Source organism: Phyllobates terribilis, unplaced genomic scaffold (genome assembly GCF_046119375.1).
Source record: "Phyllobates terribilis strain yellow unplaced genomic scaffold, ASM4611937v1 Scaffold_7__3_contigs__length_470593459, whole genome shotgun sequence".
In the NCBI taxonomy this organism is placed as follows: Eukaryota; Metazoa; Chordata; class Amphibia; order Anura; family Dendrobatidae; genus Phyllobates; species Phyllobates terribilis.
Window position 1 is genome coordinate 245,177,763 of NW_027362767.1, and position 144,179 is coordinate 245,321,941.

At 46.2% G+C, this 144,179-nt stretch overlaps 3 protein-coding genes across 7 annotated transcripts; 1 reads left to right on the forward strand and 2 right to left on the reverse strand.

Moving 5' to 3' along the window:
- Positions 1-12,172: 12,172 nt before the first annotated feature.
- Positions 12,173-76,709, reverse strand: LOC141154347 (uncharacterized). Of its 3 annotated transcripts, none has more exons than XM_073640097.1 (11): positions 76,509-76,709; positions 74,360-75,715; positions 73,580-73,640; positions 71,352-71,474; positions 67,992-68,623; positions 67,340-67,468; positions 66,835-66,991; positions 64,816-64,984; positions 63,136-63,236; positions 62,751-62,926; positions 12,173-14,821 (listed from the first exon to the last, which is right to left on the reverse strand). In XM_073640097.1, the coding sequence occupies exons 2-11, from the start codon at positions 75,639-75,641 to the stop codon at positions 14,628-14,630; spliced, it is 3,024 nt and encodes a 1,007-aa protein (XP_073496198.1). In that variant the 5' UTR covers positions 75,642-75,715; positions 76,509-76,709; the 3' UTR covers positions 12,173-14,627. The 3 variants fall into 3 exon arrangements, with proteins under 3 accessions (XP_073496198.1, XP_073496199.1, XP_073496200.1); XM_073640098.1 differs by having other exon boundaries at positions 68,001-68,623; positions 76,509-76,708; XM_073640099.1 differs by lacking the exon at positions 12,173-14,821 and adding an exon at positions 59,284-59,388 and having other exon boundaries at positions 76,509-76,708.
- A 1,148-nt stretch (positions 76,710-77,857) lies between these two features.
- On the forward strand, positions 77,858-87,675 carry NTMT1 (N-terminal Xaa-Pro-Lys N-methyltransferase 1). Of its 3 annotated transcripts, XM_073640102.1 has the most exons (5): positions 77,880-77,977; positions 78,988-79,042; positions 82,372-82,544; positions 86,600-86,852; positions 87,210-87,675. In XM_073640102.1, the coding sequence occupies exons 3-5, from the start codon at positions 82,383-82,385 to the stop codon at positions 87,464-87,466; spliced, it is 672 nt and encodes a 223-aa protein (XP_073496203.1). In that variant the 5' UTR covers positions 77,880-77,977; positions 78,988-79,042; positions 82,372-82,382; the 3' UTR covers positions 87,467-87,675. The 3 variants fall into 3 exon arrangements, with proteins under 3 accessions (XP_073496202.1, XP_073496203.1, XP_073496204.1); XM_073640101.1 differs by lacking the exon at positions 78,988-79,042 and having other exon boundaries at positions 77,858-77,977; XM_073640103.1 differs by lacking the exons at positions 77,880-77,977; positions 78,988-79,042 and adding an exon at positions 79,442-79,670.
- Positions 87,676-92,335: 4,660 nt separating this feature from the next.
- ASB6 (ankyrin repeat and SOCS box containing 6) lies at positions 92,336-100,630 on the reverse strand. Its single transcript, XM_073640100.1, has 7 exons — positions 100,506-100,630; positions 99,503-99,646; positions 98,998-99,173; positions 94,560-94,666; positions 94,318-94,426; positions 94,050-94,136; positions 92,336-93,237 (listed from the first exon to the last, which is right to left on the reverse strand). The coding sequence occupies exons 2-7, from the start codon at positions 99,622-99,624 to the stop codon at positions 92,564-92,566; spliced, it is 1,275 nt and encodes a 424-aa protein (XP_073496201.1). The 5' UTR covers positions 99,625-99,646; positions 100,506-100,630; the 3' UTR covers positions 92,336-92,563.
- Positions 100,631-144,179: the final 43,549 nt, after the last annotated feature.

Here is a 144,179-nt window from a genome sequence, read left to right on the forward strand (position 1 = left end):
TCCTGCTGAAAGAGACACCTCCGATAGGGAATACTGCTGCCATGAAGGTGGGATACTGGGTCGGTACAGTGTTAGGTAGGTGGTACATGTTACATTCACTTGAATGGCAGAACCCAAGGTTTCCCAGCAGAACATTGCCCCATCACACTGCCTACGCCGACTTGTCTTCTTCTCATTGTGCCTACAGGTGTCATCTCTTCACGACACACAAGCAGCCGGCCACCTACATAATGTGATTCATCAGACCAGGCTGCCTTCTTCCATTGCTCCAAGGTCCAGTTCTGATGCTCATGTGCCCATTGTAGGAGTTTTCATGTGTGAACAGTCATCATTATGGACAAGTTTGTGGTCAAACAGCCCCATATACAACAAGTTGTGATGCTCTGCGTGTCCCACAACCTTTCTATCACAACCAGCAGTACATTTTTTAGCAATTTGTGCTACAGTAGCTTCTTTGTGAGATGGAAGCACATGGGCTAGTCCTCACTCCTCATCAATGAATTATGGACGCTCATGACCCTGTCACCAGTTTTCCTTCCCTGGGCCACTTTTGGTAGGTACTAACCACTGACCCCAAAAGACCTGTCATTTTGGAGAAGGTTTGACCCTGTCGTCTCACCATCACAATTTGGTCTTTGTTAGTATCTCAGATCCTCATGCTTGCCCATCTTCCTGCTTTTAACAAATTATCTTTAAGAACTAACTGTTCTATTGTTGTCTTATATATCCCGCCCTTGGTAGGCACCATTGTCATCAGACAATCAATGTATTCACCTATCAGTGGTATTAATGTTATGGCATTTCGCTTTACAGCTATGTATATGTACCGCGGCGTGGGGCGGCAGCCACGGGCAAGGTACTCGTTGCATGAAAGAGTGGGTCCTGGCTGGGTGTTTGTTATGATCTGCAACAAGAACTAAGGAAAGATAGGGGAAAGCTGTCCCTACAGTAAGACTAAGCTGAATCCCTACGATGTAGCGGGCTGCCTGTTCCTAGTGAACAGACCCGCCTTCGTCCTCGGCTAGTCTGAACGAAGACCTATAGAATTAAGGGAGGGATCCCTAAAAGAACGAAGGACTGGGACAAAAATGGGACACCTCCTAAACAGAAGTTGTTGTAGAACACAAAAGACAAACTGACAAAAAGTACTAGAGGTCCTAGAGGACCAAGCGAACTGACAGAGAAAGGTACCGAAGCACCTGGCTAGAGAGACAGTCAAACAACACTGAAGGCCAGCACAGCCAAAAGGGCAGAGCTGGAATATATAGGCAGATGGTCACGTGACCGCAAAACACAAGAGAGAAAAAACTAACAGGAGGGTTCTAACAGTGTTGGTGCTGTGAGGGTCTTACACCCGTACCGGCTGCCTGTAGCCAGTGGTGTGGGCTGACCAGGACCATAACTTCCACAGTTAAATAAAAGAGACCGTAGTTCAAACATAGAGTTTTTACTGAACGATAACTTGGCTAACAATATATACAAGTGATAGCGGGTACAAAGTCTTATGGACGTTTCCTCTATGGTATAAAGCATTTTCCCCTCACACAGTATCCTTCCTCTGTATCTACTCCAGGCCTCTGCAGCTTGTCTGTTTCATCCTACGTCGCCACAACCCAGCCTGAACGCCACAGTCCTGATCAGCGGGTCATTCTACTCGTCCTATTTCTTCCACCACTGGCGCCCTGGATCTACCGTTCTGGACCCCCACTAATCCCACGAACCTCAGGCCTGTTTAGGCCCATTACCTTCGGCGTTGTAAGCTCGGGGATTCGTGACTCGGTGTTCTATCCTTGGATGCCTCTTCTGGAAGGCCACTGTGACTAGTCAATCACCCCTCTTTCTGGATCTCGCTATCCCTGCTACTAGGTCTCCTCTTGACTGTGGATCACCCCAATGGCAGCACTGCCAGCTTCACTCTCCAAACCCTATCTCACTATGTACAGGAAGCAGTCACTTGCCCTAACACTAAGCCCCTCTCACTATGGGCTAGTCCCAAACATTAACTCTAACTTACCCTATCATCATTACCTAACTACAGTCACTATCTTATGCTACCTACCTTATGTCTTAAGCCCTAAACTATGTCTTATTCTATGCTGTACACTATGTCCTACACTATACATTACCAACATTGCTTATACACATTACATAGGCAAACATATCACATGACACAATATATACAAAAGACGCATGACACTATTCACATTATATAATATATATGACGCGATTGGTGTCCTCAGGGGCAGGAACGTGACAGCCCAGTCCACACCCCTTACAGATAGACTGCTATTACACCATTAACATGTACTGTACATGGTGTTTAATTAGTGCAATAGTCAGGGACATAGCTATGGGGTAGCATTTCCCAACAAGGGTAGTGTTCATACCACCCAAGGCTGCTGTAAATGGCAGTTGAGCAGGAGAAAAAAAATGGCCGCTGGGTGGGCACAGTGCTGGGAGCTAAGGAGCGCCGCGCCATGTGTATTCAACTGCCTCCATGGATTTAAATGTGGATTCAAATGAAAAAAGCAGCGGTGCTGATCCACACCCTCATGTCTTCCCTAAGATGACTCTGGCAGTGCAATGGTGTAACTGCGCCATCAGCGCCATTCTGCAGGAGATTGTGTAGAACATAGGGCCATGCGGGGGCATCCAACGTGAGGTGAGGTGTTTTTTTTTTTTTCCAGAGGGTGCAGTATATACTTCATATTAAGGGAGCACAGAATATACTTCATATTAAGGGGGCACAGAATATACTTTATATTCAGGTGGCACAGTATATTTATTTTATACTCAGGGGGCACAGTATATACTTTATATTCAGGGGGCACAGAATATACATTTTATATGCAGGGGGCACAGTATATATGTTATATTAAGGGGACACAGAATATACATTTTATATGCAGGGAGCACAGAATATACTTTATATTCAGGGGGTACAGTATATACATTTTATATGCAGGGGTTCACATATATACTTTATATTTATGGGGTACAGTATATACTTTATATTTATGGAGCACAGTATATACTTTATATTCAGGGAGCACAGTATATACTTTATATTTAGGGGCACAGTATATACTTTATATTTATGGGGTATAGTATATACTTTATATTTATGGAGCACAGTATATACTTTATATTCAGGGAGCACAGTATATACTTTATATTTAGGGGCACAGTATATACTTTATATTTATGGGGTATAGTATATACTTTATATTTATGGAGCACAGTATATACTTTATATTCAGGGAGCACAGTATATACTTTATATTTAGGGGCACAGTATATACTTTATATTTATGGGGTATAGTATATACTTTATATTTATGGAGCGCAGTATATACTTTATATTCAGGGAGCACAGTATATACTTTATATTTAGGGGCACAGTATATACTTTATATGCAGGGGGCACAGTATATACTTTATTTTCTGGGAGCACATTATATTCATTTTATATTATCAGGGGGCACAGTATATTCATGTTATATGCAGGGGGCACAGTATATACTTTATATTTAGGGGGCACAGAATATACATTTTATATGCAGGGGGCACAGTATATACTTTATATTTAGGGGGCACAGAATATACATTTTATATGCAGGGGGCAGAGTATATACTTTATATGCAGGGAGCACTGAATATACTTTATATTTCGGGGGCACAGTATATTCTTTTTATATTCAGGGGACACATTTAATAAAAATATGATTTGGTAGGGGTGTCCTTACTTAATCTTTCTCTTCAACGGGGGTGCTCCAGGGCCAGAAAGGTTGTGAATCACTGCTGTAGGGGGTAGAAAGGTAATAATGGCAGCTGATTGGCCCACAGTTCTTTTTGTCTCTGAGCAAGACGCCAGTATTATAAATGGTAATGGTAGGTAGGGTGCTACTGCATGTACAAGATGGGTGGTGGGGTAAACATTTTGGAGCCATTTTTTGGCAACTGACTCCCAGCTGTTGCAGGTTCCCAGGCAGGATAACCAGTAAGACAATGTTCTGGTGGGATGTGATCAATGCATTATGTCTATTACATATCATTGGGTGGGAAACTATAAATTAAATGTGAAGCTCTTGTCTGCTAATAATAATGCTGAAGATAACACCTCACATGCAGATCGATGGCTTATCCAGTTCTTCCTGGCTAATTAAAGCCACCCTAGACCTAACGTCCTTATGAGTTTTAATTAGACGGCTGCAGTGCTTAAAAAGGTTATATCCAGAACTAAAAATAAGAACACATGTATGGTGCTATGTGCCAGAATTATGTTGGTGTCTACCCTTGGACACATCATTTTTAGTGGCCAGTGTCAGGCTGCTGCTGCAAAGACAAATAAAATAATGGGATGCATTAAAAGAGGCATAGATGCTCATGAGGAGAACATAATTTTACCTCTATACAAGTCACTAGTGTGACCACACTTAGAATACTGTGTACAGTTCTGGTCTCCGGTGTATAAGAAAGACATAGCTGAACTAGAGCGGGTGCAGAGAAGAGCGACCAAGGTTATTAGAGGACTGGGGGGTCTGCAATACCAAGACAGGTTATTACACTTGGGGTTATTTACTGTGGAAAAACGAAGGCTTAGGGGTGATCTTATTACTATGTACAAGTATATGAGGCGACAGTACAAAGACCTTTCTACTGATCTTTTTACTCTGAGGCCTGAGACGGGGACAAGGGGGCATCTTCTTCGTCTGGAGGAAAGAAGGTTTAATCATAATCACAGACGGGGATTCTTTACTGTAAGAGCAGTGAGACTATGGAGCTCTCTGCCGCATGATGTTGTAATGAGTGATTCACTACTAAAATTTAAGAAGGGCATGGATGCCTTTCTTGAAAAGTATAATATTACAGGTTATAAATACTAGATCCCTTGATAGGGCGTTGATCCAGGGAACTAGTCTGATTGTCGTATGGAGTCGGGAAGGAATTTTTTTCCCCAATGTGGAGCTTAGTGTTTGCCACATGGGGTTTTTTGCCTTCCTCTGGATCAACATGTTAGGCTATGGGTTGAACTAGATGGACTTAGTCTTCCTTCAACCTTAAAAACTATATTACTATTAAAGTCTGCACGTTCTTCACTTGTTCACATAGTTTTCACCTAAATACTTCGGCCTTTCGTATAATTTAGAAACACACATAAAGTGAATTTCCACTGAAGAATTACCTGCAGCCACCAGTAGGGGGAACTTACTGCAGACTGGTAAACATTGGGCTCAATCAGTATGCAGTGAGCTCTCCAGCTCCATCTAGTGGTGGCTACAGGCAGCCCGAGCTGCTTCATTGACATCATTAAGTATTTTGGGATGTAACTACGGTCCTGCACTGATATCCAAAACTATCGAGTATACAAAGAAGCTGATGTGTGTATTATGATGTCCTGCAGCAGCTGAGCTGTGTATGATGAGGTTCTGCAGCAGCTGAGCTATGTATCATGAGGTTCTGCAGCAGCTGAGCTGTGTATGACGAGGTTCTGCAACAGAGCTGTGTATTACGAGGTTGTGCCGCAGCTGAGCTGTGTATGATGAAGTTCTGCAGCAGAGCTGTCTATTATGAGGTTCTGCAGCAGCTGAGCATTGTATTATGAGGTTCTGCAGCAGCTGGGCTATGTATTATGAGGTTCTGCAGCAGCTGAATTAGGTATTGTGATATTTTGCATACAGTCAAATAGTCATTGACCCAGATGAAAGAATCTGTGCCAGACAGGAAGAGATCAGCAGTGCCGGCCTATCCGTGTCGCTCGTCTCTGTATAATCATCATGTTCTGGCATCAGAATATGTTGATACAAATATGATTTACAGACATGTCACTGGTAACATTTCCATCTATAATGAAGGGGAAACTATATGGGCTGTGATTATACAGCAAATACATATCGGTTTTGGTAAAAGGGGCTGATTTGTAGCTTTAAATTGGATTTTTTTTCCTCCTATGAATAAAGCTCTGTTGACATAAGCTGAAGAGAATCAGGTGACAGACGTTGCTGTGCAAGCTGCCCAGCTTCCCCTGTGGCTGTCTTTTCTTTGTAAGCAGGACCGGCTCTGTCATCGTCAGCCTGCAGCACTTACAATCGCATTTCAGCTGCCTGCAGCTTAGGAAACAATGGAAGCGGAGAAAAGGCTTTTGCTTCTGACCTAGAAAACCCAAGCTGGCTCTCAATGTGACTGAGGGAGTGGGCTCAAGCCGGCAGCTTTCTGGAGCTTTTCTGCATAATGTGCAAATGCAAATAAATCCCCCCTTCTTGTGAACAATGTCCAGATAGCGACATTTCACTCCTCAGTGCCTCATAATTCTAGAGACGGCATCGTAATTAAAGCGCTGGAATATTTTACAGTTGGCTTTTTGGCACGGTGACCGGGCCACCGCTGTAGACCTTTCTGAAGATCGAAGCTGTAAAAATATCAAAATCTTACAAAACTCTCCTGCTAATGGACACTGAAAATCAGTTTAAAGGGCTAGTATACGTAACACCAGTTTCATTTTTGCACTTTTGTTTTTCCCCTCTTTCTTCCAAGAACCGTAACTTTTTTATTTTTTTATTATCAACATAGCTGTATGGGCGCTTTACCTTTGCAGAACAAGTTGTAGTTTTGAATGGCACCATTTATACATGATGCAGTTTCAGCCTGTCTTCCCTGCCTCCTGATTGTGATAGGTTTCTCCCTGTCAGCTGTCACAAGCAGGAGGCTGAGATAGTCAAATGCTACATATACCATGTACTGAAAAACAGTGATAAAAATACACGTGTAAAAAAACACCACAATTCCACCATTTTCTTGTGGGTTTTGTTTTTACGACATTTATTATACTGTAAAGATGAACTGGTAACATGATTCTCCAGGTCAGTTAAATACTGGTGATTCCAAAGATAAGGTGTACCGCTCAATAGTTAAACTGACCTGGAGAATCATGTTACCAGGTCATGTCACACTGGGGGACTATAACCAAAGACATCCTCCAACAAAGACATATTCTTTGTTGCTGCCTTCTATTTTGAGGTTACTAAAAGGGGGACCCCCTTATTCTCCAAATGCCCAAAAAGAGTATTTGAAAATTAGTTTTCTAAGCCAGAAACTTTCCAACATCCATTAAGAAAGTTCAGATTTGCTGATTTCTGTAGCAGAATATTGATCTACCTACAATAAGCTGCAGCCTCAATCCAGAATCCGCTACTTGAGCCACAGATAAGGCCACGGTTTCCCTTCAGAGGGTGTTAAACTGTTCTCCCAAATGGAGACGTTAAGTATATACCATATATAGCGTTTACTGCTAGCAACCCATATTTTAGATGGATAGACTCTTTAAGTGTCAGCTCCACCGTGCATCCAGCTCTGCAGCAGCTTTGTGTCCTCTTCCATTGATTAGAAGCCTCTTACAGGATGATTTAGCTTCCTATTCCTGTCCTGATCTTCCATGTGCGAGAGAGAGAACGCAGGCTCTGTACACGGGCAGCAGGCTCCATTCTCTGCAGCTCAGGTTGTTCCATGTAAATGTTCAATTTGACAACAATTAGACTGTTCTCTACGACTGCTGCTCATAGACAATGGCAATTTTGCCGCAGATCCGACCAATGATTAGCTGTGTATGACATTCCTAATAATGGCTATTAGTTCTCCTATATACTGTATATCTCCGAGGATCCACAGGCACATAACGCCGCTTGCCTTGGAGGGATGATCATACATTTCGACACATCCTTGAAAGATTTTATTCACCCTTGGTTAAAAGGAAAGAAGTTCATGTTTATTAATTACTGTATCATTGTTTTCCATATTACCTCTGAAAGTGCTGCCACGGTCTCCTATGGCTCAACCCTTCTCCCTCTCCCAGCTCTTACTGGCAGCCAATAGTAGTGAGACAGGGCTCCGCCTCCTCTCCCTCTCCCAGCTCTTCCTGGCAGCCAATAGAAGTGCAAAAAAGACTCCGCCTCCTCTCCCTCTCCCAGCTCTTCCTGGCAGCCAATAGAAATGAGACAAGACTCCGCCTCCTCTCCCTCTCTCAGCTCTTCCTGGCAGCCAATAGTAGTGAAAAAAAGACTCCGCCTCCTCTCCCAGTTCTTCCTGGCAGTCAATAGAAGTGAAAAAAAGACTCCGTCTCCTCTTCCTCTCTCAGCTCTTCCTGGCAGCCAGTAGTAGTGAAAAAAGACTCCGCCTCCTCTCACAGCTCTTCCTGGCAGCCAATAGAAGTGAAAAAAAAGATACGCCTCCTCTCCCACTCCCAGCTCTTCCTTGCAGCCAATCGTAGTGAATAAAGACTCCGCCTCCTCTCCCTCTCCCAGCTCTTCCTGGCAGCCAACAGAAGTGAAAAAAAGATCCGCCTCCTCATCCTCTCTCAGCTCTTCCTGGCAGCCAATAGTAGTGAAAAAAAGACTCCGCCTCCTCTCCCAGCTCTTTCTGGCAGCCAATAGAAGCGAAAAAAAGATCCGCCTCCTCTTCCACTCCCTGCTCTTCGTGGCAGCCAATAGTAGTGAAAAAATACTCTGCCTCCTCTCCCTCTCCCAGCTCTTCCTGGCTGCCAATAGAAGTGAAAAAAGACTCGGCCTCCTCTCCCAGTTCTTCCTGGCAGCAGTGAAAAAAAGACTCTGCCTCCTCTCCCTCTCCCAGTTCTTCCTGGCAGCCAATGGAAGTAAAAAAAAAGACTTTGCCTCCTCTCCTAGCTCTTCCTGGCAGCCAATAGAAGTGAAAAAAGGATCCGCCTCCTCTCCCACTCCCAGCTCCTCGTGGCAGCCAATAGTAGTGAAAAAAAGACTCTGCCTCCTCTCCCTCTCCCAGCTCTTTCTGGCTGCCAATAGAAGTGAAAAAAGACTCCGCCTCCTCTCCCAGCTTTTTCTGGCAGCCAATGGTAGTGAGACAAGACTCCGCCTCCTCTCCCTCTCTCAGCTCTTCCTGGCTGCCAATAGAAGTAAAAAAAGACTCCGCCTCCTCTCCCAGTTCTTCCTGACAGCAAATAGAAGTGAAAAAAAGACTCCGCCTCCTCTCCCTCTCCCAGTTCTTCCTGGCAGCCAATAGAAGTGAAAAAAAAGACTCCGCCTCCTCTCGTTCCCTAGCTCTTCCTGGCAGCCAGTAGAAATGAACAAAAGAATTCACCTCATCTCCCTCTCCCAGCTCTTCCTGGCAGGCAATAATAGTGAAAAAAAGACTCCCTCTACTCACTCTTCCTGGCAGCCAATAGAAGTGAAAAAAAGACTCTGCCTCCTCTCCCTCTCCCAGCTCTTCCTGGCAGCCAATAGTAGTGAAAAAAAACCCCTGCCTCATCTCACTCTCCCAGCTCTTCCTGGCAGCCAATAGTAGTGAGACAAGACTCCACCTCCTCTCCCAACTCTCCCTGGCAGCAAATAGTAGTGAGACAAGACTCCACCTCCTCTCCCTCTCCCAGCTCTCCCTGGCAGCCAATAGTAGTGAGACAAGACTCCACCTTCTCTCCCAGCTCTTTCTGGCAGCCAATAGTAGTGAGACAAGACTCCGCCTTCTCTCCCAGCTCTTTCTGGCAGCCAATAGTAGTGAGACAAGACTCCACCTCCTCTCCTAGCTCTTCCTGGTAGCCAATAGTAGTAAGATAAGACTCCGCCTCCTCTCCCAGCTCTTTCTGGCAGCCAATGGTAGTGAGACAAGACTTCGCCTCTTCTCCCTCTCCCAGCTCTTCCTGGCAGTCAATAGTAGTAAGACAAGACTCCGCCTCCTTTCCCAGCTCTTTCTGGCAGCCAATCCCAGTGGGAGAACCGTGCTAACGATCTGGTATCAGGAAACAAATGCTGATTTGATTTTTTCTCTAGCTTGTCACATATCGCTATCAGCCATGTAAATCAGCCTATAACTTTTACCTTCTGTCTACCCCTAAAGTCTGTTATTGGGGGACAATTCTGACTTTTCTCAAAGAGTCTCATTAAGAAAATTGCTCCCCACAAACACAGGCTTGTTGAGAATACTAATGTACCCTACAGGGAATGGACACCTCCACCCCGGCTATTTGCTGTATTATCAGAATGTTATTGCTTTAATTGTCATAAGACTTTATAAGGGAATTGCTGTTTATGCAGGCTTCTTCAGAGTCAGTAAAATATCCCTGCGCTGATCAAGAGCAGCCGTGCCAGGAAGGAAATGTGAAATGTTCCCAGAGCAGCATGTACAGCGAGCGGCGGCGGCATGTGATTCCCTGTAAGTCATAGCAGGAAGTGGGTGAGACATCATTCTGTGGAACACGATGACATGGGAGCCAGCATCACATGAGCAGCCGTGGTTAACTCCGTAATGGCTGGCGGCTAATAGACCAGCTGCCAGAGACTTAATTACACTCGTAGCCAAAAGTTTTGAGACTGACAAAAACTTTTTGTTTTCACAAAGTTTGCTGCTTCATTGTTTTTAGTTCTTTTAGTCGGATGTTTCTACTGAAGTACAATTATCACTTTTACAATTACACTTTTATTGACCAACAGGGGCGTAATGATAGCAGTCGACCACGACTGGACGCATGCGGGAGGGGGGCCTGCCGATGCCAGTGCCTATGTCAGATGGATGTGCATCTGAGGACACATATTCAGCTGGAGTGTATTGCGGAACAGGGACTCACCGCCTCCCTGCACTGCAATACACGCCGCTGAGCAATCAGAGTCCGGCAGCAGACGTTGGCGAGGCGCATGGCAGTGATGCCATGTACCACCCATGGCTGACACGCCGAAGCCAGTTGCATGCTATAGAAGAGAATGCCACACGTTGTGGGAGCGGAGGAACGTAAGAAGAATCGTTTTTGTTTTTTTCATGTGTTGCAAAAGAGCATCAAAATGGACATTTTGTCAGGAAGGGGTAGAGGATAGGGTACATTTACAAAGAAGGGGCATAAGAATGGGGGGGCATTATACCAGGATGGGGGAGAGTACACCAGGAAGGGGCTCAGGATGGTGGTCATTAAAACAATAAGGGGCCCAGGATGGAGGGATGGGGATCATTATACCAGAAAGGGTCCCATAATGGGGGTCATTATACCTGGAAGGGGCCAATGATGGGGGACATTATACCGGGATGGGGAACGTTGCTACAGAAAGGGGTCATGCTGGGGAACATTATTATAGTAAGGGGCTCAGGACAGAGGACATTATACTAGGAAGGGGCACAATATGGAGGACATTATTATTCGAAGGGACCCATGATGGGGGACATTACACCAGGAAGGGGCCCTGGATGTGGGTCATTATTATAGGAAGGGGCCCAGGATGGAGGACATTATTACTGGAAGGGACCCATGATGGGGTACATTAGACCAGAAAGGGGCCCAGGATGGGGGTCATTATAACATGAAGGGGTTCAGGATGGAGTACATTATTACTGGAAGGGTCCCACCTTCATTCTTTCAAGTCTGAGTATATGGTGCATTCAGATGGGCTGAACCTAGGCTGGTAATGGTCAACTATAAAAAAATCCATCGATGCCCAGTTAGCTTACAGGATAATCGGGAACGGGTGCTCTTAGGAATTCCATTGTTAAAGGATTCTCAGTGGTACAGGGCAGAGAACATCTTTTCAAATGCATATGCCAACACCATAGATCCTAAAGGGATGGGTTGCCCAGTCGAGAAGCAAATAAAAATGTGCAGCTGCCTCCCATCAATATCTATGGGAAATATGGTAAAAGCTGATTAAGCATGCATGGCTATTTCCCTAGTTGTCATAGGCTGTAATGCAGAGGGTACATGGTTGTTGACTCAATCGGTTGATCGTTGCGCTTCTGAATCCTTCCATAAAATGTCTTCATTCGTACGTGGACTTAATTAATATTCAAGACACACATTTCTCCATACTAGCTTGGAAACGCTATGCCCCTGATCATTACCACGTGTGAATTCCTATGACAGATCTGTGTATTTGAAGGCAGTCAAGTCACTTCCGAGAGCTTTTACTCAGGTGGTTAATTTGTGGTGATATCCATGAATCTTTCATTGATTCATTTATTTTTTGAAATGTGTGATTTTTTTTTTTATTCCATAATGACAGTCGGAGCCAAAGTGATTAATTCAACTTTTTTTTTTAAAGAAAAAGGTTATTGTGAATTAATAATAATATAATATTATTATTAATAATAATTAATAACAACATAAAGATAAACAATTTGCAACAATAAGAATATGTAAAAAAACACACAAAAAAGTACAACTAAGAAACACTTGATTTTTGCCATAAAAAAGTTTATTATGCAAGTTAGTCCAATAATTTACATATATCATATTGTATATCAGTGGAATAGCCTGTTCATTTTTTCTGTATTTTTTCATATTCCTGTAATGTAAATAGCACGCAGATATAGAGATCTAAATATGATACGTAATAAAGTGCAAGTTACTGGTAAAAAAAAAATAAAAACAAACTTTACTATAACTGAAATGATGAAAGTTAAAAAATTATGAGCAGAGTTAAAGCCCAAAATTCATCGTTTTTTTTTTGTAATTGTGAAGTTTACAAGTTTGAAAAAAATAAATTGTTTTAACTTGGAACAGGAGGGTAGCCTGGTCCTGGTCCTTTTTTTCTTGATCATAGACTATTATTACAAGACGAGTGACCGTCTTCCAGTACTATGACGTAGAAAGAGTATGCATGAAGTATGCGTGTGTGTAATGGAGTCAACATAGCCATACTCAGGGATCTGAAGGTGTGATGGGACACTATGGCAGTGATAAGGCATTGTGGTATTAAGTAGATGTTAGGGAGGAACTGTAACTATAATGGGGGTTCTGTGGGGTACAGGGGAAATAAGAGCTTATTGGGGAACTGTCACTGTTATGAGGGAGCCGTGGTAGTGATGAGGGCATTTTTATTGTATTGTATAGTGCTGAGACTCTATGGATGTTACAGAGGCACTGTGATTGTGATGGAGGAACTGTAACTATAATGGGGTACTGTGGAGGGCAGGGGCTATATGGACTCATGGAGTACTGTGATTGTTATGGGGGAACTGTAGCTGTGAGGGAAACTGTGTTTATGATGAGGCACTGTGGTTGTGATCGGGTTTTGTGGTTGTGAAGACACACTGAATGGCTGTCATTACAGTACAGAAGAGTGATGGAGCCCTATGGCTATGATAAGGCACTGTGGTAGGACGCTATAGTGTAATGGGGTGCTGTGGCTGTGATGGGACACCGTTGTATAATCAGGCACTGTGGCTGAGGCACGCTGCTGTGATGGAGCATTGTGGCTGTGTTGGGTCACAATCTCTATGATGGGGTACTATGGCTGTGGTAGGGTGCTGTGGCTGTCATTGAGGCATGCTGCTATGATGGGCACTGTGGTTGTGTTGTGATGAGGCACTATGGCTGTGGTAGGGTGTTGTGGTGTAATGGGACACTGTGGTGTAATCAGGGATTGTGGCTGTCAGTGAGGCATGTTGCTGCGATGGAGCATTGTGGCTATGATTGGGCACAGTAGCTGTGATGGGGCGCTATGGCTGTGGTAGGGTGCAGTGGTGTAATGGGGTGCTCTGGCTGTCATGGAGGCATGCTGCTATGATGGAGCACTGTGGCTGTAATTGGGCACAGTAGCTGTGATGGGGCACTGTAATGTAATTGGGCATTGTGGCAGTCAGTGAGGCATGCTGCTGTGATGGAGCACTGTGGCTGTGATGGGTCATAGTGGCTATAATGGAGTACTGTGGTGTAATGGGGTGCTGTGGCTGTGATGGATCACAATCTAAGTAATGGGGCGCTATGACTGTGGTAGGGTGCTGTGGTGTAATGGGGCACTGTTGTGTAATCAGGCATTGTGACTGTCAGTGAGGCACGCTGCTGTAATGGAGCTTTGTGGCTGTGATGGGTCACTATCTCTCTGATGGGGCGCTGTGGCTGTGGTGTAATGGTGTGTTGTGGCTGTCATTGAGTCATGCTGCTGTGATAGGACACTGTTGTATAATCAGGCACTGTGGCTGAGGCACGCTGCTGTGATGGAGCATTGTGGCTGTGTTGGGTCACAATCTCTATGATGGGGAGCTGTGGCTGTGGTGTAATGGTGTGTTGTGGCTGTCATTGAGTCATGCTGCTGTGATGGGCACTGTGGTTGTGGTAGGGTGCTGTGGTCTAATGGGGCACTATTATGTATATGTGTGGCTGTCAGTGAAACACTGTTGTAATAGAGCACTGTGGCTATGATTGGGCACGGTTGGGCACAGTACCTGTGATGGGGCACTGTAGTGTAATCAGGTATTGTGGCTGTCATTGAGGCTCGCTGCTGTGATGGAGCATGGTGGCTGCGATGGAGCATTGTGGCTGCGATGGAGCATGGTGGCTGCGATGGAGCATGGTGGCTGCGATGGAGCATGGTGGCTGCGATGGAGCATGGTGGCTGTGATGGAGCATGGTGGCTGCGATGGAGCATGGTGGCTGCGATGGAGCATTGTGGCTGCGATGGAGCATGGTGGCTGTGATGGAGCATGGTGGCTGCGATGGAGCATGGTGGCTGTGATGGGGGACTGTGGTTATGATCGGAGTACGACTTTATCATTAACAGAATACCTTTATTGCTGGCGTGTACTGCTGCCCTTACAGTATATTTCTATGTTATATCACATATATGGTTGATATTTACGGTATTTTAGGATGCGGAGTCACATTACATTATCTAAACAACTGGACCCTATGAAGATGAGGAAATGTTCCGGGACACTCGGAGGAGGACACAGCTGCTTTCTTCAAGGAGAGTATAGATTTCATCCAAACGTAGATCCTTTGCTTGTAGCCTATTTATCTCCAAGATTTCATCTCCCACTTCTAAGATTCCCAGTGGAAATGATGAGGTGAAGGCTCCGCTCAGCTGAACCACGTACAACCCTGACAGGAGGTAGAAGAAAGGGTTAGCATCAGGAATGGACAATCAGATGTCACCGACAAGGTCAGTAGGTTAGACAGTAATGGGCTGAGGGAGAAGAAGTGGATTGGGCAGGAGAGATGTGGAGATCTACGCGAGGGAGACATCCTCGGACACTCCAATCTACTCACTGATATGGAAAATCATAGGACATCTAATGGTTGGATATTGCTAAAAGCCAATAATCCACGCAGTGACTTTTTTATCACAATTGCCATCAATAATTAGTGCATTGATCAAAATGACAATATTTAGGCAGTGCCCCTCTGCTGTTCATGTCGAGCAGTGGGTATGTTCTAGTTCTGCTCTATGAAGAACAAGATGGGATTTTCTGTAAAGACGCTGGGATACTCTGACATCTATCTAATCAGCCTTAAAGGGGTTGTCCACCTTTGGGCCCAATTTATGTATTTCAGGCTTAAAACCATTTTTACAATTGGGTTTAATTAAAAAGGTTTCGCCGTTTCAGGCACTTTCTCTGCATATTCAACTTTAATGTGAACTGCAATCATAAGTCAGCTCAAAATACCTAAAAAACAGATAAGAGAGTTAAAATCTCTCCTGTCCGACTGTCAAAATGAGCTCACTGACAGATTCTCATTCTCAGTTTACTCTTTCTGCAGCTAGCAATAGAGTCCAACACAGAGGCTATAGAAGGCAAAGGGTGCAATATTTTTAATGAAACGCAATTACAAAAATGATTTTTAGCCCCAAATATATGCATTTAAGGAAAAAAAAAAGAAGTTTTTCAGAATATGACCTACAACATATTATATAATATATATAAATATATATGTTTTAAATGTTCCATGTCGCTATCAATATTTTAGAAAATCCTGAAATCCTGCAGCTTTCATTCTGACCACTGAGCCCCATAATAATAATAATAATAATAATAATAATAATAGAACAGACACTTCCTGTTCTGTAGGGCTGTAGAGAACCCCTATTTGAAGTCACTCTATTATCACAGTAAGGATTACATTGAAAGATCATACCTATATATAGATAGCACAGGATTAGCTATTCACAATAAATAATGGTAACAGCTCACCTCCTCCCCCTCCCTGCACAATAATGTCTGCACAGATCACAGAATCTGCCCACAACACCCTCAAATGAAAGTTAATGAAAATCTACAATCTTGATTACTATGGTCTATTTAGATGCTGTAAAGCAAATCTCTAAATGCTGTTAACAACAGTTCAGACATAATATTGTAGAAAAAAAAGAAAAGATCTACAGTTTGAAAAAAATAATAAAAAAGAACATGTATCACTTTCTGGTTCTAATTAGTGGAATAAAGTATAGATGATACATTCCCTTTAAGGAGGTGTGTATTGCCACCAAGAACCAAAAGGTTTGTTTCACTTTCAAGTACCTTTCTGTTCTGCAAGCAAAGCGGTTACTTTGGAAAGGTAAGTCCTTCACAAATTCTCACCACCCAAACAAATCCCAAGTAAAGAGGATCAAACCAACCAGAGCTGGATCCTCTCTTTTCATAGCAGCCTAATGGGCTGCCTTTATGGTGAGTATGCCCTTACAAAGCATCCTTACAATGAATAAGCGTGAAGAATAAGCGCAAAACATTAGAAAAAGCCCAAGTAGGACATGCCTTGGAGGTAGGTGGGTGGCAAACTGATATGGCAGAAAGTCATCTCCATCCATGAATGTGACCATTTAAAGGGGAATTCCAGTTATCTTCCCAGTCTTGATATAATTTCAAATCCAACACACCCTTTGGTCTACCATGCTTCCATACTTCATTTAATTGGCACTGTGTCTGCCCTTTATGGAAATTGGAGTAATTTGGTGAAGATTCCAGCTCCAGGCCTCCACCGACGAGTTTCCATCTAATCAAATATCTTGCACTTCCATAAAGAGCTTTTAATGAAGCCTCAATGTTTTTCATGCCCTTGATCATTCCATATGTAAATCATCCTTCGCATTATTCCTCTTCCCTCTCCTCACATTATTTTTGCATCCATGAAGGTAAAACAACATCTACTCACATTCTAAGATACATATGGAGAAGATTCCAGCTCAAGGCCTCCACCAATGAGTTTTTACCTAATAAAATATCTTGCACTTCCATAAAGGGCTTTGTATGAAGACTTGATGTTCTCATTGCCCGTGATTACCCCACATGTAAATCATCCTTTGTGTTACTCCTTTTCCCTCCTGTTCTTTCCAGATATTATCTTTTCATCCATGGATGTAGGAGGATATCTACTCTCACATTCTAAGACAAAAATCGAGAAGATCCAAGCTCAAAGCCTCTACCAATGAGTTTCCATCTAATCAAACATCATGCGCTTCCATAAAGATCTTTTAATGAAGCCTCGATGTTCTTCATGCCCTTGATCATTCTATATGTGAATGATCCTTCACGTTACTCCTCCTCCCTCTTCCTGCATTATCCTTGCACCCATGAAGGTAAGAGGACATCTAGTCACATTCTAAGACTCAAATAGAGAAGAATCCAGCTCAAGGCCTCCACCAATGAGTTTTCACCTAATCAAATATCTTGTGCTTCTATAAAGGGCTTTGTATGAACACTGGATGTTCTCATTGCCCTTGATTATCCGATATGTAAATCATCCTTCGTGTTAATCCTTTTCCCTTGAGTTCTTTCCCTGCATTCTTTTCATCCATGGATGTCGGAGGATATCTACTCTCAGAGTCTAAGACACAAATGGAGATCCAAGCTCAAGGCCTCCACCAATGAGTTTCCATCTTATCAAATATCTTGCGCTTCCATAAAGGGCTTTGTATGAAGGATGTTCTTCATGCCCTTGATTAGTCCATATGTAAATCATCCTTCATGTTACGCCACTTCCTCTGAGTTCTCTCCAGGCATTATCTTTTCATCCATGGATGTAGGAGGATATCTAATTTCACATTCTAAAACACAAATGGAGAAGATCCAAGCTCAAGGCCTCCACCAATGAGTTTCCATTTTAGAATATTTTGCACTTTGGTAAACGGCTTCGTATGAAGCCTCGATGTTCTTCATGCCCTTGATTATTCTATATGTAAATCATCCTTCACGTTACTCCTCCTCTCTTTCGTTGTCTCCAGGCATTATCCTTGCATCCATGGATGTAGGAGGATATCTACTCTCACATTCTACGACATAAATGACGCCTAATGAAAACCCCCTATTCCTCTGTTACCGCATGGCATGCTTATTTTGTTTATGGCCCTCTCTAAAAAGCTTCCTAGTCTTTTCATGTTTGTCACATCAAATCTGACGGAGTAGACAGAGAGCGGTTCTATACCTGACATCAAAACTGAAACCTGGCTGTTGAAAGGAGCTGTGTTGGGCTGGAGAAAAGCTGCAAGTTCCTGCAAATCTCCTTTCATCCTGGAACTCTTTGACGTGCAAAGCTTTCCCAGGGGCCTTGATGAACTGAAGCAATGCCTCAAAAAGCCAAGGATCACTGGCCACCGCACATGAAAGAGCTGTCCTAACTTGTCTAAGCATTACCTGCTTCTTACGCTTTAGCTTATAACCCATTTTATGCTCTAAAGTGCGGATGGAGAAGTCACAGGCACAGCTAAGGTATTGTTCAAGGAAAAAGAAAGACATTTTCTGAAGTTGCCATGACGGGTCAAAGAATGAACCTTTGTTAACACGATGGAAACACTGATGCCAGGATACTGCATACTCGGGAGGACTACATTTCCCATGATGCTTCATTTTTGAGGGATAGAAGTTTATATAATCTATTTTTAAGTCTAAGAGCCTATACTGTATTTCTCTTTAAGTTAATAAACCCTTACTGTGCCTATGGGACTGTAGAGGGAGAGATTAGAAAAGGACCACCTGAGCATGACTACGGACAGCCCTCTACAGAAAAATGTGTTATTGAATAAACACCAGTAACTAGTCATTGTAGGTTATTGCTATGTTATATTTTATGTTTCTCTAGTTGTAGAAAAGTAATATTGGGCACTGACACTTTAAGAAAAGTAATTGGGGCACTGGCCCTTTAAGAAAAACTATTGTGGGCGCTAACCCTTTAAGAAAAACTATTGTGGGCGCTGGCCCTTTAAGAAACTTGAGTGATATGACTAACTACGGCCATTATAAATATAGTGAGCCAGGCATGGTGTCTTGTGTCATGTATGTGATGTTAGGTTGAAAGATCTACATTCACATGATCTGAACCTGCAGGTCCTCAAACTGGAGAGCTCGCTGAAGGTATCGCCTCTAGATAGAAGTGGCCCTTGCCACAGCAAGCAATTACTGACCACTTCCTGATGGCCATCTTGTAGGCGACTACAGTGCAAGGGCTCGCTCACATGGTCATCGCTTGTCTCATCGAGAGAACTGGGCTGATTATGTTAATGTTGTGTGATCCGATTCTCTCGGATGATAGAATCGTAGCACAGATGCGGAGAAGATGGAGAACTTAATTACTCCATCGTCTCCATTCTCTGTGTCTGCAGTAATCGGACTGCACTCAGATGACATCCGAGTGCAGTCCGATGTTTCACACGCAACCATAGATACAGTACAGACCAAAAGTTTGGACACACCTTCTCATTTAAAGATTTTTCTGTATTTTCATGACTTTGAAAATTGTACATTCACACTGAAGGCATCAAAACTATGAATTAACACATGTGGAATTATATACTTAACAAAAAAGTGTGAAACAACTGAAAATATGTCTTATATTCTAGGTTCTTCAAAGTAGCCACCTTTTGGTTTGATGACTGCTTTGCACACTCTTGGCATTCTCTTGATGAGCTTCAAGAGGTAGTCACCGGAAATGGTTTTCACTTCACAGGTGTGCCCTGTCAGGTTTAATAAGTGGGATCTCTTGCCTTATAAATGGGGTTGGGACCATCAGTTGTGTTGTGCAGAAGTCAGGTGGATACACAGCTGATAGTCCTACTGAATAGACTGTTAGAATTTGTATTATGGCAAGAAAAAAAGCAGCTAAGTAAAGAAAAACGAGTGGCCATCATTACTTTAAGAAATGAAGGTCAGTCAGTCCGAAAAATTGGGAAAACTTTGAAAGTGTCCCCAAGTGAAGTTGCAAAAACCATCAAGCGCTACAAAGAAACTGGCTCACATGAGGACCGCCCCAGGAAAGGAAGACCAAGAGTCACCTCTGCTTCTGAGGATAAGTTTATCCGAGTCACCAGCCTCAGAAATCGCAGGTTAACAGCAGCTCAGATTAGAGACCAGGTCAATGCCACACAGAGTTCTAGCAGCAGACACATCTCTTCAACAACTGTTAAGAGGAGACTTTGTGCAGCAGGCCTTCATGGTAAAATAGCTGCTAGGAAACCACTGCTAAGGACAGGCAACAAGCAGAAGAGACTTGTTTGGGCTAAAGAACACAAGGAATGGACATTAGACCAGTGGAAATCTGTGCTTTGGTCTGATGAGTCCAAATTTGAGATCTTTGGTTCCAACCACCGTGTCTTTGTGCGACGCAGAAAAGGTGAACGGATGGACTCTACATGCCTGGTTCCCACCGTGAAGCATGGAGGAGGAGGTGTGATGGTGTGGGGGTGCTTTGCTGGTGACACTGTTGGGGATTTATTCAAAATTGAAGGCATACTGAACCAGCATGGCTACCACAGCATCTTGCAGCGGCATGCTATTCCATCCGGTTTGCGTTTAGTTGGACCATCATTTATTTTTCAACAGGACAATGACCCCAAACACACCTCCAGGCTGTGTAAGGGCTATCTGACCAAGAAGGAAAGTGATGGGGTGCTACGCCAGATGACCTGGCCTCCACAGTCACCAGACCTGAACCCAATCGAGATGGTTTGGGGTGAGCTGGACCGCAGAGTGAAGGCGAAAGGGCCAACAAGTGCTAAGCATCTCTGGGAACTCCTTCAAGATTGTTGGAAGACCATTTCCGGTGACTACCTCTTGAAGCTCATCAAGAGAATGCCAAGAGTGTGCAAAGCAGTCATCAAAGCAAAAGGTGGCTACTTTGAAGAAACTAGAATATAAGACATATTTTCAGTTGTTTCACACTTTTTTGTTAAGTATATAATTCCACATGTGTTAATTCATAGTTTTGATGCCTTCAGTGTGAATGTACAATTTTCATAGTCATGAAAATACAGAAAAATCTTTAAATGAGAAGGTGTGTCCAAACTTTTGGTCTGTACTGTATGTATGCGTGCACGTGATCCAGTTCTCGGATTCAAACGCACCATGCCGCGATTGTTTTCTCATGTTAAATCGGCATAAGAAAAAAATCACAGAAATTGTTCAGCTAATAAAGAGATATATGCCCTAGCGTGACCTGCAATGACTGGCCGTGCCAGCTTGCAATGGCCTGTGTTGGGAACGGCATGACGTGACAAAATTAAAGGGGATGCGACCTATGACACAGAGTGGAACTGTGGCCTGAGACAGTGATAGGTGCTATGGCCTCTGACAAAGAGCTCCGCCAGGACTGGAGACAGTAGTTGGTGTTAAAGGGAAACTATGGACTTCTCTGAATGTGAAATACTGTAAGGTGTGCCAGATTTACTGCCCTGAATCCAAATCTATAGGACAGTTTCAATTGTCAGGAAGACAACTGCTGACTGTATTTGCTCAAGAAACTGTTCCTGTTGTGTACTGTAACCACCAAGCTCAATCTCACTTCATTGTTTTGTAACCACCAAGCTCAATCTCACTTCATTGTTTTGTAACCACCAACTCAGTACCACTCTATTGTGTAACCGTCAAGTTCTATATCACAATATTGTGTAACCGCCAAGCTCAGCGCCACTGTATTTTTGTGTAACCACCAAACTCTATACCACCGTATTGTGTAACCTCCAAGTTCTATATCACTGTATTGTGTAACAGCTACACTCTGTACCTACATATTGTGTTACCACCAAGCTCAGTACCTCTATATTGTGTAACCTCCAAGTTCTATTCTATACCACCATATTGTGTAGCTGCCAAGTTCAGTACCACTCTATTGTTTTATCGCCAAGTTATATATCACTGTATTGTGTAACTGCCAAGCTCAGCGCCACTATACGGTTGTGTAACCACCAAGCAATGTATCTCTGTATTGTTTAACAGCTAAGCACTCTGCCTACATGCAAGCTCAATGGTACTGTATTCTTGTGTAACCACCAAGCTCAGTGCAACAGAATTGTGTAACTTCCAAGCTCTATATCACCGTATTATGTAACCTCCAAGCTCAGTACCACCGTATTGTGTAACTTCCATTCTCAATACAACCGTATTGTGTAATCTCCAAGCTCTGTACCTCTGTATTGTGTAATCTCCAAGCTCTGTACCTCTGTATTGTGTAACCTCCAAGTTCTGTACCTCTGTATTGTGTAACCTCCAAGCTCAGTACCATCGTATTGTGTAACTTCCATTCTCAATACAACCGTATTGTGTAATCTCCAAGCTCTGTACCTCTGTATTGTGTAACCTCCAAGCTCTGTACCTCTGTATCGTGTAACCTCCAAGCTCTGTACCTCAGTATTGTGTAACCTCCAAGCTCTGTACCTCTATTGTGTAACCTTCAAGTTCTGTACCTCTGTATTGTGTAACCTCCAAGCTCTGTACCTCTGTATTGTGTAACCTCCAAGCTCTGTACCTCTGTATTGTGTAACCTCCAAGCTCTGTACCTCAGTATTGTGTAACCTCCAAGCTCTGTACCTCTATACCTTTGTATTGTGTAACCTCCAAGCTCTGTACCTCTGTATTGTGTAACCTCCAAGCTCTGTACCTCTATTGTGTAACCTCCAAGCTCTGTACCTCTGTATTGTGTAACCTCCAAGCTCTGTACCTCTGTATTGTGTTACCTCCAAGCTCTGTACCTCTGTATTGTGTAACCCCCAAGCTCTGTACCTCTGCATTGTGTAACCCCCAAGCTCTGTACCTCTGTATTGTGTAACCCTCAAGCTCTGTACCTCTGTATTGTGTAACCCTCAAGCTCTGTACCTCTGTATTGTGTAACCCTCGAGCTCTGTACCTCTGTATTGTGTAACCCCCAAGCTCTGTACCTCTGTATTGTGTAACCCTCAAGCTCAGCGCCACTGTATTGTGAGACTGTGACCACTTGCAAGACTATGAGCCATGCTTTCCTGCCTCAAGTTGATTAATGACCAGTTTCTATGACTGTGCCATCCTTGTTTTGGGAGCCGTCAATGGGGTCAAAGCACAGTGCTTAAACACGGCCCATACTGTATCTGGTGGTAAGTGTGTGGTCCTATGCTTTATATATTTGTAAATCTATGTGACCATACTGTATAAACGTCAGCTCTCCTGATATGTCTCTGTTAGTAAAAATTCACTTGCCTTAAAAATATCAGTTCTAGAGCATGTTTTCGCAGAACTCTGCGTTTTTTAATGTTCCTCTGCGACACCTCCTGGAAATTTTCATCACCCTTCCCCCTGGTCGGAGTTTGTCACACACTATCAGCACTCATGGTCTTTTTCTACAATAGTGGTGCACTTCTTAACCATTACTGGCCCCGTTTGCCCCGCGCTGTGTTTGTTTATAGCGTCCCGGAGATTATTTTCGCCATCTTTTTTCATAAAATTGATTCTGTTAAACTGTAAAAAACACTGATGAACATAATTAATTACATCCAAATACTAATTATATATGAAAAGGTCATTGTGAAATAATCTCTCCATTATTAACTAACCTTTACTGATGCATTACACTCCGCCGTTATCTGTACGCAGCTATTGATGGAAACTAATTAATATGAATTGTCCGTTACAATGTTATCATAGATTTTTAGTATTCTGCGTTCTGTTTCACTTAGTTATTTATTACAGTTGTCATTTGTAGATATTATTGGTACAGGAAAATGGCACTTGAAATACCGGCAGCTACAAGGACAACGACTTTTGGAGCGGACTGGGGTTATTCTTTCTGTTCAGTAATCCAGAATATCTGATAATCTGGCGGTTATCAAATCGCTTGGGTGCAACATTAAGGGTTGGCCCACCATAATAACTATCTGCAAAATCAATTATATCCAGAAAATGGGTGCTAAGTGTCTGATTGCTGCAAGTCTGACCATGGGGTCCTGAGAACGGGTCTCTGGAGAGCGGTGGTCACGTGTGTGTACCACAGCTTCATTGTCTATGGGCCTAACGGAAATAGTACAGCTCTAAAGATGGCCTAATCGTTGAATCTGCCCAACTTCAGTGCCCATGCGCCCAGTTCACTGCCCAGCATCAGCAAGCGCACAGTTCAGACCTGCAGCGAGACCATGACGCTGGTCCAAACTGTTGGTCTTCAGGAGCACAGTGCTCCCCAACCAGCAGGAAGCTGGAAGGCAGGGGGAGCAGTGCGCTTCTGAAGAAAGACCAGACAACCCCTTATATGATGTTACAATAATATAGAACTATCAGGTATCATTTTATACCTTTTTTCGGTTATTTTGTGTCCAGAAGTGCAAAATCCAGCAAAGCAAAATTCTAAAAAATAATGTAAAGGGGTCTTCCGACTATTGACATTTATGATAGGGTTCAATAAAGTGAACCTCCACCGATCATAGGGAGGTTCCTCTTCCCAGATCCCTGATGAAAAAATGTTCGCACTTCACACACCACTGAAATGTATTGGAGCTGCAGAAACAAGAGGGCATTCTCACTCCTGCTATATACAAACACAAGGAAATGGACAGATTTATTTTTGAGATCAGTGAGGACATTTTTGGTGCAATTTATAAATAATAGGGTATATATTTTTAGTTTCCAAAATCTTAAAAATTAAATAGATGTGATGTGACGCGTTTCATGGTGCAAGTCCTGGATGATGTGTTCGGAAGTGAAGGTATGTCAGCCAAGCTGTGGTTTAGGTCTCCTGATAGAGGTGAGGCTTAATTTCCAAAGACTGTGCTCATCTGCATTCCAATTCTAGACCGGCGCAGCAGACTAGAGCAGTGATCATAGTGCATGGAGGAGATGTACAGGATCCATTCCCCATGAAGCCCTCTGAAAGCTTGTTGGCAGCTGTCCAGCCATTAGATATGGAAATGCACAGTTCCCGGAAAGTGGCTACGCATTTGGTCTGGCTCCATTATAACTGGCTCTGAATATAAAACCGTGGCACAAAGTTACAGAGGGGAGCTGGCTACATTACACTGAGAACAGAGGGGTAATTTGAAGCCCCCTGGGCCTCAATACAAATTCTGTAATAAGAATTCTTACCTACCATGTGCCATTTACAATACTAGTGTTTTCTATTCTGGCAGAGGGGCCTTTAGGACACTCTGGTATCAGAACCTAGGAATAACGGTGAGAGAGTGACCTTATGGCTCCTCAGATATCAGGAACAAGGAATGCTGGTGACAGAATCTGAACCTGGGAATACTGGTGACAAAGGAATTTTAGGCCCATCAGAAATCTGAACCTGGGAATGCTGGTGACAGAGGGACCTTTAGGCCCATCAGGAATCTGAACCTGGGAATGCTGGCGATAGAAGGACCTTTAGGCCCATCAGGAATCTGAACATGGGAATGCTGGTGACAGAGGAACCTTTAGGCCCATCAGGAATCTGAACCTGGGAATGCTGGCGATAGAAGGACCTTTAGGCCCATCAGGAATCTGAACCTGGGAATGCTGGTGACAGAGGGAATTTTAGGCCCATCAGAAATCTGAACCTGGGAATGCTGATGACAGAGGGACCTTTAGGCCCATCAGGAATCTGAACCTGGGAATGCTGGCGATAGAAGGACCTTTAGGCCCATCAGGAATCTGAACATGGGAATGCTGGTGACAGAGGGACCTTTAGGCCCATCAGGAATCTGAACCTGGGAATGCTGGCGATAGAAGGACCTTTAGGCCCATCAGGAATCTGAACATGGGAATGCTGGTGACAGAGGGACCTTTAGGCCCATCAGGAATCTGAACCTGGGAATGCTGGCGATAGAAGGACCTTTAGGCCCATCAGGAATCTGAACATGGGAATGCTGGTGACAGAGGAACCTTTAGGCCCATCAGGAATCTGAACCTGGGAATGCTGGCGATAGAAGGACCTTTAGGCCCATCAGGAATCTGAACCTGGGAATGCTGGTGACAGAGGGAATTTTAGGCCCATCAGAAATCTGAACCTGGGAATGCTGATGACAGAGGGACCTTTAGGCCCATCAGGAATCTGAACCTGGGAATACTGGTGACAGAGGGACCTTTAGGCCCCTCACGAATCAGAACCTGGGAATACCGGTGACAGAGAGAATTTTAGGCCCATCAGAAATCTGTACCTGGGAATGCTGGTGACAGAGGGAATTTTAGACCCATCAGAAATCTGAACCTGGGAATGTTGGTGACAGAGTGACCTTTAGGTCCCTTAAGTATTAAGGCTGAGAATATTTGTGACAGAGGGATCTTTAGGCCTCTTAGATATCAGGGCTGGGATTATTTGTGAAATAAGGAGGTCCCATTAGGCATCAGGACCCGATAATGCAAGTGACAGAGAGACCTTTTTAGCCCCTCAGCAATCAGGACCTGTGAATACTGGTGACAGAGGGACCTTTAGGCCCATCAGGAATCAGAACCTGGGAATACTGGTGACAGCAGGATCTTTAGGTCCCTCAAGTATTAGGGCTGGGAAAATTTGTGACAGAGGGACCGATAGGCCCCACGGGTATCATGGCTGGGATTTATTGTGAAATAAGGACCTCTGGGCCCATTAGGCATCAGGACCTGAGAATGCAAGTGACAGAGAAACCTTTAGGGCCCTCAGGAATAAGTACCTGGGAATACTGGTGACAGGGAATTTTAGGACCCACGGCATCAGGACCTGGTGACAAAAGGACCTTTAGGCCCTCAGATATCAGGACTGGGGATATAGTTGACAAAGGAACCTTTAGGCCACCCAGCCATAAGGGCTGGGAATACTGGTGACTGAGGGATTTTTAGGCCCATCCTGATTCAGGGCATGGGTATATGCCCTGCAAAATGAATATAAGGCCTATGCACTGACACATGTACAGCTTTGTCGGCTTTGGAAATCCCTTTTGTTAAAAGGATTACCTTAATAATAAGATGATCACAAGGTGTTCCTCCCTGCTGGTGACTAGCTGTGATCTGTACAAAGATTTCCCAACATGTCTTAATTTTTCCCAGTGACACCACATGAGAAATAAAGCACTGCACGATCCCCATTGAAAGCAATGGGCTGTATGGTAAACATGGATGCGTTGGGTCCTCCAGTTACAGACACTCTCTGTAGCTCCACTCTGGATAATTGGGGAGTACCCTGAACAAGGAAATTTCCTTAATTATCTCATAGTTCTCCAACAGAAATTCCCTCCATATGTGACAGGTTCAGATGGGTAATGCTGATGCCAAGCTTTACGTATTGTCAGCACAGCGCCAATGCAGCTATGTTGTGAACAGTGTGAGGCCGTCTGGTTACTAGGGAGACATTGCCTAGGGCTATGTTCACACCAGCGTCATGGCATTAATTTGTAATGAAAGCTATGCTGCTGTTGCAGATCCATCATTCAACAGATGCAGGAGGTGACCAAGAGACACTATTGTCTTTGGGTTCCATCATTTTTTGGCAAGAATAGCAGAACCAAGTGACAAATAGGTGCAGAACGGTGCAGCCTAGGTCTCATATTATCACAGAAATGGTCACTAAGATGAGCTTCATCGTGACTGATGGAAGTAAATGGAGACTTCTGCACATGCAAGGCAACTTCTACAACCTATTTGCACCTGGATGTAGTAGCTGGTTGAAAAGTGAGACCAAGGTCAGAGGATCTCTGTTCTGGAGATAGGTCCTATAGGATCCTAGAGGATCACAGAAATGGTAACTTAGATGATCCTTTCAGTGATCCCGATAGAAGTGAACGGAGAGCAGTTCACTTGCGTATCCACCTCTTGACCATTTTGCACATGGATGCAGTAGCTGGTTGTGAAGTGAGGCCGAGGTCAGAGGATCTCTGTTCTGGAGATAACTACAGACCCTAGAGGATCACAGAAATGGTCACTAGAGTGGTCCTTTTCGTAGCTTCGATAGAAGTGAATGGAGAGCAGTGCCCACGTGCGACCACCTCTTCAACGATAGAAGTGAATGGAGACAAAAGTGTGCACGCGCGACCACCTCTTCAACGATAGAAGTGAATGGAGAGAACAGTGTGCATGCGCGGCCACCTCTCCAATGATAGAAGTGAATGGAGAGAACAGTGTGCATGCACGGCCACCTCTCCAACTACAGAAGTGAATGGAGACAACAGTGTGCATGCGCGGCTACCTCTCCAACGATAGAAGTGAATGGAGAGAACAGTTTACATGCGCGGCCACCTCTCCAACGATAGAAGTGAGAGGAGACAACAGTGTGCATGCGCGGCCACCTCTCCAACAATATAAGTGAAAGGAGACAACAGTGTGCATGCGCGGCCACCTCTCCAACAATATAAGTGAAAGGAGACAACAGTGTGCTTGCGCGGCCACCTCTCCAATGATAGAAGTGAATGGAGAGAACAGTGCATGCGCGGCCACCTCTCCAACAATAGAAGTGAATGGAGAGAACAGTGTGCATGCGCGGCCACCTCTCCAACTACAGAAGTGAATGGAGAGAACAGTGTGCATGCGCGGCCACCTCTCCAATGATAGAAGTGAATGGAGACAGCAGTGTGCATGCGCGGCCACCTCTCCAACAATAGAAGTGAAAGGAGAGAACAGTGTGCATGCGCGGCCACCTCTCCAACGATAGAAGTGAATGGAGAGAACAGTGTGCATGCGCGGCCACCTCTCCAACTACAGAAGTGAATGGAGACAACAGTGTGCATGCGCGGCTACCTCTCCAACGATAGACGTGAATGGAGAGAACAGTTTACATGCGCGGCCACCTCTCCAACGATAGAAGTGAAAGGAGACAACAGTGTGCAGGCGCGGCCACCTCTCCAACAATATAAGTGAAAGGAGACAACAGTGTGCATGCGCGGCCACCTCTCCAACAATATAAGTGAAAGGAGACAACAGTGTTCATGTGCGGCCACCTCTCCAATGATAGAAGTGAATGGAGAGAACAGTGCGCATGTGCGGCCACCTCTCCAACAATAGAAGTGAATGGAGAGAACAGTGTGCATGCGCGGCCACCTCTCCAACTACAGAAGTGAATGGAGAGAACAGTGTGCATGCGCGGCCACCTCTCCAATGATAGAAGTGAATGGAGAGAACAGTCTGCATGCGCGGCCACCTCTCCAATGATAGAAGTGAATGGAGACAGTGTGCATGCGCGTCCACCTCTCCAACTACAGAAGTGAATGGAGACAACAGTGTGCATGCGCGGCCACCGCTCCAATGATAGAAGTGAATGGAGAGAACAGTGTGCATGCGCGGCCACCTCTCCAACTACAGAAGTGAATGGAGACAACAGTGTGCATGCACTGCCACCTCTCCAATGATAGAAGTGAATGGAGACAACAGTGTGCATGTGCAGCCACCTCTCCAACGATAGAAGTGAATGGAGAGAACAGTGTGCATGCGCAGCCACCTCTCCAATGATAGAAGTGAATGGAGACAACAGTGTGCATGCGCGGCCACCTCTCCAATGATAGAAGTGAATGGGGAGAACAGTCTGCATGCGCAGCCACCTCTCCAACGATAGTAGTGAATGGAGAGAACAATGTGCATGCGCGGCCACCTCTCCAACTACAGAAGTGAATGGAGACAACAGTGTGCATGCGCGGCCACCTCTCCAACTACAGGAGTGAATGGAGACAACAGTGTGCATGCACGGCCACCTCTCCAATGATAGAAGCGAATGGAGACAACAGTGTGCATGCGCAGCCACCTTTTCAACGATAGAAGTGATTGGAGAGAATAGTGTGCATGCACGGCCACCTCTCCAATGATAGAAGTGAATGGAAAGAACAGTGTGCTTGCGCAGCCACCTCTCCAACAATAGAAGTGAATGGAGGTAACAGTGTGCATGCGCGGCCACCTCTCCAACTACAGAAGTGAATGGAGACAACAGTATGCATGCGCGGCCACCTCTCCAATGATAGAAGTGAATGGATAGAACAGTGTGCATGCTCGGCCACCTCTCCAACGATAGAAGTGAATGGAGACAACAGTGTGCATGCGCGGCCACCTCTCCAACTACAGAAGTGAATGGAGACAACAGTGTGCATGCGCGACCACCACTCCAACGATAGAAGTGAATGGAGACAACAGTGTGCATGCGCGGCCACCTCTCCAACGATAGAAGTGAATGGAGACAACAGTGTGCATGCGCGGACACCTCTCCAACGATAGAAGTGAATGGAGACAACAGTGTGCATGTGCGGCCTCCTCTCCAACTACAGAAGTGAATGGAGAGAACAGTGTGCATGCACGGCCACCTCTCCAACGATAGAAGTGAATGGAAAGAACAGTGTGCATGCGCTGCCACCTCTCCAACGATAGAAGTGAATGGAGCGAACAGTCTGCATGTACGGCCACCTCTCCAACTATAGAAGTTAATGGAGAGAACAGTGTGCATGCACGGCCACCTCTCCAACCATTTTGCACATGGATGCAGTAGCTGGTTGTGAAGTGAGACCAAGGTCAGAAGATCTCTATTCTGGAGATAACTGCAGATCCTAGCGCATCACAGAAATGGCCACTAAGATGGTCCTTTCCGTGATTCTGATAGAAGTGAATGCAGAAAGTGGTGCGCATGCGCAGCCACCTCTCCAACCATTTTGTACCTGGATGGAAAAGCTGGTTGTGACATGAGACAAAGGAGATAGGTGCCGATCCTAGAGGATTACAGAAATGGTCGCTAAGGTGGTCCTTTCTATGACTATGATAGAAGTGATTAGAGAGAGGGCTGCGCATGCACAGCCACCTCTCAGTGCATTTTATGCCTGGATGCAGCAGCTGGTTGCAAGGTAGGACAGGGGTCAGGAACCTTGGTTTAAAGTTAGGTGTGCCTTTATTTATCAGATATTGGGTATGTAATGCTGTATATGCCTAACATGGGAAGCCTGGGTGACTGTGTGACTTGATGATTGCTACATAGTTGATAAAAATGGCTACTGTAACCAAGTTACTTCATGAACTCAGCCTCAAAACAATCATGAGTGTAAAGGACAGTTATTCTTGCTTTCTGCGATACTGTTATACAACATCACAGTAAGCCAAAAATGGCTGATCACAGGGAGCAATAGATTCCATCCAAGAAATGAAATTAGATGGCATAAAACTTTAGTGTCCCTTTAAATGCACAGTGGAAGGTATAACAAAATCCCGATGTAACGATGTAACCTTTACTGATTGCAGCATCCTCATATATGTGTCTTTCCAAACCCCAATCTAAACAGGCGTTTAAGGTTCCAGTATGGTGCAATTACCAGTGATAAGTGTTCCCATGAGTCACTTCATGACTCATAGAGAATGGCGCTTAGCTGATGTCACTACTTTTAAAAGTTCATCTCTGTCTATAATGAAGAGAAAAGACATCAGGACATGAGAACTTCTATAAAAGCATTGTGATTTGTAGAGAATCTTAAAGGAATTGTCCATTTTATTTTTATGTTCTTAATTCTTCACCCATTAATCTCAGAATGTATCTTTAAAAGAGTCGGAGCTTAATTTTTCAAATACAAACTTCCAAATTTGGGTTCTTCAGTTGGTAGTAAATGATGAAATTCTGGCTGCCTGGAGCCACCATGGGAGGGAGCTATTGGAGACAGATTTAATATTGAGTTTAAAGGGAGTCAGAAAGCTCCAGCAGAAACATAGGGGCTCAACTATCCTAAAACACCATCTTAAGGTCTCTCTGTACTTGAGAAAGAAGCACTAGAGCTTCAAAACACGTTGTATGTCTTCAAACAACCACAATAAAGATAATTCTTCTTCATCAATCTGTTGTGGACAAAATCTTTTTCATTCTTCAGGATCAGCTGCACTTCAGGATGTCTTCTTGCCTTGGTCAACCCAAACACTAAACAAAAGAGATTGTCCCTGACTAGTGTTGAGGGAACATTCAAATAAAAAAAGAGTGTCTGAACAACCCCTTTAAGAGACTATACTTAGTATGATACCGATCAGGGAAAAAACTCCCCACAGGGAAAAAACTCCCCTACAGGGAAAAAAACTCCCTATGCATAATAAAGGAATTTTGTCTAGAGTTGCCGATTTTTGCAGGACCATCCAATCAACCAGTGTGTTTTAGGTGTTTGATGGCAAAAAAGAGTCAGGCATGTTGACTTTCAACACCTGATCCTTTTGTAAAGGGAGCTAAGCCACCACCAGTGGTGCTTGGTGGTGCCTTAGTGTCTTCCTCCATTGGAAACACATGTACGTTACATTGAACTGAGCATGGGGTAGGTGGGCAAAGTTGTCAGTCAAACAAGAAATTCGACCAAAAGATTTTAAGGTTATATGGGCACCATTCGAACCTCTTTGTACTGGTGGAAGAAAGTAGGTGACAGACCTCTGTCCTTACACTATCCTTGAGATGTCACAAAGCTTGACTTGATTTTCAAATCCACCTTAATATCATAAGTGTCAAAGCTCCCAACTTTGTCTGCTCCTTCATAGACACCACTCTCCAGCAAAAACTTGGCCAGATGTCTTAACATAATCTAGCTCCCTGCCGGTTCAGAGCCGAGGCTTCAGCGCTCGGCATTTGGAATATATTAACATTCCAGGGTATTTTTGGAAGCAGAGGGAGCTTGTAGTCATGTTAGAACCTTCATGTTTGGACCACAGAGTAGACTTACTGGTAATGGGCCCCTAGAGTAACCAGAGTCTAGGAGCAGAATGTGCAAACAAACTGGAGTGCATGAACATCATTCCAGAGAGCCCCTTTAAGGGTCGTAGATTGTAAAAGATAAACGCTTCTTCTGACAAAAAAATTTATTTATATCTATTCGGGTCATGTGATATAGTAAATAGCTAAAAAAAGTGTCTAATACCACCCTGGCCACTTTCTGGCTTTAGGTTTGGTTTGATAAATCATTCCCAGTTTTTCAACTTTTGCCAAGTGAGGTGTAGAAAGTGAAAATTTTATACAATTTTTGCTTCGTAAACCAATCTTTGAACCAACAGTTTTCCGGACTGAGGCTCATCTTTAGCAATTTTTTTTGGCGGCCAACAGTGGCATAGCTACAATCCGATGGGCCCCATTGCAAAATTTGGACCTGGGCTATGGTTTTCACTTCACAGGTGTGCCCTGTCAGGTTTAATAAGTGGGATTTCAGTTGTGTTGTGCAGAAGTCTGGTGGATACACAGCTGATAGTCCTACTGAATAGACTGTTAGAATTTGTATTATGGCAAGAAAAAAGCAGCTAAGTAAAGAAAAACAAGTGGCCATCATTACTTTAAGAAATAAAGGTCAGTCAGTGCGAAAAAATGGGAAAACTTTGAAAGTGTCCACAAGTGCAGTTGCAAAAACCATCAAGTGCTACAAAGAAACTGGCTCACATGAGGACCACCCCAGGAAAGGAAGACCAAGAGTCACCTCTGCTTCTGAGGATAAGTTTATCCGAGTCACCAGCCTCAGAAATCGCAGGTTAACAGCAGCTCAGATTAGAGACCAGGTCAATGCCACACAGAGTTCTAGCAGCAGACACATCTCTTCAACAACTGTTAAGAGGAGACTTTGTGTAGCAGGCCTTCATGGTAAAATAGCTGCTAGGAAACCACTGCTAAGGACAGGCAACAAGCAGAAGAGACTTGTTTGGGCTAAAGAACAAAAGGAATGGACATTAGACCAGTGGAAATCTGTGCTTTGGTCTGATGAGTCCAAATTTGAGATCTTTGGTTCCAACCACCGTGTCTTTGTGCGACGCAGAAAAGGTGAACGGATGGACTCTACATGCTTGGTTCCCACCGTGAAGCATGGAGGAGGAGGTGTGATGGTGTGGGGGTGCTTTGCTGGTGACACTGTTGGGGATTTATTCAAAATTGAAGGCATACTGAACCAGCATGGCTACCACAGCATCTTGCAGCAGCATGCTATTCCATCCGGTTTGCGTTTAGTTGGAGCATCATTTATTTTTTCAACAGGACAATGACCCCAAACACACCTCCAGGCTGTGTAAGGGCTATTTGACCAAGAAGGAGAGTGATGGTGTGCTACGCCAGATGACCTGGCCTCCACAGTCACCAGACCTGAACCCAATCGAGATGGTTTGGGATGAGCTGGACCGCAGAGTGAAGGCAAAAGGGCCAACAAGTGCTAAGCATCTCTGGGAACTCCTTCAAGATTGTTGCAAGACCATTTCCGGTGACTACTTCTTGAAGCTCATCAAGAGAATGCCAAGAGTGTGCAAAGCGGTCATCAAAACTAAAGGTGGCTACTTTGAAGAAGATAGAATATAAGACATATTTTCAGATGTTTCACACTTTTTTGTTAAGTATATAATTCCACATGTGTTAATTCATAGTTTTGATGCCTTCAGTGTGAATGTACAATTTTCATAGTCATGAAAATACAGAAAAATCTTTAAATGAAAAGGTGTGTCCAAACTTTTGGTCTGTACTGTATGTCCTTCACCCTTGGCCCATCCTAGTATATATGTGCCTCATCCTATCCTGGCCACATACTGATATATATATATATATATATATATATATATATATATACACAGTTAGGTCCATATATATTTGGACAGAGACAACATTTTTCAGATGCAGTTGAAGTTCAGACTTTCAGCTTTCATTTGAGGGTATCCACATTAAAAGTGGATGAAGGGTTTAGGAGTTTCAGCTCCTTAACATGTGCCACCCTCTTTTTAAAGGGACCAAAAGTAATTGGACAGATGAAATAATTGTAAATAAAATGTTTATTTCTAGTACTTGGTTGAAAACCCTTTGTTGGCAATGACTGCCTGAAGTCTTGAACTCATGGACATCACCAGACGCTGTGTTTCCTCCTTTTTGATGCTCTGCCAGTCCTTCACTGTGGTGGTTTTCAGTTGCTGTTTGTTTGTGGGCCTTTCTGTCTGAAGTTTAGTCTTTAACAAGTGAAATGCATGCTCAATTGGGTTGAGATCAGGTGACTGACTTGGCCATTCAAGAATATTCCACTACTTTGCTTTAATAAACTCCTGGGTTGCTTTGGCTTTATGTCTTGGGTCATTGTCCATCTGTAGTATGAAACAACGACCAATCAGTTTGGCTGCATTTGGCTGGATCTGAGCACACAGTATGGCTCTGAATACATCAGAATTCATTCGGCTGCTTCTGTCCTGTGTCACATCATCAATAAACACTAGTGACCCAGTGCCACTGGCAGCCATGCATGCCCAAGCCATCACACTGCCTCCACCGTGTTTTACAGATGATGTGGTATGCTTTGGATCATGAGCTGTACCACGCCTTCGCCATACTTTTCTCTTTCCATCATTCTGTTGGAGGTTGATCTTGGTTTCATCTGTCCAAAGAATGTTCTTCCAGAACTGTGCTGGCTTTTTTAGATGTTTTTTAGCAAAGTCCAGTCTAGCTTTTTTCTTCTTGATGCTTATGAGTGGCTTGCACCGTGCAGTGAACCCTCTGTATTTACTTTCATGCAGTCTTCTCTTTATGGTAGATTTGGATATTGATATGCCTACCTCCTGGAGAGTGTTGTTCACTTGGTTGGCTGTTGTGAAGGGGTTTCTCTTCACCATGGAGATTATTCTGCGATCATCCACCACTGTTGTCTTCCGTGGGCGCCCAGGTCTTTTTGCATTGATGAGTTCACCAGTGCTTTCTTTCTTTCTCAGGATGTACCAAACTGTAGATTTTGCCACTCTTAATATTGTAGCAATTTCTCGGATGTTTTTTTTTCTGTTTTTGCAGCTTAAGGATGGCTTGTTTCACCTGCATGGAGAGCTCCTTTGACCGCATGTTTACTTCACAGCAAAACCTTCCAAATGCAAGCACCACACCTCAAATCAACTCCAGGCCTTTTATCTGCTTAATTGAGAATGACATAAAGAAGGGATTGCCCACACCTGTCCATGAAATAGCCTCGGAGTCAATTGTCCAATTACTTTTGGTCCCTTTAAAAAGAGGGTGGCACATGTTAAGGAGCTGAAACTCCTAAACCCTTCATCCAATTTTAATGTGGATACCCTCAAATGAAAGCTGAAAGTCTGAACTTCAACTGCATCTGAATTGTTTTGTTTAAAATTCATTGTGGTAATGTCTAGAACCAAAATTAGAAAAATGTTGTCTCTGTCCAAATAAATATATATGGACCTAACTGTATGTCCTCCATCCTGGTATATATGTCCCCCATCATGGTATATATGTCCTTCATACTGGCCCCATGCTGGTGTATATATATATATATATATATATATATATATATATATATATATATATATATATATATATACAGTACAGACCAAAAGTTTGGACACACCTTCTCATTTAAGGATTTTTCTGTATTTTCATGACTATGAAAATTGTACATTCACACTGAAGGCATCAAAACTATGAATTAACACATGTGGAATTATATACTTAACAAAAAAGTGTGAAACAACTGAAAATATGTCTTATATTCTAGGTTCTTCAAAGTAGCCACCTATTGCTTTGATGACTGCTTTGCACACTTTTGGCATTCTCTTGATGAGCTTCAAGAGGTAGTCACTGGAAATGGTTTTCACTTCACAGGTGTGCCCTGTCAGGTTTAATAAGTGGGATTTCTTGCCTTATAAATGGGATTGGGACCATCAGTTGTGTTGTGCAGAAGTCTGGTGGATACACAGCTGATAGTCCTACTGAATAGACTGTTAGAATTTGTATTATGGAAAGAAAAAAGCAGCTAAGTAAAGAAAAGCAAGTGGCCATCATTACTTTAAGAAATGAAGGTCAGTCAGTACGAAAAATTGGGAAAACTTTGAAAGTGTCCCCAAGTGCAGTTGCAAACACCATCAAGCGCTACAAAGAAACTGGCTCACATGAGGACCGCCCCAGGAAAGGAAGACCAAGAGTCACCTCTGCTTCTGAGGATAAGTTTATCCGAGTCACCAGCCTCAGAAATCGCAGGTTAACAGCAGCTCAGATTAGAGACCAGGTCAATGCCACACTGAGTTCTAGCAGCAGACACATCTCTACAACAACTGTTAAGAGGAGACTTTGTGCAGCATGCCTTCATGGTAAAATAGCTGTTAGGAAAACACTGCTAAGGACAGGCAACAAGCAGAAGAGACTTGTTTGGCTAAAGAACACAAGGAATGGACATTAGACCCGTGGAAATCTGTGCTTTGGTCTGATGAGTCCAAATTTGAGATCTTTGGTTCCAACCACCGTGTCTTTGTGCGACGCAGAAAAGGTGAACGGATGGACTCTACATGCCTGGTTTCCACCGTGAAGCATTGAGGAGGAGGTGTGATGGTGTGGGGGTGCTTTGCTGGTGACACTGTTGGGGATTTCTTCAAAATTGAAGGCATACTGAACCAGCATGGCTACCACAGCATCTTGCAGCGGCATGCTATTCCATCCGATTTGCGTTTAGTTGGACCATCATTTATTTTTCAACAGGACAATGACCCCAAACACACCTCCAGGCTGTATAAGGGCTATTTGACCAAGGTGGAGAGTGATGGGGTGCTACGCCAGATGACCTGGCCTCCACAGTCACCAGACCTGAACCTAATCGAGATGGTTTGGGGTGAGCTGGACCACAGAGTGAAGGCAAAAGGGCCAACAAGTGCTAAGCATCTCTGGGAACTCCTTCAAGATTGTTGGAAGACCATTTAAGGTGACTACCACTTGAAGCTCATCAAGAGAATGCCAAGAGTGTGCAAAGCAGTCATCAAAGCAAAAGGTGGCTACTTTGAAGAACCTAGAATATATGACATATTTTCAGTTGTTTCACACTTTTTTGTTAAGTATATAATTCCACATGTGTTAATTCATAGTTTTGATGCCTTCAGTGTGAATGTATAATTTTCATAGTCAAGAAAATACTGAAAAATCTTTAAATGAGAAGGTGTGTCCAAACTTTTGGTCTGTACTGTATATATATATATATATATATATATATATATATAAAATATATGGTGTATGTCCTCCATCCTGGCATATATGTTCCCTATCCTGGTATATATGTTCCCCATCCTGGTGTATGTGTTCTCCATCCTGACCCATCCTGGTATGTATATCCCTTATCCTGGGCCCCATAATGGTATATATGTTCCCCATCCTAATATATATATGTCCCCCTTCCTGGTATATATGACCTCCATCCTGGCATATATGTTCCCCATCCTGGTATATATGTCCTCCATCCTGGTATATATATGTTCCCCATCCTGGTATATATGACCTCCATCCTGGCATATATGCTCCCCATCCTGGTATATATGTCCTCCATCCTGGCATATATGTTCCCCATCCTGGTATATATGTTCCCCATCCTGGCATATATGTTCCCCATCCTGGTATATATATGACCTCCATCCTGGTATATATGACCTCCATCCTGATATATATGTTTCCCATCCTGGGCCCATTCTGGTATATGCCCCCCATTCTGCCGCTGTTCTTTAATGCATGGAAAAAAATTCTTCTCACCTTCCCTCCGCTCCCCTGCCGTGCAGCGTCCCCTTCTGAGGCTGGCAGCTGAGTGACAGGTGCTTGTGACATCACTGCCATGCGCCCCCGGTCACGTGCACGCCGCCGTCATCTGCTGGTCTCTGGCCGGCCGTGTGTAATGCAGGGCACGGGCGTCTGCGCCACAATACACTTAAGCTAAATGTGCATCCGAGGACAGACATCCAGCTGAAGTTTGTGCTGGTGTCAGCAGGCCCTCGCCCGCCTGGGCCCAGTCGCGACCTTTGTGCCCACGATCATTACACCCCTGGCTGCCGATCTACTTCAAGACAGTTTTCTGCACATTTTATAGTAAATTTACCACACTCTGGTACACCATGCCCTCCTTTTGTTTAACACCGCCGATATTTAGAAAATTTTTGAGCCAGCGCAGAAGGGGGCGAACCAAATCTTGCAACATTTTGTCACCAGGAAACTGCCATAGTGGGAATGATAAATTTCCATCACAATGGATGAGAAGATTTGTAAAAATGTTATTTTTTTTTAACATATTTCCCTTAAATGGGGGTTCTAAAGTTTAAAAGTTATTCCTTATCTACGGGATAGGAGATAACTTTCCGATCGCCAGAACCACCTCCGCTCCATTCAGCTCCACTCCGCTCTTGGGACTGGTGAAGGCCACGGAAGTCGAATCCCCAGAGATCGGAAAGTTATCCAATAACTTTTAAACTTAATTACATCCCTTTAAGAGGATGAAATAGCGAGCTGGGAAACAACTAAACCTCCATTGTTTTATATATGGGAAAACTAACTCTGCACACATGGTGATGGAGTGAATTTTCAAAGTCTTTGTTCCTATAAAACTGTGCTGCTTGGCCCCTAAATGTTACTACCGTGTAATAATTGCTGTAAAAAGCACTATCCTACATTGTCCATGTAAGATGCCAACAGGATTTCACAAATAATGTCTAAATAATGCTGCCACACAGTGTTATTAAATACCAATATACAGTAATGAAAATAATACCGCCCTACAATGCACACATAAAACTACCACAACATAGTGCTTATATAATAGTACCAGCATTGTGCCATGAATCTGGAATAAGTGATCATGTGCTGATACAAAATATGGTGTCCTTGCCACCGAAGTGACAGTATAATGCTTGCCTGCCCACTTCTCCATTGTGTTATACTACCATGTATTGGCTTAGTTTGCAATGTCTCACTGCAAGTTTATATGAACATACCCAGCAAAAATCAAATATTCAGGGCTCCTCAAACACAAAAAAAAAATATTATGTTCTCCTTAAGACACGTGGACATCTCCGATACATCCAATAATATAGAACCGGAAGGGAAATCAGTGCAATTTACTGCATTAATCGCACAAACTCTATAAAGGTCCCAGGATTTATTACTATCTATGACCATTCTATTGCTCATAGGAAAGCGAGAAAGATCTGTTCTGTTCAAAACGACAAAGATAGGAAAATAAGAAATACAACAGCACCACCAGGTGCCTGGTATAGGTATTGGATGTGTGTTGTTTCCATCCTATGCCTCCAAAATCTGCTTAAGAAATGCAATTAAACTTTAAGTATAAGCAGTAAGTGACGAAAATTGGGATCGAGTGTGAGTAAGAGCAGGACTGGGTATCACTGATAGCAATGGCTATTGTACTAGTACCTATGGACAAGTAAGATAAGACATCTGTATTGACCCGCCTTTGTTCTTTTAAATCAGTAAAGCAATGAAAAAAAAAATCAGTTGTGGATAATAATATGAAGTGGTAACAAAATGTAAAGTACCCTAACGGACCCCACACCTACCCCAAGTGAACTTTAGAAAAGTTTTTGATATTTTGTTATATATATATTAAAATCAGGGTTCATGCTGTTCTTTAAGCAAAAAGATATGAGGCTTTTGCTTGGTTTACTAATGAATAGTGTCTATCAAAGTGTCTCTGCTGATATTGAAGTGTCGTCTTGGCACCCATGACGGTCCCCTAAGAAATTATATGAGGTTTCACTGTTTTACATAAAGAATGACATCTTTTTGGTTGTGACTGTGTGGCATTATGTATGGGACACTGCAGTCCCCGGTGTTGTGTTCACTATAATAAAGCTTATATTTTATGATAAGTTCATGGGCCATGTCAAAGATGAAAAATATTTTCTGCAGGACATTGGCGTTGACATTTTATATCTTAAAAGATTTTTTAATTTCAAAGTTTTGCAGCTTTCTAATATAATCTTAAAGAACTAAAGAACGAACCCCTGCACCATACGGATAGGCCTTGGACTGAACTAACACAGTACATCAATTTTGCACTTCCTGTGCTATCTACTGTATATAGAGGTGCTATCAGTCATTGTACAGGAGGAGGAGGTGAGCTGTGACATCACTTTTTCTAAATGGTGGATCCTGTATTATCTACTGTATATAGAGGTGTTATCAGTCATTGTACAGGAGGGGGAGGAGGTGATCTGTGATATCTCCTATTGTGAATGGTGGATCTTGTGTAATCTACTATATATAGCGGTACCAGTCATTGTACAGGAGGCTGAGTAGGTGAGCTGTGACATGACCTATTGTGAATGATGGATCCTATATATCAGGTGTATATGGAGGTATTAGCAGTATTGTTCAGGAGGATGAAGTAAGCTGTGACATCTAGTGTGAATGGTTGATTCATTATATCTATTGTACTGTACATAGAGGTTTTATCAGTCATTATATAGGAGGAGGTGAGCTCTGACATCGCCTATTGTGAATGGTGGATCCTGAGTTATATACTGTATATAGAGGTGTTATCAGTCATTGTACAGGAGGAGGAGGTGAGCTGTGACATCATCTATTGGGAATGGGAATGGTGGATTCTGTTATATACTCTATATGGAGGTGTTACCTGTCATTATAATCCTGTCTGTGATGATAATGAGACTTCTGAAAAGTCATCTGTACAGAAGAGGAAGCATGAGCCTAGTATAAGACTTTGACAATTGCAAGATTTCTGGGGAGGGAGGTTTGACATAAACCGTGATATAAAAAATTGAAAAAGAAAAAATGAAAAAGATATGAAGAATGTGATGACACATTCCCTGGGGAGAGATTGCATTGTGCAGTGTTGTGTAGTATTTCATATCCACAGTGATGGTGTGCTCTCCTCATACGGACAACAAGCACAGGTAATGAATTTGATACTTAGACTGGACGAGTATTGACAAACTCATTACCTAATGTCTCTTCACTAGGCCTCTACTTACAAGGAGTCCCTGAAGGTAATTAATTGCTTTGTCCAGCGCAGCACTTTGTCCTGGTTCACCAGGCATCCAAAGTCAAACTTCCTATCTGAGAATTTTATGTTTTCCTGTCCTGCCCTTAAATGTCTGGTGAAAAAAAGAAGGCTCCAATCATGAGACTCTTAAGGGGAAGTAGTTTTTACAAAACTGGTGTTTTTTCTTAAATAGACTCCTTTAAATCATCTAGGCTTTCTTTTACCCAGGGCAAACGTATATGGCAACTGTCCCGAATTTGCCAGCAAATCTGCGGCATCTCCGGCCAAAAGGGGAGGGAGTTCCACAAACCCCACCCACAAATGGGCGGTATCACGATTTGGGTGGAGCTGGAGGTGGGACTAAAATGTATCTAAGTTACTAACACAAATATTGGTAACTATGGAAAAAGCTTCAGGTTGCCAAGGTACCCATGGTACAAGTCCCAGCTCCCCCTCCATAGCTATACCCTGACAAAGGAATGTGATTTCATGTCACAATAGAAGCACAGTCAATGTGGCCCAGTCAACCCATGGGGCTGAGAGACCCTGCAGGCAACAGGACATAGTGCAGGAAAGAATAATTGCCCTGGGTCTGAGCCAGTGGCGTACCGCCAATGGTGGCAGGCCACGTGACTGCTATGGGGCCGGTGAGCCGAGGGGGCTCGGTGTCAGCATCCACACCGGGCCCCCCCTCTGGCCGTCAGCGCGAGCACTGATGATGGAGGAGGGAACGTCAGCAGACACTTCCATCATTCTGCCTCGGCTTCTGACGTGTCAGAGCAGTGGCCGCGATGACGTCATTACAGCACACCCGCTGCTCTGAGATGTGCGACGCTTCACGCCACACGCTGAGGACACCAATGGATCGGGTGCAACGAAGAAAGTGGTGGCCATAACAGAGTATGGAGCACCATGGGGGATGCATTATATTGTATGGAGGGCCATGGGGGTGCATTGTATTGTATGGAGGGCCATGGGGGTGCATTATATTGTATGGAGGACCATGGGGAGTGCATTATATTGTATGGAGGACCATAGGGAGTGCATTATATTGTATGAAGGACCATGGGGGCTGCATTATATTGTATGGAGGACCATGGGGATGCATTTTATTGTATGGAGGACCAGGGGAGTGCATTATATTGTATGGAGGATCATGGGAGGTGCATTATATTGTATGGAGGACCATGGGAGGTGCATTATATTGTATGGAGGACCATGGGGGATGCATTATATTGTATGGAGGACCATGGGGAGTGCATTATATTGTATGGAGGGACCATGGGGAGTGCATTATATTGTATGGAGGACCATAGGGAGTGCATTATATTGTATGGAGGACAATAGGGAGTGCATTATATTGTATGAAGGACCATGGGGGCTGCATTATATTGTATGGAGGACCATGGGGATGCATTTTATTGTATGGAGGACCAGGGGAGTGCATTATATTGTATGGAGGACCATGGGAGGTGCATTATATTGTATGGAGGACCATGGGAGGTGCATTATATTGTATGGAGGACCATGGGGGATGCATTATATTGTATGGAGGACCATGGGGAGTGCATTATATTGTATGGAGGGACCATGGGGAGTGCATTATATTGTATGGAGGACCATAGGGAGTGCATTATATTGTATGGAGGGACCATGGGGAGAGCATTATATTGTATGGAGGACCATGTGGATGCATTTTATTGTATGGAGGACCAGGGGAGTGAATTATATTGTATGGAGGACCATGGGAGGTGCATTATATTGTATGGAGGACCATGTGGATGCATTTTATTGTATGGAGGACCAGGGGAGTGCATTATATTGTATGGAGGACCATGTGGATGCATTTTATTGTATGGAGGACCAGGGGAGTGCATTATATTGTATGGAGGACCATGTGGATGCTTTTTATTGTATGGAGGACCAGGGGAGTGCATTATATTGTATGGAGGACCATCGGAGGTGCATTATATTGTATGGAAGATCATGTGGATGCATTATATTGTATGGAGGACCATGGGAGGTGCATTATATTGTATGGAGGACCATGTGGATGCATTTTATTGTATGGAGGACCAGGGGAGTGCATTATATTGTATGGAGGACCATGGGAGGTGCATTATATTGTATGGAGGACCATGTGGATGCATTTTATTGTATGGAGGACCAGGGGAGTGCATTATATTGTATGGAGGACCATAGAGAGTGCATTATATTGTATGGAAGGACCATGGGGGCTGCATTATATTGTATGGAGGACCATGGGGATGCATTTTATTGTATGGAGGACCAGGGGAGTGCATTATATTGTATGGAGGACCATGGGAGGTGCATTATATTGTATGGAGGACCATGGGAGGTGCATTATATTGTATGGAGGACCATGGGAGGTGCATTATATTGTATGGAGGACCATGGGGAGTGCATTATATTGTATGGAGGGACCATGGGGAGTGCATTATATTGTATGGAGGACCATAGGGAGTGCATTATATTGTATGGAGGACAATAGGGAGTGCATTATATTGTATGAAGGACCATGGGGGCTGCATTATATTGTATGGAGGATCATGGGGATGCATTTTATTGTATGGAGGACCAGGGGAGTGCATTATATTGTATGGAGGACCATGGGGGATGCATTATATTGTATGGAGAACCATGGGAGGTGCATTATATTGTATGGAGGACCATGGGAGGTGCATTATATTGTATGGAGGACCATGGGGGATGCATTATATTGTATGGAGGACCATGGGGAGTGCATTATATTGTATGGAGGGACCATGGGGAGTGCATTATATTGTATGGAGGACCATAGGGAGTGCATTATATTGTATGGAGGACAATAGGGAGTGCATTATATTGTATGAAGGACCATGGGGGCTGCATTATATTGTATGGAGGACCATGGGGATGCATTTTATTGTATGGAGGACCAGGGGAGTGCATTATATTGTATGGAGGACCATGGGAGGTGCATTATATTGTATGGAGGACCATGGGAGGTGCATTATATTGTATGGAGGACCATGGGGGATGCATTATATTGTATGGAGGACCATGGGGAGTGCATTATATTGTATGGAGGGACCATGGGGAGTGCATTATATTGTATGGAGGACCATAGGGAGTGCATTATATTGTATGGAGGACCATGGGGAGTGCATTATATTGTATGGAGGACCATGTGGATGCATTTTATTGTATGGAGGACCAGGGGAGTGCATTATATTGTATGGAGGACCATGGGAGGTGCATTATATTGTATGGAGGACCATGTGGATGCATTTTATTGTATGGAGGACCATGTGGATGCATTTTATTGTATGGAGGACCAGGGGAGTGCATTATATTGTATGGAGGACCATGTGGATGCATTTTATTGTATGGAGGACCAGGGGAGTGCATTATATTGTATGGAGGACCATGTGGATGCATTTTATTGTATGGAGGACCAGGGGAGTGCATTATATTGTATGGAGGACCATGTGGATGCATTTTATTGTATGGAGGACCAGGGGAGTGCATTATATTGTATGGAGGACCATGGGAGGTGCATTATATTGTATGGAGGACCATGTGGATGCATTTTATTGTATGGAGGACCAGGGGAGTGCATTATATTGTATGGAGGACCATAGGGAGTGCATTATATTGTATGGAAGGACCATGTGGGCTGCAATATATTGTATGGAGGACCATGGGGATGCATTTTATTGTATGGAGGACCAGGGGAGTGCATTATATTGTATGGAGGACCATGGGAGGTGCATTATATTGTATGGAGGACCATGGGAGGTGCATTATATTGTATGGAGGACCATGGGGGATGCATTATATTGTATGGAGGACCATGGGGAGTGCATTATATTGTATGGAGGGACCATGGGGAGTGCATTATATTGTATGAAGGACCATGGGGGGTGCATTATATTGTATGGAGGACCATGTGGAGTGCATTATATTGTATGGAGGGACCATGGGGAGTGCATTATATTGTATGGAGGACCATAGGGAGTGCATTATATTGTATGGAGGGACCATGGGGAGTGCATTATATTGTATGAAGGACCATGGGGGGGTGCATTATATTGTATGGAGGACCATGTGGAGTGCATTATATTGTATGGAGGGACCATGGGGAGTGCATTATATTGTATGGAGGACCATAGGGAGTGCATTATATTGTATGAAGGACCATGGGGGCTGCATTATATTGTATGGAGGACCATGGGGATGCATTTTATTGTATGGAGGACCAGGGGAGTGCATTATATTGTATGGAGGACCATGGGAGGTGCATTATATTGTATGGAGGACAATGGGAGGTGCATTATATTGTATGGAGGACCATGGGGGATGCATTATATTGTATGGAGGACCATGGGGAGTGCATTATATTGTATGGAGGGACCATGGGGAGTGCATTATATTGTATGGAGGACCATAGGGAGTGCATTATATTGTATGGAGGACCATAGGGAGTGCATTATATTGTATGAAGGACCATGGGGGCTGCATTATATTGTATGGAGGACCATGGGGATGCATTTTATTGTATAGAGGACCAGGGGAGTGCATTATATTGTATGGAGGACCATGGGAGGTACATTTTTTTGTATGGAGGACCATGGGGAATGCATTATATTGTATGGAGGACCATGGGAGGTGCATTATATTGTATGGAGGACCATGGGAGGTGCATTATATTGTATGGAGGACCATGGGGGATGCATTATATTGTATGGAGGACTATGTGGGGCCCATTACACTGTATGGAGCACCATGGGAAGTGCATTATATGGAATGGAGGACCAAGGGAGGTGCATTATATTATTGTATGGAGGACCATGGGGGATGCATTATATTGTATGGAGGACCATGGAGAGTGCATTATATTGTACGGAGGATCATGGGAGGTGCATAATATTGTATGGAGGACCATGGGGAGTGCATTATATTGTATGGAGGACCATGGGATGTGCATTATATTTTTGGGAGGACCATGGGGGGTCCATTATATTTTATGGAGGACCATAGGGAGCGCATTATATTGTATTGAGGACCATGGGGGTGCATTATATTGTATGGAGGACCATGGGGGTGCATTATATTTTATGGAGGACCATGGAAGGTGCATTATATTGTATGGAGGACCATGGGGGGTGCATTATATTGTATGGAGGACCATGGGAGGTGCATTATATTGTATGGAGGACCATGGAAAGTGCATTATATTGTATGGAAAACCATGGGGGTGCATTATATTGTATGGAGGACCATGGGGGTGCATTATATTGTATGCAGCACAATGAGGGGTGCATTATATTGTATGGAGGACCATAGGGGATGCATTAGATTGTATGGAGGATTGGAGGGGGTGCATTATATTGTATGAAGAACCATGGGGGGTGCATTATACTATATGAAGGGACATGGGGGGGATTATTATATTGCATGGAGGACCAAGGGGGATGCATTATATTGTATGTAGGATCATGAGGAGTGCATTATATTGTATGGACGACCATGGGCGATGCATTAAATTGTATGGAGGACCAAGGGGAGTGCATTATATAGTATGGAGGACCATGGAGATGCATAATATTGTATGGAGGACCATGGCGAGTGCATTATATTGTTTATAGGATCATAGGGAGTGCATTATATTGTACGGAAGACCATGGGGAGAGTATTATATTGTATGGAGGACCATGGGGGATGCATTATATTGTATGTAGGACCATGGGGAGTGCATTATATTGTATGGAGTACCACGGGGAGTGCATTATATTGTATGGAGGACCATGGGGAGAGAATAATATTGTATGTACAGTAGTAGGACCATAGGGTTGCATTATATTGTATGTAGGACCATGGGGGGCATTATATTGTATGGAGGACCATGGGGGTGCATTATATTGTATGGAGGACCATGGGGACTGCATTATATTGTATGAACGAGCATGGGGGTGCATTATATTTTATGGAGGAGCATGGGGGTGCATTATATTGTATGGTGGACCATGGGGGATGCATTATACTATATGAAGGACCATGGGGAGTGCATTATATTGTATGGAGGACCATGGGGAGTGCATAATATAGTATGGAGGACCATGGGGATGCATTATATAGTATGGAGGACCATAAGGGGACATTATATTGTATGGAGGACCATGGGGTGAATTATATTGCATGAAGAAAGATGGGGGGTGCATTATACTGTATGGAGGACCATGGGGGATGCATTATATTGTATGGAGGACCATGGAGAGTGCATTATATTGTACGGAGGATCATGGGAGGTGCATAATATTGTATGGAGGACCATGGGGAGTGCATTATATTGTATGGAGGACCATGGGATGTGCATTATATTTTTTGGAGGACCATGGGGGGTCCATTATATTTTATGGAGGACCATAGGGAGCGCATTATATTGTATTGAGGACCATGGGGGTGCATTATATTGTATGGAGGACCATGGGGGTGCATTATATTTTATGGAGGACCATGGAAGGTGCATTATATTGTATGGAGGACCATGGGGGGTGCATTATATTGTATGGAGGACCATGGGAGGTGCATTATATTGTATGGAGGACCATGGAAAGTGCATTATATTGTATGGAAAACCATGGGGGTGCATTATATTGTATGGAGGACCATGGGGGTGCATTATATTGTATGCAGCACAATGAGGGGTGCATTATATTGTATGGAGGACCATAGGGGATGCATTAGATTGTATGGAGGATTGGAGGGGGTGCATTATATTGTATGAAGAACCATGGGGGGTGCATTATACTATATGAAGGGACATGGGGGGGATTATTATATTGCATGGAGGACCAAGGGGGATGCATTATATTGTATGTAGGATCATGAGGAGTGCATTATATTGTATGGACGACCATGGGCGATGCATTAAATTGTATGGAGGACCAAGGGGAGTGCATTATATAGTATGGAGGACCATGGAGATGCATTATATTGTATGGAGGACCATGGGGAGTGCATTATATTGTTTATAGGATCATAGGGAGTGCATTATATTGTACGGAAGACCATGGGGAGAGCATTATATTGTATGGAGGACCATGGGGTATGCATTATATTGTATGTAGGACCATGGGGAGTGCATTATATTGTATGGAGTACCATGGGGAGTGCATTATATTGTATGGAGGACCATGGGGAGAGAATAATATTGTATGTACAGTAGTAGGACCATAGGGTTGCATTATATTGTATGTAGGACCATGGGGGGCATTATATTGTATGGAGGACCATGGGGGTGCATTATATTGTATGGAGGACCATGGGGACTGCATTATATTGTATGAACGAGCATGGGGGTGCATTATATTTTATGGAGGAGCATGGGGGTGCATTATATTGTATGGTGGACCATGGGGGATGCATTATACTATATGAAGGACCATGGGGAGTGCATTATATTGTATGGAGGACCATGGGGAGTGCATAATATAGTATGGAGGACCATGGGGATGCATTATATTGTATGGAGGACCATAAGGGGACATTATATTGTATGGAGGACCATGGGGTGAATTATATTGCATGAAGAAAGATGGGGGGTGCATTATACTGTATGGAGGACCATGTGGGATGCATTATATTGTATGGAGGACCATGGAGAGTGCATTATATTGTACGGAGGATCATGGGAGGTGCATAATATTGTATGGAGGACCATGGGGAGTGCATTATATTGTATGGAGGACCATGGGATGTGCATTATATTTTTTGGAGGACCATGGGGGGTCCATTATATTTTATGGAGGACCATAGGGAGCGCATTATATTGTATTGAGGACCATGGGGGTGCATTATATTGTATGGAGGACCATGGGGGTGCATTATATTTTATGGAGGACCATGGAAGGTGCATTATATTGTATGGAGGACCATGGGGGGTGCATTATATTGTATGGAGGACCATGGGAGGTGCATTATATTGTATGGAGGACCATGGAAAGTGCATTATATTGTATGGAAACCCATGGGGGTGCATTATATTGTATGGAGGACCATGGGGGTGCATTATATTGTATGCAGCACAATGAGGGGTGCATTATATTGTATGGAGGACCATAGGGGATGCATTAGATTGTATGGAGGATTGGAGGGGGTGCATTATATTGTATGAAGAACCATGGGGGGTGCATTATACTATATGAAGGGACATGGGGGGGGATTATTATATTGCATGGAGGACCAAGGGGGATGCATTATATTGTATGTAGGATCATGAGGAGTGCATTATATTGTATGGACGACCATGGGCGATGCATTAAATTGTATGGAGGACCAAGGGGAGTGCATTATATAGTATGGAGGACCATGGAGATGCATTATATTGTATGGAGGACCATGGGGAGTGCATTATATTGTTTATAGGATCATAGGGAGTGCATTATATTGTACGGAAGACCATGGGGAGAGCATTATATTGTATGGAGGACCATGGGGGATGCATTATATTGTATGTAGGACCATGGGGAGTGCATTATATTGTATGGAGTACCATGGGGAGTGCATTATATTGTATGGAGGACCATGGGGAGAGAATAATATTGTATGTACAGTAGTAGGACCATAGGGTTGCATTATATTGTATGTAGGACCATGGGGGGCATTATATTGTATGGAGGACCATGGGGGTGCATTATATTGTATGGAGGACCATGGGGGTGCATTATATTGTATGGAGGACCAAGGGGACTGCATTATATTGTATGAACGAGCATGGGGGTGCATTATATTTTATGGAGGAGCATGGGGGTGCATTATATTGTATGGTGGACTATGGGGGATGCATTATACTATATGAAGGACCATGGGGAGTGCATTATATTGTATGGAGGACCATGGGGAGTGCATAATATAGTATGGAGGACCATGGGGATGCATTATATTGTATGGAGGACCATAAGGGGACATTATATTGTATGGAGGACCATGGGGTGAATTATATTGCATGAAGAAAGATGGGGGGTGCATTATACTGTATGGAGGGACATGGGGGGTTTATTATATTGTATGGAGGACCATGGGGGATGCATTATATTGTGTGTAGGACCATGTGGGTGCATTATATTGTATGGAGGACCATGGGGGTGCATTATATTATATGGAGGAGGACCATGGGGAGTGCATTATATTGTATGGAGGAACATGGGGGATGCATTATATTGTATGGAGGACCATGGGGGGTACATTATATTGTATAGAGGACCATGGGAGATGCATTACATTGTATGGAGGACCATGGGAAGTGCATTATATTGTATGGAAAACCATAGGGGGTGCATTATATTGTATGCCGGAGCATGAGGGGTGCATTATATTGTATGGAGGACCATGGGGGATGCATTATTCTGTATGGAGGGACATGGTGGGGGGTTATTATATTGTATGGAGGACCATGGGGAGTGCATTATATTGTATGGAGGACCATGGGCGATGCATTAAATTGTTTGGAGGACCATGGGGGTGCATTATATTGTATGGAGGACCATGGGGAGTGCATTATATTTTATGGAGGACCATGGGGAGTGCATAATATTGTATGGAGGACCATGGGGATGCATTATATTGTATGGAGGACCATGGGTGGTGCATTATATTGTATGAAGAAAGATGGGGGGTGCATTATACTATATGGAGGGACATGTGGGGTTTATTATATTGTATGGAGGACCATGGGGGATGCATTATACTGTATGTAGGACTATGTGGGTGCATTATATTGTATGGAGGACCATGTGGGGTGTATGATATTGTATAGAGGACCGTGGGGTATGCATTAAATTGTATGGAGGACCATGGGAGGTGCATTATATTGTATGGAGGACCATGGGGAGTGCATTATACCGTATGGAGGACCATGGGGTGTATTATACTATATGGAGGACCATGGCGAGTGCATTATACTGTATGGAGGACCATGAGGAGCACATTATATTGTATGGTGGACCATGTGGGGGTGTATTATATTGTATAGAAGACCATGGGGGATGCATTATATTATATGGAGGACCATGGGGGATGCATTATATTGTATGAAGGACCATGGGGAGTGCATTATACTGTATGGAGGACCATGGGGAGTGCATTATATTGTAAGAAGGACGATGGGGGGTGCATTATATTGTATGGAGGACCATGGGGGATGCATTATATTGTATGTAGGATCATGGGGAGTGCATTATATTGTACGGAAGACCATGGGGAGTGCATTATATTGTATGGAGGACCATGGGGGGTGCATTATATTGTATGGAGGACCATGGGGGTGCATTATATTATATGGAGGACCATGGGGGTGCATTATATTGTATGGAGGACCATGGGGGGTGCATTATATTGTATAGAGGACCATGGGGGTGCATTATATTATATGGAGGACCATGGGGGTGCATTATATTGTATGGAGGACCATGGGGAGTGCATTATATTGTATGAATGAGCATGGGGGTGCATTATATTGTATGGAGGACCATGGGTAGTGCATTATACTGTATGGAGGACCATGGGGAGTGCATTATACTGTATGGAGGACCATGGGGAGTGCATTACAGTGTATGGAGGACCATGTGGAGCGCATTATATTGTATGGAGGACCATGTGGGGTGTATGATATTGTATAGAGGACCGTGGGGAGTGCATTATATTGTAAGAAGGACGAGGGGTGGTGTATTATATTGTATGAAGAACCATGGGGGGTGCATTATATTGTATGGAGGACCATGGAGGATGCATTATATTGTATGTAGGATCATGGGGAGTGCATTATACTGTATGGAAGACCATATGGAGTGCATTATATTGTATGGAGGACCATGGGGAGTGCATTATATTGTATGGAGGACCATGGGGTGTGCATTATATTGTATGGAGGACCATGGGGTGTGCATTATATTGCATGGAGGACCATGGGGAGTGCATTATATTGTATGGAGGACCATGGGGATTGCATTATATTGTATGGAGGACCATGGGGAGTGAATTATATTGTATGTAGGATCATAGGGTTGCATTATATTGTATGTAGGACCATGGGGGGCATTATATTGTATGGAGGACCATGGGGGTGCATTATATTATATGGAGGACCATGGGGGTGCATTATATTGTATGGAGGACCATGGGGAGTGCATTATTTTGTATGAACGAGCATGGGGGCGCATTATATTGTATGGAGGAGCATGTGGGTGCATTATATTGTATGGCGGACCATCGGCGATGCATTATACTGTATGGAGGACCATGGGAGTGCATTATACTGTATGGAGGACCATGCGGAGTGCATTATTCTGTATGGAGGACCATGGGGAGTGCATTATACTGTATGGAGGACCATGGGGAGTGCATTACACTGTATGGAGGACCATAGGGAGCGTATTATATTGTATGGAGGACCGTGTGGGGTTTATGATATTCTATAGAGGACCGTGGGGTATGCATTATATTGTAAAGAGGAACATGGGAGGTGGATTATATTGAATGGAGGACCATGGGGAGTGCATTATACCGTATGGAGGACCATGGGTGCATTATACTCTATGGAGGACCATGGGGAGTGCATTATATTGTATGGAGGACCATGAGGAGCACATTATATTGTATGGAGGACCATGTGGGGGTGTATTATATTGTATAGAGGACCATGGGGGATGCATTATATTATATGGAGGACCATGGGGGTTCATTATATTGTATGGAGGACCATGGGGAGTGCATTATATTGTATGTAGGATCATGGGGCGTGCATTATATAGTATGGAGGACCATGGGGTGCATTATATTGTATGGAGGACCATGGGGAGTGCATTATATTGTATGGAGGACCAAGGGGAGTGCATTATATTGTATGGAGGACCATGGGAATGCATTATATTGTATGGAGGACCATGGGGGGTGCATTATATTGTATGGAGAACCATGGGGTGTATTATATTGTATGAAGAAAGATGGGGGTGCCTTATACTGTATGGATGGACATGGGGGTTTATTATATTGTATGGAGGACCATGGGGGATGCATTATTTTGTATGCAGGACCATGTGGGTGCATTATATTGTATGGAGGACCATGGGGGTGCATTATATTATATGGAGGAGGACCATAAGGAGTGCATTATATTGTATGGAGGACCATGGGGGATGCATTATACTGTATGGAGGACCAGGGGAGTGCATTATACTGTTTGGAGGACCATGGGGAGTGCATTATACTGTATGGAGGACCATGGGGATGCATTATATTGTATGGAGGACCATGGGGGTTGCATTATATTGTATGGAGGACCATGGGAGTGCATTATATTGTATGGAGGACCATGGGGTGCATTATATTGTATTAAGAAAGATGGGGGGTGCATTATACTGTATGGAGGGACATGGGGGGTTATTATGTTGTATGGAGGACCATGGGGGATGCATTATATTGTATGTAGGACCATGTGGGTGCATTATATTGTATGGAGGACCATGGGTTTGCATTATATTATATGGAGGAGGACCATGGGGAGTGCATCATATTGTATGGAGGACCATGGGGGATGCATTATACTGTATGGAGGACCATGGGGAGTGCATTATACTGTATGGAGGACCATGGGGAGTGCTTTATACTGTGTGGAGGACCATGGGGAGTGCATTATATTGTAAGAAGGACCATTGGGGGGGTGCATTATATTGTATGGAGGACCATGGGGAGTGCATTATATTGTATGAACGAGCATCGGGGTGTATTATATTGTATGGAGGAGATTGGGGGTGCATTATATTGTATGGCAGGCCATGGCAGTGCATTATACTGTATGGAGGACCATGGGGAGTGCATTATACTGTATGGAGGACCATGGGTAGTGCATTATAGTGTAAGAAGGACTATGGGGGGTGCATTATATTGTATGTAGGATCATGGGGAGTGCATTATATTGTATGGAAGACCATAGGGAGTGCATTATATTGTATGGAGGACCATGGGGAGTGCATTATACTGTATGGAGGACCATGGGGAGTGCATTATATTGTATGGAGGACCATGGGGGATGCATTATATTGTATGTAGTATCATGGGGAGTGCATTATATTGTACGGAAGACCATGGGGAGTGCATTATATTGTATGGAGGACCATTGGGAGTGCATTATATTGTATGGAAGACCATGGGGGGTGCATTATATTGTATGGAGGACCATGGGGAGTGCATTATATTGTATGGAGGACCAAGGGGAGTGCATTATATTGTATAGAGGACTGTGGGGTATGCATTATATTGTATGGAGGACCATGGGAGGTGCATTATATTGTATGGAGGACCATGGGGAGTGCATTATACTGTATGGAGGACCATGGGGTGCATTATACCATATGGAGGACCATGGGGAGTGCATTATATTGTATGCAGGAGCATGAGGGGTGCATTATATTGTATGGAGGACCTTGGGTGATGCATTATACTGTATGGAGGGACATGGGGGGGGGGTTATTATATTGTATGGAGGACCATGGGGGATGCATTATATTGTATGTAGGATCATGGGGCGTGCATTATATTGTATGGAGGACCATGGGCGATGCATTAAATTGTATGGAGGACCATGGGGGTGCATTATATTGTATGGAGGACCATGGGGAGTGCATCATATTGTTTGGAGAACCATGGGGAGTGCATTTTATTGTATGGAGGACCATGGGGATGCATTATATTGTATGGACGACCATGGGGGGTACCTTATATTTTATGGAGGACCATGGGGTGCATTATATTGTATAAAGAAAGATTGGGGGTGCATTATACTGTATGCAGGGACATGGGGGTTTATTATATTGTATGGAGGACCATGGGGGATGCATTATATTGTATGTAGGACCATGTGGATGCATTATATTGTATGGAGGACCATGGGGGGTGCCTTATATTATATGGAGGGGGACCATGGGGAGTGCATTATATTGAATGGATACCATGGGGGAAGCGTTGTACTGTATGGAGGACCATGAGAGTGCATTATACTGTATGGAGGACCATGGGGAGTGCATTATACTGTATGGAGGACCATGGGGATGCATTATATTGTATGGAGGACCATGGGGTGCATTATATTGTATGAAGAAAGATGGGGGGTGCATTATAGTGTATGGAGGGACATGGGGGGTTTATTATATTGTATGGAGGACCATGGAGGATGCATTATATTGTATGTAGGACCATGTGGGTGCATTATATTGTATGGAGGACCATGTGGGGTGTATGATATTGTATAGAGGACTGTGGGGTATGCATTATATTGTATGGTGGACCATGGGAGGTGCATTATATTGTATGGAGGACCATGGGGAGTGCATTATACCGTATGGGGGACCATGGGGTGCATTATACTATATGGAGGACCATGGGGAGTGCATTATATTGTATGGAGGACCATGAGGAGCACATTATATTGTATGGCGGACCATGTGGGGGTGTATTATATTGTATAGAGCACTATGGGGGATGCATTATATTATATGGGGGACCATGGGGATGCATTATATTGTATGGAGGACCATGGCGAGTGCATTATATTGTATGGAGGACCATGGGGGATGCATTATATTGTATGAAGGACCATGGGGAGTGCATTATACAGTATGGAGGACCATGGGGGGTGCATTATATTGTATGGAGGACTATGGGGGATGCATTATATTTTATGGAGGACTATGGGGGTGCATTATATTTTATGGAGGTTCATGGGGAGTGCATTATATTGTATGGAGGACTATGGGGGCTACATTATGTTGTATAGAGGACCATGGAAGATGCATTACATTGTATGGAGGATCATGGGAAGTGCATTCTATTGTATGGAAAACCATGGGGGGTGCATTATATTGTATGCAGGAGCATGAGGGGTGCATTATATTGTATGGAGGACCATGGGGGATGCATTATACTGTATGGAGGGACATGGGGGGGGTATTATATTGTATGGAGGACCATGGGGGATGCATTATATTGTATGTAGGATCATGGGGCGTGCATTATATTGTATGGAGGACCATGGGGGTGCATTATATTGTATGGAGGACCATGGGGAGTGCATTATATTGTTTGAAGGACCATGGGGAGTGCATTATATTGTATGGAGGACCATGGGGAGTGCATTATATTGTACGGAAGACCATGGGGAGTGCATTATATTGTTTGGAGGACCATGGGGATGCATTATATTGTATGGAGGACCATGGGGGGTACCTTATATTTTATGGAGGACCATGGGGGATGCATTATATTGTATGTAGGACCATGTGGGTGCATTATATTGTATGGAGGACCATGGGGGGTGCATTATATTATATGGAGGGGGACCATGGGGAGTGCATTATATTGAATGGAGACCATGGGGGATGCATTCTACTGTATGGAGGACCATGTGAGTGCATTATACTATATGAAGGACCATGGGGAGTGCATTATACTGTATGGAGGACCATGGGGATGCATTATATTGTATGGAGGACCATGGGGGATGCATTATATTTTATGTAGGACCATGTGGGTGCATTATATTGTATGGAGGACCATGGGTGTGTATTATATTATATGGAGGAGGACCATGGGGAGTGAATTATATTGTAAGAAGGACCATGGGGGGTGCATTATATTGTATGGAGGACCATGGGGAGTGCATTATATTGTATGAACGAGCATGGGGGTGCATTATATTGTGTGGAGGAGCATGGGGGTGCATTATATTGTATGGCGGGCTATGGGAGTGCATTATACTGTATGGAGGACCATGGGGAGTGCATTATACTGTGTAGAGGGCCATGGGGAGTGCATTATATTCTAAGAAGGACCATGGGGGGTGCATTATATTGTATGAAGAACCATGGGGGGTGCATTATATTGTATGGAGGACCATGGGGGATGCATTATATTGTATGTAGGATCATGGGGAGTGCATTATATTGTACGGAAGACCATGGGGAGTGCATTATATTGTATGGAGGACCATGGGGAGTGCATTATATTGTATGGAGGACCATGGGGGGTGCATTATATTGTTTGGAGGACCATGGGGAGTGCATTATATTGTATGGAGGACCATGTGGAGTGAATTATATTGTATGTAGGATCATAGGGTTGCATTATATTGTATGTAGGACCGTGGAGGGGCATTATATTGTATGGAGGACCATGGGGGTGCATTATATTATATGGAGGACCATGGGGGTGCATTATATTATATGGAGGACCATGGGGGTGCATTATATTGTATGGAGGACCATGGGGAGTGCATTATACCATATGGAGGACCATGGGGTGCATTATACTATAAGGAGGACCATGGGGAGTGCATTATATTGTATGGAGGACCATGAGGAGCACATTATATTGTATGGAGGACCATGTGGGGGTGTATTATATTGTATAGAGGACCATGGAGGATGCATTATATTATATAGAGGACCATGGGGGTTCATTATATTGTATGGAGGACCATGGGGAGTGCGTTCTATTGTATGGGGGACCATTGGGGATGCATTATATTGTATGAAGGACCATGGGGAGTGCATTATACTGTATGGAGGACCATGGGGGTGCATTATATTGTATGGAGGACCATGGGGGGTGCATTATATTTTATGGAGGACCATGGGGGTGGATTATAATGTAAGGAGGATCATGGGGAGTGCATTATACTGTATGGAGGACCAGGGGGGTACATTATATTGTATGGCGGGCCATGGTGGTGCATTATATTGTATGGAGGACCATGGCGAGTGCATTATATTGTATGGAGGACAGTGGGGGTATCATACTGTGTTTGGGGCCCTTTTGTTGGCATCATACTTTAGGGGGCAATGAAATCGGAATCTAGGACTTCAGCCGGAGGAAAATTACTATGTAAAGGCTGGAAAGTTGTGAGATATGCTCTTCTGTGACCCCAACAATTTTATTATTTTTTTTTTGGGGGGGGGCCCAATTAGAATTCCTGCTATGGGGCTCCATGATTTCTATGTACTCCCCTGGTCTGAGCAATAAGGTCTATATGGTTCTTAATTGTTTTTTTCTGTATTGTTTTGCTTGTTCCTTTACTTTTTCTTTTTATTTTCTGCCTACCCTGACCTTCACATGTACCGCTGTAAAAGAGCTCTGCCTGCCCTGACCCCAGTTTGTCTGATTATATTCGATACATTTTATACACAGGCTCGGACTAACATTACTTTTACAGAGTAAAGAGTACGATAGAATTAAATACTATCTTGCCTGAACTGCTCTACTCCTGCTATAACAACTATACAGGTACTATTTACTCTCCACATGACCATATGTAACTCTGTTAGTTAATGTGCATGTACAGTTAGGTCCATATATATTTGGACAGAGACAACATTTTTCTTATTTTCTTTCTAGACATTACCACAATGAATTTTAAACAAAGCAATTCAGATGCAGTTGAAGTTCAGACTTTCAGCTTTCATTTGAGGGTATCCACATTAAAATTGGATGAAGGGTTTAGGAGTTTCAGCTCCTTAACATGTGCCACCCTGTTTTTAAAGGGACCAAAAGTAATTGGACAATTGACTCCAAGGCTATTTCATGGACAGGTGTGGGCAATCCCTTCGTTATGTCATTCTCAATTAAGCAGATAAAAGGCCTGGAGTTGATTTGAGGTGTGGTGCTTGCATTTGGAAGGTTTTGCTGTGAAGTAAACATGCGGTCAAAGGAGCTCTCCATGCAGGTGAAACAAGCCATCCTTAAGCTGCAAAAACAGAAAAAAAACATCCGAGAAATTGCTACAATATTAGGAGTGGCAAAATCTACAGTTTGGTACATCCTGAGAAAGAAAGAAAGTACTGGTGAACTCATCAATGCAAAAAGACCTGGGCGCCCACGGAAGACAACAGTGGTGGATGATCGCAGAATAATCTCCATGGTGAAGAGAAACCCCTTCACAACAGCCAACCAAGTGAACAACACTCTCCAGGAGGTAGGCGTATCAATATCCAAATCTACCATAAAGAGAAGACTGCAAGAAAGTAAATACAGAGGGTTCACTGCATGGTGCAAGCCACTCATAAGCATCAAGAAGAAAAAGGCTAGACTGGACTTTGCTAAAAAACATCTAAAAAAGCCAGCACAGTTCTGGAAGAACATTCTTTGGACAGATGAAACCAAGATCAACCTCCAACAGAATGATGGAAAGAGAAAAGTATGGCGAAGGTGTGGTACAGCTCATGATCCAAAGCATACCACATCATCTGTAAAACACGGTGGAGGCAGTGTGATGGCTTGGGCATGCATGGCTGCCAGTGGCACTGGGTCACTAGTGTTTATTGATGATGTGACACAGGACAGAAGCAGCCGAATGAATTCTGATGTATTCAGAGCCATACTGTGTGCTCAGATCCAGCCAAATGCAGCCAAACTGATTGGTCGTCGTTTCATACTACAGATGGACAATGACCCAAAACGTAAAGCCAAAGCAACCCAGGAGTTTATTAAAGCAAAGAAGTGGCATATTCTTGAATGGCCAAGTCAGTCACCTGATCTCAACCCAATTGAGCATGCATTTCACTTGTTAAAGACTAAACTTCAGACAGAAAGGCCCACAAACAAACAGCAACTGAAAACCACCGCAGTGAAGGCCTGGCAGACCATCAAAAAGGAGGAAACACAGCGTCGGGTGATGTCCATGAGTTCAAGACTTCAGGCAGTCATTGCTAACAAAGGGTTTTCAACCAAGTACTAGAAATGAACATTTTATTTACAATTATTTAATCTGTCCAATTACTTTTAGTCCCTTTGAAAACAGGGTGGCACATGTTAAGGAGCTGAAACTCCTAAATCCTTCATCCAATTTTAATGTGGATACCCTCAAATGAAAGCTGAAAGTCTGAACTTCAACTGCATCTGAATTGTTTTGTTTAAAATTCATTGTGGTAATGTCTAGAACCAAAATTAGAAAAATGTTGTCTCTCTCCAAATATATATGGACCTAACTGTATGAATTATTTCCATTCTGTAGCTCAGTGCTTATTAGATTATACTTATATGTAAAGTTATTTGCATAGCCATCTCCAAGGGGTAACGTTTCTACTTGCGGAGAGTGACATGTTAAGTATGTCAAGGTGAAGAGACTTTTAATCTGCAATGCTCACACTTTGCACTGACAAGGGGCTATGCCCCTAAACACAGTGTCTACATATTGAGATTCTGGTTCTGGCTTTTATCCTAAGTCATGAGATAAGCCTTGTTAGAGTTGATATTGACTTTTAGGATTGCTACTTCCTATAGGTGGCGCTAGAGTTCCAGTCCTCTTCCAATCTGAAGAGACAATTTACATAGCCATAGTGATCTAGCCTCCATGTTATAATCTTCCTACACCTGACTACATGGTCATATTTTGAGCTAGTTATGGTTATATTTGAATCTGGTTACAGTGTCAGTCTATACTGCTATACATTGAATTGTATTCTTTCTTTATACTGTATAGTTCTATCAGTGATATTTAAGTAAAATTACCACTTAGTCATATTGATACATATTATAGTTTGGGGAGGGCGGTCACTTGACTTTGATTGTTTATTCATTGCCCTCTCCATGTTCAGTTTGCTTTTGACTTTATGAAAATAGCAGCAATTCCATAAATATCTAGGATACCGAGGTGTCCCCCCCTACTGGGCACTCCGTTGTTTTAATTTCTTTTAAGTGATTATAATAAAGATTTATTCATTTTAATTCTATGGTTCTCTTTACTCAGTTAAAGTAATGTCCGAGCCTGTGTATAGAATGTTGACTTAAAGTGACATTCACTTAATATATAGTTCCCATTCGATAATTATGTTGACTTAAAGTGACATTCACTTAATATATAGTTCCCATTCGATAATTATATTTGATACTTGTTGCTTTTGTACCCTGAAATGGTTTATCCTGCCCTTCTATAACTCCAGCTGCTGCTAATGGAGACTTCTCCTGGGAGGACAAACTAAGTAGTCCAGACTGATGACAAAGGATATGGGGGAGCATGCATGTTATCATCTTGTGCCGATGACTGAGATCATCTATAGTTATCCCTTGAAGTGCTGGAGGTCTATGACTATTTGGAGGCAACAGCACAGAACACATTGTTAGCCAATAATAAGGGAATGAATTAATTGCCCCCACACCAAGGTCCCCTGGGGCAAAGGTAGGGGTTTCACCCAATATCAGTAGGTGTGGGGCCACTTAGTCTGGGTCTGAACAATAAGGTCCATTTGGTTCTTAATTGTTTATTCTGTGTGGTTTGGCTTGTTTCTTCACTACATCTCTTTGTTCTCTGCCTGTCCTGACCTTCTTCATGTCTACTGCTGTAAAAGAGCTAAACCTGCCCTGACCCCAGTCTGTCTGACTGTGTGTTCGAGGGGGGGGGGGGAATCAGTAGTCAACACTGATGACGAGGGCTAACATGCATTAGTTTCCACTTGTGCTGAGGACTGATATGATTAACCCTTGAAGTGACTATTTGCAAGCAACAGAACAGAACATTGTAGAACAGCGCAGGCCAAGAATAATGCAATGTATAATTGCAAGCGCACCAAAGTTCCCCTGGAGTAGGTAGGTGTTCTCCCCCAATATTAGCTTGTCTAAGGCCACTTTGCACAATAAGGTCCATTTGGTTCCTTATTGTTTATTCGGTATTGTTTGGCATTGACCCAGCTTGTTTCCTTATGACATCTACCTGTCCTCCGCCTGCCCTGACCTTCTGCACATCTACTGCTGTGAAACAACTCCACCTGCCCTGACCCCGACCCGTCTGACTACATTTGAGAACTGTAGTATTGTTACCCTGACATGGTGTATCTTGCCCTTCTGGCCTTGCCTATGGAGACTTGTCCTGTGCTAGAAGGTTCTGCTGTGGGTTAAGAATGAAGAACAAACAATCTCCCTGGCTTCACCAACGTCAATTCCATTAGTAGTCCACTATGTCCATGTCTTCCTAGTTAGGCCACCTATCACAAATCTCTTTGTAGATGAGTTTCATTTCATCTCTATTCAGGTATCTAAACTGTGATGGACCATTTATGGATCTAGTCCTGATGATGGATCCTGAATGAGGAAATGACGTGAGCGTGCACTGACCTGAGTATCCATTTTGGTTCTTCTTAGTCAGATATAATCCACTGAACCCCATTTTCGGACGTTCAAGTTCCACCAGACGGCTGAAGTCAGATTGTACAGCCAGTAGTCTTCCAGATGCTTGGTCAGGGATATTCTCTTTTCCATATCTAGCAGACTGTACATTGATGGATGGAGGCCTAAGAATAAGGTATATATTCTGATGTCACATTTACAAGGACACTTTCAGAAACAGCGCCGCTCTGTAGGCTGTGTCTAGTAATGCAGCTCAGTAAGTAAATATGGCTCAACTGTAATAACAGACAATGGACAAGAGTGGTGCTGTTTCAGAAATAAACTTTAATGTAGCATGGCCAGAGCTCAATGCAGTCTTTTTTAAGTCAATCACCTGGTTTCCTGTGGGGGTGGAGAGGGTACACGGACCATATAATCCTTTGCTCGTCCTCTCTTCAGCAATGACTGCATCATTCTCATGGGCGAATACGGCACCTGAATAGTAAAAACGTAATCAAATTTATAGTCAGTCCAACTTTTTCTTGTATTTTTAAAGAGGATTCTGTTACTCCTCCTGGAAATATATAAATAAATTGACAACTGGGCGTTGCCATTCTCCTTGTCAACTGGATGTGTCCCCAAACAATCTGACACTGTCAGCACTGATTGGGCACCGCAAGAAACGCCCCATTCCAAAATGTGAATTGTAGCCTCCCAGTTGTCAGTTTATTCATATATTTTCAGTAGGAACAACAGAGGAACAGCAAGAAAAGATGGTTCATAGGGTGGGGAACCCCCCAAGCATGATTATCTCGGGCTCCAAAGTCTATGGGAGAACAAAATATCACCTGAATCCCATGTAAAGGTGGAGAAGATGTCAAACACCCTCCCTGAAGAGTCCTAATGTATTTTATTGTGTGACCTGTATATTATTGTGTAGTTCATCCGCATGTGGGCTGTGGTTTTCCTGAGTACCGGGGTGGACAGGGTTAACTGTAAGGCCAGCCCATGGTTTAGGGAGGAGTAAGTGGGCACTAGGAGTTAGTTCCTGTTTTATCAGTGAGTCTAGTTCAGCTACACAGAAAGGAAGACTACTCTCAGCATTGTCAGCTATATTGGCTGTGTGCAGAGAAGAGCAGGCTCAAAAGAAGGGACACCTGTGCAAGGTGTTTAGGGACACAGAAGTAACCATCGGCCAATCTCATCCCTTACACCCACACCGCCGCAACTGTTGAATGATCGGTGCATATAAGCACCACTTCTTCTTCGTGCATTGAATGCCTACAGAGCACATATGCAGAGTGCAGTGGGTAAGTTTGTCACTAGCTTCTGCACTCTGCATAGGCAGCAACTAAAATAACACAGCTCTGTATAATAAAGTGAGATTTGTCTTCTAAGTCGCTGCCTATGCAGAGTGCAGCAACCATTTACAAACTCATCTCAAATGCTGTGCTCTGCATAATATGCTTATCGAATTTAAAGTTCAATACTCACTCTGCATAGGCAGCAACCAAAATTTTAAAGATCTGTAATTAAGTGAGTTTTATCTTCTCGGTCGCTGCCTATACAGAGAGTGGCAACCGATGCCAAACTCATCTTAAATGCTGCGGTCTGCATAATGTGCTCAGGGAATATGAAGTTCAATACTGTGCTCTGCATAGGCAACAATCAAAATTACAAAGCTCAGTATAATGAAGTGAGTTTTGTCTTTTCGGTCGCTGACTGCAGAGTGCAGCAACTGATGACAAACTTGTCTTGAATGCTGCGCTCTGCATAATGTACTCTGGAAATATGATGTTCAATATTGGACTGGTGGAAGGGACTTGGGGAGTGCTCACAGTTTACGGGTTAGGGGGCACAAAATGATTGCCTTGCCAACACACCACTACATCTCTCTGCTGGGAAGAGTCACATTAGGTGGTTGACGGGTTCGGCTGGGCCTTTAGACTCATATACTCCTGGGAGCACCCCATTGGTATCGGTTGATTTCACCAAAAAATAGCCTTTAGGGTTGTAACGTTCGGATGGTTTTGTGATCTGTTCCCCATGTACAACACTCGTTATACAATGTCACCTTTACTGGATGTGTCCTCTCTGTGCCCCGCGGCTCTACATCCCCCATAACGTCCTTCATCGTCCTATTTATGCCAGCAGCACGACTGGGCAGACGGTCATTTGCAGCAGTCTGGTCGGGTGGTCTGCGAATCGCGGCACAATGAGGACTAGATTTTCCACGGACTCCTCTGCAAAAGATACAGGAGACATGAGATGAATCAGTGATGCTGAATTTATGTGTGGAAACAGTACGGGGATCAGCCAAATCCCTCTGTATCATGAATCATATTACGGGGATATATTCCACTGCGGAAAATGACACAGAAAGCCAGCGACACAATGTATGTGTTTCTGCCGGAGCTGATTAAACCCTTCATACTGAGCTTATTAGCCCTCTCTGGCGCTAAGGAAGAATTTGGTTAACTTCAGATAATCTCATTTTTAAAGCCTCTTAAAGCTGGGAATGAAGGGAGGGGAGGAAGATCCAACCTCAAATATGTCTCTTCTATGAGGTCATGGAATACACTTGGCAGTTTTCCGCAGAGAACATCCTTCATCTTACCATATAACGATGTAAACTACCAGCTTGTAGGATCGGAGGAGTAAAATTAGGGGGTACAGTCATATCCAGCCCTGGATCGCAAGAGGACAGATCGCGAGAAAAACCTAGAAAATTGCTAATAATAATATATAACATCCCGTTAACCCGAGATATATGGTATCTGATTAAAAATTATTGAAAAGATTTGTAGGACCCTGGTCCAGTAGCCACGTTGATAGCCCATGGCCGCTGAGGACCCTGTGTACCTCCTTCTACCTGCCGGCATCCCCATTGCCTCTTCTAAATACTAGGCCTGGCGCAATGATGACAATGTCTGCTGACCACTAGACCTGCCAATATTTTTAGTCATCTCTAGACCTGAACAATGTTCTGGATTATCAGACAGTTCTAAGAAAGTTTTGTATTATTAAAGGAGTCTGTATTCACAGGATCTGGTCTGGGATCTGATATTATTTTGGGGGCCTGGTCTGGGGTCTGGATTTACTTGGGGATCTGGATCTGTACTTACCAATCTCGGTCTTGAGTATGTATTTTTTTTAATGATGTTGGTCTGTATTTAGGGGTCTTGGTCTGGGGTCTGTATTGATTTAGCCTCTGTGTCTGCATTTATTGGGTCTGGTCTGTTGTTTGTATTTATTTAGGCGTTTGGTCAATACTTAGGCAGCCTGGTCTGGGGTCTGTATTTATTTAGGTATCTTGACCTGTATTTAGGGGGCCTGGTCTGTCGTCTTTATTTACTTAGGGATCTGTGTCTGTATTTACGGGGCCTGGTCTTGGGACTGCATTCATTTAGGAGTCTGCATCTGCATTTAGGGGTTCTGGTCTGAGCCTGTATTTATTTGGGGGGGTGGTCATGTCTAAGGTATATATATTTTATAGAAAGTTTGGTTGGCGGTCTGTTCTGTGGTCTGTATCTGTTTACGGGATTCAGGTTAGGGATATGTATTTATTTAGGGGGTCTGGTCGGGAGGCTCCTCCGAAGTCTGGATTTGTTTAGGCTCTGGGATTATGTCCTGGGTCTGCATTAATATAGAGGTCTTTTTGCAGGCCATGCCCTTTCCCTTACTCCATTCTTGCTCCTGAATGTGGATTTTGCAGGCCACAATCTTTGACGTTCATTGAATGTCTTCATGCCAGGGCTCAGTATGACGAGATATCATAATAGCGCTACACACAGAAAACATTCTGCTGCTTTCTAGGAGGAATTGCCAACTCTTCCGGGAGTTGGGAATCTCCACTTTTTTTTCCGGAATCCTCTCAAACATTCTGGGAGAGTTAGTAAGTATGACCTATATGTACAATCTCAGCCTTAGGTCAGTGTTTCTCAGTGTTCCCACAAGACTATGACTACCGCACATTTTAATACCAAAGCAGTAGGACATCAGAAGTAACAACTAAAAGCAAAGTGTGCACCCCATGGGGACACACAGGACAGGTCAAGAATCTAGAACTTAGTAAACTGGGCAATGGTCTTACCTGTGCATATGTGTTGATGTATAAGAACTCTGGTCCTGTTCTAGATCCTTGGCATTCTTTGGGATGAAATTTGGATCGAGACTGCCACTTTCAGCACTTTCCTTCTTTTTCAAACGAAGGCTCCTCCTCACTTTACTGTAGAAAGAGATCTCTGCTCCTTTAGAAACAGAAGCAAAATCATGTTGCTTTGATAATGTGATTGACTGTAGACGGAACAAAAACAGGCAAAGGAGAGGAAAAGATGTTCAGACGTTATGGTTCACTGACTTTATGGGGCCCTACATTGTGTCCTACAACCTAATGATCCAAGTCTGATTCTCCAAACCAATGAGGTCAGGAGGACATGCTCCATCTGTACATACATCTTGAAAGACCACACTCATGAGAAACACACAAACCCTGGTTGGAGATGGAACTTCCTTCTTCCTGATTAGCACTTTGTGGTTGTAATTTTACCCACTAGTTTTGAGGGAATACCATACAGGGTCCTGTTGATATTGCTTACCTTTATTCTGTGATGTACGGTCCGGATCGAGGTCACCGTTTTGAGATGATGATCTTGAGTGACTTCCACTGCCGATGGAGGAACTTGAATCTGCCCATTCCATTTTCATTATTGTGACTTCAGAAGAACCTATGTGAAAAAAAAATAATACTAATTAAAGAATTTATTAGATAGACAAAACACAGGCTGGTTAGAGTCCATCTATTGTAAGGCTGTGACCCCGTCAATGGTGAATGCAGTAAAGTGCTATCAAGCCTTTAAGAAGTGTCTTCATACTTTCTAGAAAATGGACAAAATCACGTTTGATGACAAGAATGTGAGCTAGATGCTGAGACCAGTCATAGCCAACCAGATGAAAGACATTGGCTCAATTCAAGCTAATTTGACCATGTGATGGACCAAATCAAGGATCAGCTATCACTGATTCAATGGGACACCTCTTTATAGAACGAGAATGTGTAATAAAGCCAACATAAGATGAGAGGTGTCCAGAATTTTTTTAGTATGCCCAAGTAAAAAACTAATGAGACAACTAAGATCTCAAGGTCTCTAAACCAAGCAATAACTCCTAATATAGATTAGAGAAACATCATTAAGTCATTACTACTTTTATAGTGTTGGCTGCTTGGTACTTTCTATCCATATATTGTACTTTTGACACCTTCTGTGGTTCCACTTCCTAGGGTTTCCAGCGAAGAAAGACTATGGTGGCCTCTTCTATCATCTTTGATGTCTGTGATATTTTGGCCTTGCTCCCCCCATTCGTTGCAGCTCTTTGTGAAGCTCATGGTGATTCCATCAAGAGAAGTCACATTTCGAGGAGACAACTGTTTGTTCATAATGTCCCTCATTATAGGGGATATCCGTATTTGAGGCACACGTCTGCTGGGAAGACCACCTCTTGGGATATCAATTAGCACTTTCTTTGCTACATTCGGTGGAAATGGATGACGTCTGTGTGGAAGGGTCATGGTCTGATGATCTGGACTTTTTGGCATTTCACCTTCCTTTGAAGGTGAAGTAGATGTCTTGTCAGTTTCAGTCTTAGCGTTCCTTTCCATAAGCTTTATTTGAGGACCTGGGGAGATATTTGGGCTCATCTTAGCTTTCTTCCTTCTCTCGAGAAGACATCTTTCCTGGTATCGAAACTCAGCATCTTCTTTTGATTCATCCTCAAAATGTACTCGAGCCTTCGCTTGCCTTTGTGGTATCTTCTCATTGAAGTTGATAGAACTCTTTGAGTACCTTGTCGTAGGGGTGTCTTCTATGTGGACAATCTGCGTTCTATAAAAAAAGTAAAATTTCACATTGTTAATATGTCTACAAGCAAGAGTTACACTGACTCTCAGGCTAACACGTCTCTAAGCCCATGGGCAAGAATTAGTTCTGTTCCTGCACAGTCAACGTAACGTCACGTAATGTGGTAAAACTAGTAGGTCAAGCAGCTGGAGGCCAAAAGCAGTAAAAACATTTGCTCCACTAATTCCTCATGTTTTGGTTATGTGATGGACACGGGTTAATAATGAGCTATGCCCATCACATGACTTGGGCAGATTTTTATCCCTTAGGAGTAAATTAGGATGGTTCCTGCTGAATGACAGCAAGCAGAGATCTTGAAAACAGAAAGAATTTATACAAAAAGAATATATCAATAGGCCAATATATTAAAACCACTGATGTGAAAGGGATAACATTGATTATCTTGAGACAATGGCACCTGTCAAGTGGTGGGATATATTTGGCAGCAAGTGAATGGTCAGATCTTGAAGCTACTGTGTTGAAATCCAAAAAATGGGCAAACGTAAGGTCCTGACCAACAATGACAATGGCTAGATGGCTGGATTAAAGGATCTCTAAATCAGCAAGGCTTGTGGGGTGCTCCCATTATGTAGTGGTCAGTACCTGTGAAAAGTGGTCCAGGAGTGGTCCAGGAGTAAACCCACCAGGAGGCACTATGGGAAGGAGACAAGCTGGTGGAAGCAGTGTGACGGGGCAATGTTCTGCTAGGAACCTTGGGACTTGGCATCATGTGTATGTGACATGTACTATCTATATAACAATGTACATACCAAGAATGCACCCTGTCAGGTTTGGTCTGGGGAACGTGACAAAATGTTCAAGGCGATGACTTGTCTCCAAATTTCGTAAATCTCAATTTGTGCATACAGTTATATGAAAAAGTTTGGGCACCCCTATTAATCTTAAGCTTAATGTTTTTATAAAAATTGGTGTTTTTGCAACAGCTATTTCAGTTTGATATATGTAATAACTGTTGGACACAGTAATGTTTCTGCCTTGAAATGAGGTTTATTGTACTAACAGAAAATGTGCAATCTGCATTCAAACAAAATTTGACAGGTGCATAAGTATGGGCACCCTTATCATTTTCTTGTTTTAAATACTCCTACCTACTTTTTACTGACTTACTAAAGCACTTTTTTTTTGTTTTGTAACCTCATTGAGCTTTGAACTTCATAGCCAGGTGTATGCAATCATGAGAAAAGCTACTTAAAGTGGCCACTTGCAAGTTGTTCTCCTGTTTGAATCTCCTCTGAAGAGTGGCATCAAAACAACTGTCAAATGATCTGAAAACAAAGATTATTCAACATAGTTGTTCAGGGGAAGGATGCAAAAAGCTGTCTCAGAGATTTAACCTGTCAGTTTCCACTGTGAGGAACATAGTAAGGAAATGGAAGAACACAGGGACAGTTCTTGTTAAGGCCAGAAGTGGCAGGCCAAGAAAAACATCAGAAAGGCAGAGAAGAAGAATGGTGAGATCAGTCAAGGACAATCCTCAGACCACCTCCAGAGAGCTGCAGCATCAACTTGCTGCAGATAGTGTCACTGTGCATTGGTCAACTATACAACACACTTCGCACAAGGAGAAGCTGTATGGGAGAGTGATGCGAAAGAAGCCGTTTCTGCAAGCACGCCACAAACAGAGTCGGCTGAGGTATGCAAAAGCACATTTGGAGAAGCCAATTTCTTTTTGGAAGAAGGTCCTGTGGACTGATGAAACCAAGATTGAGTTGTTTGGTCATACAAAAAGGCGTTATGCATGGCGGCAAAAAAGCACAGCATTCCAAGAAAAACACTTGCTACCCACAGTAAAATTTGGTGGAGGTTCCATCATGCTTTGGGGCTGTGTGGCCAATGCCGGCACCGGTAATCTTGTTAAAGTTGAGGGACGCATGGATTCCACTCAGTATCAGCAGATTCTTGACAATAATGTTCAACAATCAGTGATAAAGTTGAAGTTACGCAGGGGATGGATCTTTCAGCAAGACAATGATCCAAAACACCGCTCCAAATCTACTCAGGCATTCATGCAGAGGAACAATTACAATGTTCTGGAATGGCCATCCCAGTCCCCAGACCTGAATATCATTGAACATCTGTGGGATCATTTGAAGAGGGCTGTCCATGCTCGGCGACCATCAAACTTAACTGAACTGTAATTGTTTTGTAAAGAGGAATGGTCAAAAATACCTTCATCCAGGATCCAGGAAATCATTAAAAGCTACAGGAAGCGACTAGAGGCTGTTATTTTTGCAAAAGGAGGATCTACTAAATATTAATGTCACTTTTCTGGTGAGGTGCCCATACTTATGCACCTGTCAAATTTTGTTTGAATGCAGATTGCACATTTTCTGTTAGTACAATAAACATCATTTCAAGGCAGAAACATTACTGTGTCCAACAGTTATTACATATATCAAACTGAAATAGCTGTTGCAAAAACACCAATTTTTATAAAACATTAAGCTTAAGATTAATAGGGGTGCCCAAACTTTTTCATATAACTGTATCTGTAGGATGTGCCGGAAAAACAAATCGAATCCATGGAAGCACAGAGCAACTTACAGGAGTAAAGGGTGCCATATACCTCAGGATGCCTTCAGAGGTCTTATGGAGCCCATACCTCAATGGCACAGACCAGTTTAGGCAACTGAAGTCAATCCCGAGTGAACACAAAAACATAAAATATATCAGTTCCTATACAATAACTTACACATTCCCCCGCACTAAGGAGTGATCTGCCTTCAGGGGCTCAGAACTTCTTTTGGGTTTGGTGGAGAATTTTTTGATAATGTCACGTGACGCTGGAGGAGCTTGCGGACTTCTTACTTTTGGCCTGTCAAAGATAGGAAAAAAAATGCAATGTATTAATCTTGTCACCAAGATATGGCATACCTCCAATTATTTCGGCTTTATTCATGTATACTTTATCAGTATTGGCAATGTACAACTTTAATGCTTTGCTTGCACCGAGTACATACTGTACTCCAGGCCTTCATGTGACAAGTGGAGAGATATGCTATGGTAATTAGTAAGATGATGGCTCTTCTAGACTGAGCCTGGCCTATACCAGAACTGATGATGTCACTGCACCTGAAGTAGTGATGTCACCAAGATACAGGTTTACCACTAGGCTCCACTTAGCTTCTAGTTTCCCTGTATTTTCCGGCCATGAATAATCGCCACTTTCACATATGAAATGATCTCCTGCAATTTCCACTCCAGTATATACATTCATCACGGGATAATTGCATCAGTCACATCTAAATTACATTTTTTTTAATAAAGTGGTGCAAATATTATTGCACAGAATGGGACATTTGGTGTCATTTATGAACTGCACAGACATCTCGAGAGTCAGCACATTTTTAATGCACATCGAGCATTTCCCGGCCACGTCCATGCATTAGAGCAAATCCTCATTCCATTTCTTATTATTGGCTTTGCCTTGGTTCTGTGCAATATTATACAATTGTGCAGAATGTGCCTGAAATGTAGACAAGGGTAAAGACTTTGAACTTCTGGGAGAGCTCTGGATGTGATGTTCGACTATTGTTCAGGAAGAAAAGACGCAAAGTCCACATGTAGAATCTAAAAATGGGATACTTTGTTAAAGGGGGTGTGCCTGTAAAGATATTTAGGATATCTGATAAGATACGCTACCAATGTGTAATCAGTGAGGAGTCCAACCACTGTGGAGAGCGGTTTGCCCACAATTTTGCTCAACGGGTCAAAATATCGATTGAACTTCTGTCCTATTGGACAGCCAGCCCAGCATGGAAAGTGCTGAGTATGGATGATGAACATAAGCGTTAGTGGAACATCTACCTGTCTACTTGTACCACCGAGCAGATACATAATATAACCCTCCTTCAATGCACTCAAATGACCCTAATAATTCATGAGACCAGCCAACTGCATCGAAGGTCAAAGCTGGCACTGTGACCATGAGGAGCAAGCATGCGGTCCTGAGACATTCTGGACATGGTTCAGTTCCAGGAACAAAGATTGAACCAAGGATGTTGGATTTCTCCAACATCCCATTTCTCTCCTGTAGGTTTCTACAGAAAGCATGTCCTCCATATGTGGAACATGACCCCTTAAGGGTAAACTACATTGCTTAGCAAAAATAAGATAAAGAGTGACTCACTTTATAGAACAATGAAGGAACTTGATCCCATCTAGAAGAGATTTTACTAACTTGTCTGCTGGTTAAGTGTAACTTCTTAGGAATAGTAGACTTCTACATCTAAAAATTGCAATGGGGTGGAAGAGAAATTTCTGACCTCTAATATCACAGAAGACTTTGCCATGGGTCACAGGTCATACTTGGCCAGTTCACACCTCTTAATCTGACTGTCATACTGTAGGCAACCACCTACAAGACCCGATGATTGCCTATGATGGTCTTCTTCCTTTGGCAATCAAGTACTTGTCCAGTTATAATCCCCTTTACACAAGGTATGCTCCTAGCCCTTTTGCTGTCTAAGGTGAAATATAATTGCACCCCTTTTCTGGTATCTAAGGATTTGGGAAGCTGAAACACTGCCTTGCAGTAAAGGAAGGATCCTGCTTGAGACGTCCACTCACTTGTGGATGGAGCATCAATGATTGAACACATATGTGTTGGGTGGCCTGACTAGAAGAAGCGCTTCCCCGATTAAGCTAATTCAGATCTCTACATAGGATCGCATCGTTCTCGTTGGACATGCAGAGTGGAAAATATAACATTAATGTATAGAATAAGGAAAATTACAGTTGTTATATTAAGCAAAGTGGACTGGCCCATTTCATAGGGCTCACAATGTCATCTTAGCTCACTATTCATTCAGAATGATACTATGATTGGTGAACATCGTCTTTGTGTTGGAGTGCCTTGCTTCTGAGCTCAGATTTTCATACGTGTCTACAGATTTTGTAATATCACACATTATAATTTACCTAAATATTTTCATGGGTGAGCAAACGGAGACTCCAGAGTCACTGTCTGAAATGCATCCACCTGCAAGAAGAGAACAGACGATCTATGATACTTGTGTGGGCCATGTTGCCAAAAGAATCACCTTAGCCTTCACTCACTTAGTGTTTGTGGAGACACAATGCCAAACAGGTTCATAACTAAACAACACTTTCCTATCATTTGGAGAATCGGTGGGTCACCCAAGTTAAGGACCTCCTTGATGTCTTGATAGACATTCTCTGTCAGTCAGGGGCTACTACACCAAAAAAAATGTTGTGGTGTACTTGAGAATATGTATTAACATAAGGAAACATAGGTTCTTCCCACAGTTTTCCAGTAGATTTAATCCAGCAGTCCATGTTTCTTCCGTAGAGCCACCCATAGGAGTGCCTCTTCAGACTTCACTTATGTTGTGTTATGGAAGGTGCTAACTCTCTGTGGAGATAGCCAGTCCCCTGAGAATACTAAGCAATTTTACCCCCCAACAAAATAAAGAAAATATTTCACTGTAGGTGGCATCAGCTATCGGGCAAAGCCTGACTCTTAACTTACATTATTGAGTATTTCAAGTGATTCAAAGTTTAAAAAGACTCAAAAAAGTTGGCTTACTGGCTACCCTGTAAATCATTGTCTGGGCGAGTCTTTACTTATATTGTTGAGTGATTGAAGAGGTAAAAAGATTCAAAAAGGCACAAAAGGGACATCAATTAGTCTAAACAAACTATACCAAAGTACACACATATAATAATAGAAACTGTTACCATTATTGGGCAACCTATTTGTTGTTTTAGGCAGGTCCTTCATTAATTGACTAGGCTTGTTGGGTAACAGTTCTTTCATGATGGTTCCTAATGGATCTGACTTAATTCCAGAAACATTTGTTCGTGATGGAGGACTTTCTCCAGTGGTGGGGAACTTCGTGGTAGACTTTGTGGTGGTGTAATCCCTAATGGTCTGTGTGGTGGTGAAATCCTTGCTGGACTTTGTGGTGGTATAATCATTGGTGGAATTTGTGGTGGTGTATTCTCTGGTCGGCTTTGCGGTTGTGTAATCTCTGATGGTCTGTGTGGTGGGGTCATCATAGATGGTCTTTGAGGTGGTGGTGATGGAATAATCTTTCATGGGCTTCGTGCTGGTGTAATCATTGGTGAGCTTTATGGTTGAGTAATTTCTGATGGTCTGTGAGGGGGTATAATCATTCGTTGGTTTTGTGGTGGTATAATCATTTGTTATTTTTGTGTAATTATTAATGGTCTGTGTGGTGGTATAATCTCCGATGGCTTCTGTGTTGTTGGTGTAATCCTTGATGTTTTTTGTGGCATTGTAATCATTGGTGGGTTTTGTTGTAGTACAATCTCTGGAGGTCCTCCTGGTGATGTGATCACTAGTGGTTTGTGTAACAATGTTTTCATTGGTGGACTTTATTGTAGAATAATCTATGGAGGTCTTCCTGGTAGTGTGATCACCAGTGGTCTGAGTGGTGGTGTAATCAGTGGTGGACTTTGAGCATATGTAATCACTGGAGATCTTTGCTTGAACACTATTGCTTGTCTGTGCTGCAGAACTTTGGGTGGTCTCTTTCTTTTTGGGTGGATTAAGCCTGTTCTTCAGCTCAACTTTGTTTTGTTCAATCTGGGTGCGTAGAGTTGGAAGATGAAACAATGCCCCATTTTGAGCTTCCAGGTAATTTTTCCGGGTCCATGTTGGCATAGGTATGGCTTGATCCTTGATGATGACTGCATGTCCACTTTGCTGAGGCTTTTCTACTTCTTTCCTTTGATCGTTATGTGTTTTCTGATATTTCACCTTGGAAAGGAAACTTTCTGGTGACCATTTTTGGGGAGAGGCCACATTCTGAGAATTTGGTGGGAATCCAAGGATTGGAGATGGCGTCTTCTCCAGGCGTGGTAATTTCTGTAATGATCCATTTCTTCTACCAAGGTCAGCAGCAAGAGTAAAAGCATCTGGATATTTCCGGCGAAGGTCGTTGTAAAATCCATCTAATGTTTTGCTGCTGCTGTTGCTAGGAACATCCATCAACATCTCTTTCTTGATGGGTCTTCCTACCCTCGTTCACAGCGTTCTGGCCGCATCGTACCACAACCACAACACTTTACCTTCAAGGAAAAGAAAAAGTCTTATTTGCAGGTTTATGTTGTCTTTTGACCAACAGGACACATTTACTGGCCACTACATCACCTCCGGCCAGTTTTCCTATATACAGAGTTCATAGTACCAAGCTTTGAATATGATCTCCAAGGACACACGAATTTAGAACCATGCAGAACAACATTCCTAGCCATTATTGTGCACCTGTCACTTTATAAGGGACATCTACAAGAATGTGCATGGTCGACAGACCTCACGGCTGTGCTGATTCTACAACAGCGAAGGAAAACCAAAGACAGCACTGTCAGAGGGTTCTGGGAGTCACAGTTTCCCAACAACTTGAGTGCTGCAGGTTGCTGACACCTGCAGCAGCTGTCACCCCTCAGATCCAAAGAGGCAGGGCAGCTTATTTGGCTGCTTTGGGTCCTTGCCGAGAGGAACCCAACCCAAGTTGGATGAATCCCCTATCTCATTGGGCAATTAGGTATCCTCTCTCCATAGGCATTAGCAAACAAGGAAGCTAACCCACGGATCATGGGTTTAGAACAAATGCCTCCTCTGCCAGGTGCTTGATGACCAATCTTCACTAGAATGGAGGTCGTGTTAATATTTGTTATGTCTCTCCCAACCCCACCTTTATAAATCTATCTATATTGATACAGTCTGAGATTTGGTGGCTATGTGTGTTGCAGGTTAGTTTAGGTTTGTGGACCCATGCCAGAGTGCGTACCTGGTGGTACATGCAAGCATGGTCAGATGTTATAATATGGGCCAATTCCTAAGATATGTTTGCATACATACCCGGACACAGAATCCCCTGTAAGCGCCAGAGGCAGCAGCATAAGGAGCACCATGGGGACCTGCATTATCCAGCGGTCTATGTGCTATCTTCTATCGTACCGTCCAGCTTCACTCTTGGCTCAGGTGCGTTCTCTGCCCGTGGCTGTGATTCAGTCGGTTATGGGGTGTGATTGTTTTATGCTGCTGTCATGGTTGCAGCTCTTGGACAATGACCAGGTATAGGGAAGAATCACTTTACTTGGAAGTTAGCTCGGGGCAAATATGAGCCCAATGAAAGTGTAGGACCGTGGTCAGTGCATATATACTACAGTACTGGGGAAATGCCAGAATAGCTATTTCTGTGCAAATGCAAAAGCTCCAGGGTCCGAATGCAAAATGTGCACCGTCACCCATCACATGCCGTTTATACTGTCTTCATGTGCAAGAACAGGACCTTTGTCCCCCACTCAGATACTATGATGACCGCAATTGCCGCTACAGCCAGACCCTCTAATTCTAGCACCCGGTCACTTCCCCATAAGTAAAAAGCCATTTAAAGGGATAAAAGTTAGTGTATGTTGGCATGTAAAGGGTTAAACGCGAGTACTCCCAGCGCTGCATTACCGGCTTCAGGTTACACCATTTCTGGAATTTCTCGCACTGAGCAGCTTTATACACAAGTCCTGTTCATCACCAGCCATAACAAATACCGCAGGTTGACGCTGCGGTATTACATGAAGGGAATTGCATGTTGAGCAGTTTCCTAATATAATGTAAGGCGTCGGCCCCAGAGAGGACGGGGGTCACAGAATACAATCTATGCACAGATTTTGCTGCCGGTGCTTGCAGGTTTATGTTAGATAGATATAGATGTTACAATAGGGAATTGCTTGCAATGCAATTCCCTAATGTTATAGATGCATCTTAAAGGGAAATTCGGTTAGGCCATAAACAGTTGCCACAAGACATAAGGCACACATGGCGGCTCTGGCCTCTCCGCGCAGCTCTGCACATCCGCCTTGGCATCTTGTCTCTGTCGTTTATTTTAAATATTAGCGCGTTTCAAGGCGAATTCGCGACATCGATTCTGACCAGCGATGACAATAAGGATCGGTCAGAAGCAAGGGATTAGAGCTCACTGACTGTTATTGACTCCTGCCAGCCGCATATAACAGTATAATCCACTATGACTACAGCTGAGAGCGCTGAGGAGCCCTGATATAGCCGGGCGGTGCGCTGTATTTATAAGGACTTCTGTTGCCGGCAGCGATCTGATTGGATATAGGAGCTGTCTATCCAGCAGGATCGCGGCGTTGATTGGTCAGTCGGTGTGTGAACATTTTCACGGTGATTGGTTGATCACGCTTTGCTTTGTTCTGATTGGCTAGTGTGCTGTCAGGCCGGAAGAGTGCTGATCTGCTAGTCCACATGCGCCCTCTAGCACTAAGCGGTGGCTGCAGCCGGCGGCGCGGTGTCCTGGTGGGCAGTCAGTGAGTATCGGGCGTGCGGGGCGTGTAATAGTGTCCGGGGCAAGAGAGACAGTGGCGGACACCGAGCACAGCGCCATAGCCAGCTGCTTACAGTCACAGGGAGCAGAGCCAGGACCTGCCCTAATACTGACATGTCTACCCCAGTACAGTAATATCTGCCACCCCCCCCCCCCCTATTATACCTGCCCCTATACAGTGATATCTGCCAACCCCCCACGATTATTCCTGCCCCTATACAGTAATATCTGCCCCCCCCCCATGATTATACCTGCCCTGTACAGTGATACCTGCCCCCCACGATTATACCTGCCCCTGTACAGTAATATCTGCCCCCTCCTGATTATACCTGCCCCTATACAGTAATACCTGTCCCTGTACAGTGATATCTGCCCCTTCCTGATTATACCTGCCCCTTTACAGTGATACCTGCCCCTTTACAGTGATACCTGCCCCTTTACAGTGATACCTGCCCCTTTACAGTGATACCTGCCCCTTTACAGTGATACCTGCCCCCTTACAGTGATACCTGCCCCCTTACAGTGATACCTGCCCCTTCCTGATTATACCTGCCTCTATACAGTGATACCTGCCCCCCTCCTGATTATACCTGCCTCTATACAGTGATACCTGCCCCCTTCCTGATTATACCTGCCCCCTCGATTATACCTGCCCCTGTACAGTGATATCTGCCTCAATGACTAAGCACCTCCAGATTAATTCAATAAAGTCGGCTAGGCTGAATGACCCCCATAGATAGTAGTGACCAGGGGAGGGGGGCTGCCTTAAAATCACAGTGTGAAGGTGAACCCACTTGATGGACATATAACATCTTGTGCCCCCTCCATACAGGCCCATGTGTCTCTCTCTGAGACCCTTCTCACAGTCTCGGAGGTGTGTGCGCCCATTAGGTTAACCCCTCCTTTGTGCAAACCCTTGGCACCCGACCCTTGTGGGGGCTTCTAGTTCAGGGGGTCCAGGGTGCGTCCTAACTCTTATATGGTGTCTCTTAGATCAAGGACTACAAAGAGCAGCTGGATATAACCCTCGTCCTCAGGAGCGTTCGGGGTATTTATTCCTGAGCCTACATTAAGCCTTTATAAATGTCTGGAATTGTTATCTAAGCGATTGCCTTTTCTTTTATGTATATTCTATTTTCAGCCCAGAGATTGTCTTCTCTGTATGTTTTCTTTTTCTGGCCTGCACCCGCTGTTATTCGCTGTTATTCTGGGACGTGTAACATGGGTGGTATGTGTGAACGCTGCGCTGCGAGGGGATCACTATTTTTAGTGAGCTTTCAAGACTGTTGGGTGCTGGAGCAGATGTGGCCCCGGGCTGCTCCTGATAAGGTCACGGCCGATGCACTGCCCGCTCCCCATCACGTGACTTTGTGTGTCGCTCATGAGCCACATGGCCGGTAGCAAATGGGTTAATCTGGCAAATCTTAAAAATAGAGGCGCTGTTCCCTGGCACCGCCGGTTCCCTCCATAGCAAGCTGTCACCGGCCATTCTCCACAGCGCACAAGTCTGTGCTGTGAAATCCAATCAGTGACAAAGTCTGGTGCCGAAAACTACAGACTGGAGGAGGCCGGGGAAGGCACCAAATACATCTACCCCGGCCAGAACCTCAGCTGCCCCCAGTCACACGGTATTTACACATGCCGCACAAAGCGGGTGTCTGCGGGTCACCAGGACGGTAAGAGGGCAGATGAGGACGGTACACGGGAACTCTAGGAAGAGATGGGAAATGTATTAATCTCATGCCTTTGTTGTAAATGCAACAAATGTTTATGTCAAGTATTTATTTACTGGTAAAATTTTTTTTTACTTTATTTCTATATTTTTCTTGTTTTTATTTTTGTTTTATAATTTTTCTTTATAATTTGGATACTTTTATTTATCATGTGTATTGATTATTTTTTCATTGTTCTCTCTCCTTTCTATTTCTTCTTATACTTCCTTTTTTCTTTTTTTTTTGTTCTTCCTTTCTCTTTTTACCTTTCCGGTCGCCTCCCCCCTCTTCTCCCCGTCGTCGTCGCCTCCCCCCTCTTCTCCCCGTCGTCGTCGCCTCCCCCCTCTTCTCCCCGTCGTCGTCGCCTCCCCCCTCTTCTCCCCGTCGTCGTCGCCTCCCCCCTCTTCTCCCCGTCGTCGTCGCCTCCCCCCTCTTCTCCCCGTCGTCGTCGCCTCCCCCCTCTTCTCCCCGTCGTCGTCGCCTCCCCCCTCTTCTCCCCGTCGTCGTCGCCTCCCCCCTCTTCTCCCCGTCGTCGTCGCCTCCCCCCTCTTCTCCCCGTCGTCGTCGCCTCCCCCCTCTTCTCCCCGTCGTCGTCGCCTCCCCCCTCTTCTCCCCGTCGTCGTCGCCTCCCCCCTCTTCTCCCCGTCGTCGTCGCCTCCCCCCTCTTCTCCCCGTCGTCGTCGCCTCCCCCCTCTTGTCGTCGTCGCCTCCCCCCTCTTGTCGTCGTCGCCTCCCCCCTCTTGTCGTCGTCGCCTCCCCCCTCTTGTCGTCGTCGCCTCCCCCCTCTTGTCGTCGTCGCCTCCCCCCTCTTGTCGTCGTCGCCTCCCCCCTCTTGTCGTCGTCGTCGCCTCCCCCCTCTTGTCGTCGTCGTCGCCTCCCCCCTCTTGTCGTCGTCGTCGTCGCCTCCCCCCTCTTGTCGTCGTCGTCGTCGCCTCCCCCCTCTTGTCGTCGTCGTCGTCGCCTCCCCCCTCTTGTCGTCGTCGTCGTCGCCTCCCCCCTCTTGTCGTCGTCGTCGTCGCCTCCCCCCTCTTGTCGTCGTCGTCGTCGCCTCCCCCCTCTTGTCGTCGTCGCCTCCCCCCTCTTGTCGTCGTCGCCTCCCCCCTCTTGTCGTCGTCGCCTCCCCCCTCTTGTCGTCGTCGCCTCCCCCCTCTTGTCGTCGTCGTCGTCGCCTCCCCCCTCTTGTCGTCGTCGTCGTCGCCTCCCCCCTCTTGTCGTCGTCGTCGTCGCCTCCCCCCTCTTGTCGTCGTCGCCTCCCCCCTCTTGTCGTCGTCGCCTCCCCCCTCTTGTCGTCGTCGCCTCCCCCCTCTTGTCGTCGTCGCCTCCCCCCTCTTGTCGTCGTCGCCTCCCCCCTCTTGTCGTCGTCGCCTCCCCCCTCTTGTCGTCGTCGCCTCCCCCCTCTTGTCGTCGTCGCCTCCCCCCTCTTGTCGTCGTTGTCGTCGCCTCCCCCCTCTTGTCGTCGTCGTCGCCTCCCCCCTCTTGTCGTCGTCGTCGTCGCCTCCCCCCTCTTGTCGTCGCCTCCCCCCTCTTGTCGTCGTCGTCGCCTCCCCCCTCTTGTCGTCGTCGTCGTCGCCTCCCCCCTCTTGTCGTCGTCGTCGCCTCCCCCCTCTTGTCGTCGTCGTCGTCGCCTCCCCCCTCTTGTCGTCGTCGTCGTCGCCTCCCCCCTCTTGTCGTCGTCGTCGTCGCCTCCCCCCTCTTGTCGTCGTCGTCGTCGCCTCCCCCCTCTTGTCATCGTCGCCTCCCCCCTCTTGTCGTCGTCGTCGTCGTCGTCGCCTCCCCCCTCTTGTCGTCGTCGTCGCCTCCCCCCTCTTGTCGTCGTCGTCGCCTCCCCCCTCTTGTCGTCATCGTCGTCGTCGCCTCCCCCCTCTTGTCGTCGTCGTCGTCGCCTCCCCCCTCTTGTCGTCGTCGTCGTCGTCGTCGCCTCCCCCCTCTTGTCGTCGTCGTCGTCGCCTCCCCCCTCTTGTCGTCGTCGTCGTCGCCTCCCCCCTCTTGTCGTCGTCGTCGCCTCCCCCCTCTTGTCGTCGTCGTCGTCGCCTCCCCCCTCTTGTCGTCGTCGTCGTCGCCTCCCCCCTCTTGTCGTCGTCGTCGTCGCCTCCCCCCTCTTGTCGTCGTCGTCGTCGTCGCCTCCCCCCTCTTGTCGTCGTCGTCGTCGTCGCCTCCCCCCTCTTGTCGTCGTCGTCGTCGCCTCCCCCCTCTTGTCGTCGTCGTCGTCGCCTCCCCCCTCTTGTCGTCGTCGTCGTCGCCTCCCCCCTCTTGTCGTCGTCGTCGTCGCCTCCCCCCTCTTGTCGTCGTCGTCGTCGCCTCCCCCCTCTTGTCGTCGTCGTCGTCGCCTCCCCCCTCTTGTCGTCGTCGTCGTCGCCTCCCCCCTCTTGTCGTCGTCGTCGTCGTCGCCTCCCCCCTCTTGTCGTCGTCGCCTCCCCCCTCTTGTCGTCGTCGTCGTCGCCTCCCCCCTCTTGTCGTCGTCGTCGTCGCCTCCCCCCTCTTGTCGTCGTCGTCGTCGCCTCCCCCCTCTTGTCGTCGTCGTCGTCGCCTCCCCCCTCTTGTCGTCGTCGTCGCCGCCTCCCCCCTCTTGTCGTCGCCTCCCCCCTCGTGTGTTTGTTTGTTTTTTTAATTATCTCTTTTGTTATCTTTTCGTGTCAATTTAATTTGTCATTTTCCATCTTTCTAGTTATTTCCATCATGGCCACCGACCTGGTAGAAGATGAATCGCAGTTTTACTGTAAAGCGAAGAAATACTGGAAAAATGTTCCCCCCACAGTAGACGGCATGCTGGGAGGATACGGCCATATATCCAGTATCGATATCAATGGCTCCAAAAAGTTCCTGCAGAGATTCCTGCGAGTGAGTATCCAAGAGGTGAAATCTCGTCTTCCCTGCACTATAATTAGAGCCATAAGTCGGCTGCGTGCGGAGCTGGGAAATCCGGATCAGCAGCGACAGGAACTGACATAGCCCTGCTCCAGTGGCCATGTCAGTAGTCCTTGCCCACCCGACAAGAGCCCTGGGCACCTTCACCTACTTGCCAGCAGGCCAGGCGTGATGTCATTGCAGGCGTGATGTCATTGCAGGCGTGATGTCATTGCAGGCGTGATGTCATTGCAGGCGTGATGTCGCACCGAGCCTGCTAATCAAAAGAGGCATCAGGGATGTCGACAAGTAGGATGTTTGCAGGACTCTGTCCCGGTGGGAATGGACTACTGATGTGGCCGCCAGTCCAGGGTCCTGCTAACGTTTTTGATCACATGCCAGTTCATAAATGTTGGATCTGTTGCCCCTAGGAATTTTACATGGGTGCCTTCAATAAATCATAACAGGAATCTGGTGACTATTTTGGACGGTTCCACCTCCTTTGATAAATCTCTCCTTTTGGGCCTCATCTATAAGGAGAAGACATCAGTAAAGGGAGGTGTTAATCTGATGGCTGGGATATTGCTGCCCCTCCACCCCCTAACACACTGTATGCCGAAATCTCTGGGTACGCGTACAGTGGCATGTAAGTTTGGGCACCCCTGGTGAAAATTACTGTTATTGTGAACAGTTAAGCAAGTTGAAGATGAAATGATCTCTAAAAGGCATAAAGTTAAAGATACATTTTAAAAATTACAAAAAAGGAAAATGGACCAATGCAAAAGTTTGGGCACCCTTGGAGATTTGTGTACTCAAATATATTTGACCACAGTTTCAAACCTTAATTAGCCTGTTAGTTATGGCTTGTTCACCATCATCGGTAGAAAAGGCCAAGTTAAAGGTGACACATTTCCTTTGTATTTTAGGCAAAATATATATATTTTTTCATCTTTTAAATTTTAAAAATTGCAAAAAGGAAAATGGGCAAAAATTTGGGCACTCTGCATGGTTAGGACCTAGTAGCGCCCCCTTTTGCAAGTATCACAGCTTGTAAACGCTTTTTGTAGCCAGACAAGAGTCTTTCAATTCTTGTTTGAGGGATTTTCATCCGTTCTTCCTTGGAAAATTCTTCCAGCTCTGAGAGATTCCTGTGTCGTCTTGCATGCACTGCTATTTTGAGGTCTATGCACAGATTTTCAATGATGTTCAGATCAGGGGACTGTGAGGGCCATTGTAAAACCTTCAGCTTGTGCCTTTTGAGGTCATCTATTGTGGATTGTGACGTATGTTTAGGACCATTATGCATTTGTAGAAGCCATCCTCTTTTCACCTTCAGCTTTTTTACAGATGGTGTTATGTTTGCATCATGAATTTGTTGAAATTTCATTGAATCCATTCTTCCCTCTACCCATGAAATGTTTTCCGTGCCATTGGCTGCAACACAGCCCCAAAGCATGATTGATCCACCCCCATGCTTAATGGTTGGTGAGATGTTGTTCTCCTCAAATTCTGTGCCTGTTTTTCTCCACGCATACCTTTGATCATTGTGGCCACAGAACTCTATTCTAACCTCATTGGTTCACAGGACTTGTTTCCAAAATGCATCAGGCTTGTTTAGATGTTTTTTTTTGCATACTTCTGATTCTGAATTTTATGGTGAGGACGCAGGAGAGGTTTTCTTCTGATGATTCTTCCATGAAGGCCATTATTTGTGCAGGTGTCTCTGATCAGTAGAACAATTTACCATAACTCGAGTGTCTGCTAAATCTTTCTGAAGGTCTTTTGCAGTCAAGCGGGGGTTCTGATTTGCCTCTCTAGCAATTCTCTGTCAGCTCTCACTGAAATTTTGCTTGGTCTTCCAGACCTTATCTTGACCTCCACTGTTTTTTGTAGCTGCCATTTCTTAATTACATTTCGAACTGAGGAAAGGGCAACTTGACAACGTTTTTATCTTCTTATAGCCTTCTCCTGCTTTCTGGGCCTCCACTATTTTCATTTTCAGAGTGCTAGGCTGCTGCTTAGAACTCATGGCTGCTGTTTTTGGCACAAGGTTAGAGGAGGCTGGGTTTTTATAAAGCTGGGAAATTTGCACACCTGGCCTTTTCTACCGATGATGGTGAACAAGCCATAATCCTAACAGGCTAATTAAAGTTTGAAACCATGGTCAAATATATTTGAGCACACAAATCTCCAAGGGTGCCCAAACTTTTGCATTGGTCCATTTTCCTTTTTTTTTGTAATTTTTAAAATGTATCTTTAACTTTAGGCCTTTTAGAGATAATTTCATCTTCAACTTGCTTAACTGTTCACAATAACAGTAATTTTCACCAGGGGTGCCCAAACATGTACAGTGCCTACAAGTAGTATTCAACCCCCTGCAGATTTAGCTGGTTGACACATGCGGAATTAACTTGGCATTGTGACATTTGTACTGTAGATCAGCCTGGAAGTGGGAAATGCACTGCAGCAAATTTTTTTTTTTTAAAACGTTAAAAGTTAATTCAGAGTGTCATTTATTATTCAACCCCTCAAACCACAAGAATTCTGTTTGGTCCCCCTAAAGTATTAAGAAGTAGTTCAGGCACCAAGAATAATGAGCTTCACATGTGTGGATTAAAGATCTCTTTTGCCAGCCTTTTCTGACTATTTAAGACCCTCCCCAAACTTGTGAACAGCACTCAGACATGGTCAACATGGGAAAGACAAAGGAGCATTCCAAGGCCATCAGAGACAAGATCGTGGAGGGTCACAAGGCTGGCAAGGGGTACAAAACCCTTTCCAAGGAGTTGGGCCTACCTGTCTCCACTGTTGGGAGCATCATCCGTAAGTGGAAGGCTTATGGAACTACTGTTAGCCTTCCACGGCCAGGACAGCCTTTGAAAGTGTCCTCCCGTGCCGAGGCCAGGCTTGTCCTTGGGTTAGCCTTGACTCTTCGGACAACAAGGAAGGAGCTCCGGGAAGATCTCATGGCAGTGGGGACATTGGTTTCAGTCAATACCATAAGTAACGTACTCCACCGCAATGGTCTCTGTTCCAGACGAGCCCGTAAGGTACCTTTACTTTCAAAGCGTCATGTCAAGGCTCGTCTACAGTTTGCTCATGATCACTTGGAGGACTCTGAGACAGACTGGTTCAAGGTTCTATGGTCTGATGAGACCAAGATCTAGATCTTTGGTGCCAAACACACACGTGACATTTGGAGACTGGATGGCACTGCATACGACCCCAAGAATACCATCCCTACAGTCAAGCATGGTGGTGGCAGCATCATGCTGTGGGGCTGTTTCTCAGCCAAGGGGCCTGGCCATCTGGTCCGCATCCATGGGAAGATGGATAGCACGGCCTACCTGGAGATTTTGGCCAAGAACCTCCGCTCCTCCATCAAGGATCTTAAGATGGGTCGTAATTTCATCTTCCAACAAGACAACGACCCAAAGCACACAGCCAAGAAAACCAAGGCCTGGTTCAAGAGGGAAAAAGTCAAGGTGTTGGAGTGGCCTAGTCAGTCTCCTGACCTTAACCCAATTGAAAACTTGTGGAAGGAGCTCAAGAATAAAGTCCACATGAGACACCCAAAGAACCTAGATAACTTGGAGAAGATCTGCATGGAGGAGTGGGCCAAGATAACTCCACAGACCTGTGCCGGCCTGATCAGGTCTTATAAAAGACGACTATTAGCTGTAATTGCAAACAAGGGTTATTCCACAAAATATTAAACATAGGGGTTGTATAATAATTGACCCACACTTTTATGTTTAAAATTTAATAAAATTCAACTGAGCAACATAACTTTTTGGTTTGTAAGATTTATGCTTCTGTTCATAAAACCTACTCTCGTTTGCAGTTTGAAGGCTCTAACTTATTTGCATCTTATCAAACCAGCTAAATCTGCAGGGGGTTGAATACTACTTGTAGGCACTGTACATGCCACTGTATCCTTTAGTAAAGAGTCGTCCCCCACCCACCCATTCCTGAGCCGCTACCAATAACACGTGCTTCCCGCTGGAGGAGACGCCTAATCTCAGGACTATCTGTCTTCTGTCACACAGGACGGTCCTCACAAAACCGGCACCTCGTGCGCTTTAGACTGCGGCGCCGGGATCGGGCGGATCACCAAACGCCTCTTGCTGCCGCTCTTCAAAAGCGTGGACATGGTGGACGTCACCGACGAGTTCCTGAGCAAAGCAAAGAGTTTCCTGGGGGAAGACGGGAAGAGGATCGGCGACTACTATTGCTGCGGCTTACAAGACTTCATCCCTGAGCCCAATCACTACGACGTCATCTGGATCCAGTGGGTAATAGGTGAGGCAGTAGGGCACGACCGTGGTCCGAGAACAGACCATGACGCACAGACCGGGTGCGGGGCTCCTGACCTGAACCTGGCAGCCTTACAGGCACATATGGAGCTATTGACTATCAGGATAGGAGACCGGCGACTGGTGGGGACATCATGGTCCATACACAGACTGTGGAGGACACACATGTGCACCTAACCTTCCCCGATCTCCTTGTAATTTAACTCTTGATGATCTGGATCTGAGCAGCTTGTTAGTGTTGACAGTCTGGTTGCTAGGGATGCACTGCCTAACAACCACATATCCCTAGCAACCAGACTGTCTCCGGTCGTTCCTTTCAGCATGTCCCTCTCTTCTACCACAGGACACTTAACCGACAGTCACTTAGTGGATTTCTTAACACGGTGTAAAGCCGGCCTGAGACCCAACGGCATTATCGTCATCAAGGACAACATGACCCAGGAAGGTGTCATCATGGACGAGGTGGACAGCAGCGTCTGCAGGGACTTGGACCTGGTCCGTTGCCTCATCAGACAAGCAGGCCTCTCCGTATTGGCCCAGGAGCGGCAGGAGAACTTCCCTGAGGAGATCTACCACGTATATTCCATCGCCATGAGATAACTACCGCCACAGATGCCTCCACTGTTCTGCTGTGCCAAAAAGTCAGCTCTAGTTAGCACGCTGCTTCATCAGTACACCGGGGCCCGGCGGAGAGAGATTAGGACTGAGGTCCCCGCTGCCCAAGGCTGAGGCAGTCGGCTCGTGGGCATCGCCAATTTAAAGAAACAAAACAAAACATTAAGTCCATAAAATGTGAACCTATAATCGAAGAGGGCAAGGAACTACCCAAGATCTGCTCTTACAAGGTGTCCCCCCCCCCCCCCCTCTAAACCTCTCTCCCCACCATTTATCACTCTTGTAAAGTTGTATCCTATAAATTGTATCACCACAAACCCTTCCACCCGTAAATGAAGGGTCACATGTCCGTGGGTAGGTTTTGCGGTCTGTGGTCCGTCACCTGGTGCGTTTGCAGTGGATCTAAAAAGTGGCGCAGCGGAGGTCGAGGGTTATTGAGGTAAATCCTGACATGTCCCCCGCCCCACTCTCTTAGCAAGGCAGATCGGCCATTCAGGGGTCCTGGAAAGTAGGGTGACCACCATTATGACCCTATAAGGGCCACTATATTGGGGCGGATGATCTTTAACCCTCAGTTTCACAGCACAATGAATCAGAAGCATGAGATAAACTACTGCTCAAAAAATAAAGGGAACACTTAACACAATGTAACTCCAAGTCAGTAACACTTCTGTGAAATCAAACTGTCCACTTAGGAAGCAACACTGATTGTGAATCAATGTCTCCTGCTGTTGTGCAAATGGAACAGACAACTGGTAGAAATGATCGGCAATTATCAAGATAACCCCCTATAAAGGAGAGGTTCTGCAGGTGGTGACCACAGACCATTTCTCTGTTCTCATCCTTTTTGGCTGTTGTTTTGGTCACTTTTTCATTTTGCCATTGCTCTCACCCCTAGAGGTACAGTAGCATGAGGCGGTGTCTACAGTACAACCCACAGAAGTTGCTCAGGTAGTGCAGTTCATCCAGGATGGCACATCAGTGCGAGCTGTGGCAAGAAGGGTAGCTGTGCTGTCAGCACAGTGTCCAGAGCATGGAGCAGATACCAGGAGATGTGGAGGGAGCCATAGGAGAGCAACAACCCAGCAGCAGGACCGTTACCTCCTCCTTTGTGCAAGGAAGAACAGGAGGAGCACTGCCAGAGCCCTGCAAAATAACCTCCAGCAGGCCACAAATGTGCATGTGTCTGCACAAACGGTTAGAAACCGACTCCATGAGGGTGGTATGAGGGCCCGATGTCCACAGATGGGGGTTGTGCTCTCAGCCCAACACCGTGCAGGACGCTGGGCATTTGCCACAGAACACCAGGATTGGCAAAGTCGCCACTGGCTCCCTGTGCTCTTCACAGATGAAAGCAGGTTCATACTGAGCACATGTGACAGACGTGACAGAGTCTGGAGACGCCGTGGAGAGCGATCTGCTGCCTGCAACATCCTTCAGCATGACCGGTTTGGCAGTGGGTCAGTAATGGTGTGGGGTGGCATTTCTTTGGAGGGCCGCACAGCCCTCCATGTGCTTGCCAGAGGTAGCCTGACTGCCATTAGGTACCGAGATGAGATCCTCAGACCCCTTGTGAGACCATATGCTGGTGCGGTTGGCCCTTGGGTTCCTCCTAATGCAGGACAATGCCAGACCTCATGTGGCTGCAGTGTGTCAGCAGTTCCTGCAAGATGGAGGCATTGAAGCTATGGACTGGCCCGCCCGTTCCCCAGACCTGAATCCGATTGAGCACATCTGGGACATCATGTCTCGCTCCATCCACCGACGTCACGTTGCTCCACAGACTGTCCAGGAGTTGGCGGATGCTTTAGTCCAGGTCTGGGAGGAGATCCCACAGGAGACCATCCGCAACCTCATCAGGAGCATGCCCAGGCATTGTAGGGAGGTCATACAGGCACGTGGAGGCCACACACAATACTGAGCCTCATTTTGACTTGTTTTAAGGACATTACATCAAAGTTGGATCAGCCTGTAGTGTGTTTTTCCACTTTAATTTTGGGGGTGACTCCAAATCCAGGCCTCCATTGGTTAATAAATGTGCTTTCCATTGATGATTTTTGTGTGATTTTGTTGTCAGCACATTCAACTTTGTACAGAACAAAGTATTCAATGAGAATATTTCATTCATTCAGATCTAGGATGTGTTATTTGAGTGTTCCCTTTATTTTTTTGAGCAGTGTATTAGAGATCTTCTCACTTTTTGTGAACGTCCACGGTGGGGACAGGTTGTTAGTATTTGCCAAAAAAACAAAACTGTGTGTTAGTGTGATTAAGAAAGTTAGTGAACACGGTAGCTACCAGCTGGAGGTCGCCATCTTTTATTTTTTGGGTAGGAGTGGTCCAGGATTACAAAAAGTGTTTTTTTTTTCACCAACAGCACCACCCTTGTCCAAAGGATGGGAGTGGTATTGCAATAGCAGCCTGTGGTGGTTTTTGGCAGAAGGCAGCTATGTTTTTCTCTAGCTGCCCCTTTTACTATAGGAACTGGTTGGCATTTTGTATCATTGGCTCCTTAGTAATCTGTGACCCAGCTGACCTCCTGCGGCTCCTCCCAGTGGTGAGCAGTGGTCGTGCTGGCGGGTACGTGTGGGACATTACAAGGCGTCAGATAATGACCTCGTACGAGGATCCCGTCCCGGTGTGAAGGGAGTGACACATTTTGAATATAATAAATTATTTTTGTCCCCCTAAACTCATCCGCATCCCCCCCCCCGAGCTTCAGATTTCCACTCTGACCTAAAGGACTTTGTCCAACAGAAAAATATATTAAGTGCGGATTAAATAAAAATAACCTTTCACTGTTGGACATCCCCTTTAAGGAGGGGATTTCAGAGACCCCCCCCCCCCCCCCCTGTCTACTAATAGAATATATTAAAGGGGGCGTTCAGGATGTAGATCGATCTTATATCCTAAGGATAGATAATCAAGCATCCCAACAATCAGCTAATTACAGCTCCGGCCGGATATAAACAGTGTTCTCCGGTACTGAACCTCCGCTCCTATTGAAATTAATGGGAGCTGAGCTGCAGTACCAGAGAAAGGCCACTGTGTGGCGCCTGAAGCTGTAAAGTGCACATCCAGCAGCCGCCAAAGCTGATCGATGGGGGTGCCACGTGTCTGATCCCCCCCCCAACCCCGCATCTGATGCAGAGGTCCTGGACAATCCTTTTAAGGTAGGCAAATTAGGACCATTGCTCTTCCAAGCCCCACACTGGTGATTTTTCTTCCTCCCTTGATAGGGATCATGCGTGTAAGTGGCATGAAGTTAGTAACACACTCACCGGTTGCCGTCTTCTACCGTTTTCAGCGGTGCGCCGCCGTCACATGACTGTCCAATCGCACAGTGCTCGCTGGGTGGAGCGGAGGTCATATTTTTTCTGAGTCTCATAAACTTACATTGAGAGAGTAAACTCCGCTCCACACAGCGAGCCGGCCGGTTACAGACGCGGTGACGTGATGCTGGAAAGGCCCGAAGCTCCGCAGAAGACGGCGACCGGTGAGTATAGTGCAACAGCGATAGTAATATCACATATGGTCCCTCATAAAAGGGCAAATAAAAAATCCATCAGAGTGCGGCTGATAACAGGGGAGCCCAGTGTCACACCCCTAATTTATGACCACATCAAAGTTGAGCTGAACTATCTTGGGGAGGATAAGGCTAGAAGACAAGAGTTATAAACTCTAATCAAAACTAGCTCATGGATTCTTAGTTACTGTATATACTCCAGTATAAGCTGAGGTACCTAATTTTACCACAAAAAACTGGGAAAACTTATTGACTTGAGTATACGCCTAGGGTGGAAAATGCAGCATCTACTGGTAAATTTCCCAATCCTGGTACGCGCGGCTTTCCCTCCTTCCCCCAATGCAGGTATGTACGGCCCCATAACTGCACACATAAAAAAATAAACACTCAAACTCACCTTCCTTCCTCACCTCTGCTCCAGCTCTGCGTTCTGTCTGCTGCAGCTCATGTCGGCATCTGAGCAGCGCGTGACATCACAGCCATGCGCTCTGACGCTGATGTGAGCTGCCGGCATATTCACTCCACGCCGGGACTGTGTGTGTGGAGAGGGGTGAATATGCATTCTCTTTGGTAGCGGGCACTGTCTGCAGGCGCTGTCCTCTGTGCCCGCTACTAAAGAGAATGAATATTCCCTCTTCTCCACGCCCATGGGAGTGGAGAAGAGGGAATAGTCATGTCCCTTTAGCAGCGGGCATACACGGTAGCTGCAGCAGCAATTGCTGCATGTGCCCCACTCCTCCGCCGCCACCCCCCATCCCCACTATCCACCAATGGAATTTCTATATACTTGAGTATAAGCCAAGGAGGGCTTTTTCAGCACAAAAAATGTGCTGAAAAACTCGGCTTATACTCGAGTATATACGGTAACTCCTTCTGCAGCTAACAATAAATGTGCAGCACGGAGGCTGTAGCAAACGGTGCAGAATTCCCAATGGAACCCAACCGCAAAAATTATTTTTAGCCCCAAAATACGTGCATTTAAGTAAAGTGCTGTTGACGACATCCATATTTATAGACCAGCGAAACCTGTCCAGACATACTGGAAGTGTAGACTTCTGCTTTAAAGGGGTACTCCGACTCGACTCCTGCAGTGGGAGGTGAGCAGCGCCCGTCACTGGTCAGGACAGTATCAGACGTCACCCCCCTCAGGGCGGAAGTCAGTGGAGCCGGATTAACTCTTTAAAGTCTCCTAGAAACCAGCCTATAGAGACTTGGAGGTTCTCTGCTGCTGAAGTCACTCACCTCTTAAGCAGCGACGGAGAGCCCCTTTAAATAAGCTTTACTTTTAATCGTCTCCCCCTCCCCTTTAAGTGGACTCCACTACTGTGTCCTGCACGTCCATTTATTAGAATAAATACCACGTACCCCCGTCGGGTCTGGATGAGAGAACGGGGAAGCATGCAGACATTAATACGGGGGTCAATGCCCTGATGAAACAGATCGCCTTCCATGGGAGGGGACGGGACCTCCGCACTGCAGAAGCTCCGGCTGTTGTGGGTTTGGTCTATACATGAGAACATGGAGCAGAGTCTTCTCTACGCCCCGGTAGTCCGCCACTAGACCTCGTCCTCATAGGAGGCAGCGGGGTGGACGAGGAGGTAGAGTTTGAGCCGGTCTGGAAGGGGCAAGGACTTGACTTTGACATCCACGGGCCAAGGTCGGAGCCTCTGGCGGATGTAGACCCTGCACAGATGCTTCAGGGTGGGGGGCGACTGCTCCAGCAGTTTCACGGACTGGTGCAGGGCAGCCACCCTGTCGGCATGGCTGCTGCAGCCCGATGTGTTTATGTCAAAGTTCCTGGGCAGGGAAATCTGGGGCGACTGGGCCACCATCAGTTCCAGGACGCTCTCTGCCTTGTCCAGCAGGTCCCCGGAGTCGCAGTCCCCGCAGCCGCCCAGGTAAGTGCAGAGCCTGTCAAAGACAATGTGAAAGCCGGACCAGCAGGAGGCGCCGTGCTGGGAGCAGTTGTACGCCGCCCCGGATTCTAGAAGGAAACGCAGGAGAGGGAAGTGTAGCTTGAAGCTCTTCAGGCAGGTGTGAGTGAGGGACTCGTGGGAGGGGCACTCGCTGGGGTCCGCGCCGTGGGCCATCAGCAGCTGGCTGACCCGGAAGACAAAGTGGTTAATGAGCTTTGCCTCCTCCTGATCGGAGCCGATCGTCTCTCCCAGGAGGAAGATGATGCTGGAAAAGACGGTGTCACAGTCCTTGGTCGTGGCCTTCACGTCGGCACCTGGAAGGTAAAGAGTGGAGGTGATGGAGCGGCTGCAATCCTGGCCCCGGACCAGCACCCCGATAATAGAAGACTCACTGAGACCCCTGCCGATCGACGGTAACAAAATCCAGCAGAGTGTTCCATTTCCCTGCAGCTCCCCCCACAGGACACATCAACTATTACACCATTTTCACTAAAAATCAATGTCATCCATGGACAGGCTTGGTCCTCTAGAACAAAAGATGAGACCCCCCCCCCCCCCCCATAACTCAGAATTGGGGTATACGGACCCTTTCAAATAAAGGGGCAGAGACATCTGATGGGGTGGACGTTGCCTGTGCTATCGGCAGACTCAGAGCAATGTAATACCGGTTTATTAGGGGTAGCAAATATTTTTTGGGGAATTGCTTTACATGCAGTGATGGGCTGCCTGGATCTCATGGATGCCAACAGGGCGGTGAGGAGCCTCATTATGCAAGAAGCTTAGACAGTGTCCTTACAGTATTGCTGCTTGCTGTCAGTGGATAGAAACACTTTTTACTTGCACCCAAACCGGTCCTGGTCCTGTGCCCCTCATGTATCTGCGCGTTCTCTCCTGAATCCCCCCATGGACAGCACAGTCAGGACATTAAGCCTCTGGATGAAAGCAAGAAAGTTTCCATTCACTGACAGCAAGCAGGAATTGCATAACATTTACTGATGCAACCAATAAAAGGAGTCCAGGTTGACACATCAACCAATCCAAAGGTTCCTAACATTGACTGGTGCAACATTCTCACATCTGGGAATTAGTAGCAGCCCCTCCATGTGTCATTTCTTGCCCCTCTCACCTCCTTCCAGCAGCAACCGGACATTTTCAGTGTTGTGTATCTGGACGCCGTCACTGCTGGCGAGTGCGTGGAGCAGCGCCGTCTTACCTGCCAAAATGTAGAAAAAAAAAACGTAAGAAGCAAGAAATGAGATGGAGACACAAACGGCCGAATTTAAAGGAATTGTCCATTTCCAAGCGGCTGCGATAGGAAATAGTGAGGCGATGCTACTCTTCTGCAGGCTGACAATCTTGGCACCATACTACCTGTACCTGCGCCAGGCACTGACCGTTTTTGTCTGCCGCGTTCACATCCGCTCCAAGTTCAAGAAGTCGCTGCAGACACGGCAGCCGCTCCGGCTCCTCGCTGGCCAGGTCCAGGGGGCTACTCTCATGAATCTGAACCAAAGCACAGAAAGCAAGCAGAGATATGAGATCTACTCTCCATTAGTAATGCTGGGGAGTCACAGATAGGAATACCCCTTTAATATCAGACCGTTATACCAATGGCTGCCTAGTGGGGGCGTCTCACCCTGTCCCTCTTGTTAATATCCGCCCCGCTCTGCACCAGAAGCTCCACCATGTCGGGCTGGTTCCGGAGGACAGCGATGTGTAGAGGCGTGTAATACGTCACCGGATCTGCCAAAATCAGGAGACCTGGGATCAGAATCTGAAAGGTCCCTTTAAATCTAAAAAGACCCCGATCTCGTTCAGGACCCCCATCTATTATCCAGAAGGACAGGCGGCTATAAAAAGGATCTCTCACTCTGGAGGACCCTAGATATCTGCGCCTCATCTCCCCTGCGGGGGCACTGTAAGGTTTCCACATAGATTACAGACGTTCCCCACCTCCAAAAAATTACATTTTCCAATCATCTCCAACCCAAAAAAAGCAAAAGACAGTGTGTAACCCAGAATTGAACCAAAAGGAAAAAAAAAAAACACAAAACCCTCCCATGACTTTTTGGCCATTGAATTACACAAGTTTTGGGATCTCTAACTGTGGTGACCCGGAGAATCACACCACTGGGTCATTTGTACTGCACAATGAATGCCGAAAAACTGAAGTCAAAACAATGGAGGAAATGCGTTATATTCACTGTTAGTAATCTGACAATTTTCACATTGGCCACTAGGGTTATTTTTTTAGACTCATAATTCCCATCTTTTCAGGAAGAGTATTCAGCAGGCTCATTATCAGCAGAGACAGGATTACAATGACTGACAACACCTCTATACACAGCTGATAACACAGGATCCACCATTCACAATAGGTGATGTCACAGCTCACCTCCTTCCCTCCTGTACAATGACTGATAACACCTCTATATACAGTAGATAACACAGGATCCACCAATCACAATAGGCAATGTCACAGCTCACCTCCCCCTTACAATGAGCTTTGCACATGCTCATTACATAGTTACATAGTTTGTAAAGCCGAATAAAGACTTGCGTCCATCAAGTTCGACCTGTTAGTTCTGTAATTGCTAAAGTTGATCCAGAGGAGAGCAAAAACCCCAAATGATTTGGCCAATCTTCACCTGAGGAAAAATTCCCTCCCGACTTTGAAACCAGCAGTCAGAATAAATCCCTGTATCAACCTACTATTTTATTCTATTTTTAAGTATATGCTGAAATCTGCCTGGTATCTAGAAATGCATCCAGTCCCCGCTTGAACTGGTGTAGTGAATCTGACATTACCGTCTCCTCACTCAGTGAATTCCATATTCTCACTGCTCTTACCGTAAAGAACCCCTTCCTATGCTGGTGCTGAAACCTTTTCTCTTCCAGTCTTAGTGAATGCCCTCTTGTTACCGTAATATCCCTCCTTTTGAACAAATCCCGGGCAAGATCTCTCTACTGTCCCCTAACATATTTGTACACATTTATTATGTCCCCCCTCAACCTTCTCTTTTCCAGGCTGAATAGTCCTAGTTTTGCCAACCTCTCTGGGTATTGCAGTCCCTCCATTCCCTTTCTTAATTTTGTTGCCCTCCTTTGTACCTTTTCAAGCTCATTTATATCCTTTCTATATATTGGGGCCCATAACTGAGCACAGTATTCCAAGTGTGGTCTGACCAGTGCTTTGTACAGTGGAAGAACAATGTTCTCCTCCTTTGCAGCTATACCTCTTCTGATACATCCCATTACCCTGTTTGCCCTTACAGCAGCCGCCTGACTTTGGGCACTCCAATTTAGTTTGCTGTCAATCAAGATGCCCAAGTCCTTCTCCATCTCTGAATTCCCCAATGATTTCCCATTCAGTGAGTACTGGTGACTTCCATTTTTCCTTCCCATATGTATGACCTTACATTTCTCCTCGTTAAACCTCATTTGCCATTGAATGCTCCACCTACCCAGCTTATCCAAATCCCTCTGTAGGTCTTCACTATCCTCTTTTGTATTAATTGTTTTACATAACTTTGTGTCATCTGCAAATATTGATATTTTACTATTTATCCCTTTGACTATGTCGTTAATAAAGATATTAAATAACATTGGGCCTAGTACAGACCCCTGTGGTACCCCACTAGTGACGCTTACCCAATCTGAGTATATTCCATTTATAACCACCCTCTGCCTTCTATCCTTTAGCCAGTTAGCTACCCACTTGCAGACATTTTCCCCCAGCCCCATCATTCTCATTTTGTATACCAACCTATTATGTGGCACGCTATCGAACGCTTTTGAGAAGTCGAGATACACGACATCCACTGGTTCCCCCTGATCTACTCGAGAGCTAACCTCCTCGTAGAAGTCAATCAGGTTTGTTTGGCAGGAGCAATTCCTCATGAATCCATGTTGGTTCGGGGTTAATAGATTATTAGCATCAAGATGCTCCGTAATTGCCTCTTTAATGAAGCTTTCAAAAATTTTGCCCACAACGGACGTCAGACTCACCGGCCGATAGTTTCCGGCGTCACTTTTCGCTCCCTTTTTGAATATTGGCACTACATTCGCCTGTCGCCAATCAAGTGGTACAGACCCAGTCTCAACAGAGTCCTTAAATATAAGATATAACGGTCTGTCTATCACATGACTTAGTTCCCTTAGTACCCGTGGGTGTATGCCATCAGGTCCTGGTGATTTGTTTATTTTAATGTTACTGAGGCGTTTCTGTACCCCAGCTTGGGTTAGATTAGTCATACTTAGTGGAGGATTAAGTTTGTCACTTCTCATTTCTCCTGTTAGTTCTTTTTCCTTTGTGAAAGTTGACGAAAAAAATTTATTTAATAGATTAGCTTTATCCTCATCTTTCTCTATGATTTTGCCTTCATCACTTTTTATCGGTCCAATATTATTCGATTTAATCCTTTTACTATTTATATACGTAAAGAACAGTTTGGGATTTGATCTACTTTCCCTAGCAATACGTCTCTCTGTTTCCTCCTTTGCTATTTTTATTTGTTTTTTGCAGGTTCTCGTTTTTTCCTTGTAACACATTAGTGCCTCCTTACTGTTTTCCTGTTTTAATCTCTTGAATGCCTCTTTTTTGCTATTTAACGCCCCTTTTACGTTCTTGTTCAACCATATTGGTTTCCTCTTATTTCGGGCCCTTTTATTCCCATACGGTATATACCTCTCGCACTGAGTATTCAGAATTCTTTTGAAGGTTTCCCATTTACTATTCGTATTCCTTTGATTAAGAACTTTGTCCCAGTCAATAAGTTGAAGGTTTTCTTTCAGCTGATCAAACTTCGCCCTCCTAAAGTTTAATGTTTTTGTTGTTCCCTTATTGATAACCCTACTGAAGGGCATTTTGAAATTGATAATATTATGGTCGCTATTACCTAGGTGCCCCCCTATCTGTACCTCAGTTATTCTATCAGGCCTATTAGTCAATATTAAGTCCAACACGGCCTTCCCTCTCGTTGGTTCCTGCACTAGTTGGGAGAGATAATTATCCTTGATATTTGTCAAGAACCTTTTTCCTTTCTGAGATCTACAGGTTTCTGTTTCCCAGTCAATATCCGGGTAGTTGAAATCCCCCATTACAATCACTTCATTATGTTTTGCTACTTTGTCTATTTGTCCTAATAGCAGATTCTCATTCTCCTCTGTTATATTTGGTGGCTTATAGCAGACCCCCAGTAATATTTTATTATTATTTTTTGCCCCCTCTATCTCTATCCACATGGACTCGACCCCCTCTTCTCCCTCTCCTATATCTTCCCTTAGTCTGGGTTTTAGACATGACTTTACATATAAGCAGACTCCTCCGCCTTTCCCCTGTTTCCGGTCCCTTCTAAATAAACTATAATCTAATAAATTTACCGCCCAGTCGTAGCTATCGTCTAGCCAAGTCTCTGTTATACCTACGATGTCATACCTCTCCTCCGATATAAGCGCCCGCAGCTCATCCGCCTTATTGGTCAGGCTTCTTGCGTTGGTCAGCATGCAAGATAAAACTTTGGGGTTATTTAGCATCCTATTCTTCTCTAACGATCTAACTGTACTATCCCCACACCCCTCTCCACCCTCATTATATTCACTTCTCCCCTTCCCCCTTGCTTGCCTCACATCCCACCTATTTCCTTGGTTCCCCCCCCCCCGTCTCTAGTTTAAAAACTCCTCCAACCTATTAGCCATCTTCTTCCCCAGCACCGCTGCACCCTCCCCATTGAGGTGCAGCCCGTCCCTACGGTAGAGCATGTAGCCGACAGATGCTTCAGATGCTGTAGATGCTTCATTACAAAAGATGGGGTCGGGGTTTGTTCATGGACAGATGTTGTTTCCTGAAACAGCAGGAAGTTAGAGTCTAAAAAAGCCCCAGTGGCCGATGTGAGAACTGCAAGGTTTCTAGTTTTGATACATCCCCTCCCTCTCACATGCAGGATCCAGGTGGGTGACCTGCCCGGTGGCCGCCATACTAGGTGCCAACCAGAGGCTGATATAAGGAAAAGCCGGATTAAATATCTAAGAATCATTAACAAATGAAGAGAAAGTGTGGAAATGTGGATCTTTACCCTCAAAGCAGAGGTCTGCGCCGCACTGGAGGAGGATCTCGGCGGCAGGCAGCAGCCCCAGCTCCGCCACCTTCAGGAGGGAGTAACTGATCCCCTCGCGGTAGAAGGCGGACTGGGAATGTCGCTCCAGCAGCTCGGTCAGAGCAAGAACCTTGTCGTTCTGAATTGTCAGGAAGCTGCGGACAAGTAGGACAGGAAGTGTGACGTGCACCGGAAATACGTCTCCCCAATACCATCCTATCACTGTAATACTGCTGCTCATTTAGATTATAGGACACTTTTTTTTTAAATTCTCAACATTGTGAAGATCTCCGCTCGCAGTCAGTGAATGGGACCATCCGACTCGTCTATGGAAAGTTCTAGACAAAATTCCCAAGTCTGATCCAATGTATCAGGATTTCTGGACTTATCTGTGTCAGCCACGGATGAAAGATTCCAGTCACTGACAGCAATCAGGGATCCCGCACCGATGAAGCTGCACTGACATAAAGTGACTGTCTCTTACCTGCTCGCGCTCGGCGGCACCTCCGCTTGCTCGGGGTCATGGATGCCCAGCGCGCCCAGGATCTCGTCCACCAGAGGTTGGTATTCAAATATTATCCTCCGAAAACCATGGAGGAAAGGCATGCTGGGAGATAATGGCCGCAATCTGATGAGAGGCAACGGGCAGGGAATTAACTCAATATATCCCAAATAGTAATACATCATCCTGCTGACCGGATATAGGCCTAACCTGCAGCTTGGAAGGATATGTGACCACTGCAGCCAATCACTGACTAACAGTGACATACTGGTCATCTCTACAACTAGTGATTGCTCATAGCGGTCACATATGTAACAGAACTATGACTGTTTCTATATTTCCTACTCAGCCCTGAAGGACATAAGGCCGCAGTTACTGTAACTGATTGGCTGCAGCGGTCACATGTCCATCCGGACCGAGCAGGAAGCAGTGGCATTAATGACATATTGGTCACGGCTACATTAGACACTTCAGGGCCACTGCCAGCCAGGACAAGGATGGCAAGTGCTGACCCCGGGTGTCTGATGGGCACGCGCTGCCCATATCTCATCTGACGACATCCACCGTACACGTACGTAGCCGGTCAGGAGGTGGCGTACAGCCGGCACCCGAGCCTAGCTCCGATCTAACCACTTATATGTCACATTTAAAGGGGGTGTCCAGTGAAAACAAGTTAATGGGCTGGAAATAGAGGAGAGGTCCCAGCTACATCTCCACTACCCTACAGTGTCAGGGTGCACAGTGCTGGGGTCAGCAGAACAGCCACAGGCAACCTGCACAAATATCCCAGCCATGATGATGTCATCGTGCAAAGCATGACGTCAAACTCGAACTACTCTCTACAGCAGGTGGTAAAGTTGCAGCGTTTATTTTGCTAAGTTTTGCTTATTACTCCATTAGACACCAAATGATTCTAACATTTCCAGGTAGCAATTCATAAAACATTCTGCAAGAACCAAACACAAACCCGTATTTCAACACTCACCTGCAGAGTCCAGTCTGCGCCTACAATCAGAAACGGAAGCGGATGTTGCGACGAACGGAGGCCGTAACCGGGCTGAATATGACTGTAGTAATCACTTCTGTCCACCTGATGGCAGTGGAGCGCTCTAAGAGAAGACGAGGCGTGTAATACATGTTCTCCACCAGATGGCAGTGAAGAGATCCAAAGGGAAAGCAAGTCGTGTAACGCATCATTTTGGCCATCAGATGGCAGTGAAGAGATTAAATAGAAAGCAAAGCCGTGCAATACACGATATTTTCCACTAGATGGTAGTGGAGAGATCTTTGAGAAATTACACTGATCAGAAGAGGAGCGATGTAGTAGACCATGTTTTCCAGTAGATGGCAGTCCAGAGCTATAACCACATTTTCAGGCGCAATAAAAATCTTTTCTCCTCCAGCAGGGGGCAGCTCTGAGACTAATGAGGTTTACATGGATGGAATTTCAAGAGTTGTGCAACTTTTTACCTTACAGCAGTAAAAGTTACATATAAACCTCCCAAATGTGAAAAATAAGAAAAAGGGCGCATACTGGAAATTTTTATTTCACACCAAGCCAGTACCCTACACTCACCCAGTCCTTTATATGCACCCACATAGAACTATATCTTGTGGACTGTGAGCCCTGGCGGGCAGGGTCCTCTCTCCTCCTTTACCAGTCTGTGACTTATATTGCTTAAGATTATTGTACCTGTTTTTATTATGTATACTCCTTTTTCACATGTAAAGCGCCATGGAATAAATGGCGCTATAATAATACTAATAACTATACTTCAGTCCTAGTGAGGCCTATTAGTGTTCACACACACAGTGTGGCCCCTTTTTCATGGCCCCCACAGTGCTCCCTATACAGTATGGTGTTCCCACACAGTATTATGCTGCTACAGTCCCTCCACATACAGTACAATGTCCCCCACAGTGTACACAAACACACACAACTCTGCTACATTGGCACCCTCAGCTCTGCCATTCTGCCCAGTAGCGTAGCTACCAGGGGCAGGGGGTGCGGTCGCCCCAGGCCCGGCGCTCAGAGAGGCCCACCCGGAGTATTTCAGCGAGCGCAGCACACCGATATAGTTAAGCCCTGCGGTAGAGCCGGATGACACCATCTCCCTGCACTACTGCTCTCCATTCTGTAGACTGCAGGTCGCTATAGAACTGAGCAAGGAACTGGCGCAAGCACAGGACCTCAGAGTCACGGTGCCATCATCGCGCCGCGCCAGGACTCGCATCCTGTGTGTGTGCCGGCACTGTGATATCAGTTCAATCAGCCCATTGGTCCATCCATGACTTGTCAGGATCATGGATTACGTGAGTATATGATGTTTTTTATTTTAATCAAAACTTGTAGTGTAACTGTGGGGGCATCATAAAGTACGGGGGCCCCTCATACATTGCAGGGACTACTGTGAGGGCCCTCATACATTGTAGGGCCATCATACAGCATAGGAGATAATGTTGGGGTCATTATACAGCATGGGAACGAATAAGGGGCCATTATATGGCATGGGAGCTAGTGTGGGGCCATTATACAGTGTGAGAGATAGTGTGGGGCCATTATACGGCATGGGAGCTAATATGGGGCCATTATACAGCGTGGGAGCTAATGTGGTGCTATTATACAGCATGGGAGCTAAAGTAGGGCCATTATACAGCGTGGGAGCTAATATGGGGCCATTATACAGCGTGGGAGCTAAAGTAGGGCCATTATACAGAGTGGGAGCTAATGTATGGCCATTATACAGCATGGGAGCTAATATAGGGCCATTATACGGCGTGGGAGCTAATGTGTGGCCATTATACGGAGTGGAAGCTAAAGTGGTGCCATTATACAATGTGGGAAGTAGTGTGGGGCCATTATACAGCTTGGGAACTATTGTGGGCGGGTGGCTCATAAAGTGTGGGGGCTACTGTGTGAGCTATTATACAGCGTGGGGGCTACCATGGGGACCATCATACTGTGTTTTGATAGAGCAATGGGGAGATCATAATGTGTATAGGGGAGCTGTGACCCATCATACTATGTATAGGGGAGCTGTGGACCCATCATACTATGTATAGGGGAGCTGTGGGCCCACCATACTGTGTATAGGGGAGCTGTGGGTCCATCTCACTATTTATAGGAGAGCTGTGGGCCCATCATATTATTTATAGGAGAGCTGTGGGCCCATAATACTTTGTATAGGGGAGCTGTTGGCCCATTATACTGGGTATAGGGGAGTTATGGGCCCACCATACTGTGTATAGGGGAGCTGTGGGTCCACCTTACTATGTATAGGGGAGCTGTGGGCCCATCATACTGTGTATAGGAGCGCTGTGGGCCCAGCATACTATGTACAGGGAAGTTGTAGGCCCGTCATACTATGTATAGGGGAGTTGTACATGGGGGGACTCGGGACATTGTTAAATGTTAAGTTGGCACTTAAGAAGTATTATTCTTACAGGGAAACAGGGGGCTGTGACCGTCAAAGGTGCACAAGGGGCATTATTAATTTCTAGGGACAAAATGTGGACACTGTTTTCTAGGGCATTTGCACAGGGCATTAATATTTTCTAGGGGGCAATTTTACCATCTAAAGGGCACAAAGGAGACATTTTACTTTTTAAGGGGCACAATGGGCATTATTTTGTGGAGCAGTAAGAGGAGCTGTTAATGTGCCAAACAGTAGGTGCTGTAATAGGGACATATATGGCAGCAGCGGCTCAGTATTGGGGTATCAGCAGGATGAGGAGTTTGTGCAGGTTGGGGATAGATGGAGACGGGGCTGGAAATGTGGTCTGTGCTGTAATCTTTGCAGACGAGTCCTGGCTGGAGAAGTTATGTCGGTCCGGGCCAGATGAAAAAGTCAGGAAAAGTGAACGACGCCATCAGAAAGAACGTCAGCTGTAAGTCTCTATCTGTAACTGTACTGTGATCATTTGTTTGTTCTACCGAGGACGCACATTCAGCTGAAATGCGATGCGGCGCAGAGACCCGCAGGGTCGCCGCACTGCAATACACTCTGCCGGCCAATCAGAGGCTGGCAGCTGATGTCGGAGTGCAAGTCACTGGTGGCGCATGGCAGTGACATCATACGCTGCCTGTAGCTTGCACGCTGAAGTCATGGTAGAGGGGGAAAATGAGTATAATTTTTTTTTTACAATTGTTGGAAAAGATCCGTAGAACAGGGACATTATTACTGGAATGAGCCCAGGATGGGGGGTATTATTACCAAGATGTGGGACATGTATTACTGAAATGGGCCCCAGATGGGGGACATTATATGAGGATGGAGGACATTATTACAGGAAGGGGCCAGGCTACCAGTAATGTTGGTGGTCTGTCTGGAATGGGCTGCATGCGTTGTTTCAGCTGCACAGGTAGTGATGGCCCAAAATAACGCAGGGAAGGTCGAGTGGAGGAACTTGCAGGTTTTGGGTTTACTTATGCCATCATGCAAAGCTGACACTGACTCTGCTGCAATGGCCAGGTTCAGAGATAACTCAGATTCCATTAATTTTACCACTAAGCAGCTGCGGTCAATAGCGACCGTAGCATCTATGTAGTCAAACATGGGGAGGGGGTCTCATCCCCCGCTACAAGTTAAAATTTTCTTTTGGTGCACATACCAGTCTAATATGTCCAGGAACTGTCTTGATTCTCAAGCTCGGCAACTTGCCATCCAGTCTTTTTGAATGTGTGTTTCTACTTTGAACAGCATTCTGCCAGCACTATCAGTGGTGAAACATTCATTCTCTTACCAACACACATTGCTCTTGCCATTGTCATATGCTTGTAAGGAAAGTTCATCTGTATGTTATGCTTGCATGACGGCCTCGAGAGTGGAGCAAAGACAAACACCCGCCCTACTTCCTTTAGAGAATCAAAGCCCTGCCTCCACTTCCAGTAGAGACAAAGCCCTGCCCCAGTTCCTTTAGAGAAAAAATACCCCTCCTGCACTTCCTGTAGAGCGACAAAGCCCCACCCCAGTTCCTTTAGAGAAAAAATACCCCTCCTGCACTTCCTGTAGAGCGACAAAGCCCCACCCCAGTTCCTTTAGAGAAAAAATACCCCTCCTGCACTTCCTGTAGAGCGACAAAGCCCCACCCCAGTTCCTTTAGAGAAAAAATACCCCTCCTGCACTTCCTGTAGTGCGACAAAGCCCCACCCCACTTCCTATATAGAAACAAAGCCCCACCCCACTTCCTATATAGAAACAAAGCCACGCCCCACTTCCTATATAGAAACAAAACCCCACCCCACTTCCTATATAGAAACAAAGCCCGGCCCCACTTCCTATATGGAAACAAAGCCCCGCCCCACTTCCTATATAGAAACAAAACCCCACCCCACTTCCTATACAGAAACAAAGCCCGGCCCCACTTCCTATATGGAAACAAAGCCCCACCCCACTTCCTATATAGAAACAAAGCCCCGCCCCACTTCCTATATAGAAACAAAACCCCACCCACTTCCTATATAGAAACAAAGCCCGGCCCCACTTCCTATATGGAAACAAAGCCCCACTCCACTTCCTATATAGAAACAAAGCCCCACCCCACTTCCTATATGGAAACAAAGCCCCACCCCACTTCCTATATGGAAACAAAGCCCCGCCCCACTTCCTATATGGAAACAAAGCCCCATCCCACTTCCTATATAGAAACAAAGCCCCGCCCCACTTCCTATATATAAACAAAGCCCCGCCCCACTTCCTAAATGGAAACAAAGTCCCACCACACTTCCTATATATAAACAAAGTCCCACCCCACTTCCTATATGGAAACAAAGCCCCGTTCCACTTCCTATATAGAAACAAAGCCCCACCCCACTTCCTATATGGAAACAAAGCCCCGTCCCACTTCCTATATGGAAACAAAGCCCCACCCCACTTCCTATATGGAAACAAAGCCCCGCCCCACTTCCTATATAGAAGCAAAGCCCCACCCCACTTCCTATATAGAAGCAAAACCCCACCCCACTTTCTACATAGAAACAAAGCCCGGCCCCACTTCCTATATGGAAACAAAGCCCCGCCCCACTTCCTATATAGAAACAAAACCCCACCCCACTTCCTATACAGAAACAAAGCCCGGCCCCACTTCCTATATGGAAACAAAGCCCCACCCCACTTCCTATATAGAAACAAAACCCTATCACACTTTCTATATAGAAACAAAGCCCGGCCCCACTTCCTATATGGAAACAAAGCCCCACCCCACTTCCTATATGGAAACAAAGCCCCGCCCCACTTCCTATATAGAAGCAAAGCCCTGCCTCCACTTCCGGTAGAGACAAAGCCACGCCCCAGTTACTTTAGAGAAAAAATACCCCTCCTGCACTTCCTGTAGAGCGACAAAGCCCCACCCCACTTCCTATATAAAAACAAAGCCCCGCCCCACTTCCTATATAGAAACAAAACCCCACCCCACTTCCTATATAGAAACAAAGCCCGGCCCCACTTCCTATATGGAAACAAAGCCCCACCCCACTTCCTATATGGAAACAAAGCCCCGCCCCACTTCCTATATAGAAGCAAAGCCCTGCCTCCACTTCCGGTAGAGACAAAGCCCCTCCCCAGTTACTTTAGAGAAAAAATACCCCTCCTGCACTTCCTGTAGAGCGACAAAGCCCCACTCCACTTCCTATATAGAAACAAAGCCCCACCCCACTTCCTATATAGAAACAAAGCCCCGCCCCACTTCCTATATAGAAACAAAACCCCACCCCACTTCCTATATAGAAACAAAGCCCGGCCCCACTTCCTATATGGAAACAAAGCCCCACTCCACTTCCTATATAGAAACAAAGCCCCACCCCACTTCCTATATGGAAACAAAGCCCCGCCCCACTTCCTATATGGAAACAAAGCCCCATCCCACTTCCTATATAGAAACAAAGCCCTGCCCCACTTCCTATATATAAACAAAGCCCCGCCCCACTTCCTAAATGGAAACAAAGTCCCACCACACTTCCTATATATAAACAAAGTCCCACCCCACTTCCTATATTGAAACAAAGCCCCGTCCCACTTCCTATATAGAAACAAAGCCCCACCCCACTTCCTATATGGAAACAAAGCCCCGTCCCACTTCCTATATGGAAACAAAGCCCCGCCCCACTTCCTATATGGAAACAAAGTCCCACCCCACTTCCTATATAGACACAAAGCCCCGCCCCACTTCCTATATATAAACAAAGCCCCACCCCACTTCCTATATGGAAACAAAGCCCCGTCCCACTTCCTATATGGAAACAAAGCCCCGCCCCACTTCCTATATGGAAACAAAGCCCCATCCCACTTCCTATATAGAAACAAAGCCCCGCCCCACTTCCTATATATAAACAAAGCCCCGCCCCACTTCCTAAATGGAAACAAAGTCCCACCACACTTCCTATATATAAACAAAGTCCCACCCCACTTCCTATATGGAAACAAAGCCCCGTCCCACTTCCTATATAGAAACAAAGCCCCACCCCACTTCCTATATGGAAACAAAGCCCCGTCCCACTTCCTATATGGAAACAAAGCCCCGCCCCACTTCCTATATGGAAACAAAGCTCCATCACACTTCCTATATAGAAACAAAGCCCCACCCCACTTCCTATATGGAAACAAAGCCCCGCCCCACTTCCTATTTAGAAAAAAAGCCCCGCCCCACTTCCTATATAGAAACAAAACCCCACCCCACTTCCTATATAGAAACAAATCCCGGCCCCACTTCCTATATGGAAACAAAGCCCCACCCCACTTCCTATATGGAAACAAAGCCCCGCCCCACTTCCAAACACATGTGGGACACTTCCAGCGTAGGGGACAATATTGTGGAAGACTACCGATGTCCCAGTCGATCAGAAGTAATAAATCGGGGAAAAAGGAGCACATAAAGACTCAAATCGGGTGAGATCTCGGTTGGGGAGGCAAGGGTTACTGGAATACATGTTTAATGTGGACCTGTATATGGCGTATGTATTTTCTGGAGGTGAAGCTTTACTTTAAATAACATTTTCATAAATGTCACCCTCATAAAACGACCACCCCCGGCGTGCGGGTGAGGGGCACTCTGTGTTGGGTAGAGGCAAAACAAGGACTCTGCTTATAGTGTAAAAGGGTCGGGGAACAGGAAAATATTAATAGCGTTACTTATTCCATATAAAACTATTCTGCTTCTATGAAACTTTATGGAATCGAAAATAAAATAAAATTGTGTATTGGCCAAAATCCAACCCTGCGCCAGCGCCTCCAATAAACCGCACCACCAACAGGGCTGCGCTTAATACACCATTTAGTGTAATAACTCCCATCTGGCAGGACCGGCCGCGGAGCAGCAGATGCTGGCAGGATGGTGGTAATAAAGGCAACATGGACGCCGGCCTGTTATCTGTGCTACAAATTACCCAATAAAGATACCGTACCATGATCGCTATCTGCAACCCACCATCACAAGACCCTCATCCTGCAAAATGTCCCTTCAGTTGTTCTTCCTGGAAAAGCTCTCCTAGCGGTGAATATCCTGCTGTCCCCCCGAAGTCTCAGCGATGAGATCACCGCAGCTGCCCTGTTATCTGCGAGAGCTTTCAGATAGTAAGATTGTATTAGGGAATTGTTAATTATGCCATTCCCCCAATATAGAAGCTTAAAGGGGTATTCACATCTTAGAGATCAGGGTTCCCCTACCTTCGTGGTGGAGGGACCCACATTTATTTGACATTTATGGAATATTATGTGGCATGCCATGAATGTGTAATCCTTTTTTATGCCTTAAAGGGATTTTTCTATTTGGGACATCTGGATATTCCATAAATGTCGCATCAGAAGAACGATGTCAGGAATGGAGAAGTGGGTCCTGATGCTTAGCTCCATCTCCATTGATTTCAAAATGGAGAACGTATCTAATTATATGCCATAATTACAAATGTGGACCACCCCTTTAACTACTGCTTTTCCAACTCATTTGAAATTCCGGAATTCTGGAAATACTAGATACATAAACAGGGTCCATGATGTTGGTGCTGGGAAAAATCATAGACACCAATGCAAAATCTCCAACAGGACCCCCAACTATCAGGAGTCTTTAATAGCATTGCTCTTCTCATATGGGTCAAAGGGACATTTTAGGACCCAGGGGCTACTGCAACCCTTGCACCCACTGTAGTTATGTCCCTGGTGTCGAGTAATAAAAATCTTACTTGCCTACTTTCCCAAATTAGCTGAGAGTCTCTTGAAATATGCTGAGATCCTCCATCCTCCAGGCAGAGCAGTCATGTCTACTACTAAGGTTGCTTATGACCGCCACTAGAGGGAGCAGGTTGTACAGTACATGAGTTTATATTGCTCCCTTGGACTTTAGTTTGTGCTGTATTCTTCTGTATGCAGTGAGCTCCCCCTAGTGGCGGCAGCGAGCAACTAGACAATTTAACTTGTTGTATAAAGCACACCCCATCTTCAGTCTTCCCATAAGTGGTTCTTAGAAGAAGACAAATAAGTAAAGTACTTTTGGGGGTGAGTGATACTTAGCTGGACCGTCACTTTGTCCACTTAATGACTTTATTAAGGTGGTCACGAACTGCTCAGACTTGACTGCTATGATTCTTCACTGTCAGGTCTTCTGCTGGTGACATAACTGGAGATTCGGAGAGTGAGAAATCTGTGGACGCCTCATATTCCAGAAGAAGTTAACAAAATGGTAGGACAACCAAACGAGGGAATATACCCATCATATACACAGATTTCCATATTCCATTAGTCACACACTTCCCGGCAGCCTATGTGATTTCATACAAGAGACATACAAGGTGGATACCGAGGCCATGTCTCCTAGCATCCTTACAGTAGAACTCTACTAAAATACTATCCATAAAACTAGAAGCAAACCTCGGTGTCTGTCCAGAATGTGTCTCTGCAGGGAGCAGCAATTGCTAAGCAAGTAACAACAGCCAGAGAAGTGACAGCTAAAAAACATGGAGGAAAGCAAGGGACGGAGGAGAGACCACCACCAATATCTGCTAGTGGAAGCACAGTTGGTCTATGTATCTAGCAAAATCTTGTGATTGTCTTGTGAAGAAACTGTACTGTGATGAAGCCAGTTCCTTTAATGTCCTTGAATTGCACTGTCCATTCTTCATATTAAATGCTACTGTTCAACTGTTCAGGAGGACTCTTTTCAAATGTGTCTGGTCAGCAAGTGAATCCATCTACGTGTTGGTGCCTGAGGATCAATACCCCTGTATAACTGAGAGAGCTGCAGTCTATGATCGCCCTGAGTAATGGTTCCCCCAGGATTATAAAGAATTCATGAAACCTGTCTCGCCTCTATCTAAACTTAGGTGAGACAGTGGTGGCCTGTATGGGGAGTCCTGAGCCGGAATCAGTGTGTAGAGGGAGAAAAGGCAAAGTTACTGGAAAATACAGCAGCACCTCAACTCAACTCTTATACACCAGTTAAAGGGGACTGGCCCTAAAGAAAACTCACTAACAGCAAGTGGATGTGGAAATACGAATGGACAGGTTTAGTGAGCTGCTTCTTCAGTTAACCTATGAAGAATTGAGAACAGTAGCAGAACATATAAAGATGTCAGAAGAACAGATTTCTAAAGCACACAACCGCAGACAACTTTTAGCCGCCATTAATGCAAAGAAGGATGAGTTGAGGGAGAAAGAAGCTGAAGTTTATCATGGGGATGTTCCTCCAGGAGCTAACACAGTTTCTAACCGGGTTGAAGTTGGAGGATGGAGGGGCGGCGCCAATTACCAAAAGCGGGAATCTTTGTCTGCAGACAGAACTACAGGAATTGAAAGAACAATTCAAAGCTGTAAGAACAGACCTGCAAGAATCGACCAAAACCTCTGAACGGGTGACAGACTCTGACAGAACCTTTAGCCCGCTGGGGTTAAATAAGTCAGGTAGACAGTCCTCTCTAGCACCACAAATCACCATAAGGAAAGAATTTAAGATCCTGGAACAGATTGGAGAGGGTGAGCAGAAAGAGAAACTGTCTTATATGAACTTGTTGCACCAGATCGATGCAGGATTACAGAAGGGCTACCAGCCAGATGAGATCATTGAGTGGGTGGTGAAAGCGATCAGCCCAGAACTGCACCTCCATAGTATGCTAGAAATGAAAAGTCAATTGACCGTACCACAGCTGAAAATGATTTTGAAAGGGCACTATAAAGAAGAGAGTTGTGACATGCAGGAGTAGTGCTGTTGCTTTAAAAGCATTCAGCAACTATTGGAAGTAACACAAGCACATGAGACAGGAAGTGTTGTGCTCCAGAAGCATCCAATAACTAGAGAGGTTAACACAGTCACAGGAGAAGGCGAGTGTTATAGCAGAGCCCCAGGGGGATTGTGGGGAAGTTGTTTACTGTCTGGCTGGAGCCGAAGGGAAAGGTGGTGTGTGTGTTCTGTATCTCACAAAAGCGCCCCTGCAAGTGAAAAGAATTCAAGTCAGGAGTGAAGCTAAGCACAGGTCAGGTAGAGTTCCTGAACTAGCAGTGCAGAGTATTGTCAGGCAGAAAGATAAGGACTGGAAGAAATGATGTCACAGGGATCATCTCCCTCAGCAAACCCCCCCTCCATCTCACTGTGCTGAAAAGAATGCTGTGTTCATTAATGTGCTTTTGCATTAGAACTGTGCTGTCCTGTACTACTGGAAAGACTGTGAACTGCTGTGCTGCTAAGGAAACTGTACTGTTTGTCACTGGAGCCTGTTGCTCATAAGACTTAACTTGCACTGGCTGTTCGGATTCTTATTAAATGCTACTGTTCTACCGTTTATGAGGACTCTTGTCAAATGTGTCTGGTCAGCAAGTGAAACAACCTACATGTCTGTGCATGAGGGTCAATACCCCTGTGTGCCTGAGAGAAGCTGCAGCACATGGTCTATGGTCGCCCTGAGTAACGGTTCCCTCAGGATTCCAAAGAATTCATGTAACCTGTCTCGCCCCTATCTGAACCAAGCAGCGTGCGTGTAACAAGGTACTTCAGAATTGTTCCACCAACTCATTAACATCTCACAGAACAATAATGAATCACCCCAAAGTTTCTTGTTCAGAGCGATTGAACTTAAGGATAGATTGTTGTTTGCATCCAGAGATGTAGAAGCGGAGGAGAAGTTTGATGCTGGGTTAGTCCAGAAGAAGTTCTTGAGATAGTTGGGAACGGGGTTAATCAGCAAAGATATCAAGTTGCAGCTGAAACAGTACCTAGAAGACCCTGGCATTCTGGACAAAGTCCTAATTGAAAAAAATGAATGAGGCAGCTAGTTTGGAGTCAGAGAGCGAACAGAAGTTAAAGAAAGGCTCTGCTCCTAAAATCACCAAAATCAGTAAGCTGAAGTTGGATACCCCCGGTATCCAGTCCAAAGATCATCATGGAGACCCTCCAGTACCACCTCCAAGAGGGAACTTTAAACCACCAACAAAAGAGAGGACCGCCAGCGCTGACTGGGAGGAAGTAATAGGAGAACTGTGAGCTGAGTTGATTGAGGTGAAAAAGTTGATTCATTCCATTCCAGAACCTATATCCCTCAGACCCAGGATTGAGTTCCAAAACAGAAGATACCAGGCTTGTGAGGCGTGCCGTTCACCAAATCAGAGTACGATATGTGTCCACTGTTTAACATGTGGTGAGGAAGGGCATTATGCCAAGGAATGCCAATGGTCACGGTCGTTTGGGTTAAAAGACAGGTTGCTAGTGCGACTGGTAACCGTGACATAGAGGAGGCCCCAGAAGGAAATCCAAATATCACCAAACCCCAGAACGGCACATGAGGTAAAACGGCTGCGTCAGCACTATCCCCAAGTGTGTTCCCATCTACAACAGCTGCAAGAGAGACAGGGGCATCAATTACTTAATGCCCAGTGCGGAGGTCAAACGATGTACTCCTGGGAGGAGGATTCCTCGATCAGTAAAGATAGCCTCATCAGCCTAATCGGTGAAAGGTGCTTTATACAGTGCCAGCTATATGGACTCCTGGTCAAAGCAGTATGGGACACAGGAACCCAAGCGAGCCTTTTAAATGAAGAATGGAGAAGGCGCTACCTGCCACATACCTGCCTTCGGTCACTAAAAGAACTCTTAGGACAAGTGGAACTCCAAGGCAAAGCCATCAACCAGACTGAAATTCCTTTCATAGGCTGGGTGGAAGTGATTTTCAAACTCAGGGCCACAAGGCACAGCAACACCATCGAGCTTTTGGTACCTTTTCTCGTGACCAGTGATCATAACGTGGTAGAGGATCCTATCCTGGGTTATAATGTAATCAGTGAGGTCATCACGAAACACAGGTCAGGCATGCTGGTGGTGGATGCAATTGCCACATTGCTCACCATACCCAACACCGTGGCGGAAAACGTGATTCGTAGAGTAAACAAAGCACAGAATACAATGGACCTAAAAGAAGTCAAGGTAGGCTTGCGCCCAACCATCATCCCTGCAAACCAAATGGTGGAGGTGAGGTGTGGAGTCCGGGTAGAACCGGGAAGAAAAGTCCAGAAAAGACTGTGCCAAAAGACTCCTCAGAACTTCCGGAAGGCCTAGTTCAAGGTGAGACTCTGTTGTGATTACCAGGAACTAAACCGAAAGTCAGTACCTGATTGGCACCCGATACCTAAGATTCAAGATATGCTGGATAGCCTATCAGGAAGTACCTGGTTCTCTGTTCTCGATCAGGGTAAGGCTTACCACCAAGGGTTTGTCGAAGAGTCCAGTAGACCCTTGACAGAATTAATTTCAGTTCAGCTCCAGTAGAATTCCAGAGGAGCATGTAGACATGTTTAGAAGGATTGAGGGACGATATCTGCCAGCCGTACTTGGATGACAATGCGGTACGCAGCAAAACCTTGCGGGAGCATGTTGAACACGTGAGGACCGTACTTCAGAGGTATCAACAACACGGAGTTAAGTTGTCTCCAAAGAAGTGTGAACTGTTCAAAAGCCTGGTCCGATTTCTAGGGAAAATTGTGTCCGGAGAAGGATATATCATGGACCCAGCAGAAATCGCTCCGGTACTGGCCTTAAAAGACAAGCCTCCCTCTACTGTTGGGGAGTTTAGGCTGATCTTGGGATTCCTCTCCTACTATCTTACTTACGTCCGGAACTTCTCCAGGATTGCCACCCCACTATACCTCCTCTTGAGGAGGACAACAGAGTCAACAACACCCATGGAGAAAAAGAAGAATGCGGGCAGGACCTGGCTTAAAAAAACAACGCTGTTTGGTCCCAGCAGCCCATTCTCTGGACAGCAGACCACCAGGAGGCATTGGAAGAACTAATAGATTAACTGGTAAAACCACCCATCCTGATTTCAACTTACCATTTGTTCTTCATTGTGATGCTTCTGAAGTTGGACTGGGAGCAGCCCTCTATCAGCATCAAGATGGAAAATTGAGAGTCATCGGTTACGGTTGCAGAACGTTGACAGACGCTGAGAAGAATTACCATCTACATTCTGGAAAATTGGAGTTCCTGGCATTGAAATGGGCTATCTATGAATGATTTGTCTCTATTACAGCAAAGAGTTTGAGGTATACACTGACAACCACCCTTTGACCTATGTCCTCACTACAGCCAAACTGAATGAGACGGGTCAGAGATGGGTCTCTGAACTAGCTGACTTGAATTTCAGTATCAAGTTCAGGCCAGAAAATGCAATGCGGATGCTGACGGATTGTCAAGAATGCCACTAGAGCCTGAGGAGTTCATGCAAGAATGCTCAGAGGAAGTCAGTCTGGAAGCTATTGAGAGCACTACCCAAGCAGTACAATTTTATCAAGAGGAAGACACACCATTGTGGTGTCCGTTGACAGTGGAAACCAGTGTGAAAGCGAAAGAACAAGATCACCCCCTGTCCACTCAACAACTACCAAAAGGAACAATCCGTAAAGCACAACAGCAAGATCAGATAATTGGCAGAATACTACCTTATGTGGACCAAAATTGGTTTCCAAGTAAACGAGAGAGAGATAATGAGTCACCAGCAATATCTGTTTTAGTTAAACAGGTATCTGAGGAACAGCCCACCAGGAGGATGTTGACTCGAGTAGTGAGGAGGCCCGTGATGCTGATGTACGAGACACTTGGTGAACCGAGTCAAGTGCCAAGGACTGTCGACTGGAAGCAGGTATCTCTGCCTATGGACCAGATATGCCCACTTGTGTGGTATTCACCACCGAGAGGCAGTATGGAAGATGTTGCCTGGTGGAAAGACTTGATTTCATGCTTTGATTTTCCTTTAAAGACTTTGTAGAAACAAAGAACTGTTAAGGCCTAGTGAGCGAGAGAGCTGGTTGAAGACGTACGAAGAGCTCCAGCTGAAGAGATGCTGATTGTGTTAATTGTGTTAATTGTTTATGACGCGCCCCCTGGGCCATGGGGTACTCGGTAGCCGGGCCAGTCATTGCTAGGGGATTTGTCACAGTGGCAGTGACCCGCTCCGTGACCCAGGGAGGTCAATAAAAAGGGGATTATAGCGAAAAGGGAATATAGTTTAATTTTCGTGACGCCACCTGTGGTATGCGGCTATAGGGAGCCGCCGCTGCGGTGCAGATCCCCTGGAGCTGATGGTGACGTAGCAGAGTTAGTTCAGCTCTCCACAGGTAGATGTGGCGCCCTGCTACGCATTGGTGCCACATAACCCAGAAGGATGCATGGATGGACTTCTCCACAAGAGACCCTCACACATTCACACACCTCCACCCTACCACCTCAGACCAGCAGAGGGAGCCCGTTAGGGACATATATAGGGAGGGTGGAGCCAGGCAGCTCAGTTAAGTTCCTGCTGAGACACAGACAGGGACAGAGCTCAGAATGAGCTGAGAGTGTGCTGACGCTCAGAGAGCAGTGAAGAAAGCAGCAAGCTGGCTGCTGTGCTTAGGCGAGCCTAGACCTACAGCACGTGTGGAAGCCTAGTGAGGGCCTTGAGTGTGCCGAGCGCGAGAGGAGAAAGAAGAAGTAGTGAGGGGGCAGGGGAGCATACCAGGCTCACCCCGATATATATACCGAACACCGGGTCCGTGCCTGCAGGTGTGTCACCCTGGCCTGGATGTCACAAGTGTAATAAAGCTGTGTCTGAGAGCAAGGGGGAGGTTCTCTAGTCAGGGGAACATTAGCATGCAGTACCTCCTGTCTCAGGCCAGTAGGGGGAGCAGGCTGCCCCTATAAAAGCTGGTGCTGGGGGCAAGGTTAGAGAGAACTGGATGACCTGTCTCAGCACTGAGACGTGTCCCGGAGCAGAGCAGGGACAGAAAGTTGTATTGCACCTAAGAGGAAGTGTGGCAGGAGGAGAGCCACAAGCCAGAGACAAGAGGCGAAGTGAGCCTGTCTTGGCAGATAAAGGACTTAATTTACCAGACTTTGGTGTCTGAGGCTGGGAGGATTCCACATCCTACAGCAGATAACCAGTCCGCAGGGGACTGTATATTCCTTGGCCTAAGAAGCCTGGAGGCTCTGCCACAACAGAAGGGACCAGTAAAGCCGTACCAGGCCGGGAGCAGAAAGGAACCCACGTCGCAGGCCATACAGGCGAGAGTACACGGAAAGCTCGGAAACGTGGGCTGTTACCCTATAAGGAGGAGATAGCCAGAAGGAGCGCAGAAAGCACGGTAGGCTTACACCCTCACCCTGACCAGGGCCAGTCTCCCAATTGCTCTCAGACATCCAGGTCCCCTCCTAGCCGGGACTGTTTATGGGTCAGTTCACCTGTTTTAGTAAAGACCCTGGACTGCAACCTGTTGTATGTGTGCTCCTTCGCACCTCCAGCACTACCGGTACTGGGACTCTCACCACCATCACTCCCACCATCCATTATACTGCCCTGGGGCCGCACTCTTCCCGTGGGGAGTCACACTACCCTAGCTGCACACCTCATCAGCCCCAGCGGTCGGCATGCAGCGGCGGTTCCTAATAACTGCAATACACGGGTGGCCTAGTCGGACATAATCATCAGCGCATAACGGACTACCACTGGCCTGACCACCCTGAGCCACGGAACCGGGTTGCCACTACTACTCCCATCGTTCCCCTACTGCCCGGATCCGAGTGCCCCACGGCCCAGGGGGCGAGTCACAGGGACCCTTTATACCGAGTAGGAATCACCGGAACCCCTGGAGGACTACAGGTCCCAGGTTCACCAAACACTGACTAAAGTACCTGGGCTAGGAGTCATGGAGGCCCCAGCGTCCAGGGAGAGTGATCTCCAAAGAGAAGGCCCTACCACCAGGTCAGCAGGTGCAGAGAGAGACAGTAACCAAGCTAGGCCCAGCTCCAGGCACCCCAGAAGCTTAGAGAATAAAGCAACGGATCAGGAGGCCCTATACCCGCTCACTGGGGAGAGTCCAGAATAGTGTTGAGCCACCCCCGTAGTGTTCGAGTTCGGTTCGGTTCGTCGAACACCCGTGTGTTCGCCGAACTGTTCGTCGAACTGTTCGTCGAACACCTTCGAACACCGTTAAAACCAATGGCAGGCAAACAAAAACACATAGAAACACATAGAAAACACCTTCAAAGGTGTCCAAAAGCTGACAAACTGCTCAGAAGACATAACTAACACATGGAAAAGTGACAAGTACATATAGTCATGCGAAAATAAAAGAGGTGGAGGAGTAAAAGGAGGGGGAGACACAGATATAGGCATGTCATGCCCTTCTAAAATCCAAAAAGTGAGAAGCCGACACGGCCAGTCCGCTCCTGCCCGTGCCACCTCCGTGTCGCCGGGTTTGTGCCAGAGCCGCGGTGAACCCTGACGGCCAGCCCCCCTCTCCCAATACTGGTGCCTGTCCGCTGGTGGGTCGAGCGAGCCCCCCTGTGGTGGAGGCAGCTCTAAGCTTTTTAATTTAAATTGTCTCTCTAATTTGAATGAATACACTTTAAATCCATTTACAAGGATCTATTGGAGGGCAAGTCTCATGCCAGCAGCCGCGGTAATTCCAGCTCCAGTAGCGTCCACTAAAGCTGCTGCAGTTAAAAAGCTTTTATAAGGATCGAGCTCGGCTGTCCACCGCAAGGCATCCTACTGCCAGTCCCAGCCCCTATGCCTTGGGGTGCCTCCTGATGCTCTTCACTAAGTATCCCATGGTCCCGAAGCATTTCCTTTGAAAAAATTAAGTGTCTAAACTACAGGTGGTGCAGCTTGCTTAACAGCCGGGATAATCCGCTCACTAGCAGACACTGCTACTAGGCACAAAGTATTTCCTGGGCTAGATGCAGTTAAAAATTTGTAATTAGATACTCTCGTTGGATGCTGAGAAAGCATTCCATAGAGTCTCCTGGCACGCCATATATGATTCTCTTAAAAAGCTTGGGGTAGGGGTCTAGGGGACCCTTTTATAGCCAAAATCACGGCCCTGTATCGCAATACGTCACCTAGGCTGAAGATAAATGGAACTGTAGCACCCTGAGGGCTCGGTTGCTACAGACGTATTGCACCTCACCCAGAGGTGTGATATCTCACTCTCAGGTAAGGATGGAGTGTGGATCAGGACCCGACACCTGCATGCATTACACCACATTGCCGTGGGGCAGGGCGACCAATATGCCCCTGAGATGGGCACGACAGTCCCTGTCCCTGGCTGGAGTGGGGGGAGGGAACACTGAGGAAGGGGAACCCTGTAGTGCAGGAGCAGGGAGGAAGCAGTTCCTGGGTGCATTGAGAAGGGAGTATAAAAGGTGGGCACCATCTTAGTTCAGTGCAGAGAAGTCTGAGCAGAAGTGGCAGGGAGCAGGGGCTCTGCATGAGCTCTGCTCCGGAGGCGGGCCTAGTAACAGAGGCCCAGGCCTGGAAGAGGGAGAAGGAAGGAAGAGGAGCGGAGAAGGCTCCAGGAACGAGGAATGAAGGGATCCCAGGGGTGCGGACGGGCGAGTCGCCACCGCACGCCCGAATCCACCTGCGTGGAGGGGTCAGGCCAAAGGGGGAGACCGGTCCCCGAACTAGTGGAGGCAGGAAACGACCCTCAGCTAGAAACCGGAGGCTCTGACATTTTATGTGGCGCAGCCCCTCGCTACACCCGCTAGGAAGGCACCACATAGGGTCAGGGAAACTGGCGCCAAGTTTACCAAGAGGAGGCCCGAGGCAGCCGGACAGAAGTGTTGGTAAGAAAGGCCAGACAAAGGACACACAAAGGGGGTCCTGTGAAGTGCTCCAAAGTTATCTGGGAGTTGTCTGAGCCCCTCACCTGGTGAGCACAGTACGACGTGGGCAGCCGTTACCTGCAGACGTGGTCTGGATAATAAGAACTGTGAGTAAAGGCCCTGGACTGCATCACTGACTCCGTGTCGTTACTGCTGCTGCCCTGCACCATCACCCCCATCCTCCGCATACACTGCCCTGAGGCTATACTCCTCCCGTGGGGAGTTATGCTACGCTCTGCTGCACCCACAACACCAGCCTCAGCGGTCTGCCCTGTAGCAGCGGTTCACTCTGACCACAATCCACGGGTGGCGTAGTCGGACATTTAAACATCAAAACCACATAAATAGTTCCGCCACTGGTTTGACCGCCCTGAGCCACGGAACCGGGTCGCCGCCACGAAGACTACAACCACCAGCATCCACCAAAAAGGGTCCGGCTCCGGGTGTCCCAAGGCCCAGGGGGTGCGTCAGAACATTTTCATCACCTTTCACAATCACCAATGGGACAAGGCAGGGATGTCCTCTGTCCCCTCTCTTATACATCCTAGTGACGGAGCACCTGCTCTCATCAATTCGCCATAACCCCAATATTAGGTGGATTGAGGTGGGAGGCACCGAGTACAAGTGCTCTCTATTTGCTGATGATGTCCTAGTATATATCACTCAATCACATATATCCATCCCTGCTGTTATGGCTGAAATAGATCACTTTGTTACATGGTAAAATTTTAAAATCAATGCAGCGAAGTCTGAGGCCCTCGATGTCTCCCTCCCCAAATCCATATAGGATTCCATCCAGTCCAACTTTCCCTTTGCCTGTCCCTCACAGGGTATCAAATACTTAGGAATTCCTATTCATAGAGACCTCTCCCATCTATGTTATCTTAATTTTGGGCCCTTTATTGAACAACTCCATACAGACCACGGTTGGCAAGTTAGAACTGTAAGATTCACTACGTGAACCGCTGGTGTTTTGTGGAAAAGCACATGTACACTGTGTTCCATATTATTATGCAAAAAGTGTTTAGGAGTGATAAGGGAAGAATTTGTTTGTTTGTCAGTTAAACTCATTGATGGTGATGTGTGTCAGGGCTCTTTATATCACTGTAAGCAATTGCAGACACCTGTGCTAATTAGTTTGGCAGGTGTGTCCAATGAAAGGCAAGACTACTTAAGAAGGCTCTCTCACATTATTAAGCAGCCTACATTTTCTGCCAAAATGGGAAAGAAAAATGATGTGTCGGCTGCTGAGAAGCAACAAATTGTGGAGTGTTTAGGTCAAGGCATGACTACAATCAACATTGTGCGATGATCAGGATGAAGTGTCTTGGCAATCAAGAAGTATGTAGCTGATTCACAGTACACACGTGTGCATGCTGATAAGGGCAAATTGAGGACTCTTTCCTACAGGCAATTACGTCAGGTTGAAAGAGCAGCGGCCAAAAAGCCTTGTCATAGCAGCAGACAAGTTTTTGAAGCTGCTTTTGCCTCCAACGTCCCCCGAACAACAAGATGCAGGGTCCTTCAGAGGTTTGCAGCTGTGCATACGCCATCCTGTCGACCTCCTCTATCCACTTCACACAAGCAGAAACGGCTCCAGTGGGCCAAACATTACATGAAGACTGATTTCAAAACAGTTTTGTTCACGGATGAGTGCCATGCAGCGCTCAATGGTCCAGATGGATGGAGTGGAGGATGGCTGGTTGATGGACACCCCACGCAAACACGGCTACAGCGCCAACAAGGAGGAGGTGGAGTAATGTTTTGGGCTGGAATCATGGGGAGATTGTCGGCCCCTTTAGGATCCCTGAAGGCGCTAAAGATGAACTCCATAATGTATGTGGATTTTCTCAAACAGCACTTCCTGCCATGGTTCAAGAAGAAGAACCGTGTATTTCACAGCAAGATCATTTTTCTGCATGATAATGCACCATCTCATGCTGCACATAAAACATCTGCATCTCTGGCTGATATGGGCATAAAAGGGGACAAACTTATGGTGTGACCCCCATGCTCCCCTGACCTCTACCCCATTCAGAACCTTTGGAGCATCATTAAAAGGAGTGTCTATGATGGCGGGAGGCAGGTCACATCTAAGCAACAGCTCTGGGAGGGTATTCTGTCCTCATGCAAAACAATTGAAGCAGAAACCATCCAAAACCTGACAAATTCAATGGACGAGAGAGTTCAGAAGCTCCTTTCGAACAAGGGGTCCTATGTGAAAATGTAACATCACCTAGAATAAAGTTTTGAGTTGAAAACTGTTTGATTTCAGTTTCTAACAACCTGCTAATGCTTATAATTTCAAAAATGACCATTTTTTTGGTCTTTATTAAAATGAAAAGGTTGATCGAAAAGTTTGGGGGATCTAAGAGTGTGGCAACCCAGTAGTCATGATTACTTCGAAATTCTGACAATATGAGGGTCATGCTGCAGGTAGTGCAGCAAGAAGGCACTTATGTGTCTTGCGCATCTCGGAGCCCCAAAATTATTTTCCGGGCTAGATGCAGCTAAAAATTATTTTTAATTTTAAATCTGGTGAAGCTTTAGTATAGATGGCCTAATAGGATCAGTGCTGCACACTGCTACAAAGCCCAAATTATTTTCCAGTCAAGATACAGATAAACATGATTAGTAATTTGAAAGCTTAAAACGGTTGGTAGGGTGATTTTAACCAATCATCAAGCTTTTACTCTCCCCAGGATGACACAGGGGTAGAAAAGTCGTTTCGGATCCATGATTTGTTCATCTTTATGAACGTGAGTCTGTCTACATTATCAGTGGAGAGCCGCGTGCGCTTATCTGTCAGCACACCACCAGCAGCGCTGAACACACGTTCAGACAGAACGCTGGCTGCGGGGCATGACAAGATCTCCAAGGCGTAAGTGGCTAGCTCCGGCCATTTATCCAGATTGGAAGCCCAAAAAGAGCAAGGGTCCAGTGACACAGTTGTGGCTTCAATGTTTACTTGGAGATACTCCTGTACCATCGTCTCTAGGCGTTGACTATGTGTCAGACTTCTTGTCTCCTGTGGCCTTGCAAAGGATGGGCTAAAAAAGTGGTGAAATGATTCCGCAAAATTGATGTTACCAGCAGATACTGTGGTTCTGTTACGGTTTGAGTGCTGAACACTTGACGGTCCCACGGTTGGCAAGTTGGAACTGTGAGATTCACTACGTGCACCACTGGTATTTTGTGGAAAAGCACATGTAAGATTCTGCAACAGTCTCTGCTGATACTCCTGCATGCGTGCATCCCTTTCTATGGCAGGAATAATTTCTGCAAATTTACTTTTGTACCGGGGATCTAACAGTGTGGCAACCCAGTAGTCAGGATTATTTCTAATTCTCACAATTCGAGGGTCATGTTGCAGGTAGTGCAGCAAGAAGGCACTCATGTGTGTTGCGCATCCAGGAGCACCAAGTCCCTGTTGTGTTGGTGGCGAGGTAACAATCATGCTTCCTTCCTCTGTCCTCTCCCCCCAACCTCGCACAACAGAAATGTGATCAAGGTCTCCCTCATCTGATGAGTCTTCCATCAGTTCGTCCTCCACTTCTTCCTGGGCTCCTGCACCTTCCTCACTAGTTTGGCTGCTACCATGCGCCCTGGTAAAACCATCTCCCCCACCCTCACATGCCTGCCGCCTTGGTGCTGCCGACCGTCTGGACCTTGCAGATGTTAGCCCTTCCGCATACAACTCCTCCTCCTCTACTTCCTCCACCTCCTCTTGTGCCACCACCTGACTCCGAATTCTGTTTAACATGTGCTCCAGCATGTAAATCACCGGAATAGTCATGCTGATAATGGCATCGTCAGCACTAAACATCTTCGTCGCCATTTCAAAACTGTGCAGAAGGGTGCATAGGTCCCTGATCTGAGACCACTCCTCCAGTGTGATTTGCCCCACCTCTGAATCTCGTTGGCCCAGGCTATACGTCAGAACGTATTGCACCAGGGCTTGTCGGTGCTACCACAGTCGCTGCAACATGTGCAGAGTTGAATTCCACCGGGTAGGCACATCGCATTTTAGCCGGTGAAGTGGCAGGCCCAACGACTTCTGTAGAGATGTAAGTCGCTGAGCTGCGGGATGCGAACGGCGGAAGTGAGCACACAGCGACCGTGCCCTCTGCAGAAGGCCATCTAGTCTGGGATAGTGGGCTAAAAATTGCTGGACAACCAGGTTCAACACGTGAGCCATACAAGGCACGTGTGTGACATTGCCCCGGCGAAGGGCCGCACCCAGGTTTGCAGCATTGTCGCACACGGCCTTCCCTGGTTTCAGGTCCAGTGGAGACAACCATTCATGAAATTGGTTCTCCAGAGCTGACCACAACTCCTCAGCTGTGTGACTCACATTTCCCAGACATTTCAATGTAAAAACCGCCTGATGACGTTGAGCCCTACTGCCAGCATAGTAAGGAGGTGTGCAGGATCCCTTCTGCGCAGTTAGAAAGCTTGTGGCATAACCAGACAGGCTTTGGGTGCAGGTGGAAGACCGAGAGGAGGTTGAGGAGGCAGAAGCAGTGGAGGAACTTTGACATAAAGAGGATTGACGCACAACTCGTGGGGACGGCAAGACTTGGACAGCAGCCCCTTGTCCTGCTGTCACCATAGTTACCCAGTGCCCAGTCAGCGACATGTAACGCCCCTGTCCATGCCTACTCGTCCAAGTGTCTGTGGTGAAATGCACCCTGTCACACACAGAGTTTCTCAAAGAAGCGGTGATGTTGTGTGCGACATGCTGGTGGAGCGCAGGCACACCTTTCTTTGAGAAGTAGTGCCGACTGGGCATCTGGTACTGGGGCACTGCGACGGACATAAGGTCTCGAAAATCCTCTGTGTCCACCAGGCGGAAAGGCAGCATTTCTGTAGCCAAGAGCTTGCAGATGGTGAAATTCAACCTCTTAGCTTTCTCATGGCTAGGAGGAAATGGTCTTTTACTTGTCCACATCTGAGGGACCGAGGGCTGGCTATTGTGCTTAGACGGGGTTGATAAGGGTGTCCCTGGCAAACTGCCGGTCTGTGAGGAAGATGCAGGCGGACATGTTAGGTTGCCTTGATCCAAAGGTGGTGCTATCGATGTCGGACAGCGCTCAACATCAGCTGGTGTTACCACCTCCAAAGAAAATGATGACCTGCTAATCACGCTGGCTGTTGCGGGTAAAGAGGTGGCAGGTCTGCGCCCCAAAACAGGTGTGACTGCTGTCCCCCCAGTCACAGAGGATGAAGAGGCCGCGGATGCACAAGATATGGCAGACGGTGATTGGCCCGGCCGGCTAGGCCGCATTGTAGCACACTGAGCTTCCCACTGCAACTTATGCTTCATGTCCATGTGCCGGTTCATGCATGAAGTACTCAAACTATGTATTTTTTGGCCTCTACTTAGCTTTTGCTGACAAATGTTACAGATAACACGAGTTGGGTCATCTTTATCGATCTGAAAAAATGCCCAGGCTATGCAAGGCTTAGCACCCATGCGACCTGAAGAGCCACCACGACTTGTGGTGAGAGGCAGAGTTGTGTTTGAGGATGCAGTTGTTGACGTGCTTCCAGTACTACGTCTCTGTCCAGGAAGGCGCAACCTGACCTCGTCGTCACTAGCATCTTCCTCCACCTCCTCTGCTGACCTCATCTCTTGGCTGACTGTGGGTTGACAGTAAGTGGGATCTCCGACCTCATCATCATCACCCTGTGCGTTATCACACCCGTCGTCCTCAGAGCCAACCTGTTCCTGCCCTGACAAAAAACTAAAGTTGTCGCTCCAATCAGGTATTTGAGTCTTATCATCGTCTTCCTCATTGTCTCCACCAACAGGAGTTACAGTTTGGGAATGAGGGTCTACATTATGGTCAGAACCTTCTGCGTCTGGTCCTGGATCCGACTCATAAAGATTCTGGGCATCAGTGCAGATCATTTCCTCGTCTGGATTCACAGAAGCGCTGGAGTCGACCTCTGATTCCCAGGCTATAGTATGAGTAAACAGCTCTGCAGACTCAACCATCTGTTCTACCTCATACTCAGACGGGCAGCTGGAGATTTGGGAGCTGTGAGGAAGCAAGTGCGATTTGGGTGACACCTTTGAGGACTGGAGTATTTGTGATGTTGAAGTTGATGTGGAGGAGAGCCCACTTAAAGGAGCACTTGATATCCGTTGAAGCACCTGCTGTTTTTGTGCCTCATCTGGAATTTGTAGCGATTGGCGTGGCCGTAAGAAAGGGATCTTATCACATTGTCCGCTAAAAGAAGTAGACATTTTAGTTTGGCTGGAAGATGGTCTTTCTTCTGCAGATGTTACTGTTGCTTTAACACCTACCCCACGGACACAACCTTTTTACCCCTTCCCAACACGCCTATTCCCCTTTCCACCAGCAGCAGGCCTTTTTCCACTCATTTTGGTGGTTAACTAATTCACAACTCTGGAGTTGTTTGCACAAAAAAACAATGGATGGTAACCGAGCAGAGCTGAGTGGCCAAACTGTGGTATTAGGCCAAAACTATTGGCTGGGTTAGATGCAGAAAAAAATTATTTTGAATTTGCAACCTGATGGAGGTCAGTATAGATGGACTAATACAAATAGTCCCACACACAGCTAGAAGCCCAAATATTTTTTCAGAGGTACTGTAGATGCAGATAAAAATTAGTTTTAATTTGCAACCTGATGGAGGTCAGTATAGATGGACTAATAGAGAAAGTCCGACACACTACTAGAAGGCCAAATATTTTTTCAGAGGTAGATGCAGAAAAAAATATATTCAGTTTGCAACCTGATGGAGGTCAGTATAGATGGACTAATACAAATAGTCCCACACACAGCTAGAAGCCCAAATATTTTTTCAGAGGTACTGTAGATGCAGATAAAAATTATTTTTAATTTGCAACCTGATGGAGGTCAGTATAGATGGACTAATAGACCAAGTCCCACACACTGCTAGAAGCCCAAATATTTTTTCAGAGCTAGATGCAGAAAAAAATTATTTTTAATTTGCAACCTGATGGAGGTCAGTATAGATGGACTAATAGACCAAGTCCCACACACCGCTAGAAGCCCAACTATTTTTTCAGAGCTAGATGCAGAAAAAAATTATATTCAATTTGCAACCTGCTGGAGGTCAGTATAGAAGGACTAATAGAACAAGTCCCACACACTGCTAGAAGCCCAAATATTTTTTCAGAGCTAAATGAAGAAAAAAATTATTTTTAATTTGCAACCTGATGGAGGTCAGTATAGATGGACTAATAGACCAAGTCCCACACACTGCTAGAAGCCCAAATATTTTTTCAGAGCTAGATGCAGAAAAAAATTATTTTTAATTTGCAACCTGATGGAGGTCAGTATAGATGGACTAATAGACCAAGTCCCACACACCGCTAGAAGCCCAAATATTTTTTCAGAGCTAGATGCAGAAAAAAATTATTTTTAATTTGCAACCTGATGGAGGTCAGTATAGATGGACTAATAGACCAAGTCCCACACACCGCTAGAAGCCCAAATATTTTTTCAGAGCTAGATGCAGAAAAAAATTATTTTTAATTTGCAACCTGATGGAGGTCAGTATAGATGGACTAATAGACCAAGTCCCACACACTGCTAGAAGCCCAAATATTTTTTCAGAGCTAGATGCAGAAAAAAATTATTTTTAATTTGCAACCTGATGGAGGTCAGTATAGATGGACTAATAGACCAAGTCCCACACACCGCTAGAAGCCCAAATATTTTTTCAGAGCTAGATGCAGAAAAAAATTATTTTTAATTTGCAACCTGATGGAGGTCAGTATAGATGGACTAATAGACCAAGTCCCACACACTGCTAGAAGCCCAAATATTTTTTCAGAGCTAGATGCAGAAAAAAATTATATTCAGTTTGCAACCTGATGGAGGTCAGTATAGATGTGTGACACCCCAGGGGTCTGGTTGCCACAGTGATAGAGATATTACGTCTGAGAGCAGGTGGGAGGTCCTTTGGTCAGGGATCCTGTGCATGCCACACCTCCTGCCCAGTCTTGGGAGGGGAAGGACTTCCCCTATATAAACCCGGGGCTGAGGCAGAGTGAGTGAGAAAGAAGACAGAACAAGAGTAGAGAAGAGAAGCAGCATAGCAAGAAACATCAGGAGCTCTGTGGGGAGCAGTGTTACAACGAGTCAGGGGCTGGCAGCTGCAGAGCTCGCCCTGACTGAGAAGATTTCTAACCGGACCCGGAGTCCGAGGCTGTGGGGACTAACTCCTACCCAGCAGCAGAAACCGTCCGGCAGAGGATTTCAGGTCCTCTGGCCCAGAAGCCCGAAGGTACGGTCACACGCGTGGGACCAGCACCGCCATCGTGGAGCGGAAGCCATTAGAAGGCCCCGAGTCACCGGCCATACGGGTGAGCACCACACGGTACACTCAGGGACGTGGGCTACTTATTCCCGCCTCTAGCAAGGTAGCCAGAAGAGTACAGTTAGTTGGGAAGGCCTACAACTCCGCCTGGCCAGGGGAAACCCCATCTGCTCAAGGACTGACCAGGCCCCTATCACTAGCAAGTACTCCGGGAGGGTCTTTCTTTGTCACCAGTAAAGACCCTGAACTACACCGCACCGTCTCTGAGTGGTTCCTGCTACCCCCATCATCCACGTCGGCTGCCCTGAGGCCATACCCCTCCCGTTGGGGGTTATACCATCCACGCTGCACCATCCTTCCACCGACCTCAGCGGTCTGCCCTGCAGCGGCAGCTCCATAGCTGCATTCAACGGGTGGCGTAGTCACCAACCATCTACTGCTAGTACATCGCCGCTCAGTTTGACTCCCTGGGCACGGACCGGGTCGCCGCCACGAGACTACAACCCTCAAGAGATCCGGCTCCGGGTAAGCTCCCGCGTGCGCATCGCAGCGCGACACAGGCCCAGGGGCGCGTCAACTTTGGCGTAGTCGGCAGGATCTCGTGCCCGCAACCACCGGGTACTGCGTGCCTGAAAAGCAAAGACTGTTCAAACTTACCAGTGGTGAAGATTCCCGCTATCCGTGGAGGTTTCCCGCCATCCGGCGCCATCTTCTACCTTCTTCCCGCCATCCGCGAAGTTTTCCCGCCATCCGGCGCCATCTTCGACCTTCTTCCCGCCATCCGTGGAGTTTTCCCGCCATTGGACGCCATCTTGAGGACGCCGCGCGGGAAGAAGAGGGGCGTGGACTCCGAAAGCGCGCGAGAACTGAAGCCCCGCCTCACGTCCGGACGTTGCGTAAGGTCCTGGAAGGAGCCCAGCAGACGCCGACGTCACCGGAGCGCGACGGAAGGTCCTCAACCCTGACGATCCACTGCGGAGCCGCGGCCTACGGAACAGGATCATCGCAAGGTAGGCCACGGTCCACTAGGGGGGAGGAAGATGTCGGATACGGAGGAGAGCTTCACTGCCTCAACCCCCGCCAGCGCCACCGCTGCTGCAGTTATGCCCTTCACCATGCCCTATATTCCGGGAGCAGCTTGGCTACCCCAGTACTCAGGGGAGTCACATACCCTGCATGACTTTAGAGAAAAGCTGGATAGCCTCTTCCAGGTGTACCCCCTCACAGAAGAGCAAAAAGTGAGCATCCTGGTGGCCCAACTAACTGGGGCAGCCAAAAGGGAAGTAAAATCCTGGCCACCTGGGAGGAAGACTGTCGCAGGGATACTAACCCGGCTGAAGGACACCTTTGATACCCGCACCTCAGCCGAGATTAAGCTTAGATTCTACGGGTGCAAGCAGCGAGCGCATGAGAGTATAAGGGACTATGCACTAAACCTACAAGAGGCCCTGAGGGCCATAAAGCAGACCGACCCTGATGGGGTGGGAAACGAGGACAGGCTGTTGACTGAACAATTTATAGAGGGTTTATATTGCAATGCCCACCGAACCCAGTTGCGGGCAATGGCCTTACAGGATCCCCATCTAGACTTTGCACAGTTCAAGGACAGAGCCATCCGGGTGCTCCGAGAACCGGCACCGGGTGGCGTTGTGACCCACAGGCGCCCAGCTATCACTTACCACCAGGAGGCGGCGCCCTTGTCGGCAGGGCCTGTGGGAGCTGATGCGCAGGCTTTGGACAATGACCCGGCTCCAGACCTACGCCATCAGGTCCAAGAGCTAGCTAAGAGCGTTGCTGCGCTAACCCGAACTGTGCAGTCTTTACAGGTTTCCAACCCAGGGAAGATCCAGTTGGCATCCGGACCGGAGGACATCCCGTGGCGTCGACCAAGGAGGACCCCACCGGCCAGAGGAAGACCCAGTGACCGATACAGCGAGGACGGACGACCCATCTGCCGCCGCTGCAATCAACCCGGACATATGGAAAGGTACTGTTCTTTAAACGGGCACAACCTGGGGTAGAGGGCCAACCCCCAGGAAAAAGATCACCAGGCCCATCGAACTGGCGCGACAGATATGTGGGAGGACGTCCAGTCTTGCCTGTGGTACTGGATGGCATTCCCATGAGTGCCCTACTGGACACCGGGTCACAGGTCACCACCATCCCGTACGTGCTCTTTAAGCAGTACTGGAATGACTCGGATATTACCCGCTACCCTGACGACGACTTGAGTATCATCGCCAGCAATGGCCAGCCCGTGCCACAAATCGGATTTAAAGAGGTGACCATCAAAATCGGTAGAGTCGAACTGGCAGCACAGGGACTGATCATTGTAGACATTGACAAACATGAGAGCCACCCAAAAATAACTCTAGGAACTAATGTAATTGAGAATTGTCTTGCAGAAGTGATTTTCCTTCTACAGCAGGTTGCCAAGAACGCCAGCTCCGGCGAGCAGCGAGTGCTCCAGAAAGAGATCCGGGCACTGATGCGACGGCAACAGGTGGAACTCTCCGGCGGTGAGATTGGTAGCGTAAGAATGTGTGACCCTTTCCCTATTGCCATGCCCCCAAAAAGTGAAATGATGATGTGGTGTCGGGCAGCTATTGGTCTGAGAGGTAGAGATTACCAGGCAATGGTAGAACCAGTTTACTCGGACAGTAGGCCCACCATTTTGACAGCACGGGGGGTGGTTGATGTACGCCATGGGAGGGTGCCCGTTCGCATAATAAATATCGGGGAGAGGGAAGTGTACCTGCCCCGGTATGCCACGCTAGCCAAATTATATACCATTAACCAAAATTCTATACAATCTGTGGAACCCTTGCCTCCATCTCACCCGGAGGAAGGTAACGGCTCTAAGAAAAACATGGAGGACTGGTGTCAGCAACTACATCTGGGTACTGACTCCACTCCCGCACACCAGAAACAAGGAGTCTATCGGGTGGTTCAGGAGTACGAGAGAGTGTTCAGTAAACACCCGTTAGACTTCGGGCGAGTCAAGGGGGTAGAACACCACATCCCCACGGGAGACCATCCTCCTATAAAAGAGAGGTATCGACCCGTACCCCCTGCCCACTACCAACACGCCAAGGGGATGCTTAGAGACATGAAGGAGGCTGGGGTGATCAGGGATAGCTGTAGCCCCTGGGCAGCTCCACTAGTCTTAGTCCGAAAGAAAGACAACACCATGAGGATGTGTGTAGATTACCGGAAAATCAATCGTATCACACACAAGGATGCGTACCCCTTACCAAGGATAGAGGAGTCATTGGCTGCTTTAAGATCTGCTAACTTCTTCTCTACCTTGGATCTCACTAGCGGGTACTGGCAGGTTCCTGTAGCAGAGGCGGACCGGGAGAAGACCGCATTCACCACCCCGATGGGACTTAGCGAGTTCACCTGCATGCCGTTCGGACTCTGCAACGCACCGGGAACCTTCCAACGACTAATGGAGTGTTGTCTGGGCCACAGAAACTTCGAGACGGTCCTGTTGTACCTTGACGATGTCATCGTATATTCCAAGACGTATGAGGACCACCTGAAACACCTGGCGGAAGTGTTCGAAGCTCTGGCAAGTTACGGCCTAAAGGTGAAACCCTCCAAGTGTCACCTCCTGAAACCAAAGGTGCAGTACCTGGGACACGTGGTGAGCGCTGACGGAGTGGCTCCCGACCCTGATAAGATCACCGCAATTAAGGAATGGCCAAGCCCCTCCAGCGTAAAAGAAGTGCGGCAGTTCCTCGGGTTGGTAGGCTACTACCGAAGGTTTATTCCCGGTTTCACCAAAAAGGCAGCACCTATGCAGGACCTCCTGATAGGCCAGTCCCGGAAGGCCAAGAACCAGAAGCCGCCCTTCAAATGGGAGGAGCTGGAAGAAGAGTCCTTCCGCCAGCTGAAGATGGCCCTCACGGGGGACGAAATCCTGGCGTACCCGGATTATAGCCAGCCCTTTATCCTCTACACCGACGCCAGTAACATCGGGCTAGGAGCCGTACTGTCCCAGATCCAGCAGGGGAAGGAACGAGTAATCGCCTACGCCAGCCGAAAACTGCGACCCACCGAAAGGAACCCCGAGAATTACAGCTCATTTAAGTTAGAGTTCCTGGCCGTAGTATGGGCAGTCACCGAGCGCTTTAAGCATTACCTCGCTTCTTCCCGGTTCACCGTGTACACGGATAACAACCCGTTGACACACCTGGACACGGCAAGACTCGGTGCCCTGGAGCAGAGGTGGATGGCCCGTCTGTCCAACTACGAGTTCACAATCAAATACCGGGCAGGACGCTCCAATACCAACGCGGACGCCCTGTCCAGGATGCCCAACCTGCCGGACGGAGGAGAAGATCCGGAGGGACTGGAAGAAATTGAACTCCCTGCGTTCCACCGTCATGGGACTATCCAGTATTCCCACCGGGTAAGGAGTAAGCAGGCTGCTACGTTGAACCCCTTACCCCACTACAACTGGGCGGAAACGCAAGACAGCGACCCTGCCGTCCGACTGGTGAAGGAGATGCTGACTCGGCCGGAGGCTCGCCTTGAACCAGACGCTCCGGAGGAAGCCAAACAACTATGGGCAGAGAAGAGTCGACTGTTCCTTTACAAAGGGAAGTTGTGCCGCAGAATGGTTAACTCCCGGACGCATGAATTACTCTGGCAAGTAGTGGTGCCACGAAGAGACGCAGCCATGGTGATGGAGGCATACCACGACGGAGCTGGACACTTCGGGTGGAAGAAGCTGGAGTTCCTGCTGCGCGAGCGGTTCCACTGGGTAGGCATGAGGGGAACCATCGAGAAGTGGTGCAGAGACTGTGGCCCGTGCAACCTGAGAAGGAAGGACCGTGCCAGCCAGAAGACTCCCCTGCAGTCCATCGTCACCCGGCAGCCATTGGAACTGGTAGCCTTGGATCATGTAAAACTGACCCCAAGCAGAAGTGGCTACGTCTACGCACTAACCATCGTGGATCACTACTCCCGGTTCTTGGTTGTCGTCCCCGTCAAGGACTTAACAGCTCGAACAGCAGCGAGAGCCTTCCAGCAGCATTTCTGCCGTCCACACGGGTACCCGGACCAAGTGCTGACGGACCAGGGACCTGCCTTTGAAGCGGAGGTCTTCCAGGAGTTCTGCAATCTGTATGGCTGCCGGAAGATAAGGACGACACCCTACCATCCGCAGACTAATGGACTTTGTGAAAAAATGAACCAGGTGGTAATGGATCTTCTAAAAACGTTGCCCCTGGAAGAACGCAGTCTGTGGCCTGAAAAGTTGCCCGATCTGGTGGACCTATACAACCACATCCCGGTAGGTTCCACCAACTGTACCCCGGCTTACCTAATGAGGGCAAGACCTGGTAAGTTACCTGTTGACCTGGAAATGGGAGTCCTGACACCCGAGGACACTTCACCAGAAACAGACTGGGACACAGAGAGGCAGCAGCAGTACCGGAGAGTACAGGAGAGCGTGGAGCGAAGTCTCTGTCAGGCTAGGGAAAGACAAGAGAAAACTTACAACCAGTATGCTCCCGCTGTTCCCCTGGTACCCGGAGAGCAGGTCTTGAAGAGGAAGAGACGGCTCCACAAGTTGGACGACCAGTGGGAGAAGGACCCGTACACTGTACTGCCCTCAAGCCACGAAAACCCGAAGGTCTGTACCATCAGTAAAGACGGAGGGGAAACCACAGCCATTGTATCCCGGGACCACCTGAAGAAGTGTCCCGAACAACTGAGGAACCCTGAAGAGGAACAAGAAGACCATCGACCCGTAGAGGAAAGGGAAGATATGGTTAGTACCGTGCTCGGGGACTTCCCTCGGTCTTGGACTCAAGTCAATGGTGCAGTTGTGGTACCCGTACTCACCTTCCTCCAACCATCATCCCAAGAACCTACGGAGCAACCGGTAGAGCTGGAAGAACAGCCGGTCCAGGAGGCAGAAGACTCTACACAAGCAGACCCGGAAAATCAACCCTCTGCTTATAGTGAGCCTGCCATACCCCTAGTGAGCCAGAGGGCCCATAGACAGCTGCCCAGTTTACCCTTGACAGCTCCTACACCCTGTAGTTCAGGGCCAGACAGTCAGCTCCGTAGGTCCACTAGGGCCACTAGAGGCCAGCTACCCGCACGTTGGAGGATCTAAATGATTAAGCTATCTTATAATGTTTACTTGTTTATAGTTGCTTGTGTATAATTTTGTGTTTCTAGTTCTTTTTAGGAGTCCTTGGTGGATTTACCGGGAATCCTTGTACATAGTTGGAGCGTAACCCAGGATGGACTAAAGACTGTTAAGGACTCGGGGCAGGACAGGCCCCTACCTGGTTACGTCTCCCTGTTTTGGTGAAATGGACACCTTACTTTTCAAAACTGCACCCGGTTGCGGACACGCCGTAACCATCTTATGTGTTTTTCTTATTGTATTGTTATTGCTATACCTTGTTATGTTTTTCTAAAAAAAAAAAAAATATGTTTAGTCCCGGAGTACTAAATTTCACTAGGGGGGAATGTGACACCCCAGGGGTCTGGTTGCCACAGTGATAGAGATATTACGTCTGAGAGCAGGTGGGAGGTCCTTTGGTCAGGGATCCTGTGCATGCCACACCTCCTGCCCAGTCTTGGGAGGGGAAGGACTTCCCCTATATAAACCCGGGGCTGAGGCAGAGTGAGTGAGAAAGAAGACAGAACAAGAGTAGAGAAGAGAAGCAGCATAGCAAGAAACATCAGGAGCTCTGTGGGGAGCAGTGTTACAACGAGTCAGGGGCTGGCAGCTGCAGAGCTCGCCCTGACTGAGAAGATTTCTAACCGGACCCGGAGTCCGAGGCTGTGGGGACTAACTCCTACCCAGCAGCAGAAACCGTCCGGCAGAGGATTTCAGGTCCTCTGGCCCAGAAGCCCGAAGGCACGGTCACACGCGTGGGACCAGCACCGCCATCGTGGAGCGGAAGCCATTAGAAGGCCCCGAGTCACCGGCCATACGGGTGAGCACCACACGGTACACTCAGGGACGTGGGCTACTTATTCCCGCCTCTAGCAAGGTAGCCAGAAGAGTACAGTTAGTTGGGAAGGCCTACAACTCCGCCTGGCCAGGGGAAACCCCATCTGCTCAAGGACTGACCAGGCCCCTATCACTAGCAAGTACTCCGGGAGGGTCTTTCTTTGTCACCAGTAAAGACCCTGAACTACACCGCACCGTCTCTGAGTGGTTCCTGCTACCCCCATCATCCACGTCGGCTGCCCTGAGGCCATACCCCTCCCGTTGGGGGTTATACCATCCACGCTGCACCATCCTTCCACCGGCCTCAGCGGTCTGCCCTGCAGCGGCAGCTCCATAGCTGCATTCAACGGGTGGCGTAGTCACCAACCATCTACTGCTAGTACATCGCCGCTCAGTTTGACTCCCTGGGCACGGACCGGGTCGCCGCCACGAGACTACAACCCTCAAGAGATCCGGCTCCGGGTAAGCTCCCGCGTGCGCATCGCAGCGCGACACAGGCCCAGGGGCGCGTCAGATGGACTAATAGAATGATGCTATGCCCAAAAGATTTTACTTCACTAGGTGCAGTAAAAAAATTGGTATTCTATACACAGGTGTTATATCTTGCAACACAGATAGGCTACTCCACTGACTAACACACTCTGCAATAGGCCAAAAAGGATTAGCTTTGCTAGATTCAGCCAAATGCTGTGAAAAAAACTTGCACAGCACTGGCACAGACCTGCCTGGCAAAAACTGATAGGAACTGATGTAACCTAGTCCTGAAAAGGACTCCAATTACAATTAGTCTTTACTCCCACAACCTATCTATTTAAGAGCACAGACCAGCCTGATAAAAGTCGTAGGAAATGCTGTAACCTAGTCCTTAAAAGGACTGCAATCACAACTATTCCCTACTCCCAAGCTATCTGTATATTTGTGCGAAAATTGGCTTGAAATTAACAAGGTATAGCGCACACAGCAACAGCGGTGCCGTCTAACACGCAGCTGCAGCAGTGAGAAAATGGTGGCGACGGGGAAAATGGCTTGGTCTTATAGGGCAAGGACATGTGACATACACTGCCAATGACACATGCCCTTGCTTGTGTGAAAAAAAGCACTTCGCTCCGTGTGTGCGCTGCTGATAGGCTGACAGATTGCACCTCCCCACTGCAAATGCGGGAAAGAGAAAAAAAAATGGAGATCTTCATTGTTCCTGCAGAGATCCATCCCCTGCCCCTCCCCCCACCCCGCTGTACACTCAAACTGCGTATTAACATTAATTTTCATCATTACTGAGAAAAAATCCAGTTATGATTTTGGTGCACGAACAGTTATCGAACATAACCTCGAACAGCCGAATTTTTCTCAAATTGTTCGTGTTCGCCGAACGGCTCGAACACCGCCCAAAACTGCTCGAATTTGAGATTGGCGAACAGTTCGAGTAGAACAACGCTCATCTCTAGTCCAGAAGTGCGCCCTTCACCTGGAGTACCCTGGACCGTGCCTGCAGTATCACCAGTAAAGGTACTGAAGCTTACCCCTGTGTGAGTGTCCATCCTTCCTTCGGGACCGTCCTGCCGTCTCTCCCCTGCACCACCATCCAGTACATCCCCCACGCTGCCCTGAGGCCCGCTCCACCTGTGGGGAGCCATTCAATCACAAGCCGCCCTACCATCTGCCTCAGAGGACTGCTCCGCAGCGGCGGCACCCCGTAGCCGCATTCCTCAGGTGGCGTCACGAATAATCCCAAAAGCCCCATATAATAGAAGTTCCCCTTTTCACTGACCACCCTGGGTCACGGACCGGGCCAGCCACCGTGATATCCCCCGGCAACCAGAGGCCTGGCTGCCGAGTACCCCACGGCCCTGGGGGCGCGTCATGTTTTGGCGTCACGAACAAGATTCCGTGCCCGCTGCCACCGGGTACTGTGCTCCTTTATTGAACTGAACTGTATGTTAAACTGCGGTGAGGACCGCCGCCATTATCGCGCTGCAGCGCGGGAAGAAGAGGGGCGTAACGCAGGAACCTGGGAGGCGTAATTGCTAAAGCGCGCGAAGCCCAGGACACGCCCCGCCCCTGACGTCGAACCAGGAAGAGTCAGGTCATGGAAGGAGCCGAGAGGAGGCTCTGACGTCAGACGCGGGCGACGCAAGGTCCTGGAAGAAGACCGTCGTCCGCGGAGCTGCGGCCTACCTGGTAAAGAAAGTGAAGAAGGTAGGCTCAGGTTCACTAGGGGGGGCGCAACAATGGCCGACGACCAGCAAGCCGCCGGAGCACCGGTTAACGCTCCTGATGCCCAACTTGTGCCCGTCGCTGTACAGGCGGGAGCAGCCGCTCCACCAGTAGGGGTCGTGACCCCATTATTACCTATGGCCCTGCCGTATATCCCTGGAGCAAAGTGGCTCCCCCAGTATAACGGCAAACCGGATACCCTGTCCGGATTCAAGAGAAGAAAATGCGGTGTGCTAGATATGTATTCTTTGACTGGCAAACGGAGAGCTGCTGTAGTTTTGGGACAATTGACTGGTGCCGCAGAGCGGGAGGTTGAAACCTGGCCAGCTGCAGACCAGGAATCAGTATCCATCATCTTTAAGAGACTGCAGACTGTGTTTGAAAACCGCACCGAGACGGATCTCAGGATGGGGTTCTACCATTGTGTCCAGAAAACTGAGGACAGTATCCGGGACTATGCCTGGCGCTTACAGGAAGCCCTGCGGGCCCTGAAACAGGTTAGTCCAGCCAGCATACAAGATGAAAATAAAATGCTGACGGAACAGTTCATCCGGGGGTTGAGGTCCCAGGAAGAGAGCAGAACTGTATGGTGGTGGGCCCTAGATCATCCAGATGCCACCTTTGACACCCTTAAGGACATGGCTATAAAGGGTCTGCAACCCCTGGAAACATCAGATACTGCTATCCAGCTTTACCAGGGTGGGGCCACCCCAGTGCCCGCAGCACCCACTGCTCCTTCACTAATGGCTGAAACAAAGATGCAAACAGTGCCTCCTAGCGAGCTGGACAGCCTACGCTCTGAAGTGCGCCAGTTAAGTAAAACCCTGGCCACTGTCCTGAGCACCCTGCAGCTACAGGAGGAGCCCGAAACGGAAGGAAGGATACTACTCACCGACAGCCCCCTGGATGAGAAGAAGAAGGAGGACAACGCCATCCCGTAGGAGGACAACGCTGCCCCGGAGGAGGACAAAGCCACCCCATGGGAGGACCAACGACCAACGTCGCCCTCCAGGACAGTTCATCTGCTATCACTGCCAGAAGGCACGCCGCACAGTGCGGAACTGTCCTTTAAACGAGCAAACCCTGGGGCCGAGGGCCGACACCCAGGAGTAAATCAAGCAGGCCCATCAAACTGGTACCATCGGTTCATGGGAGGAAGACCTTTCCTGTCCATTGTGCTGGATGGCATCGCGACACCTGCCCTGCTGGACACTGGATCTCATGTAACCATCATGCCAGATGTCCTCTACAAAAGGTTCTGGCCTTACCCTGAACCTAGTCGGGGTTAAGGATGTGGCAGTAAAGGTGGGAAGAGTGGAACTGAAGGACCAGGGACTAATTGTAGTAGAGACTAATCCTGATGATACAGACTTGTATATGGTACTTGGCACAAATATTGTCGGTAACTGTTTGGGAGAAGTGTTGTTTTCGCTCCAACAGATGGCCGACATTGCCAAACCAGGGCAGAGGAGGGTGCTCCAGAAAGAGATCCGAGCCCTTATGTACCAGCAACAGGTAAAGCTATCAGGTGGTGAAATTGGTAATGTATGGGTGACAGACCCGATACCCATTGTGATTCCCCCCGATGAGTGAGATGCTGATTTGGTGTAGAGCAGCAATAGGTCTCAAAGGACGGAGCTACCAGGCGGTAGTAGAGCCCCTTAGCTCGGAGCATAGACCTACACTCTTGACTGCCAGAGGGGTAGTGGATGTACGCAATGGGAGGGTGCCCGTACGCCTCCTAAACTATGGGGAGGACGAGGTTAGATTACCACGCTACACCACTGTTGCCAAACTGTACACAGTAGATAACAACTGCATACACACGGCGGAGTCCTTAACCTCACCAGACGAAGTGGAGGATAATGACCTGGGAACCCAGGTGGAGGATTGGTGTCAACAGCTCCATGTTGGGACAGACACCACTCCTGCCCATCAGAAACAGGGTGTACACCGAGTGGTTCAGGAATACGAGCAGGTATTCAGTAAACACCCACTTGACTTTGGGAGGATTAAAGGGGTACAACACCATATACCCACAGGTGACCATCCACCCATCAAAGAATGTTACAGGCCCATACCACCAGCACACTACCAGAAGGCGAAGGAGATGTTGCACGACATGAAGAAGGCAGGGGTAGTAAGGGATAGCTATAGTCCCTGGGCAGCTCCCCTGGTCCTAGTCAGGAAAAAGGATGGAAGCATGAGAATGTGTGTAGATTACAGACAGGTAAATCGCATAACACACAAAGATGCATACCCTTTGCCCCGTATAGAGGAATCCCTGGCGGCATTAAAGTCTGCAAATTACTTCTCCACCCTTGACCTCACTAGTGGGTACTGGCAAGTAGCTGTTGCTGACGAGGATCGGGAGAAGACGGCCTTCACTACCCCGATGGGACTCTGCGAGTTCAACAGTATGCCGTTCGGACTCTGCAACACCCCCGGAACGTTCCAAAGATTGATGGAGTGTTGCATGGGACACCGCAACTTCGAGACTGTACTGTTATACCTGGATGACGTGATAGTGTACTCCAAAATGTACGAGGACCATTTGAAGCACCTGGCAGAGGTATTTGAGTCGCTGTCCCGGTATGGGATGAAGCTGAAGCCCTCCAAGTGCCACCTGCTCAAGCGAAAGGTACAGTACCTGGGGCACATCGTCAGTCCAGAAGGAGTAGCAACGGACCCGGAGAAGGTCACTGCCATCCAGAAATGGCCGGAGCCGAAGAGCCTCAAGGAGGTACGTCAGTTCCTGGGACTAGTCGGGTATTACCGGAGGTTTGTGAAGGACTATACTAAGAAAGCGGCGCCTTTGCAAGATCTCCTGGTAGGACAGTCCGGGAGAGGCAGAAACCCCCCGTTCCAGTGGGGTAAGGAGCAAGCTGAATCCTTTGGGGTGATGAAGGAGATCCTGACCGGCGAAGAGATCCTAGCCTACCCTGACTACAGCCAACCATTCCTGCTGTACACTAATGCCAGCAGCGAGGGATTAGGAGCTGTGTTAAGTCAGAAGCAGAATGGCCGAGAAAAGGTGATCGCCTATGCAAGCAGGAAGCTGCGCCTGTTATGTTCTGCTACCAAAGCTAAGGAAAGAGAGGAGATCTGTCCCTACTATAGGACTCAGCTGAATCCCTACGATGTAACAGGGAACCTGATCCTGCGATCAGACCTGCTAAAGTCCTAATCTAGTCTGTACGAAGACCTATAGATGTGGGGAGGGAATCCCTACAAGTACTAAGGACTGGAAGGAATATGGGACACCTCCTAACAGAAATAGTAGCAGACAGACGAACAAACAAAATAGATAGAACATAGAGGTCCGTAGACCAAGCAAACTAACAGAGATAGATACAGAGCACAGGCTAGCTAGAAAGTAGATATACAATGAAGTCCAGCAAAGCCAGAAGGGCGGAGCAGGATTAAATAGGCCAACAAGGTCATGTGACCAGCAAAGGAAAAAAAACCTAACAGCAAGGTTCTAACAGTACCCCCCCTTCTAAGAGGATCCTCCGGATCCCCTAGGACCAGGCTTATCAGGAAATCTCCTGTGAAACGCTCTGATAAGTCTGGACGCGGAAACATCATCTGACCTCACCCAAGAGTTATCCTCGGGTCCGAAACCTTTCCAGGCCACAAGATACTGCAAACTACCTCTATACCGTCTAGAGTCAAGGATGCGAGAAATTTCATATTCCCCGTCCTCCACCACCGGAGGAACAGAGGCAGAGGCGTCACCATCCGACACAACAGCTTTTTTTAACAGAGAGACAAGAAAGACCGGATTAATTCTCCAGGAGGTAGGAACCTCCAACCTAACAGCAGATTGGTTGACAACCTGAAGCACCTTAAAGGGCCCTACAAACTTGGGACCCAATTTCTTAGAAGGAATCCTCAACCGCAGATTCCTAGAGGACAACCAAACCATGTCACCAACAGCGAACAAAACCTCCTGTCGTTTCCTATCAAAGTAGTCTTTAGATTTTCTGTTGGCCTCCTGAAGATTACCACGCACATCCGTCCAAACTCTTTCCAAATCACCGGAAAAATTCTCCTCCTCAGGCACGGCAGATCCCAACTTGGAGAACGACCCAAACGACGGATGTCTCCCAGAACAACAAAAAAAAGGCGAACAACCAGCAGAAGAAGATGTATGATTGTTCAGAGCAAATTCGGCAAGTGGCAGAAACTCAGACCACCCCTCTTGATTGTCTGCCACAAAACAACGCAAGAACTGCTCAACATCCTGGTTTTTCCTTTCTGTCTGGCCATTAGATTCAGGATGATATCCGGACGAAAACGACAAATGAATTCCCAACCTGTCACAAAAGGCACGCCAAAAACGAGCCACGAACTGAGGACCCCTATCAGAAACAATGTCAGTAGGAACGCCATGAAGTCTGACAATTTCTTTGACAAAGGTCTTAGCGAGAGTTTTAGCGCAGGGCAGTTTGACGAAGGGAACCAAGTGACACATCTTGCTAAAACGGTCCACGACCACCCAGATGACAGTAAAACCCTCAGAGGGGGGAAGGTCAGTTATAAAGTCCATAGCCAAATGTGTCCAAGGAGCACTGGGGACCTCCAAAGGACAAAGCAACCCCGCAGCAGGAGTATGTGAGGACTTAGATCTAGCACATATAGTACATTGGCGCACCCACTTAATGACTTCCTTCTGCCATCCAGGCCACCAAAAACTGCGACCCACCAGTCTCTTGGTCTCAGAGATTCCGGGATGACCTGCCAACCGAGATTCGTGACACTCAACAAACAAATCTCTCCTAAAGGTCCCAGGCACAAACAACCTCCCATGAGGAGTGTTAGATGGGGCATTCTCCTGAGCTTTAAGAATCTCATCTTCCAAAATGGAGTCTAAAGCAGCTATCACAACACCTTCTTGTAAAATGTTTTCCTCTTTCTCAGCACCGACTATGGGAGAAAAACTGCGAGACAAGGCATCCGCCTTAACATTCTTAGTACCAGGGATGTAAGTAACGGAGAAATTAAACCGCGAGAAAAACAGTGCCCACCTAGCCTGACGGGCATTCAGGCGCTTGGCAGCATCAAGATATATCAGATTTTTATGATCCGTAAGAACCTGAACGGGAAATTCCGCACCTTCCAAGAAGTGGCGCCAGTGTTCAAATGCGAGTTTAATAGCCAATAATTCCCGATTACCAACATCGTAATTCAATTCAGTCTCCGAAAATTTTTTTGAAAAAAAGGCACAGGGATGTAATCCATCCCCGTTATCCTGAGACAATACTGCGCCAACCCCCACAGAGGAAATATCAACCTCAACCAAAAACGGCCTAGTAACATCAGGCTGCATAAGGATGGGAGCAGAGGTGAACCTCTCCATGAGATACACAAAAGCTTCAATGGCCTCAGAAGACCACTGAACCGCATCAGCACCTTTCCTGGTGAGATCAGTCAGAGGTTTGACAATACTAGAAAAATTTTTTATGAATTTTCTATAGTAATTGGCGAAACCCAAAAACCTCTGTATCGATTTCAAACCAATAGGCCTAGGCCATTCCTGCACAGCCTGAACCTTAACCGGATCCATCTCATAACCTTTGCTGGAGATAATGTAGCCCAAAAAACGAATTCTCTGTACAGCGAACTCACATTTCTCCAGCTTAGCAAAAAGCGAATTGTCCATTAATAACTGTAATACCTCACGCACGCTCCGCCAATGAGACTCCAGATCTGGCGAATAAATCAAAATGTCATCCAAATACACAACCACATTTTTACCGATCAAAGGTCTAAGGATGTCATTAATCAGATTCTGAAAAAATGCAGGAGCATTAGTAAGACCAAAAGGCATAACCAGATTCTCAAAATGACCCACAGGAGTGTTAAAAGCAGTCTTCCATTCATCACCCTCCTTCATGCGCAACAGATTGTATGCCCCCTTAAGGTCAATTTTAGAGAACCACTTGGCCCCCAATAACTGGTTAAACAGATCAGGAATCAATGGCAGTGGGTAAGGATTGCGTACCGTAATTTTGTTAATCTCACGAAAATCTAGACAAGGATGTAAACCGCCGTCCTTTTTTTTTACAAAAAAAAATCCAACCGCCACAGGAGACTTAGAGGGCCTAATGTGACCGGCGGCCAAACTTGTCTGTATGTATTCCTCCAAAGCCTTCCTCTCAGGAATAGTAAGGTTAAATAAACGACTTTTAGGAAGAGTCGCTCCAGGGACAAATTCAATAGAGCAATCATAGTCTCTATGGGGAGGCAAAACCTGCGATTCTTTCTCAGAAAAAACTCTCCAAAAATCCTGAATAGGAACAGGCAATTCTCCCCTATCCAAAGCTGCAATACGCCCATTACAACACTTGTCATAACATTTATGGCTCCAGGATTTAATTTCACTGGTAGACCAATCCAGTACAGGATTGTGAAATTTTAACCAGGGCAAACCCAATATTACTGGAGAAGGCAAGTTATTCAACACTACCAAATCCAATTTCTCATGGTGAACACCATTAATAGTGAGAGGAAATTCACTGACCTTGAGAGTAATATTCTTCAAAGGGGAGCCATCCACAGAAACCACAGCAATGGGGGATGATAAAGGTTCAGGTTTTAAATTGAGTTTTTCCACGAATCCCCCATCAATTACATTTAGTGTAGACCCGCAATCAACAAACACCCGAAATTCCATTAATTTTTCCTGAGCAATCGTGGAAGCAGCTAAAAATATACCCTTGGAATTTAAACAGGCAATACGGGCGTGACTGACCATTTTTTTTTCTTTCTTCATACGAAGCTCACAGCCTTTAATCAAATGACCAGATTTTCCGCAATAGAAACACAAGCCTTCCGAAAAACGACGGTCTTTTTCTTGAGAGCGAGGTGCCACCGATCCAATCTCCATCGGTTCACCACTGTTAGTACACACATTATCATAACCAGAAACTGACATAGCAGAGGATTTGCTCTCATTAACCCTAGCACGCAGTCTTCTATCCACCCGTATAGCTAATTGCATAGCCTGTTGCAAATCCTCAGGTGTAGGATAAGCAATTAGCAGGTCTTTAACCCTTTCACTGAGCCCAGCAAGAAATAGACTTTTCAGAGCAGAATCGTTCCACCCTGTTTGAGTGGACCAACGACGAAAATGAGTACAATATTTTTCCACATTACCTGATCCTTGCTTTAAACGTCTCAACTCAGTCTCAGCTGATGCCACACGGTCAGGATCATCATATAATAGTCCTAAAGCAGAAAAAAAACTATCCACTGATCTGAAGCATGTATCACTAGGTTGCAAAGAAAAGGCCCACTCCTGAGGCTCTTTGCGCAAAAGTGACATTATGAACCCTACGCGCTGGGATTCATCCCCAGAGGACTTGGGTCTCAAACGAAAATACAATAAGCAAGCATTTTTAAATGAAAAAAATTCTCGATGTTCACCAAAAAATAAATCCGGCAAACATACCTTAGGCTCCAAGAAATATGCTCCAGGACAGTTACTCACGTGCTGACGGAGCTCGGCCACTTCCAGAGAGAGTCCCTGCAGGTGTTTAGCCAAATCCTGAACCGACACCATGATGGAACAAAAAAAAATCTTTCCTTAGAGAATTTGCAGGCTGGACTTACTGTTATGTTCTGCTACCAAAGCTAAGGAAAGAGAGGAGATCTGTCCCTACTATAGGACTCAGCTGAATCCCTACGATGTAACAGGGAACCTGATCCTGCGATCAGACCTGCTAAAGTCCTAATCTAGTCTGTACGAAGACCTATAGATGTGGGGAGGGAATCCCTACAAGTACTAAGGACTGGAAGGAATATGGGACACCTCCTAACAGAAATAGTAGCAGACAGACGAACAAACAAAATAGATAGAACATAGAGGTCCGTAGACCAAGCAAACTAACAGAGATAGATACAGAGCACAGGCTAGCTAGAAAGTAGATATACAATGAAGTCCAGCAAAGCCAGAAGGGAGGAGCAGGATTAAATAGGCCAACAAGGTCATGTGACCAGCAAAGGAAAAAAACCTAACAGCAA

What these genes read in the sequence shown, in the direction of transcription:
- LOC141154347 (XM_073640097.1), bottom strand. Translation starts at nt 75,641, where the DNA reads ATGTTGATGGATGTTCCTAGCAACAGCAGCAGCAAAACATTAGATGGA. An exon ending in ACATCAACACATATGCACAG is followed by an intron (nt 64,985 to 66,834) that starts GTAAGACCATTG and finishes TATCTTTTGCAG; the next exon opens with AGGAGTCCGTGGAAAATCTA. An exon ending in AGAGGACACATCCAGTAAAG is followed by an intron (nt 63,237 to 64,815) that starts GTGACATTGTAT and finishes TTTACTATTCAG; the next exon opens with GTGCCGTATTCGCCCATGAG.
- NTMT1 (XM_073640101.1), top strand. Translation starts at nt 82,383, where the DNA reads ATGGCCACCGACCTGGTAGAAGATGAATCGCAGTTTTACTGTAAAGCG. An exon ending in TCCTGCAGAGATTCCTGCGA is followed by an intron (nt 82,545 to 86,599) that starts GTGAGTATCCAA and finishes TCTGTCACACAG; the next exon opens with GACGGTCCTCACAAAACCGG. An exon ending in CTGGATCCAGTGGGTAATAG is followed by an intron (nt 86,853 to 87,209) that starts GTGAGGCAGTAG and finishes CTTCTACCACAG; the next exon opens with GACACTTAACCGACAGTCAC.
- ASB6 (XM_073640100.1), bottom strand. Translation starts at nt 99,624, where the DNA reads ATGCCTTTCCTCCATGGTTTTCGGAGGATAATATTTGAATACCAACCT. An exon ending in CGCAGACCTCTGCTTTGAGG is followed by an intron (nt 94,667 to 98,997) that starts GTAAAGATCCAC and finishes TGATTTTGGCAG; the next exon opens with ATCCGGTGACGTATTACACG. An exon ending in CCGGTTGCTGCTGGAAGGAG is followed by an intron (nt 93,238 to 94,049) that starts GTGAGAGGGGCA and finishes TTTACCTTCCAG; the next exon opens with GTGCCGACGTGAAGGCCACG.